The following is a 144,179-nucleotide window of genomic DNA, read 5'->3' as shown; positions in this document are numbered from 1 at the left end:
GTCAACTAAGTAGTTTACACACACAGCCGTAACTAAGGACCCATTCATTGTGATCAATTCACAGCTAAAACATATGGCGATAATAATCTCATTAAATGTGAACTCCCCCCACCGTGCCTCCATCAGCAGCTACTGCGGTGCCATCCATGTAATGGAGACATCTTTGAAAGAAGAGCTACCACAAAAGAGCATCAGACTGTTATCACACGATACCTACAATTTTAGGACCAGCTCTCCCATGTGTATACCACATGATTACTCAGACCTGGATCACTCAAAGCTGAACGTGTGAACAGTGTCCACTGAAAAGCATCGGGGTTGAGGTGATATGAATGTTCTACCTTTGGTGTTGGGTCTGTGATGTTACACACACACAGATTACTACTTGATACTTTACAGTGCAATCTTATGTCTGCCTACTCAGAAGTAAGCCCCACTGAGTTTAATGGGGCTTACTTCCAGGTAAGTGGGTGTGGGATTGCAGCCTTAGCCATCCAGCATTGACCATGTATGAGTGAACCAGCTAATAGGATGGATAATATAATTTGCAGAGCAATACCAAAGCCGTATCTATACTTCTCCTTTCACTTCAAGGTAAAAGGAGGCAGTTGTGGCACTAAGGGCCAAATTTTGCACCAATGGAGCTTCCCATGAAATGGAAACAGAAGCTTCAGAGAGCCCATTTTTGTTGGGACAGTGGCAAGAGAGGCTTAAGCTCCCCCTCCCCAGCTCCAGGAGCTTCTCAGGCTTCCCTGCGACTGCTATTTACCCAACAAAAAATGTGCACATGAATTGCATTCATGTTAAGACTTTCCCCTGAGGAACATGGTAATACCATTGATTGCACTGCACTGCTGTTTATTGGTGCTGAATACTATAACTGTGGGAAGCACCAGTTGTCCCTGCAATCTTGTAACCTGCATAAACAGGTAAATAGCGTATCCATGCCAAAGCTTCAGGAAAAACAAAATCATATGACAATCACTGTCTGAGATGCAGTAGATCCCTTGGATGAGCAGATAACACTTCTGCTTTTGCATTTTCTAGCAATTCCCCCTCCTTTGCAGCACCTGTGCCACATCTCATGCCATTCCACAGGCCTCCTTGGGGTATGTGCGCATTAGGGGGAGAGATGGAAAGGGCTGCCATGGGAGGGATGAGGTGAAAAAGCTCCCTTCTACAAGCAGAGTTTTGCTCATACTTGTTTCGATCCAACCCCCTCTGTAGTAACCAGAGCTCCTATACCAGATGGAGAAAGTGGCTGTGGATGGGAACAAAAGAGGTGATCATGCTTGTAGCGGAAAGTGGCCTGGCTCCCTGAACAGAATTCAGAGAGTGGCTATCAATATTCAACTGTAGCCTGCTGATGTCATCTAGGGAAAGCCACTGATGAAAGAGAAGAGCTGCAAAATGTGATTATGATCACGGGAGGAATGGTTTAGTGGTAGAGCACATGCTGCCAGAATGCCCCAGGTTTAATCCCTGTCTCAAATCCCAGGTTTACTCTCCAGTTTAAAGGATCAGTAGAAGGTAGTGGGAAAGACCTCTGCCTCAGCCCCTGGAGAATCACTGCCAGCCAGAGTAGACAATCCTGGTTTAGATGGGCAAATCATCTGACCTTAATATGGCAGTTTTCAATGAGATTTTGTTCTTTTAGTTTTGATACATACTACTTTTAGTCCTTGGGTGTAAAATGGAGAAGGTATAATGTAATGGCAATGCATGTGCAATAGTTCTGATATTGACCGGGTTCACATGACATGGCAGGCTCACTGGGGGTTGTTTAACCCATGATGAGCTGTGGCATGTGCCAGGCGCATGCGGGAGACATTTTGACTATGCAACCCCCGCTCAGGGGTTGTCGTGTCGTGTCGTGAGAAGCCAGCCACCAAGGATTATTTGAGGGGTTGCTTGAGGGGTTGTTGTAGGGGTATTGCTTAATCCTCAAATAACCTTCAGTGGCTGGCTTCGCAAGACACAACACGCAACAACCCCCACTCAGGGTTGCATATTCAAAAGGCTGCCCCAGCCGTAGCTCATTGTGAGTTAAATAACCCAGGATGAGCCTGGCTGTGTGGTGTGAAGTGGCCCATTGTTTTATGCATGTTTTATCTCCCTTTCCATATTCGAATTGCAGAACAGCTGAAATAACAGCTTTCCATTCCTGTGTCACTGACATGATTCACCTTCTACCTGTAGGCCTTCCTTTTCATATGCAAGATTTTTAGGTCAATTCCTAATGTTAATGTTGGAATAACTGTAGAAACTGTCAAGGTAGAAGCCCATTAGAGTCAATCATTAGTACTTTTCAAAACTTTTGCCTTTCTGACAAGAGAAAATCTAGCTTGCATTTCTTTGCAAGCCTCACAGAAAAACCAAGATCAATCTTTGGAGAGTCATTGAAGCTTTGTTGTTGTTGTTCAGTCGTTCAGTCGTGTCCGACTCTTCGTGACCCCATGGACCATAGCACGCCAGGCCTTCCTGTCCTGCGCTCTCTCCCGGAGCGTGCTCAAGTTCATATTCATTGCATCCGTGATGCTATCTAGCCATCTCATCCTCTGCCGTCCCCTTCTCCTTTTGCCTTCAGTCTTTCCCAGCATCAGGGTCTTTTCCAGGGAGTTTTCTCTTCGCATTAGGTGGCCAAAATATTGGAGCTTCAGCTTCATTATCTGTCCTTCCAATGAGCACTCAGGGTTGATTTCCTTTAGGATGGACTGATTGGACCTCCTTGCAGTCCAGGGGACTCGTAAGAGTCTTCTCCAGCACCACAGTTCGAAAGCATCAATTCTTCGGCGCTCAGCCTTCCTTATAGTCCAGCTCTCACAGCCATACGTTGCTACTGGGAAAACCATAGCTTTGATTAGACGGACCTTTGTCGGCAAGGTGATGTCTCTGCTTCTTACTATGCTGTCTAGGTTGGCCATAGCTTTCCTCCCAAGGAGCAAGCGTCTTTTAATTTCATGGCTACAGTCACCGTCTGCGGTGATCTTGGAGCCCAAGAAAGTAAAATCTGTCACTGCTTCCATTTCTTCCCCTTCTGTATGCCAGGAAGTGATGGGGCCAGATGCCATGATCTTCTTTTTTTAATGTTGAGTTTCAAACCAGCTTTTGCACTCTCCTCTTTCACCCTTAACAAGAGGCTCTTGAGATCCTCTTCACTTCCTGCCATTAGGGTGGTATCGTCTGCATATCGGAGGTTGTTGATAATTCTCCCAGCAATCTTAATTCCGACCTCTGATTCATCCAACCCAGCATTTCTCATGATGTACTCTGCGTATAAGTTAAATAAGCAGGGTGACAATATGCAGCCTTGTCGTACTCCTTTCCCAATTTTGAACCACTCGGTTGTTCCATGTCTGGTTCTTACTGTTGCTTCTTGACCCTCGTACAGGTTTCTCAGGAGACAGGTAAGGTGGTCTGGTACTCCCATCACTTTAAGAATTTGCCACAGTTTGTTGTGATCCACACAATCAAAGGCTTTAGCGTAGTCAATGAAGCAGAAATAGACGTTTTTCTGGAATTCTCTTGCTTTCTCCATTATCCAGCGAATGTTGGCGATTTGATCTCTAGTTCCTCTGCCTCTTCTAAACCCAGCTTGTACTTCCGGTAGTTCTCGGTTCGCATACTGCTGAAGCCTAGCTTGTAGGATTTTGAGCATCACCTTGCTGGCATGTGAAATGAGCGCAATGGTGCGGTAGTTTGAACACTCTTTGGCGTTGCCCTTCTTTGGAATTGGAATGTAAACTGACCTTTTCCAGTCTTGTGGCCACTGTTGAGTGTTCCAGATTTGTTGGCATATTGAATGCAGCACTTTAACAGCATCATCTTTTAGGATTTTAAATAGCTCGGCTGGAATACTGTCATCTCCGCTAGCTTTGTTGTTACTAATGCTTCCTAAGGCCCACTTGACTTCACTCTCGAGGATGTCCGGCTCAAGTTCAGTGAGCGCACTATCATGGCTATCAGGGACATTCAGATCTTTCCTGTATAGTTCTTCTGTGTATTCTTGCCACCTCTTCTTAATCTCATCTGCTTCTGTTAGGTCCCTGCCTTCTTTGTCCTTTATCATGCCCGTCTTTGCACAAAACGTTCCCTTGAGATCTCCAATTTTCTTGAAGAGATCTCTAGTCTTTCCCATTCTGTTGTTTTCCTCGATTTCTTTGCATTGTTCATTTAAGAAGGCCTTCTTGTCTCTCCTTGCTATTCTCTGGAACTCTGCATTCAGTTGGGTATATCTTCCCCTTTCTCCCTTGCTTTTCGCTTCCCTTCTTTCGTGAGCTACTTGTAACGACTCATCAGACAGCCACTTCGCTTTCTTGCATTTCTTTTTCTTTGGGATGGATTTCGTTGCTGCCTCCTGAACAATGTTACGGACCTCCGTCCATAGTTCCTCAGGCACTCTGTCTATCAGGTCTAATCCCTGAAATCTATTCCTCACCTCCACTGTATATTCATCAGGGATATGATTTAGGTCATACCTGAATGGTTTAGTGGTTTTCCCGACGTTCTTCAATTTAAGCCGAAATTTTGCAAGAAGCAGCTCATGATCTGAGCCACAGTCAGCTCCAGGTCTTGTTTTTACTGACTGTATGGAGCTTCTCCATCTTTGGCTGCAAAGGACATAATCAATCTGATTTCGATATTGACCATCTGGTGACGTCCATGTGTAGAGTCGCCTCTTGTGCTGTTGGAAAAGAGTGTTTGCTATGATCAGCGTGTTCTCTTGGCAAAACTCTATTAGCTTTTGTCCTGCTTCATTTTGTACACCAAGGCCATGCCTGCCTGTTATCCCGGTGATTTCTTGACTTCCTACTTTAGCATTCCAATCCCCTATGATGAAGAGGACATCTTTTTTGGGTGTTAGTTCTAGAAGGTGTTGTAGGTCTTCATAGAACCGATCAACCTCAGCTTCTTCGGCCTCAGTGGTTGGGGCATAGACTTGAATTACTGTGATGTTGAATGGTTTGCCTTGGATTCGTACTGAGATCATTCTATCATTTTTAAGATTGTACCCCAGTACTGCTTTTCCCACCCTTTTGTTGACTATGAGTGCTACTCCATTTCTTCTAAGGGATTCTTGCCCACAATAGTAGATATAATGGTCACCTGAATTAAATTCGCCCATGCCTGTCCATTTTAGTTCGCTGATTCCCAAGATGTCGATGTTCAATCTTGCCATCTCATGTTTGACCACCTCCAGCTTACCTTGATTCATTGATCTTACATTCCAGGTTCCTAAACAATATTGTTCTTTACAGTATCGGATTTTCTTTTCACCACCAGACACATCCACAGCTGAGTGTCCTTTCAGCTTTGGCCCAGCCGCTTCACTCTTTCTGGTGCTACTTGGAAATACCCTCTGCTCTTCCCCAGTAGCATATTGGACACCTTCCGACCTGAGGGGCTCATCTTCCGGCGTCATCTCTTTTAGCCTTGTGATACGTTCCATGGGGTTTTCTTGGCAAGAATACTGGAGTGGGTTGCCATTTCCTTCTCCAGTGGACCACATTTTGTCAGAACTCTCTGCCATGACCTGTCCGTCTTGGGTGGCCCTGCACGGCATAGCTTATGGCTTCACTGAGTTACGCAAGCCCCTTCGCCACAACAAGGCAGTGATCCATGAGGGGTCATTGAAGCTACATCCAAACAAAAAAGAAGCAAATAAAACAGGGATGGCTCTGCAACCTTTGAGGTGAGCCAAAAAGGATTAAAGCAAAAACCGCTCTGTCCTCTTTCCGATCCTTTTCTTAACTCAGTATCCTACTATTACTGGAAAATGGGTTTGTTTCTTTGTTTACTCAAACCAAGGTTATCCAAACAGTAATCATGAAGATTGCTGAAAATCAGCATGCACTAACATGCACATATTATTGATCTACTGAGGACACAGTTTCTTTCTCCTGTTCATCTGGGAAGAAAAAGAAGCACAGGAGAAGTGAGAGATACTGAATGTTTACATCCTCACATGAGAGCTGTGTTGATCTCATTCGTCTGGAAAACAGAGCAGCCTGTTAGTTCTTCTTTTCCTGATTGGCTTTGTAGTTGCCTTTAATCCTTTTGGCTTGGGGTTTTGTAACAGAACTGAACATAGCTTTGAAACTGTTCCTACTGAAGTTAATGGCAAAACTCCTACTGGCTACAAATGACATAGGAGCAGAAACTAAAGCAGCAGGCATAGTATTGAAACTTGAAGGAGGAGCTACCCTGATTCACGTCTTTGAGTGCTTTCATACAGACAATATTGGCTCCAGTGCAACTCAACTTTGACATATTTGCTACATGGTTGGAGAAAACAGATTATACGATTCTTCTAGCCCAGAGTAAAATTAGACTTAAGCATTTATTGTGCAGAATTGGTGAATACTGTCTGCAAGAAAAACTGGTAGTATATGCCAACATTTAGGTGACAGTTCTTTGGGCATAAACCATCCACTTTAAGTGGCCCATGGACTGACAGCAACTGGAGAAAGTTCCCTCCTATAAATAGCTATATAGTTTATAGTGAATAAGACTAGAGGACCCAGATTGAACATGCCAAGTTTAAGACAGACTATGCTTCTAAAATAATAATCCAATTTGACAGTAATAATCCAATTTTGCATTGATCTTTGAACTAGGGCAATTCCCCAAATCACTTAGGGATTGGAAATAGAGATGAGCAAACTTCACTGAACTCTCCTCAGATTGACCTGGAAATGAACAATTTTATTTCCCCCCCAAAATCAAAACGTTCCCAAGCAAATTCTGGATGGTTGAGGAAATGTATTTATGTATTTATTCCATGCATTTCTATTCTGCTCTTCAATCAAAAGTCTCCCAGAGCGGCTTACAAGAAACAACAATCAGATAGCCTCTGCCCTCAGGTTCACAATCTAAAGACACAAGACATAAGCAGAGGGATTGGAAGGGAGGAGGAAAATGAAGATCATGATGGCGATGCTTGCTACAGTTGCCCAGATGGACAGAATATATCAACTAAACACAAGTTCATACTACATCTATTGTCCTTCGGAGTTGGGCTGTTTCTCTTTCCTTTCTTCTCTTTTGCAGTTTCTCTTCATTGGAGTTCAAGCCTAATGTATTTCTTCTCCTGTGCCCTCAGGGCAAAGTGTTCCTCAGACACCTTCTGGCTGCAGTTGGGGGAAGGAGGGGCCACCACTGGGAGCTAGACTTCTGCTGCTCACTAAGCCATTCCTGCTTCTGCTTCTTTTTACTTACCTGGAAGTGGAGACTATGGTGGTAGCAGCAGAGAACAGGGAGAGGGAAGGGTTTTTTTCCCCCCTTCCCCTCCATCATCCTGATGTGCTCCTCAGCTCATGAGGACTGGCAGAAGGGTGGCCATTGGGACTTTGAGTCTTCCACAGTCTCACCACAATGACAGTAATCCTAAGGAAGGCTCCAAGAGCCACTGCTTTGTCAGTATTGAAGCAGTGCAAAGTGTATCAGGAAGAAGATGTAGGGAGGAAGGAAAAGACCTTCCTTCTCCCCGCTCTCTGCTGATGCTATTGACTGATTACATTTCTATACTGCCCAATAGCCAAAGCTCTCTGGGCGGTTCACAACAATTAAAACCATAGAAGAGAGGACAATAAAATACAACATTAAAGTTTAAGGTACGTCAGTATTATTATTTACCATATTGCAGGTGGAGAGATTATGGGTGAGAGAGGATGGCTTGTTTAATGCCACCATAGTGAGTTCAGGGCAGAGGCAAGATTCAGACAAGGCTTCCTGACCTATAGCTCAAATTCTCAGCCACTATGCTACAGCAAGCTGGAGAACAGTGCGAGAGTTCAGTGGGTTGTGTTTTTTTTAAAGGTCATCACAGGTCGTCTTTGGGGCATCCTTTTAGGAACCCTTAAATGTGTTTCTGAGCCAGGCTCATGCAAAATCCTGTAGCATCTTTCCTTGGTAATATGAAGTAGTAGGTCAAATTTGCTAGATTTAGAGGCTGTACAAAAGATATTTCTGTGATTCTTTCTTTCAGTAGTCAGGAATGTGGCTACTACAATACATGGGAAACCTACAAGGCAGCCTACAAGGACATCCCCCTCCAAGAACGCCCGTGGGAATAATACTACATCATCACATTGCTTAATTCCCAGGGGAATTATAGCCATATTTACAAAGGGATCCTTAGCTGGACTGCTGAGCACAGCCAACCCATTGCTTGAGCAGTGGCTTAGCTTTTCTAAGTTTAAAAGGAAAGAAAAAAATAATCCTTAGCTACCTCATTGAAATGTAAATACACTAAGCCCTACCTGAAAGTGCTTTGACCTTTGGCTACTCACCTCCACAGATGCTACAATCTGTGGGAACAGTTTTCACCCCCACCTTCCTCAGAAAGTGCCCAAATAAGCAAGGCCAAATAATTTGACCAAGTATTAGTCGTATCTAAATCCGTTGTTCATTCGTATTCTGCTGTTCAAATCTACTGGAAATTCCTGCCCATGCTGGTCCCCTGCCTCTCTCTGAATATGCACAACCGCAGGCAGCAGTAACAGTGAACCCAGGGATCACCAACCTTTTGGCTTAGTAGGCACATTTGAAATTTGATAGAGTGTTGTAGGCACTCTCACAAAATGGCTGCCATGGCGGAGCTTGCTCCTTCATAAAATGGCTGCTATGGTGGGCATGGATGGTCACAAAACACTCATTTCACAGAAGGCAAACTGGTGAGATTAAAAGTCAGGTAACATGTCCAAGAACCTAAGTATTGGACAGAGGTGGGGTCTGAGTTCCAAAACACAAAATCACTCTGTTGAACCCAACCAAAGTTGGTGGTGGGGTGCAGCACTTTGCTCTGCAGCATGGCAACCTCCCTGTTAAAAAATAATATTAAAAAATCTTAAGAAATAACATTAAAATTGAGGGGGGCAGGGAGCCTGGTGGGTGCCAAGAGCAGTGTCTATGGCCTCCACACTGGAGGCATTCAAGGTGAGGCTGGCTGGACAGCCATCTGTCAGGGATGCTTTGACTTAGATTCCTGCACTGAGCAGGGGGTTGGATTCGATGGTCTTACAGGCCCCTTCCAACCCCACTATTCTATGATTCCATGACACATTGGTTCCCATGGGCCCCATGCTGGCGACCCTAGCCACAGCTAGTCCAAGTCCCCACACTGTGCTTGAATTAGAAGCAAAGAACTGGTACTAGAGAAGGTAGCTTCAGTATTAAAGAATTCACAGTCACAGATAGTTTTACTACACGATCTTACATTCTTCCATGCCACTCACTAACATCATAAAGAGAACTGATTGCCCATTAAAATTTCCTGTACCTGCAAAGTAAAATAAATATTTCTGGAACATCACCTTCTCACTTACTCACGGGTGCATACTCAGTAATAGCATTTGCTAACTTTTAACAACTTCTTCAAAATCCAAAGGTTTTCCAAACACGCTGCAATGTGTTACACTACTACCATCTGCTGGACAATCTTCACAAGACACTTTTCTTTTATAAACAAAGGTCTTCTGATTTCTTCACACAGAAACAGGGCTTTGCCAGGCAAGTAGCAATACTACAAAAATCCATAGTTTTCCATTCTCAAGGCAAAAATGCCATGCTCCTAGCTAGAGATAAGTATGCTGAATACAGCAACCAACACAACTCTGAACGGTTACTATACATCACAAACACACACACAAACACACACCCCTTCCCCCAGGAGGTGACTTCTGCAAGGTGTTCCATGACTGTACAGAACAGAGAAAGATGCATAATAGTCCAATTTTTGGATCCGAAGTTCAGATCCTGTGAGATAGCAAGCTGATCAGCCTAAGCAACTGAAAACTAATCAGCTAGTTTGAATAGGGAACAAAGGGTAGTATCCAATGTTAGTCCTATGTAGAGTAGACCCATTGAAATGAATGAAACTTAAGTTGGTCATGACTAGCATAACTTCAATGGGTGTACTCTAGATAAGACTAATATTGGATACTACCTAATGTGTACTTAGGCTAGGTGCAAAGTAACAAGCATATGTGGTAAAACTTGGAAAATTCTACCTTTATGAAAATTGCATATCTGGTTTAACAGTTAAAGATCAAGAACATTTGATAGCACTTTTTGGAAAGGTACAAACAACTGTGGAATAGGGAAGTTTTCACAGATCCCTGATTTCAGTAACAAGACTCAGTCCTGGAACATGTGAAACAACGTAGGGGATCTTTGAAGATGTACACTGCGTTCTCCTCATTAAAGGCAAAACACACCCAACAATCTATTTTGATTTAGGCAGGAAGAGTTTCAGGTCAAGAGTTTGACTTCCAGACAAATCTCTCACTTTAAATAGTGTGCTAAATATAAAATTCCTAAATAATGATTCCTAAATAAAATCCATAACAATTTAAAATCCATAACACTATTAACTAATAAAAACTAATGCAGAAATGGGGGGGGGGGAGACACGGACTCACCACTTCAGTATAAACATTCCCCAAATTTCACATGTTTAAATGGCTGAATTTGACTTTAGGCATACTCAAATTTTCCCAAATAGAGAAATGTTTTATTTAATAAAATGTGGGTTTGCTTCTTCTCACAAAACTCAGGACCTTAAAATGCCCAAATTCAGAAATTGTTGTTATTTATTATGTTATTAGGCTGCCTGCCTTCCATAATGGAATTCAAGGTGGCACATGCAGGATTTCCAGGCAATCTCTTACCCAAATACTGATCAGATCCAGACCTGCTTAGCATCAGCAACATTGCAACATCATTCACATACCTCGACTCCACTTTTAAAAAGCAGAAGCCCATATCCAAAATGCAAACTTTTGTCTTTTATTTTTCCCCAGACATCATGTTGTTTCATTATTCTTTGTGTTTTTAAAAATGGGGCAACACTCTACTAAAAGTGTACTGTATTTAGCTGATGAACTATGAACAATCAGTAGACCAATGGTGGCGAACCACTTTCTGCCCAAGGGCCAAATTCAATTGTGGAGAAGCTCTCTGGAGCAGCATTACAGTGGTGGGCAAAGGCAAAAGGGGTGGAGCTAAAAATGCCAGAATGTTTTGGCTTAAAGTTCTTACTGCAAGTAACTAAGCCATAGGAGAGCCATTTCAACCTTTTAGAATGAGGAAAAAATCTAAGATTTTACCTGTGCAAAAGCCAGGAAACTACCAAACAATCCGCAGACCATCTGTGGGTATAGAGAAGGTGTAGGACCAAGAGAAGGGGTCTTGGCCATCTGGGGAACTCCAGAGTGTTGGATTGGGACCCCAGGAGGGCCAGATTTGGTGCATGGGCCTTGAAGTCCGAATCAGCCCCCCGTCATGTCATGCCCCAACTGGAGGAGTCCTCCTCAGAGGAGGAGCTAGGAGCCTCAAGCCCAGGATATCTCAGGTTGCCTACCCCTGCTCCTAACTAGGGACATCTCTACAGCCTAAAATCCTGCATTTAAAACAGGGCTTTCTGCTTCCATTTTTAATGCAGGATCACGACTCCCTTTTTCATGTGCTTTCTTTTCCCCCACCCCCTTGCCCCTCCTTCTCCCCATATCTGAGTCTTCCATTATCTTTCATTGATCTCGCTCCTCTTCTTGCTACTTTTACTCTTCTCAGGGAGGAAACCGAAGTGGAACACCACAGGGTAATTTGATAGCTCATTATCTGCGATCTATTTAAAAACGGAACAAAGGGCATTTAGTGCAGGAGACGCCTTGAATGATCACGGCGTCATATAAAGAGCCCACAAACTTCCGTGAAGGAGCAATCTCAATCGCAGGATAAAAGCTCAGTGTGAAGGAGCCCTCAATGGTCTGACTTGCCCCAGAAGAAGAGGCCTTAAGCTCAAAACACATTGAAAGTTTATAGTGCATCTCTGAGGTATCCCCTTTCCTTCATTCCCATGATGGTGCCTTCCCTTCCTACCTTTGCCCTTTTACTGACCTGATATAAACCAGCTTCATATGAGGATCTCTCTTGGAGAATAAATGGTTGGAGCTATATCCCCAATAATCCTGAGCATCTATTCCGGGGAAAGGGTTGTGTGTGCGTCATTTCCAATCCCAAACATAGTTGACCATAGGGCTTTTTCCCACACTGCACCTTGTCTCACATTGGACATTCTTATGCACACAGGACCACATCTCAAAGAGTAATCTACATACGGAAGACTGTTTCAGCATCAGACCTCCCTTGTTGGATCAGGAATGTGGATTTTTCTAACTCAAGTACAGAGGTTACTTTAAGAATGATTGTAAATAGCCTTCAAAATATTATAAGAGGACAGGAGTGAAATATGATCACTACTTACACTCAACAAGACAGAACATTAAGGGACAAGGGTATTGCCATAAGACTGCTGGACATAGGAAGTACTAAATTGCCAGACCACTACAGTTTGCTGATTAATGGCTAGCTTTGGGAATAATATAAAGTTTGTTGTATTAGACCCCACAGTGAATGATTGGATAATCCCTGTAAAATGCAATAATTCTTCTAAAAGGTTTGTAAAGTTAATGTACTCCAGTAGAATGGAAACAGCTAGGAATCTGGTTTCAGAAATTGGCTAAAATTTATAATAAGCAGGTTTCAGTTAACAGAAGCTTGCATGCGAAATATATGGAAGACATGAAAAAGAAAGAAAATTAAAAAGTCTGCCCAACTAGCACAGTTTCTGATCTTATGCCAATATTTTGTTACCATTGATTTTGTAGTGCACATTCTCAACATTCTTTTTTATGGGCATGAATTTGGCATTAAAACATCTTCATGGCACCCATTAAATCCAACAAAATTTTAAACCACATCTTTAAAAAATTACATTTATAAAACAGACATGTAATACTGAAACCCCCATTATGTCCAGCCAAGGTTAAGCATTTCTAAATCCCACTGATTTCAATAGAGGACTTAAGCATGCACTTAACTATATTTTATTTCTTTTTAATTTTCAGTCTGATTCAATAAAAACAATTCTAAAAAATCATGTTAATAACCCCTTTGTTTCATATTTTCAAGTGTCAATGCTATTTGCATTTATACTCATGACTTGAACAAAAATTAAGACCCAGCACAATTTTAAACATCAAGTTTGACATATACTGCAATGAAGCACACTTCTTTGCTAGCATTTTTGGTTAAATTAGATGAACTCTTTAAAATATCTGTCTTAAAATTCACAAGGCTGAGGTGCAATCTTATGCATATTTAGACCGGGGTGGGAGTGGGGAATCCTACAACTCCCAGCCTTACCCAGCCAGCCACTTGAACATTAAAACAAAGTCATAATTCATTTATTATCATTTATCATGATTTGTTGTTGTTCAGTCGTTCAGTCGTGTCCGACTCTTCGTGACCCCATGGACCATAGCACGCCAGGCCTTCCTGTCCTGCGCTCTCTCCCGGAGTGTGCTCAAATTCATATTCATTGCATCGGTGATGCTATCTAGCCATCTCATCCTCTGCTGTTCCCTTCTCCTTTTCCCTTCAATCTTTCCCAGCATCAGGGTCTTTTCCAGGGAGTTTTCTCTTCGCATTAGGTGGCCAAAATATTGGAGCTTCAGCTTCAGTATCTGTCCTTCCAATGAGCACTCAGGGTTGATTTCCTTTAGGATGGACTGATTTGACCTCCTTGCAGTCCAGGGGACTCGTAAGAGTCTTCTCCAGCACAAAAGTTCAAAGGCATCAATTCTTCGGTGCTCAGCCTTCCTTATAGCCCAGCTCTCACAGCCGTACATTGCTACTGGGAAAACCATAGCTTTGATTATACGAACCTTTGTCGGCAAGGTGATGTCTCTGCTTCTTACTATGCTGTCTAGGTTTGCCATAGCTTTCCTTCCAAGGAGCAAGCGTCTTTTAATTTCATGGCTACAGTCACCGTCTGCGGTGATCGTGGAGCCCAAGAAAATAAAATCTGTCACAGCTTCCATTTCTTCCCCTTCTATATGCCAGGAAGTGATGGGGCCACATGCCATTATCTTCGTTTTTTTAATGTTGAGTTTCAAACCAGCTTTTGCACTCTCCTCTTTCACCCTCAACAAGAGGCTCTTGAGATCCTCTTCGCTTTCTGCCATTAGGGTGGTATCATCTGCATATCGGAGGTTGTTGATAATTCTCCTGGCAATCTTAATTCCGGCCTGTGATTCATCCAACCCGGCGTTTCTCATGATGTGCTCTGCATATAAATTAAAGAAGCAGGGTGACAATATGCAGCCTTGTCGTACTCCTTTCCCAATTTTGAACGAATCGGTTGTTCCATGTCTGGTTCTTACTGTTGCTTCTTGACCCTCGTACAGGTTTCTCAGGAGACAGGTAAGGTGGTCTGGTACTCCCATCACTTTAAGAATTTGCCACAGTTTGTTGCAATCCACACAATCAAAGGCTTTAGCATAGTCAATGAAGCAGAAATAGACGTTTTTCTGGAATTCTCTTGCTTTCTCCATTATCCAGCGAATATTGGCGATTTGATCTCTAGTTCCTCTGCCTCTTCGAAACCCTGCTTGTACTTCCAGTAGTTCTCGGTTCGCATACTGCTGAAGCCTAGCTTGTAGGATTTTGAGCATAACCTTGCTGGCATGTGAAATGAGCGCAATTGTACGGTAGTTTGAACACTCTTTGGCGTTGCCCTTCTTTGGAATTGGAATGTAAACTGAACTTTTCCAGTCTTGTGGCCACTGTTGAGTGTTCCAAATTGGTTGGCATATTGAGTGCAGCACTTTAACAGCATCATCTTTTAGGATTTTAAATAGCTCAGCTGGAATACTGTCATCTCCGCTAGCTTTGTTGTTACTAATGCTTCCTAAGGCCCACTTGACTTCACTCTCCAGGATGTCAGGCTCAAGTTCAGTGACCGCGCTATCATGGCTATCAGGGACATTCAGATCTTTCCTGTATAGTTCTTCTGTGTATTCTTTCCACCTCTTCTTAATCTCATCTGCTTCTGTTAGGTCCCTCCCTTCTTTGTCCTTTATCATGCCCGTCTTTGCACAAAACGTTCCCTTGAGATCTCTGATTTTCTTGAAGAGATCTCTAGTCTTTCCCATTCTGTTGTTTTCCTCAATTTCTTTGCATTGTTCATTTAAGAAGGCCTTCTTGTCTCTCCTTGCTATTCTCTGGAACTCTGCATTCAGTTGGATATATCTTCCCCTTTCTCCCTTGCTTTTCGCTTCCCTTCTTTCGTGAGCTACTTGTAAAGCCTCATCAGACAGCCACTTGGCTTTCTTGCATTTCTTTTTCTTTGGGATGGATTTCATTGCTGCCTGAACAACGTTATGGACCTCCATCCATAGTTCCTCAGGCACTCTATCTATCAGGTCTAATCCCTGAAATCACCGGGATAACAGGCAGGCATGGCCTTGGTGTACAAAATGAAGCAGGACAAAAGCTAATAGAGTTTTGCCAAGAGAACACGCTGATCATAGCAAACACTCTTTTCCAACAGCACAAGAGACAACTCTACACATGGACATCACCAGATGGTCAATATCGAAATGTATATTCATAAGGGATATGATTTAGGTCATACCTGAATGGTTTAGTGGTTTTCCCTATGTTCTTCAATTTAAGCTGAAATTTTGCAATAAGCAGCTCATGATCTGAGCCACAGTCAGCTCCAGGTCTTGTTTTTACTGACTGTATAGAGCTTCTCCATTTTTGGCTGCAAAGGACATAATCAATCTGATTTCGATATTGACCATCTGGTGATGTCCATGTGTAGAGTTGCCTCTTGTGCTGTTGGAAAAGAGTGTTTGCTATGATCAGCGTGTTCTCTTGGCAAAACTCTATTAGCTTTTGTCCTGCTTCATTTTGTACACCAAGGCTATGCCTGCCTGTTATCCCGGTGATTTCTTGACTTCCTACTTTAGCATTCCAATCCCCTATGATGAAGAGGACATCTTTTTTGGGTGTTAGTTCTAGAAGGTGTTGTAGGTCTTCATAGAACCGATCAACCTCAGCTTCTTCGGCCTCAGTGGTTGGGGCATAGACTTGAATTACTGTGATGTTGAATGGTTTGCCTTGGATTTGTACTGAGATCATTCTATCTTTTTTGAGATTGTACCCCAGTACTGCTTTTCCCACCCTTTTGTTGACTATGAGTGCTACTCCATTTCTTCTAAGGGATTCTTGCCCACAGTAGTAGATATGATGGTCACCTGAATTAAATTCGCCCATGCCTGTCCATTTGAGTTCGCTGATTCCCAAGATGTCGATGTTCAGTCTTGCCATCTCATGTTTGACCACCTCCAGCTTACCTTGATTCATTGATCTTACATTCCAGGTTCCTAAACAATATTGTTCTTTACAGTATCGGATTTTCTTTTCACCACCAGACACATCCACAGCTGAGTGTCCTTTCGGCTTTGGCCCAACCGCTTCATTCTTTCTGGCGCTTCTTGGAAATACCCTCTGCTCTTCCCCAGTAGTATATTGGACACCTTCCGACCTGAGGGGCTCATCTTCTGGCGTCATATCTTTTAGCCTTGTGATACGTTCCATGGGGTTTTCTTGGCAAGAATAGTGGAGTGGGTTGCCATTTCCTTCTCCAGCGGACCACGTTTTGTCAGAACTGTCTGCCATGACCTGTCCGTCTTGGGTGGCCCTGCACGGCATAGCTTATGGCTTCACTGAGTTACGCAAGCCTCTTTACTACAACAAGGCAGTGATCCATGAAGGGGTTTATCATGATAACTCACCTGAAAAATGTTCAAACAAAACTTAAAATGTATACGTTTGAAAATAAAACTTAAATGTAAAAATGTAAAAATGGTAATAAAATCCAAACACACAAAAATAAACAATTAACAGTGCAATCATATGCACGCCCACTCAGATATAACTCCCACCGAGTTCAATGCAACTTTATTGTCAAGTGTGTATAGGATTGCCATCTAAAAAAGCCGTCTTATACTCCCTAGACAGTGTCCCAGGGGCCACAGGATTGTTCAGAAAATGTCTCCAAGGCTGTAGACCAGGGGTGTACAACCCCTGACCTACAGGCCTGATTTGGTTTCCTCAGTCCAGCCCATGAAGCTTCTTGGGCCTCTCAAGACCACCTCTGTGATATCCACTAGACCAGTATATTCTCTCACACACATACACCCCACAGAAATGAGGATGAAGGTAATAACGGAAATAATTGTACACATTGTTAAAATCAAGAGCCGTCTGTAATTTGTTGCTGGGCCAGTTCCACTGTTGCAGTAAAAGAATGGGAGGTTCAGCCACACAAATCATGGAAGAATTTATTAAACAAATAAACAAATAAAAATGTAGTGCATAATGCAATCACGTTTCAAGCTTTACCATCCTGAAATAGCTCTCAAATGCATCCAAAGATAATCCTGAAGAGCTAGCCTATATTTCCTTAGTAATGACTGTATGTTTTGTTAATATTAAATTTAATGGTTTCCATTGGTCTAATTGTAGCCAAGATCCTTGAATGTCCTCATGGACTAATCCCATTACACTCTCTATGTGCAACCGGAAGAGGAAGAAAAACATTTACACCCAATTGGTCTGAATATTTAATCTTTCAACACGTTTGGCAACAGTGATCAAGAACAAACCTTGTCTTTTACAGTAAAAACACAATTCTCAAGAATATGCCCCAACCTCATACTGAATTCTTTGCTATTGTATCCCTTGACAGAACATGTTTCCTGCTTTTCCTACATGTCTTTTTTATTATTACTCTCTTCAAAACAGATACAAATTGCTTTCACATCTTGCACAGTATAAAGCACATATGGGTACTTGAAACATTTTAAAACCCTAATAAAAATAATGAATCCAATTAATGTAGAGTAGTTACCCATTTACCATTAGGGTATCTTTAAAGAAAGGGAGAAGAGTAGTAGAGTATACTTTCCCACCTGTTCAGTGCATGGGTACAAGGTGTAAATTCTAACCTTTATTAGCAATTGACAGTACAGAAACCATTTATTCTAGATTTATTAATGCAGGCTATGAGAATCTGATTTTAGTTGCAGCACCTTACCCTCTTTGCTTCCATCATCACTTTTTAGCTAATTCATATAAATTTGAATTAAATAGGTACTGGTGATATGAACTATATTTTGGGGTAAAAATATATAGGAAATGTCTAAAGTATACAATTAACCTTTATAATGAGCTATAATGTTTATAATGAGCTATAATGTTGCTCATAAACACCATGTTGTTTTTACTATAAAAATGGTTGGAATGTAGCATATGCTTTTGTTGTTGTTCAGTCGTTCAGTCGTGTCCGACTCTTCGTGACCCCATGGACCATAGCACGCCAGGCCTTCCTGTCCTGCACTCTCTCCCGGAGTGTGCTCAAGTTCATATTCATTGCATCGGTGATGCTGTCTAGCCATCTCATCCTCTGCCGTCCCCTTCTCCTTTTGCCTTCAGTCTTTCCCAGCATCAGAGTCTTTTCCAGAGAGTTTTTTCTTCGCATTAGGTGGCCAAAATATTGGAGCTTCAGCTTCTGTATCTGTCCTTCCAATGAGCACTCAGGGTTGATTTCCTTTAGGATGGACTGATTTGACCTCCTTGCAGTCCAGGGGACTCGTAAGAGTCTTCTCCAGCACCACAGTTCGAAAGCATCAATTCTTCTGCGCTCAGCCTTCCTTATAGTCCAGCTCTCACAGCCATACATCACTACTGGGAAAACCATAGCTACCTGTAAGTAAAAATGAATCTCTATATAATGTACTCTGTCATAGTGTGAGTGTGTGTGTGTGTGTATTGCTTAGAAACATTATGAACTTATCAGAGACCTGAAAGCTGGAATCCAGCCAAAGGAGGAAGTGCTTACTAATTTTAAGAAACATCAATGCTCACAACATAAAGCAAACAATGACTCAAGCAGTTGGCTTAGAGACTCAAAATGCTATACATACAAAATGCTTCAGGGCATGTTTCACAAGCAAGGTTAGCTGGCCATGCAAACAGTAATGCTGCAGGCAGGCTAGGTCTTTTTAAATGAGAGAGGCCAGGTCCATGAACAGAAAGACAGACACATCAGAATTATGGGACTGAAGAGAGTCTTCAGACTAAAAGCACAGTGCTTAGGGATCATTCATACCTTCACGTAGATCACTTGAGCTCTCATCACTCGGTAATTCGCAGATATCTGTGCAAACTGCCTCCATTGGAAAGTATTGTGTTTGAGCTGATGCCTGGTGATACGAAAGCTGTCTATGATGTTTGATCTGGGATGGTTATTTCAAACATGCAGGTCATTACTTGATGACGCATTGCAGTCCTCAAATGTTGAATGTGTATGCATGAACATGTCAGTACACAAGATTTAAAGTATTCCTCACAGATCTCCTAAAGACCCTCTTGTGAAGCATTTCAGAACTATCTCATCCTGGCAAATCATTCTGCCAACAAGGCCTGGAATTCAGCGCTCTATATGGAAGTTCATTATGAGTATCTCTCCAACAGTTCTAGTTGAAACACTTTCTGTTTCATGTAAAGGACACAATCTCCTTTTCCAGGAGGAGACTTCCAAGATATAGCCGCCTGTCTGTTACAAATCACTCCTCAAATGCCCGAAGAGTGTATTTGACAACTGAAAGCACTAGCTGTCTATAAAAAGGGTGGGGGGAATGAAAGGCAGTTAACAATTTGGAGAGCCCTGATGACTTGCGAGGCCTGCTAAATATCAAATTAAGATCTGGGAAGATATTCCAGTATTGTTGTGACTGAGAACTTTTGCCTGCATATCATCTGCATCTTTTGGAGATGGGTTAAAGGAAATGAATGAAACCTGGTGTAAATAGATGGAACTTCACACGTTGCGTTCGAAAGAAGAGGCAGACACTGGTCGTGGATTCTAACTTGTTCACAATTTGTATTTGATTACATGAATAATAAACAGGCTGAAGAAAGGGATGGGGAGAATTTGAGCCACTGCCACTACTAAGAGAATTTGTTTCAAAAGAGAATTTTCACTAACTCTTCCTCCGCTAAGGACCGCATGGTTACAAAGCTACCACCTGGGTTCTCAGGATTTTTATAAGGCTTTGTTAAGTGCTGCATTTCTGGACTTAGGGAAAGAAAATCCAAAGGACATTCCTTGTTGTTTTTTCCTAGGGCTGGGCTGAAGGGAGGGCACTCAGAAACTCCCCAAGCAGTGGACAGACTAGGGTGTGTCAGGAAGTTCATCCTTACTGGTGGCAGCCTATCAGAAATTCTTTCTCTTGAAGAACCCTTGTAAAGAAGGGGTCTACTAGGAGAAAAGGTTATGTGTGTGTGTGTGTGTCCCAGTCTCATAACAATAGGCCCGCTCAAATATCGTCTCATGAGACAAGATTTCCTGCTTCTCATGAAATCTCATTGAAATCTCGCAATGGATGGGATTCCCGGGCAGCCCCCTTCTTCACTGCAGTCACCTCTTCTGCAGTGAGTGCCATCAGGGGGCTGCTCCCTTTTAGTGAAATAGTGTTCTTAAAACAATTTGCTGAGGTATACATACAATGATTACAGTTGTGCATTTCATATGCATTTTGTCATCTTTTATATTCTTACGTTGATGTTGCAGACTGGCCCTCAATCATTTTGATCACCTTGGAAAAATGTTTAAAATACCACAGCCTTTTCTAACTTCTAATATGAGAGGTTCCAGAGCTCGCACATTGTGTCCAGGAAGTCCCCCCCCCCACCAGTTCTGGATGTGTGGGAAGTGACTGTGCTTACTCAGTGATGACAAAAAGACACTCTGCAGATGTTCTATAAAGATTCTCTGGTTATCCTCACATTCCAGAACTACGCTTTGGTGATCCCTGGCTCAAATTTAGGTTAGGCTTCTGCCCAGCCTACACCACAGCATTGGATTCTGATACTTCATGCTTTTTAATATCTACTGTGATCATGAGATTTTTAAAAACCCAGAAGAGAGTCATTCTAAGTATAATGTAAATTTTAGTTGTTTATCCCTGAACTCCTTGAAGGAAGGCTGGGATATAAAGTAGAAGAACATACAATGTTATTTCTCTGTTCGTCCTTTGAGTCTTTCTTTAGCTTTCTACTTCTCTTTTTCATCTTTTTCTTCTTCAGTAGCTTTTTATGCTTGGAATGTTGTGCTAGCTGAGCTTTGGTCTAAGCAATCCTTTCTGAGTTTAGTAAGAGTTTTAAAACTCATTTATTTCAGTTAGGTGGTCATATTTTATTTAGACTCCTCCAGTTTTTCTTTCTCTTTCTGTTGTTACCTAGTTATTTAGATTGTAAGCCTATGGCCAGAGCCTTGTTTACCTTAAGTCTATTGTAGCTGTCTTAAGTACTCAAGAAATAATAACAAAAGTAATAAATTTGCTTTTCCCATAGTCATGGGAGAAGCAACAAACAGTTGTTTAAACGGTCTTACACGAGGCCCGGAGTAGACAATCTGGTGGCACCCTTTAGATGTTTTGGACTACAACTTCCGTCAGGCCCAGACAGCATGGCCAATGGTCAGGAATTGTGGGAGTTGGAGTCCAAACACTTGGAGAGCACCAGGCCCCCAACCCTGCACTAGTACATATATCCATTACTGGCCACACAGTTTGGGGTTGAGGACCAAGGAGGCTTTCTTTAGCTTCCAATTCCCATAAACAATAGCCTAGCATCTCCTGTCAGAATACATCATCCTCTCCCACACAGTCAGTGCAGTTTTTCTGGATGTTTGTGAATGTGATATTCAAGTAAATGGACTTATCCGATTTACACCAAACAAGGATGAGAATTCATAGTCTTCACCATCAGAGGCAAATGGATCCAGGGGCTGGAATGTGCCAACACTTTTAATATTATCCTCAACAAATCAGGGAGTTGGAAATGTCTCAGTCCTATTTAATGAAATGTTTGTCAGCCACTGATACACCTCTTAGACATTCTTATTCTCTGAAGCAGGAACACCTCCCCGTCTCCAGCTAAGGATGAGTTAATCCAGAGGTTGAGGAGTGCAGCGCATGCTGGCAGCCATTGTGAATATTCAAGCCACGACAGGCAGTCACTGCAGTTTATCATGACATGCAAACCTGGCGCAGGGTGGGTTATTGCTGTAGTTAACAAACCACCTACAACTCAAGGATACTAACAAAGTTTTAAAACTGGCTAGCAGAGCTGCACAAAGACCTGGTTAACAGCAACTACTTTACAGGTGGAGAACACAGAGGCTGGGGGGCAAGTGGTTGACACAAGACCAGCTATAGTAAGGAATTCTCTTTAGTTTTTAGTTGCATTTCTACTTGTGATTGTTAAATTACTGGGATTCAGAAACCCTAGCTGATCTACTGCAAATTACCCAGAGGTCTACCAGTAAATCCTGATCTACTTTCTGCCAGCCCTTGTCTTAGTGGGCTGGCTGCCTCGCCCTAGCGATCTGATGTGGGAGCAGTAGACTTTGGCTATCTGTTGAAGTGTTTAAGCTGTGCCTCCACATTTGCTCAACCTGTATATGTGTAAGTAAAAACAAATACTACAAAATGCCAATAAGCCTCCTCCAGTGACTTATTTCCAAAGCAAAGTAAACAAACCAAGAAAGAGAGGATGTATCCAGTGCTAGATAATGACAGTAGCCTTTATTGTGTGTTCATTATCTAGCACTGGAGACATCCTCTCTTTCTTAGTCTGTGCATTTGAAGTGCTTTTGTTCTCCACCACCACCACCCCCATTTCACAAAGGAAACTAAATCCAGGTAAGTGTTATACCCCTGGAACTTTTCACTGCTTGGAGAAGTGGAGTGAGAATAACAGTTTTTCGTTGATATGAAGCATTAAAGTCAGATCACACATGCACTGTTTTATACTTCCTTAGAGTCAAACTAGATGGGACAGTAGCAAACTTGTGTAGAACCAAGTTTGCAGCTAAACCCCTATAAAGCTGGATGGTGGGATGGGGGAAATATAATGCAGACCAAGGGCACGCAGGAGGACAGCCCCAATCTGGACCTGGACTGAGGAGGTATTTCAATACTTCCCTCCCCATGTTGTCATGCTAGGCCCCATCTGCATGGAGACAGTTTCTGAGGTGATTCTGTTTAAATCCAGATTTTCATGAATTTGGGTTTGCTCCTCCGGCACACATAGGCGGTAAAGTGGTGTATACATTTAAAAACATACCACTTTTATGGGGCAAACAGCATCTGACACCATATCAGTTCGAGGTTAGGTGGGCAGAGTCCTGTGAGTAGAACTGAACATTGTCAAGTGCGTATGTGCGGGGCAGCAAATGAGTGGAAGCTTGCTCCCTGCCCCTCTCCCAGTCCCATGCTCAATGAAGTGCAATGGAAGACAATGAGTTACTTCTGAGTAGACATGTTTAGCCAACACCTCTCCTCATGTCCACCCTTTCCCTTCTGTCTAGCAACGCTGTTGCCCCCAGCCCGCACTGAAGCCAACTGAGGTCACACAGACTCCCAAACTGCACTAAAGCTGCCGTGACAGGAAAATACGGCACAAAACAACTTTGCAAAAAAGTGGCCTTTCAGGCAGAAAAACCCGCGCTTGATATGGAGTGGGGATAACATCATCTGCCATGATCATCTGTGAGGTGCAGTAGAACCACAGTAAAGTCCCCCCCTCCCCCGTAGATGGGGCTCTATTGAAAAATACCCCCTGTTGCTCTTTGAACTCAAAGATGGTATTTTCAATAAATAGTACTTAAGGAAGAAATAGAAGATTGGGGGATTTTCTTTTTACAGGAAAACAGGAGAGAGAGAGAGAGAGAGGAAAGGATTAACCCTTTCTCCCCACAGTCTTCATCTGGACTGTGGCTCCACATGGCTGCTATCTGACAAAACGCAGTGCCTTGTTCTAAGCACGCTTTGAGAAATGCATGCTTAATGTAACATGTAGTCTGACCCTTAGATGGGCTGCTTCCATCTATAACTTTGATAAAACTGCAGCAAAACCTGAAATATAGAGAGTCCTTTATATTCTGGAAGGGGAAACCAAAGTACTGTAAAAGTGTTTCATCTTTAATCTGCTAAAATCATTCCTTATACTGTATGTCAATTAACTGCTTCACTGGCTGCATTTGGGCTTAACAAAAATAGACATATATAGAAAGACATATAAGAACTGAAAAAGTTGGGACAGTCTGATAGCAGATAATGAACTGCAATAAAATGTATAGTTTATAAATTTATATAACTGCTTTTAAAAGGTTTTTTTGTATTTGTTAAACCATGTAATTTTCTTAACAAAAACAAACAAACCCTGCCTTTCTTCAAATTATACTGGAGGCATTTATTCTTAATACTACATATTTATTTCAAAACTTTGCTTCTTAACCATCTGTAATTTTTTTCAACTGCTTCTCCACTTCTTCCACAAATGCTGGGAAACTCTGATCCAAGAGACACAAGCGAATAAAGCTGCCTAAATCTTCAGAGTTCCACATGGAGTGTCGATATGCAAAAGGAAGCTCAACATTCGCTGTCAGTACATACTGCAGAAACAAACAGATATGGTTAACGTCCTTTAAAAAAGGACCTTAAACAAGAAAGAAGAATGAATCTGGGTACTCTATGGGCACAGTAACATCTTCTGTACAGCACCAAAATTAATCTCTAGCTTAAGCAATCCTCTAAGCAGAAAAATCAAGGCGGAACATAATAGTTTAAATCCATTGCTTATAGTTCAGGATCCAGGCTGTATACCAAGAAATAACTTTGGCCAATGAAGCTGTATAAGAAGGGATGTCACACACAGTATTTTGGAATTGCTACTGAGCTACCATGGCAGAGGGACAGAAAAAGGGAAAGAAGGTATAAAGCAAAGGTATATAGATGGTGCTATGTTTGCCATTTTGAAGTGCTGGTTCAGTTACACCTTCATACCTGTAATAACTTGAATGTAGAAAGGGTTCCGTTTATGAAAAATACTACTTTTCTACAGAAGTATGTTTACCTTTCTGTTTTGCCACAGAAACGAACTGAGCTCAAATATTTACCTGTGCTAGCTCTGACACAGATATTCTTCCTTGTGCTGGAGGTAGATTTTCAACCTATAATATATTAAACAGACACTCATAAAAGAGCAAAGGGGGCAGGGGGGAACAACTATAAAAAAAGAGAGCCAGTGTGGTGTAGTGGTTAGAGTGTTGGACTGGAACTCGGGGATCCGAGTTCTAGTTCCCACTTGCCAAGAATCTCACTGGGTGACTTTGGGCCAGTCACTGCCTTTCAGCCTAACCTACCTCACACGGTTGTTGTGAGGATAAAACAGACAGGGGGACCATGTAAGCCACCTTGGGTTCCTTGCAAAAGAAAAAAAGGCGGGATATAAATGCGATAATAAATCAAATAATAAAAAGGGGGTATTTGGGGGGGGGCACTCCAAAACATTTGGAATACACTACATCAGAAACACCTACAAAAGCAGCACCTTTTGCTCCACAGCGTAGAGATGTGTGTGACAGCACCACTGAGGTTCCCACCCCTTTTGCCTTCGTCCCCTACCCACCACTGGAATGAGGCCTCTGAGAGTGTCTCTAAACTTGAACTCATCCCTTGGGCTGAAAGGGGTTCCCCACCCTTGCTCTACAGACACTCCACCAGCTTACAGTGCGTTGCATTGGTACATTCGGCTCGGCATCTTTCAGCTGACTTCCTCCACCAAGCAGCAGGCTGTGACCTTGTTGCACTTCCTGTCTTGTTGCATCCATTACTTGAACTGGAACATAGTCAGCGAGCTTCTGCACACAGTTATAGCAGTGCTCCTCTGCCTGTGTTTTGGAGTCTCCCATAAATTGAACACGAAACATACGATGTTTGTTCTGTTTCAAAGCCATAAGGAGAAAATTACACATAACTTTCAAACTCCTTAATTTAATTCATACTAGATATTCAACTGTATATCATAGTTGTGTGCAGGTGAATTTTTAAAATCAGTGTCCCAGTTATATCTCAACAGCTGTGCTATTATGCAACCATCTTTTTCTAATGGATTTTAAAGGGAAGCTAGCAATAGCTCCCCTTCATGGATCACTGCCTTGTTGTGGCGAAGGGGCTTGCGTAACTCAGTGAAGCCATAAGCTATGCCGTGCAGGGCCACCCAAGACGGACAGGTCATGGCAGACAGTTCTGACAAAATGTGGTCCACTGGAGAAGGAAATGGCAACCCACTCCACTATTCTTGCCAAGAAAACCCCATGGAACGTATCACAAGGCTAAAAGATATGACGCCGGAAGATGAGCCCCTCAGGTCGGAAGGTGTCCAATATGCTACTGGGGAAGAGCAGAGGGTATTTCCAAGTAGCGCCAGAAAGAGTGAAGCGGCTGGGCCAAACCCGAAAGGACACTCAGCTGTGGATGTGTCTGGTGGTGAAAAGAAAATCCGATGCTGTAAAGAACAATATTGTTTAGGAACCTGGAATGTCAGATCAATGAATCAAGGTAAGCTGCAGGTGGTCAAACATGAGATGGCAAAATTGAACATCGACATCTTGGGAATCAGCGAACTAAAATGGACAGGCATGGGCGAATTTAATTCAGGTGACCATCATATCTACTATTGTGGGCAAGAATCCCTTAGAAGAAATGGAGTAGCACTCATAGTCAACAAAAGGGTGGGAAAAGCAGTACTGGGGTACAATCTTAAAAATGATAGAATGATCTCAGTACGAATCCAAGGCAAACCATTCAATATCACAGTAATTCAAGTCTATGCCCCAACCACTGAGGCCGAAGAAGCTGAGGTGGATCGGTTCTATGAAGACCTACAACACCTTCTAGAACTAACACCAAAAAAAGACGTCCTCTTCATCATAGGGGATTGGAATGCTAAAGTAGGAAGTCAAGAAATCACCGGGATAACAGGCAGGCATAGCCTTGGTGTACAAAATGAAGCAGGACAAAAGCTAATAGAGTTTTGCCAAGAGAACATGCTGATCATAGCAAACACTCTTTTCCAACAGCACAAGAGGCGACTCTACACATGGACGTCACCAGATGGTCAATATCGAAATCAGATTGATTATGTCCTTTGCAGCCAAAGATGGAGAAGCTCCATACAGTCAGTAAAAACAAGACCTGGAGCTGACTGTGGCTCAGATCATGAGCTGCTTCTTGCAAAATTTCGGCTTAAATTGAAGAACGTCGGGAAAACCACTAAACCGTTCAGGTATGACCTAAATCATATCCCTGATGAATATACAGTGGAGGTGAGGAATAGATTTCAGGGATTAGACCTGATAGACAGAGTGCCTGAGGAACTATGGACGGAGGTCCGTAACATTGTTCAGGAGGCAGCAACGAAATCCATCCCAAAGAAAAAGAAATGCAAGAAAGCCAAGTGGCTGTCTGATGAGGCTTTACAAGTAGCTCACGAAAGAAGGGAAGCGAAAAGCAAGGGAGAAAGGGGAAGATATACCCAACTGAATGCAGAGTTCCAGAGAATAGCAAGGAGAGACAAGAAGGCCTTCTTAAGTGAACAATGCAAAGAAATCGAGGAAAACAACAGAATGGGAAAGACTAGAGATCTCTTCAAGAAAATTGGAGATCTCAAGGGAACGTTTTGTGCAAAGATGGGCATGATAAAGGACAAAGAAGGCAGGGACCTAACAGAAGCAGATGAGATTAAGAAGAGGTGGCAAGAATACACAGAAGAACTATACAGGAAAGATCTGAATGTCCCTGATAGCCATGATAGTGCGCTCACTGAACTTGAGCCGGACAACCTAGAGAGTGAAGTCAAGTGGGCCTTAGGAAGCATTAGTAACAATAAAGCTAGCGGAGATGACAGTATTCCAGCCGAGCTATTTAAAATCCTAAAAGATGATGCTGTTAAAGTGCTGCATTCAATATGCCAACAAATCTGGAACACTCAACAGTGGCCACAAGACTGGAAAAGGTCAGTTTACATTCCAATTCCAAAGAAGGGCAACGCCAAAGAGTGTTCAAACTATCGCACCATTGCGCTCATTTCACATGCCAGCAAGGTGATGCTCAAAATCCTACAAGCTAGGCTTCAGCAGTATGCGAACCGAGAACTACCGGAAGTACAAGCTGGGTTTAGAAGAGGCAGAGGAACTAGAGATCAAATCGCCAACATTCGCTGCATCATGGAGAAAGCAAGAGAATTCCAGAAAAACGTCTATTTCTGCTTCATTGACTACGCTAAAGCCTTTGATTGTGTGGATCACAACAAACTGTGGCAAATTCTTAAAGTGATGGGAGTACCAGACCACCTTACCTGTCTCCTGAGAAACCTGTACGAGGGTCAAGAAGCAATAGTAAGAACCGGACATGGAACAACCGAGTGGTTCAAAATTGGGAAAGGAGTACGACAAGGCTGCATATTGTCACCCTGCTTATTTAACTTATATGCAGAGTACATCATGAGAAATGCCGGGTTGGATGAATCAGAGGTCGGAATTAAGATTGCTGGGAGAATTATCAACAACCTCCGATATGCAGACGATACCACCCTAATGGCAGAAAGCGAAGAGGATCTCAAGAGCCTCTTGTTGAGGGTGAAAGAGGAGAGTGCAAAAGCTGGTTTGAAACTCAACATTAAAAAAACTAAGATCATGGCATCTGGCCCCATCACTTCCTGGCATATAGAAAGGGAAGAAATGGAAGCAGTGACAGATTTTACTTTCTTGGGCTCCAAGATCACCGCAGACGGTGACTGTAGCCATGAAATTAAAAGACGCTTGCTCCTTGGGAGGAAAGCTATGGCCAACCTAGACAGCATAGTAAGAAGCAGAGACATCACCTTGCCGACAAAGGTCCGTCTAATCAAAGCTATGGTTTTCCCAGTAGTAATGTATGGCTGTGAGAGCTGGACTATAAGGAAGGCTGAGCGCCGAAGAATTGATGCTTTCGAACTGTGGTGCTGGAGAAGACTCTTACGAGTCCCCTGGACTGCAAGGAGGTCAAATCAGTCCATCCTAAAGGAAATCAACCCTGAGTGCTCATTGGAAGGACAGATACTGAAGCTGAAGCTCAAATATTTTGGCCACCTAATGCGAAGAGAAAACTCCCTGGAAAAGACCCTGATGCTGGGAAAGACTGAAGGCAAAAGGAGAAGGGGACGGCAGAGGATGAGATGGCTAGATAGCATCACAGATGCAATGAATATGAACTTGAGCACGCTCCGGGAGAGAGCGCAGGACAGGAAGGCCTGGCGTGCTATGGTCCATGGGGTCACGAAGAGTCGGACACGACTGAACGACTGAACAACAACAAGCAATAGCTAGTGTATCTAACTCTTCATTTTTCTAATCAATGGTTCTCTTTTTTGTGGAGTTATCCTTTTATTTTTTTCTTATTTGGTGCCCCGATGAACTTTCTCACAATGCAAGACAATGGGGGGATCAATCCTATGGCCACTAGTCAGTGGCTAGACAGCCACAGGATACGTGGTTTTCCAGGAACCAACCTTGGAGCCCGCGCTTCAAGGTCAGTTCCCAGAGAACCAACCTTCCCCCATTCCGTGCTGCCTTGCAGGCAGTGCCGAACAGCCCCGTGCTCCGTGCTTGGAAGAGGAGCACGGAATGGCCAAAACAGGGCATTCCGGGGGGCGTTCTGGGACAGGGAAGGCGGAAATGCCAGTACGACACATCCTATATGTCATCCGGCAGCCTCCCGCCCTCCACTCCGCCTTCCTGCAGCTAGACATCTAGCCGCAAATACATGGCAGAAGAAGCACGGAGGGAACGATCCCCTCCGTGCTTCTCCTGCACTGCATTGGATAGGTGGTCGCCTCCAAGTTCAGAGGTGGCCGCCTATCCCCATAGGATTCCACCCTAAATTTTATCTAAATTTTAATTGTTCTAGAATCTTTCACAAAAACCTCAGTCAGTCTTTCATTGTGAATCAAACAGTTCCAGTTTTGTGAGATGTTGTCAACTTAACCACAGGTAACGCCGCTTTATGCTGTCCATTCTGAGTCACTGGTGATGAGGCACAGTTGAGAAATCATAATAAACAATAAGGGGTTGGATTCAGAGCAATGTAATTGCACTTAGGTTCCACTGCAATCAGTGAGTCTTAAGTGAGAGCCTTTCTACACAAAGCATTTATTGTGCGCTCGTGATTCCTCATATACGGTAGTTTGTGGGTGCTTTACATGACAACTTTATCCTCCAGGGCCTCTCCCGTGCTTTGCAACCATTATAGCCTTTTTTTTTTTTTCTAATGAAGAGTCTAGTATTTCTCTGAATGGTGGCATGAAACCCTGTGTATTTGCGCAATTCTACTATACCAACAGTACCACCTAGTGGTTGTGTAATAGAATATCTAGAAAAGCAGAGAAAGAAATGCCCCAGGAAAAAAAAAAGTGTAAAGGAGCGGATCTTAATCCCACAAAGAATCTGGAAGCCGAAGCCTCAATAAAGTGACAGGTTGAAAGCCTCATGTAGAAAAGCTATTAATCACAAGTGGAACCTGCAATAAAATGTTGCAGTGTGAAGTACTCCTGCTTACTGTTCCAGTCAGCCAGCCATGCCCTCCTCCAGTTTACTCCATTCCTTCCCTCCACAGATCTGTAGAGGGATCTCCCTGTAATTGAACAGTTAGTAAGGATTCCGTGGCAACCAAACATGCCCAGTTCTCACTGGGCTGGTTTTTGGCGTCCCCCTGCTTTAGGTTTACTTCTGCAAACATTGGAGTTCCCCTGAGCCTGCTGATACCTCCCTTTTATTTGTGGATGGTACCATTTTAGCAACTTAAGGACTAGCCTCCTTAAGTTTTCAGAGAACTGGGATCACTATTAGCATAGAGGGAATGATGATTAACTTTTCTCGTGGATTTCAATGGGACTTAAGTGTGACAACTTGCTCCAGATCCAACCTAGAGTCTGATGCCTCAAGGCTGCTTTTCACATTATTATTATTATTTTTTAAATCAAAGTGGACTTTAAGACCTTTGTAAAGGTATTTTGGGCTGATTCATATAGTGATTTTTGCCATACATGCCATTACTAGGTATTCAACTATACAAAGAAAAATATTGTGTGAACTAGTGATTCTTGCCCCCTTCGTGGATCACTGCCTTGTTGTGGAGAAGGGGCTTGCATAACTCAGTGAAGCCATAAGCTATGCCGTGCAGGGCCACCCAAGACGGACAGGTCATGGCAGAGAGTTCTGACAAAACGTGGTCCACTGGAGAAGGAAATGGCAACCCACTCCAGTATTCTTGCCAAGAAAACCCCATGGAACGTATCACAAGGCTAAAAGATATGACGCCGGAAGATGAGCCCCTCAGGTCGGAAGGTGTCCAATATACTACTGGGGAAGAGCAGAGGGAATTTCCAAGTAGCGCCAGAAAGAGTGAAGCGGCTGGGCCAAACCCGAAAGGACACTCAGCTGTGGATGTGTCTGGTGGTGAAAAGGAAATCCGATGCTGTAAAGAACAATATTGTTTAGGAACCTGGAATGTAAGATCAATGAATCAAGGTAAGCTGGAGGTGGTCAAACATGAGATGGCAAGACTGAACATCGACATCTTGGGAATCAGCGAATTAAAATGGACAAGCATGGGAGAATTTAATTCAGGTGACCATTGTTATCTACTACTGTGGGCAAGAATCCCTTAGAAGAAATGAAGTAGCATTCATAGTCAATAAAAGCAGTCCTGGGGTACAATCTCAAAAACGATAGAATGATCTCAGTACGAATCCAAGGCAAACCATTCAACATCACAGTAATTCATGTCTATGCCCCAACCACTGAGGCCGAAGAAGCTGAGGTTGATCGGTTCTATGAAGACCTACAACACCTTCTAGAACTAACACCCAAAAAAGATGTCCTCTTCATCATAGGGGATTGGAATGCTAAAGTAGGAAGTCAAGAAATCACCAGGATAACAGACAAGCATGGCCTTGGTGTACAAAATGAAGCAGGACAAAGGCTAATAGAGTTTTGCCAAGAGAACACGCTGATCATAGCAAACACTCTTTTCCAACAGCACAAGAGGCGACTCTACACATGGACATCACCAGATGGTCAATATCGAAATCAGATTGATTATGTCCTTTGCAGCCAAAGACGAAGAAGTCAGTAAAAACAAGACCTGGAGCTGACTGTGGCTCAGATCATGAGCTGCTTCTTGCAAAATTTTGGCTTAAATTGAAGAACGTAGGGGAAAGTACTAAACCATTCAGGTATGACCTAAATCATATCCCTTATGAATATACAGTGGAGGTGAGGAATAGATTTAAGGGATTAGACCTGATAGACAGAGTGCCTGAGGAACTATGGACGGAGGTCCGTAACGTTGTTCAGGAGGCAGCAACGAAATCCATCCCAAAGAAAAAGAAATGTAAGAAAGCAAAGTGGCTGTCTCCGATGAGGCTTTGCAAGTAGCTGAGGAAAGAAGGGAAGCGAAAAGCAAGGGAGAAAGGGGAAGATATATCCAACTGAATGCAGAGTTCCAGAGAATAGCAAGGAGAGACAAGAAGGCCTTCTTAAATGAACAATGCAAAGAAATCAAGGAAAACAATAGAATGGGAAAGACTAGAGATCTGTTCAAGAAAATCAGAGATATCAAGGGAACATTTTGTGCAAAGACGGGCATGATAAAGGACAAAGAAGGCAGGGACCTAACAGAAGGTATGCTTAATGATGAGATTAAGATGAGGTGGAAAGAATACACAGAAGAACTATACAGGAAAGATCTGAATGTCTCTGATAGCCATGATAGCGTGCTCACTGAACTTGAGTCGGACATCCTAGAGAGTGATGTCAAGTGGGTCTTAGGAAGCATTACTAACAACAAAGCTAGCGGAGATGACAGTATTCCAGCTGAGCTATTTAAAATCCTAAAAGATGAACCTAGCAGTTAAAGTGCTGCACTCAATATGCCAACCAGTTTGGAACACTCAACAGTGGCCACAAGACTGGAAAAGGTCAGTTTACATTCAAGTTCCAAAGAAGGGCAATGCCAAAGAGTGTTCAAACTACCGCACAATTGCGCTCATTTCCCATGCCAGCAAGGTGATGCTCAAAATCCTACAAGCTAGGCTTCAGCAGCATGTGAACCGAGAACTACCAGAAGTACAAGCTGGGTTCCGAAGAGGCAGAGGAACTAGAGATCAAATCGCCAACATTCACTGGATTATGAAGAAAGCAAGAGAATTCCAGAAAAATGTCTATTTCTGCTTCATTGACTATGCTAAAGCCTTTGATTGTGTGGATCACAACAAACTCTGGCAAATTCTTAAAGTGATGGGAGTACCAGACCACCTTACCTGTCTCCTGAGAAACCTGTACGAGGGTCAAGAAGCAACAGTAAGAACCAGACACGGAACAACCGAGTGGTTCAAAATGGGGAAAGGAGTATGACAAGGCTGCATATTGTCACCCTGCTTATTTAACTTATATGCAGAGCACATCATGAGAAACACCGGGTTGGATGAATCAGAGGCCGGAATTAAGATTGCCGGGAGAATTATCAACAACCTCAGATCCGCAGATGATACCACCCTAATGGCAGAAAGCGAAGCGGATCTAAAGAGCCTCTTGTTAAGGGTGAAAGAGGAGAGAGCAAAAGCTGGTTTGAAACTCAACATTAAAAAAACTAAGATCATGGCATCTGGCCCCATCACTTCCTGGCATATAGAAGGTGAAGAAATGGAAGCAGTGACAGATTTTATTTTCCTGGGCTCCACGATCACCGCAGACGGTGACTGTAGCCATGAAATTAAAAGACGCTTGCTCCTTGGGAGGAAAGCTATGGCAAACCTAGACAGCATAGTAAGAAGCAGAGACATCACCTTGCCGACAAAGGTCCGCATAATCAAAGCTATGGTTTTCCCAGTAGTATCGTATGGCTGTGAGAGCTGGACTATAAGGGAGGCTGAGTGCCGAAGAATTGATGCTTTCGAACTGTGGTGCTGGAGAAGACTCTTACGAGTCCCCTGGACTGCAAGGAGGTCAAATCAGTCCATCCTAAAAGAAATCAACCCTGACTGCTCCTTGGAAGGACAGATACTGAAGCTGAAGCTCCAATATTTTGGCCACCAAATGCGAAGAGAAAACTCCCTGGAAAAGACCCTGATGCTGGGAAAGATTGAAGGCAAAAAGAGAAGGGGACGGCAGAGGATGAGATGGCTAGATAGCATCACCGATGCAATGAATATGAACTTAAGCACACTCCGGGAGAGAGCGGAGGACAGGAAGGCCTGGCATGCTATGGTCCATGGGGTCACAAAGAGGCAGACACGACTTAACGACTGAACAACTACAAAGTGATTCCTGCAGCAGTCTTTAGAGCTGACACAATTGCTTACTGAGGCTTTCAAGTCTATAGAAATGAGGGTCTGAGTAAATATCATTAAAAAAAGCAAATCTACTCTAAAATGAAAAAATAAATGTCTGATTTAGAGTTCTTTCTTAAGATAGTCATTTGAGTAAATACCTAAAGTACTAATTAAAGTTCACAAATTCAACAGATCTCATATATACGTATATATATATATACATATATATACGTGAACCGTTTGGCAGACTATAAAACAGTATTTCATGTGTGTGTGCATATGTGCATCTATCTATCTATCTATCTATCTATCTTATCTATCTTATCTATCTATCTTGTCACTGGTATCTTTCTTTCACTTGAAATGCAATATAAACTGACTGAATGTTAACCAACAGCTTTTTACAAACCTTTTGTCAAACACTTAATCATGATTATTCCCATGTTTCTTTGAGAACATTCTTTCAGCAAGGTAGATTTGTAGAATAGGTAGCAGGAAACAAAAGAAAAGAGCAGAAAAGCGTGAAATAATGACATTAGGAAGGATTTTTGAAAATGAGAACGGAAAACAAAGTTCAGTATACTAATTGCATTTGCTTAAGAGTTGCTCAGTGAGACATTTAGAATATTTTGAGCAAGTTTTCTTTGCTTTTCCCTATAAACATCAGTAGTTCCCTGATCTGTACAAGCTGTCACAATCAACCTAGTACTATGGATGGTGAGAAAGAAGTGCTCTGTGCCTTCACAAGGGCATCCCACAGCACAATGCAAATAGATGAGAATCCTCCCTTTACACTGGATCTGTACTACACCTTAAGGCTCTGACAGCAAAATAAGTATGGGAGACGCAAGGATGTGCATAGAACTACCCAAGAGTTAATACGTGAAAAGAATTTAAGGACAAAATGTGGAGGAAAAAGTTGTCTGGACAACTGTATTAAAGAGGCCTCCAGTGAGAAATATAAATGAAAACATGCTTGGAGAAAAATGTTAGCATCTGAAACAGCATACCTTTGACTTTGAACCAAACAACATGCAATCTGGACTTCTTACTATCTTCAGCCATTGAGAAGCATCAATTAATGAAAAACCTTCCTGAAATAAAGCCAAAACACTGTTCAACTTATCCACAGAAAATGCTCTAAAGCAGGGATACAATTTATTGGAACCACTGAAATAATGGATGCAAAACATAAAATATTTGAAACTTTAGTTTAAATTATAAAAACACATTTAGAAAACTCAGTAAGGAGCATCTGAAACGCTAATGAGAAATGCATGATAAAATACATTTAGGGCACAATCCTATGCATATTTAGATAGAAAAAAGGTCCAACTCTCAGCATGCCTCAGCCAGCATGGCTGGTTGGGGCATACTGTGACCTGTAGGCCTTTTTTCTGTCTAAACATGCATAAGGTTGTGCCTTCCAATGAATGTTTCCTATGATAGACAGTAAATTATGAAATTATAATTTGGGTATCTTTTAAAATTTTATTTACAATTTTCCAAAGAAGGGGAAGATGATGGAGGGATGGAATAGCACAGGGCTATTTCCTATTCGCTATCGCTTATGATGAGAACTAGACACATTAAAATATTTGTTTAATGAAAGCTCAGATTCGCAGGATGCATATTGTACGTTGATTCTGTGCTTGCATGACCAACCCCATGAACATGTGGCCACTGGCCTTGCTTATCACTATCCTTTGATAACCAAAATGCCAGAACTTTCATGCTCTGTTAGCATCAGCTAATGAGTCCCAGCTGATAATGCAGCTGGGGGCCAGTTTTGATTGTATTTTGGTACTTCTAGAAAGAAGGCTCCTAGCGATCCCAACAAAAGGCATTATGCAGCTATTCCGTCTTTCCCTCCTTAATGGATTGTTTGTGGTAAGAAAAAAAGAGAAAGGGCTGAAAAATTCATGAGGGTTTCAAATAGAAGGCCATGTTGAATGGATCCCCTGTAAAATGCCATGAACGAGGCAAGGTGATTGCAAAATAAAAGCCTCATCCGGAAACACCCTTTATCTAAGACTCTGGGCTACTAGCTTTCATCCCTTTTCTAATACTCTAGCCTGACACTAACTCATACTGAGTAATGCTTATTTGTATTGATGTTACTACCTAACTAGACAAAACTAAAATTTCACCAACACACTCTTCCCTTACAATCACTGCATAATTTTTTTCCAGAGTATATTTAATTTGCAGTGACTGATGTATCCCTCATTTTTTGCTTTATCTTACATACATCTGTAATGTTTTAGAGGTGCAGAAATTTTTAAAGGATTTAGTGATGTTCTATGATGTTGCAATGTACTAGAAGCAGAATGTGATGTAAGGTAAACATTGTATAAGCAGCTTTAATTCTGTGGGGTTCATAATATCCAGGCCCATTTTGCTTTGTGACGCAGAACAGCAGTTGGTGTGTGTATGTGTGCCCTCCACCCTGGCAATAAGTCAAGGTGTATAGTACCTAAGGCCAGTCAAGTTATTTTTGGAATCTGAGGCAGTGGTATTGTGCCCTGCCTGGCACTGAAAATACAATAAAAATAAATTAAATAACTAACCATTTCCTGCCCATTAATTACATCCAAAATAAGCGGCCTGTGGCAGCCATCTCATCCTGCCTAATGGCAGGGCTGGTCCTGACAATATTCACACTGTAGCATAATATATACTGGATTACATACTTGTCAATGTACCCAGTAGGGGAATTCTAACATCCACTCTCTGGAACTCCCTACCACTACAAATTAGCCCTTTTGAATTTTCAGCACCTACTGGAAACATACGGTTTTCAACAGGCATTCCAGGAAGGTAATACTTGTCCCATATGAAGTCTTGTTTTGTACATTGCTTAGAATTCTTTAAAATATAAGTGGTTCATAAATCTTGTTCAATAATAATTCTATACATAATAAATGGGACTTGGCCCTGCAAAAAACCTATATAAGCATGAATGCAAAACAAGTCCATGATTGTCCCAGAATTAACTTGGTGTTTCTTTCGGAAAGCTTGCCCTCCTTCATATGTATTCATTTCTAGAGTTCATTTTATATAATTATTTGGTATAAAAGCCTTGCTTCTTGACATGTTTCTTGCAAAGGAGATTTTCAGGAACCCAAAGACTAGATCAGAGTTGCCAGAAATAGAGAATCTAACATCACCAAGACAGTATAGGAAATCTGATTGTAGACATGAGAGCTATGGACAAATCATCACATATTTGATGAAGTATATGTAGGAACAGTGACAGCAACAATGTGGAAAGAGTACATAGGAGACAATAATAAAGGCCATATGGTCACAGTGCACTGATGATATATGACAGAAACGCTATATACATGATAGTAATTAATCATGGTATTCCAAACTTTAGGCTGGCTGCTGACAGAATGTTGCAGAAGTGCCTTGCTGGTGGGATGGCACTTATGCCCCCAGGGGAGCCCCCAGTATGCTGGCAGGAAGCTATAGATATGCCAGTGAAGACTTGCTGGCAGTACAGGGGAAGGAGCATGTAGTCCATTTCAAGGACGACATTGGAAGCACAACATACAAAGCCCCCTCATTCCCCCATCAAGAGGGAAAACTATACTGGCCCTGGTGCTGGCATAGTAATTTCTCCTTCCATAGGTGTCAACTGAAGGTGCAGAAAAAGGCAACTAAAATGATGAAGGGGATGGAGCAACTCCCCTATGAGGGAAGGTTACAACATCTGGGACTGTGTAGCTTAGGAAAAATGACGAGTTAAGGGGAGATATAATAGAGGTGTACAACATTATGCATGGTGTGGAGAAAGTGGATAGGGAGACATTTTTCTCCCTCTCTCATAATACTAGAACCCAGGGTCATGAAGCTGATTGGTAGGAGATTCAGGACAGATAAAAACAAGTACTTCTTCACACAGCACATAGCTAAACTGTGGAATTCGCTACCACAAGATGTAGTGATGGCCACCAATTTGGAGGGCCTTAAAAGGGGATAAGACAAATTCATGGAGGATAAGGCTATCAATGGCTACTAGTCATGATGGCTACATTCTGCCTCCAGTATCAGAGGCAATATGCCACTGTATACTAGATGCTGTGGATCCAAGGCATCCCCTGAGCTGTCCCCAGAACAGCCCTTTCCACCCCTACTGCAGGCAAAATACCAGTGGGGTGGTACATCTATGTTAGCAGAGGTTTCGACTGGTTTACCGGTGTCTCCATTGGGGGCATGTCACCCTGCCAGTTGCGTGGCACTTCCACAACACCTTACAGCCTGTCCACTGTCAGCTAACGGGCTGTAGGATTACAGCCTAACTGTGTAAACTGGGAAGTGTCTAGCATAGTGCTTATGAACACTGTTAATTTAAACAGTGCTTAGAAAACTGCTTTAACATGCCTTTAATAAAGAACATCAAACTGATGAAGAGAGAGGAAATTTTCTAGAGAGACAAATACCTATGAAAGTGAATACTTACCAGTACTTCCTTTCCTCTGGAAATGAAGAAATGGCCCGAAATAACTATGGTGAGAACAAGAAAGCCAGATTCTTCATTGGACTCCAAAACCTTTTTTTTGTAATTAAAAAGTGAGAAAATCTGTTTAAGGAACAATAACACTGATACTATAAATAAGATCAATAACAAGAGCAGTAAGAGACATTTTCTAGCACATAAACCCATCATTATCCAGGGGATCAGTCTGCCAAAAACTCATGATGGAAGCCTGTACTTGAAGCATCCCTCCAATGCGGTGTCCACAGGCGCCACTGCGCCCACAAGACCACGCTGAGGTGCCTGACAAGCTATTTTCCCTCTGTGCATGTGAATGGAGTGAATCCTCCATTCACTTGTACCGGGGGGGGGGGGGGGAGTTCTTCTTGCTGAGAAAAGGCTGGAAGCAGGACAAAGTATACCCCTTAGCAAGCACCCTTGGGGCAACAGGGTCCTTGGCAGGGGATTCGCTTTGCTCCACCTCCAGCATATTTTTTACAGAGGGCTTTCTTACTAACTATACAAGCCTAAGGAGGTATTCCTCATAGGTTTGTATAGGAAGTGAAAAGGCCCCCCTGATGAAAAACAGCGGGGTGGAGAGGCAAAGTTCACTGGCCAACAAGACCCTTGGGGGGGGGGGAGAAAGAAAGAGGAATCAGAGAGAGAGAAAGAGGAGCCACATAACGTCTAGGTGACATGGTGGTACAGCGGGATAACACAAATACGTAAGTGGAAAAAGCCCTTTCACCATCAAAAATAATACCCCATTTTCCCTGCTCTAAAAACACTTGCTGAAAGTGCAATTTACACTTGCTGAAAGGGCCTGCAGGAGAAGCCACCACCACCACCAGGGAAGAGGCATGCCTGCTGCTGCTGCTGCTGCCGCCGCCACCGCCACCACCACCAGGCCTTCCCTGCAGACTTCTGCCTGGTGGACCGCCAGTCCCTGCAGGACCGGGTCCCTGTGTACTGAGCCAGCTGTGCTGCTCCACCTGCCCCTCCCTGGAGGGGCTACATAAGCTGGCTGGCTGAGGTGGCCTGGGAGAGCCAGGGCCTGCAGGAGAAGCCACCACCACTGGGGAAGAGGCATGCCTGCTGCTGCTGGGCCTGCTGCTGCTGCTGCTGCTGCTGCTGCTGCTGCCGCCGCCGCCGCCGCCGCCGCCACCGCCACCACCACCACCACCACCACCACCACCACCACCACCAGGCCTTCCCTGTGGACTCCTGCCTGGAGTTATTTTTAAGGGGATTTTTTTAATTGTTTGTTGTTGTTGTTGTTTTTTCTGGGGGATTTTGTTGTGTTTTTAGGGGTGGGTAGCCTGCCTGATGGGTGGGAGCGAGGGGGCATGTGTCCACCTGATGGAGGCAGTGGGGGGAGTGTTGGGGGCCAGAACAGGCCGAGGCTGGGCAGCAGGTGCTGGCGGAGCACTAGGGGCAGGCCATGCCAGATAAGTGGAACAAGGGAGAGATGTGTAGTATCTGTCCCCTGCTCCGGGCCTGTCCAGAGCCAAAGGATGGCTGGGGGAGGCGTGACCCCATCTTCTGGCCTTCGTTTGCTGCTCTGCAATGCCAGGTCTGTTACCCAGAAAACCTCCCTCATCCATGACATGATCCTGGATGCAGACCTGGCATGTATTACGGAGACCTGGCTGGCTGAGGCTGCTGCTCCAGCCCTTGCAGCCATGTGTCCAGCCGGATTTTCGCATGCACAGCAGCCGAGGGCTGGGGATCGGGGAGGGAGAGTGGCTGTTATCTACCGAGAGTCCTTGGTCTTCACCAGACCCCCTCTCCGGGAGACCAAGGTTGCTGAGTGCATGTACTGGAGGTTGGGCCCGAAGGGCAGTCTGGGGATTCTGCTCGTGTACCGTCCACCCCGCTGCACGACTGACTCCCTGGCCGAGGTGCTTGAGGTGGTCTCTGATGTGCGTGTACAGTCCCTAACTTATTGGTGTTGGGGGACTTCAACATACATTCGGAGGCCATCCTCACAGGAGCACCTCGGGACTTCATGGAGATCCTGGCCTCCTGGGAGCTGCACCATATTCTAACTGGGCCCACCCATGTAGCCGGTCATGCACTAGACCTTGTGTTTGTTTCTGGAGAAGCGGGGAGTGATCTGGAAGTCGGGGGTATATCCACCACCCCCTTGTCATGGTCAGATCACTATCTGGTGACGTTGGACTTCTCTGTTCCGCAACCCCTCCGCAGGGGTGGAGGACCCATTAAATGGTCCGCCCCAGGCGTTTTATGGATCCAAATGGATTCCTGAACGCGCTTGGGGATTCTCTGGGGCACGCCAACGGCCACTCGGTCGAGACCCTGGTGGGTGGCTGGAATGCCGCAATCACTGGGGCATTAGATCGGGTGGCTCCAAAACGCCCTCTCCCCCTGAACAGGGCTCGGACTGCACCATGGTTCAATCCGCAGTTACGAGCTCTGAAACAGGAGGTGAGACGGCTAGAGCGCCGGTGGCGGAAGTCTCACTCCAAAGACAATCAGACACGAGCTAGAGCTGTATCTTCAACCTATCACGTGGCGGTGAAGGCAGCAAAAAAGGAATATTATGCTGCCTCTATCGCGTCTGCAGAGTGCTGTCCCAGGAGGCTGTTCCAAGTGGTCCGGAGCCTGGTCGGTCCTGTGGCTCCTGAACCACTGGAGCATTCTAAGGCCTCCTGTGAGGCCTTGGCAAAGCACTTTGCAGATAAAATTGATCAGATTAGGTGTGTTACTCTGCACGCTGTGGATACAGTTAGTGAGCAAGAGGAGGCCTGTGGCAAACCGGTTTTGTGGGATCGGTTCCAGCTTCTTCCTCCTGATGAAGTGGACAAGGTGCTTTCATCTGTAAGGCCGACCACCTGCTTACTTGATCCTTGCCCATCATGGCTCACTATGGGCTGCAGAGAGAGACTGGGTGAGGGGATCAGGGTGGTGGTGAACGCCTCCCTTGAGGAGGGAGTGATGCCATCAGCCCTCAAGGAGGCGGTGATAAGACTGCTCTTAAAGAAGCCCTCCTTGGATCCTCAAGTTTTGAACAACTTTCGCCCAGTCTCAAATCTGCCATTTTTGGGCAAGGTGATTGAGCGGGTGGTGGCGATGCAGTTGAAGGCACACTTGGAAGAAACTGATTATCTAGACCCATTTCAGTCGGGCTTCAGGCTTGGGCATGGGACAGAAATGGCCTTGGTCACCTTGGTAGATGATATGAGGAGGGCTCTGGATAGGGGTGAATGTTCCTTCCTTGTTCTCCTCGACCTCTCAGCGGCTTTTGATACCGTTGACCACGGTATCCTCCTGGACCACCTGGAGGGGTTGGGCATTGGAGATACCATATTGCAGTGGTTCCGGTCCTTCCTCTCCGGCAGGTACCAGAGGGTAGCACTGGGAGAGGAGGTTTCGGACCTGAGGCCACTCACTTGTGGGGTGCCACAGGGTTCCATCCTCTCCCCGATGCTATTTAATATCTATGTGAAGCCGCTGGGGGCTATCATCAGGAGGTTTGGGGTGCGGTATCATCAATATGCGGATGACACACAGCTCTACCTCTCATTCAAATCTTCACCAAGGTTGGCCATAGAATCCCTGTCCAAATGTCTGGAGACGGTGAGTGGCTGGATGGGGAGGAATAAGCTGAACCCTGACAAGATCGACGTACTTTTGGTGGGAGACAAGAGGAGGCTGGGGGATGTTGACCTGGTGTTGAATGGGCTACGGCTACCCTTGAAAGACCAGGTCCGCAACCTGGGGGTCATTTTAGACTCCCAGCTATCCGTGGAGGCTCAGGTGTTGGCCGTGAGCCGGGCCGCGCTATACCAACTCCATGATATGGCGACTGTGCTAACCTTCCTAACCATCTGCTCCCATCAGTAGTACATGCCCTGGTCTCCTCTCGTTTAGACTACTGTAATGCGCTCTACGTGGGGTTACCCTTGAAGACGGTTCGGAAGCTGCAGCTGGTACAGAACGCGGTGGCTCGCCTGATTAAAGACAGCCGCCGGCGAGATCATCACTCCAGTGCTGAAGGAGTTGTACTGGTTACCAGTTGTTTTCCAGGCCAAATTCAAGGTGTTGGTTTTGACCTTTAAAACCCTATATGGTTCCGGCCCAGCCTATCTTAAGGAGCGCCTCCAGCAACACCAGACAGGCCGCTTAACAAGATCAGCCTCGGATGGCCTTCTCTCTGTCCCATCAGCCAGGACAGCTGGACTGGTGGGGACAAGGGAGAGGGCCTTTTCTGTGGTGGCCCCCACTCTGTGGAACTCCCTCCCTAGGGAACTCCGCCATGCCCCCTCTTTAATGAGCTTCTGTCATGAATTAAAAACGTGGTTGTTCAGGCAGGCATTTGGGGTGGGTTAGGGTATTTTAGAAGAAGTTTTTACTGTAGAATTTTATTGTTTTAAACTGTTTTATTGTATGTTGTACATCACCCAGAGTGGCTGGGTGACCAGCCAGATAGGCGATTAATAAATTTAATAATAATAATAGTAATAATAATAACAACAACAATTTAGACACAGAAGCAAAACTGGAGGGTCACGACATTGTCTAAAGAATCTATAAAAGACTGTAAGGAATAATGAACGCACAATAAATGCCTCATGCAGAAAAACTGAGAGAGAGAGAGAGAGAGAGAAGAGCCATGGAGGCAGAAGGCAGGAAAAAAAAGAGCAGCCAGAGAGAGAGCACAAGGAAGGAAGGAAGGAAGGAAGGAAGGAAGGAAGGAAGGAAGGATCAGAGAAAGAGAAAGGGAAGAAAGAGCCAGACAGCAAGAGTGAGAAGCCAGAGTGGGTAGCACAGGGTGTGCATGCATGCGCACACACAAACACAGATAAGGGCACTCATAACAATTTTGTAATTACCCCTCAACCTGCCTATATAGCCAATTTGTGGTGGTGCCCAGGGCACTTTTTCAAAATGGCAGATGTGTCCATGGGCCCAAAATGGCTGGAGACCCCTGCTCCAGGCCCAACGAACTAAGCTTACCTCCCAGGAGCCTGAGGCAGTGCCCAAGGCCCCAGGCATGAATCGGCCGTAACGTCTCAGAGGCCACTCTGCAGCACTGAGGCAGGAGGAAGAGTCCCGTGACTGTTCTGTCACTGGAACGTGGCTTGGCAGTGGCTGTTCCTCTCCAGAGCACGAAGCTGGATTACAAGTGATCCACAAATGGCTGTTACTGCTGCCTGTTGCCATTTCCTAGATTACAGTTGCTTGAAAGAAAAGCACACTGAATGCGGGAAGGCTGATGGGTGGGTAGTTCCTACAAAATCAACAAGACATTGAGATTTAGACAATGGCCCAGTTTGCACATAAGGAGAAGCCACCACAAGTGAATTTCCCCATAGGGCTTATCATCATGGTGGTGGCTGCCATTTTGCATATTTGAGGTACAGTGGGGGGGTGTCGTCACTTCCCATTACATGCGAACCCAGCAAGGGTGGGTTGTTGGGGTGGTTGACAAGCCACCTGCAATCCTAAAAGCAGGCCATGAGTTCTGAGTGGTTTGTCAACCACCCCAACAACCCACTCTCGCCAGGTTTCCACATAACAAGTAGTCACAGGGGCTTGGATTGCCAACCTGGCACCCACGGGAGCCACAATCGAATGTGGCTAATAAGCCACAGTGGACTGCGGACATGCACTTGTTCAGTGAAGTCTATTCCTACCAACTCAAATCACTGGAAGCTCATTCCCAAGTGACAAAGTTAGTGGGGGAGAGGTCCATTCACACTTCTTGCAATGAAATTCAGCTGAGGACTTGGACTAACTAGTGGTTTACATCTCCCACTAAATTCACTTAAGGGCTTTGCAAATCTTTTTGGCTAACTTCCTTGTTTCTTATGAAAAGTATTCTAAAGTTCATACTTGGCCTCATTCATTCCACCCCCTGCCCCCAAACACACAATAACCCTTCTTGCATATCTCTGTATATCAGTTTACCTAGCAGTTAAACGTCACAACAAAATTATTTCTACCTCAGAACTAGAGAACCAGGAGTAGCTTATTTCTCTGCGGGGAAAACGCGACAAGGGGCTTCAAAGTGCAATAACTTTCTGGTGAAATGCTGGAGTTGCGCTATATTGCAGCACCATCTAGTGGCTATATAATGAAACATAACTTGCTCAGAAAGAAAACGAACAGATGAAACCACACAAAAAGGAGCTGATCTTAATCCCACAAGGAATCCGGAAGCAGAAGCCCTGGTAAGGATGCAGGATTTTAGCCTGGTGTAGAAATGCTCTCTGCGAGTTGTGGGTGAGTCAGGGTAGGAAGAAGTTAGCAATTAATGAGAACGTCTGTTTGTTTTCAATAACAATTCTAGGGCTGAGTAAAAATGGCCTCCCATAATTCTCCATGTTTTTACGTAGCAGTGTTATTTTTAGAGGATATTGATCTGAATATTCGGGAGGAGTGAGTTTTTCTAAAAAACAGTTTTCTCATAAAGTTTTTTAAAGTGGAATGAAATTCTATTGCTAGTTCATATTGGTGGATGAAGGAAGCAATGGGATAAGAAAGAAAGACTGGAAGGCGTAGGGGTCAAGCCTATTGCTTCCTTCAACAGCATTAAAATATTCAACAATATTGACTAATGAACTAAAAATGTTCCATCCTATTCATAGATGGCAAAAATGGGGAAGTTATTTTGCTCCATATTTTCCAGGGGAGGATTGATATTCTTCAACAGCTCAGGAGGAGATGAAAAAACATTTTCAGGGAATTATTTTCTGAGAAATTTTAACCCACCCCTACATAATTCATAAGGTCTTTGACAGCCACTGCCTCTTCCATAAGTTTGATGTAAAATGTCTACCATTACTATTGCCTGAGTCAGGGTGTAACTATGGTAAATATTTAATTATTTCTATACTGCCTAATAGCCGAAGCTCTCTGGGCGGTTCACAAAAATTAAAACCACAAAATGCAGCATAAAATACAATATAAAATATAATAGTTGGAGGGAGCAATCCTATGGACACTAGACAGAGGCTAGATAGCCACAGGATGTGCTGTTTTCCGGGAACCGACCTCCCCTCACTTCCACACTGCCTTGGGGGCAGCGCAGAACAGCCCTGTCCTCCGCACTCGCAAGAGGAGTGTGGAGCAGCCCGAAAGGGGCATGGCTGGGGGCGTTCCAGGGCAGGGAGAACATAACTGCCTGTACGACACATCCAATGTGTTGTACAGCAGCCTCCTTCCCTGCTCTGTCCTCCCGCAGCTAGACAGCTGCAATCGGCTGTCTAGCTGAAAAAGCAGGGTAGGAGATGTGAGGAGGGAACGATCCCCTCCATGCTTCTCCTTCCCTGCTTTGGATAGGCAGTCACCTCCGAGTTAAGAAGCAACTGCCCATCTAGATAGGATTGCTCCCTAAAACTACCATATAAATTTAAATTTTAATTTTTGTGAACTGCCCAGAGAGCTTCGGCTATTGGGCGGTATAGAAATGAAATAAATAAAATAAATAAAATATAATATAAAATACAACCAGAGTAAAACCTAGCAGCAATGCAGAGATTTAAAATGCAATAGTAGATTTGAAACAGCAGAGCTAGAAGACTAAAATGCTAAAAATGCCTGAGGAAATAAAAATGTCCTCACTTGGCACCAGAAAGAACACAATGTAGGCTGCAGGTGAACCTCTTTAGGAAGCTCATTCCACAACTGGGGTGCCACAGCAGAAAAGGCCCTCCTTCTGGTAGCCACCCACCTCACTTCTTTTGGCAAGGGCTCTCGGAGAAGGCCCACTGAAAATGATCTTAGGGTTCCAGGTAGGTACATATGGGAGGCGATGATCATGCCATTTAGGGCTTTGAATGTTAATGCTAGCAATTTGAACTCGGCCCGAACATGGACTGGCAGCCAGTGCAGCTGGAAAGTACTGGCATGACATTGGTCAGTCCCCGTTAAAAATCTCGCTGCCCTGTTTTGGACCAGCTGAAGTTTCAGGACCATTTTCAAAGACAGCCTCATGTATAATACATTGCAGTAATCCAGATGAGAGGTTGTCAGAGCATGGATAACTGTAGCTAGGCTATCTCTGTCCAGATAACAGCGCAGTTGGTATATCAGCCTAAGCTGATAAAAGGTGCTCTATGCCACCGAATTCACCTGTGCTTCAAGTGACAGTTCTGGGTCCGAGAGCACCCCCAAACTATGAACCTGATCTTTAAGGGGAGTGCAACCCCCTCCAGAACAAGTTGAACATCACCTAGCCGATGAACCACCCACTAATAGTAACTCCCTCTTGTCTGGATTGAGTCTCAGTTTCCATTGAGAAGGCCTCTTGTCTGGCCTTCGTCCAGTCCATTACCACACCCAGGCACTGGTTCAGAACAGCCACTGCCTCACCTGGATTTGATGAAAAAGAGAGGTAGAGCTGGGTGTCATTGATGACACCTCAGCCCACATCTCCAGATAACCTCCCCCAGTGGTTTCATGTAGTTGCCAAGGCAGAGCAATAACCCCCCAGCACCACCTTCTGAAATTTGCCATCCAAGTCAGAGCAGAACCACGGCACCGCAGTGTCTCCAACTCCCAGCCCAGACAACCTATCCAGAAGGATACTATGGGTGATGGTATCGAAAGCTGCTGAGAGGTCCAAGAGAATCAACAGGGCCATGCTCCCCGTCCCTCTCCCAACAAAAGTCATCCCACAGAGAACCCAAGGCAGTTTCCATTCCAAAACCAGGCCTGAAGCCATCTGTAACCTTGCCAATCACTTCTCCCAGGGGTATGTTTACCATGTGTTCTCAGCCTCATGAATGCCTTCAAAATGTAACTTTAAAGACAATCCACAATGGAAGATCCATGTTTGTTGTAATACACCTCACTCTTAGGTTCTTTATTTATCTCTCAAATCCATCTATCTCCCTGTACGGATAAGTAAATGATGGCTGTAACAGTGCAATCCTACCCATGTCTACTAAAAGGTTAGTCCCACTGAATTCAGTGGAACTTATTCCCAGGCAAGTGTACATAACACCTTTGCCCATGAGAAACTGTCTTAGTCGAAATGTTAGTACTACAAAAATGTATTCTGGTTTTCTCCATAAAAATATAAATATAAACATATGCTAGTTCAACAGCCACCTCATGAATAAGCCTAAACACATTCTCAAATGTCTTTCTTATTAAATTATACAACTCCTTGATGTTGAATAAGCTTGTTTGTACCTGATGTGTCTCAAAATTAAACAAAGTTATTTTGATTAGTGTAAATCAACACCATCCAGAAAGTCACTCTTCTCCCCTCCAAATATTAGTTCAAATACTTGTTGTAGTAAAAATCCTATAGATAGAGGTTTATGCTAAACTTTGTCATGTTAATATCCAGCTTGCCTCAAGGTTACCTTGCCTCAAAACTTAAGAGATATTTAATTGTAAATCAAGGACCAATTCCAGTTTGGACTTAGGAATCCAACGGTTGCGTTGCGCTGGTAACGACCCAGGTTTCTGTCAGTTAGCCTTGAGTGCTGTATCCTGGAATGATCGCTACACCTGTACCACATATCTCCCATGTCACTTTGGAAAATGACTAGTGTTTGGAGATCATTTATGCACAATAGTTTAAAACAACAACAACACCATAATACTATTATTACTGTATTATGTAATGGTATTGTTGTTGTTGTTGTTGTTCAGTCGTTCAGTCGTGTCCGACTCTTCGTGACCCCATGGACCATAGCACGCCAGGCCTTCCTGTCCTGCACTCTCTCGCGGAGCGTGCTCAAGTTATAATGGTATTACAGTAATACTATTATTACTGTATATTACTGCCATTTTTAGTAGGCTTCCCAAAGCAGTTTAGAAAGCAGTATTACAGTAAAATAGCAACCCTTTAAAATACAAAACAGAATCAGAATAAGAGAAATTGCAATGTATTTAACAGAAGCTGCTGCAATAACCATTTCCTCCAAAGGTAAAAGGAGCAGGATGGACAAAAGCTCAACAGGCCTTCTGATAAACTTTCTGAGGGGGGGGGAAAAAAGGAGGGGGGCATCCAAAGCAAACCTATCCCCAACAATTTGGATTTCTTTCTCAGGGAGGTTTCCCATGTATCAAAAGCCTGGACACACAGATATTTCCAGATCCATGTAATTTCCTCAGTTGAGGAGGCCCATGAGAAGACAGCCTGCAGTCAGTCAAAAAGGGTGCTATGCATATGACCCTGAGGCCTGCTAGACTTGGCTCCTGCAGGAGTGAAGTCCAGCAAAAAATTGCCTTCAAAAAAGAAACCCCTCCATCCTGTCCGAGGGTATACTGCGAGAACAACTAGAAAATCAGTGTTGAATATTTTGTTTTTGAGATCTTCCTTAAGGCTGAGGCCATCACAACTACAATAGCCTGAGAAAGCACCCTAATGAGGCCTAGGCTGACCTTAGAGGCCCAGATGTATAGGTGGGGCTCAGGGGTGAAGCCCCAATTGTCTGACTGGCCCCCCACTCCATTCCCCCTTGCTTTTAAACTATAAATATTCTTTTAAAATTTACCCCCAAATTGAGCACAATGGGGCTGGAACTGTTGCTGCTGCTCCGCTATGCGATCAGATCCAGTATGTGCTTTCTATTTTCCTTTCTCCTCCTTAAAGGGACCAGGACCCTTTACAATATGGCTGTAAGAAACCTGGCTGCTATTTTCTGAATTACGTAAGTATTTATGTAAGTATTTAGTACGTAACATTTAGTGTATTGTCCCCCATTCCATTCAACGTTTCCTCAGCAGAAACTTACATATTTTCCTACGAATTTATATGCGTACATTTCAGGAAAGTAAAAAAATTCATCCAGAACTCCACAGAGTCTGAGCTACCTGAGGGGGTCGCTCCGCAGCGGATTCCGCATGTCGGAATTCTAGAAATCCGAGCTCATCTTAGTCCATCTAGAATTTATCCAGCATCCCTAACTGCCACCGCCACCACCACAGCAACAACCTGCTAGGATTCTTCTAGGTAGGTAATGGTTCCCCCTTTCTTGGGGCCATTATACATTTTCTTTTTGTGCATCTTACAGTGTAAGCCTATACATGTCTACTCAGAAGTAAGCCCCATCGAGTTCCATGGGACTTACTCCCAGGCAAGTGTGCATGCAGTTGCAGCCTTGATCTCCTTTCTGGCACTCCCTTACCCCATTTCTTAGTTGTAGTTTCTCATCCCCCCCCCCCTTTTTGGGATTCTCTGTAGAGGTGGAAAGGGGTGGATTTTGGATGCTCAGACCTTGCTTATTCCATGTATAGCTTGATGTCTTAGAGACACAGAGAGGCAATTGTGGGGGGAAAGGATGCTCACGTAAATATACATTTTTCTGGATGCTCAGAACTTGGTGCCATGATTACCAGCATTTTGGATGCTTTTCTTTGTGGCTCTTGGGATATTATCATTACCACCACCACCACCACCAGCATCTTGGTGTCCCCTTTGGCAATAAGTTGCTCCTAGGTTCCAAAGTCTGCTTTTCAGTGTGGCCCTGTCTGTGCATGCTTAAAGGTGTGCGTGTGTGTGTATGCTTGGGATGGGGTGTGTGTGTCTGTGTGTGGTCTGGGCTGTGTGTGTGGTGTGGGGTTTGTGTGTGTGTGTGTGTGTATGCTTTGGGGGGTGAATGAGGGGGGTGCCTTTGTGTGCATCTGTGAGTGTAACAGGGGTGTCTGTGTGTTTTGTAGTCGGTTCCTGCTGGCCTCCCTAGCGGTATTTTTTATTTTTTTATTATTATTATTATTATTATTATTATTATTATTATTATTATTATATGCAAAGGGATAGACTGTGCACAGAACTTGCCATGCTTTCTCCTGAGCAATAGTCCTCCTTCTTGTGGCTTCACAAGCCAATGTGGCTTCACAAAAAGCTTAGGGATGACCTGAAAACAAAAAAGGACACATATAGGAAGTGGAAAGAAGGCCAAGTAACAAAGGAAGAGTACAGGCAGGTAGCACAGAATTGCAGGGATGGCGTCAGGAAGGCTAAAGCGGAGAACGAGGTGAGGTTAGCGAGGGATGCTAAAAACAACAAAAAGGCTTTCTTCAGCTACGTGCATAGTAAAAAGCAGAGGAAAGAAATGGTTGTTCAGCTATTAAATAAGGATGGCAAAATGATAACAGATGACAAAGAAAAGGCAGAGGTGCTCAATTCCTACTTTGGCTCAGTCTTCTCCCAAAAGAGGGTCTATGACCCCCCTGGCAAAGGCGAAGTACAGGCTGAAGGGGCAGGATTGCAGCTTGAGATCGACAGGCATATGGTCAAGGAACACCTCATTACTTTGAATGAGTTCAAATCTCCAGGGCCAGATGAACTGCATCCTAGAGTAATAAAGGAACTGGCAGAAGAACTCTCAGAACCGCTGTCTATTCTCTTTGAGAAATCATGGAGGACCGGGGAAGTGCCAGATGACTGGAGGAGGGCTAACGTTGTCCCTATCTTCAAAAAGGGTAAAAAGGAGGAACCTGGGAACTACAGACCAGTCAGTCTGACATCAATCCCTGGGAAAATTCTGGAGCAGATCATAAAGCAATCCATCTGGAAGCACCTTGACAACAATGCCGTGATTACTCGAAGCCAACATGGATTTGTCAAAAACAAGTCCTGCCAGACAAATCTGATATCATTTTTTGATCAAGTCACCTCCCTTGTAGACCGTGGGAATGCTGTAGACATCATATACCTCGACTTCAGCAAAGCTTTCGACAAAGTGCCCCATGATATCCTGATGAGCAAACTTGCTCGATGTGGGCTAGATGAAACAACGATCCGGTGGATCCACAGTTGGCTACAGAATTGGACTCAAAGAGTGCTTATCAATGGGACCTTCTCAAGCTGGCAAGAGGTAACGAGTGGGGTACCGCAGGGCTCAGTCCTGGGCCCAGTGCTCTTCAACATTTTTATTAATGACTTGGAGGAGGAGGTGCAGGGAATGCTGATCAAATTTGCAGATGACACAAAATTGGGAGGGATAGCTAATACTTTGGAAGACAGAAACAAAATTCAAAGTGATCTGGATAGACTGGAGTGCTGGGCAGAAAACAACAGAATGGCATTTAATAGGGACAAATGCCAAGTTCTGCACCTAGGAAAAAGAAACCAAATGCACAGTTACAAGATGGGGGATACGTGGCTCAACCACACTACGAGCGAGAAGGATCTTGGAATTGTCGTCGATCACAAGCTGAATATGAGCCAACAATGTGATGTGGCTGCAAAAAAGGCAAATGCTATTTTGGGCTGCATTAATAGAAGCATCGCTTCCAAATCCCGGGAAGTACTAGTTCCCCTCTACTCAGCACTGGTTAGGCCTCATCTGGAGTACTGTGTCCAGTTCTGGGCACCACACTTTAAGAAGGATGCAGACAAGCTGGAGAGGGTTCAAAGGAGGGCAACAAAGATGATCAGGGGACTGGAAACAAAGCCCTATGAAGAGAGACTGAAAGAACTGGGCATGTTTAGCCTTGAGAAGAGAAGACTGAGGGGAGATATGATAGCACTCTTCAAGTACTTGAAAGGTTGTCACAGAGAAGAAGGCCAGGATCTCTTCTTGATCATCCCAGAGTGCAGGACACGGAATAATGGGCTCAAGTTACAGGAAGCCAGATTCCGGCTGAACATCAGGAAAAACTTCCTGAGTGTCAGAGCAATACAGCAATGGAACCAATTACCTGGGGAGGTGGTGGGCTCTCCCACACTGGAGGCCTTTAAGACGAGGCTGGACAGCCATTTGTCAGGGATGCTCTGACTTGGATTCCTGCATTGAGCAGGGGGTTGGACTCGATGGCCTTGTAGGCCCCTTCCAACCCTACTATTCTATGATTCTATGATTCTTCTAAGATATGCATAATGTGGAATTTTGTACTGTGCCCCTTCTGAGTAGGCCTGCTCTGGTGGATGCTTTGTGTATATACAAAGGCATAGAATTTTGGATGTTTTGAGAACTTGTTCCTTTGTTCCAAAGGCTGCTTTTCTGTGTTGCTCTGAGAATATCATGTATTATTTTAATGCTTATCATTATTATTGTTATTATGGCTGTGTAGGTTTTCCCTTCCCATTCATCATCTTAGAGTCACTTGATTCTCTGTGGAATGGCAGTTATTGTTGGAAAAGGAGAATGTCGGTCCAGAGAGTGATTTACCCACCACCACCCCCTTTTCACATGGCTGTGAGAGCTGGACTATAATTTATTTTTTATTATTAAATTTATTAATCGCCCATCTCGCTGGTCACCCAGCCACTCTGGGCGATGTACAGCATACAATAAAACAGTTTAAAACAATAAAATTCTACAATAAAAACATTTTCTAAAATACCCTAACCCACCCCAAATGCCTGCTGAACAACCACGTTTTTAATGCACAACGGAAGCTCATTAAAGAGGGGGCATGACGGAGTTCCCTAGGGAGGGAGTTCCACAGAGTGGGGGCCACCACAGAAAAGGCTGTGGTGGAAGGCTGAGCGCCAAAGAATTGATGCTTTCGAACTTTGGACCTGGAGAAGACTCTTACGAGTCCCCTGGACTGCAAGGAGGTCAAATCAGTCCATCCTAAAAGAAATCAGCCCTGACTGCTCCTTGGAAGGACAGAGACTGAAGCTGAAGCTCAAATATTTTGGCCACCAAATGCGAAGAGAAAACTCCCTGGAAAAGACCCTGATGCTGGGAAAGATTGAAGGCAAAAGGAGAAGGGGACGGCAGAGGATGAGATGGCTAGATAGCATCACCAATGCAATGAATATGAACTTAAGCACACTCCGGGAGAGAGCGGAGGACAGGAAGGCCTGGCGTGCTATGGTCCATGGGGTCATGAAGAGTCGGACACGACTTAATGACTGAACAACAACAACAACCCCCTTTTCATGTCTTGTGCCTCAGTTATCTCTTTCTGGGGTATAGGTTGCTGACTGTTGGGGATTCAAAGACTGCTCTGCCTCTTGTGACTCCCTTGGCTCCGCCTCCACCCCACTAGTCAGACTGGCCACCAGCCTCCACTGCAATCATCCTAAAGTACCTTCTCATCTAAAGTGATTTGGATTGGAAGTTAGTTGGATTGCCTTCTGTGAAATTAAAATTCTAGTACTTATTTCTAAATTCCTATCTATACGTATAAATTGACATATACAAATTTGTGTCCATGGGCCCAAGTCCCAAACCTCTAACAATGCCTCTAGATAGAATATTCATGAAAAAAGAGAGAGAGAAACACAGAACATGCCTTCTGCTGATTGTTACTGGACAAGCCTTCAGTGGGAAAAGAGAAATTGGAGGGGGGGGGGTATGAATGTTGTTATAAGTACTGAAATAAATAGCCATAGACGGTACAACTTTCCCTTATTCTTTCTGGGGTAATTGAGTCTGTGAAGCTTTGCAGATATGGGTTCAAAGGACTGTTTTTGTGTTGTATGGGTCAGACACTCCCTCCCAAACCTTTGATTTGCACTCTTGGTGAAGTTAACTTGCAAGCCAGTTTGCAGTAGGTTGCTTCTGTAACAAATGGGGCTCAAAGGACTGGTTTTATGCTGTTTCATGGGTCAGAGGCACACCCGCCCCCCATGCACAACACTCTGATTTGAACTATGCTCTAGTTGGCTCCATAATGTCGAGGGGGGGGGGATCTACATATTTTACAAAATGATTTACAAATAAAAAACTGAAAAGTCTGGAATGCATAAGTATTCACCCCCTTTGCAGTGACATCTCTAAATAAGTTCTGGTGCAACCAACTGCCTTCAGATGTCACATAAGTCGTTGAATGGAGTCCACCTGTGTGAAATTCAAGTGTCACATGATCTCAGATTAAATATACCTGTTTCTGGAAGGTCCCAGAGTTTGTTGGAGAACATATCTAAACAAACAGCATCATGAAGACCAAGAAGCTATCAAAACAAGTCCAGGTTAAAGTTTTGGAGAAGCACCAATCAGGGTTGGGTTATAAAAAAAATATCCCAAACTATGAGCACTGTTAAATCCATTATTACAAAATGGAAAGTATATGGCACAACTACAACTCTCCCTAGAGAAAGCTGTCCACCAGTGACTGGGTAAGGAGGGCATTAGTCAGAGAAGCAATCAGGATGCCAATGGTAACTCTGAAGGAGCTGGAGAGATCCACAGCTGAGATGGGAGAAACCACCCATGGGACAGCTATCACCTGGACACTCCACAAAGGTGGGCTTGATGGAAGAGTGGCAAGAAGAAAGCCGTTACTGGGGGAAAAAAAAACCCATATCAAATCCCATTTGGATTTTGCCAAAAGGCATGTGGGAGATAGAGCAAACATGTGGGGAAAAGTTCACTGGTCTGCTGAGACCAAAATTGAACTTTTTGGCCTTACTGCAAAACACTATGGCGCAAAACCAACAGTATTCACTCCCCACCCCCAAGTCAATACTTGGTAGAGGTAACTTTTGAACCTGACTTTGGTTGGTAGATCTCAAGATTCTAGTAAAACTTAAAATAGATGCTGCAAACCTTACGCCTGCCCACCCCAGTATAGAGATCCACCTGCCCCTTCTCTTCAAAAATCTCTATTACTCAGAAACTAAATTATTCTGAGCACCCAGTGTTGTAAATGATGGCAGTAACAAAAGAGCATGATCATGCCTGAAATATTTTGGGCATCTTTTACCATTATTATAACTACAGGATATAATATATGCTTTCTACAGGAAAGGGGCTACCCCATACGCCATTTGTAATAGCGAAGTGTATTCGAGGAGCCAATAACTAAAGCTCTTGGGGTGGAGGTGGGGGATAGAGCACCTGTTTTGCATGCAAGAAGTTCCAGGCTCAGTGGCATCTCCAGGTAGGGCAGCGAAAGAGTTCATTTCAAATTGGAGACCCGCTGCTGATCAAGTTAGTCCATATTGAGGTAGATGGACCGAATAGTCTGGACTTGATAAAGCAATTTCCTATCCTAAAGGCTAACACTTGAAATTTCACTTCCTTTCAACATTCATTATTACTAAAACAAAGCCGATGAGAAAAATGCAGAGATATCATTGGGAATAATTATAAGTAGATGGAGACGAGCCAGAAGCTTCAGGAAACCAGTTCTGTGCCAATCACCCGACAGATGTTTTTTTGCTAATCATTCTAAATACCCTTGTGATGAGAAACTCCTCAATCTGGACAAGGTAAATAAGTGAAAAAGAAGCATAACACTCTAGACTCGTTCCCCTCCAAGAGGGAAAACAGGTTCTTCAGCCAAAATCTAGTAAGAACATTTAAGTAAGATTAAAGGACACAGAAAACAGGAAAATTTTACCCTTGGGAATGGGAAGGTTGAAGTTCCATAAATCAAAGGGGAAGGCCTGGCAAAGGTCAACATTCCACTAATTTATTAGTAAGGTACAAGATTGGAAGCAAACACATGAAAGGAGTCCAAGAGTAAGTATTTTATGAGAAAACAGACCTGGAGGCCTAAGCCATACATTATTATTCCAAATAAAAATCAACTGGAAGCTAGACGTGATGGAAACACATAAATTATAATGTGTAACTGCAAAAAACGAAATGGCACTTCTGCTAAATACCAGGAAGCAAGTACACAATCAGAACAGTACACCTGATAGAAAAGGCAATGTGGAATTGAGAGAATGCACTGAAATCTCTCACTGGATGAGGTAATCTTCAAATTAGTGGCCTCTGCAATAAAAGGCAGTATGGGACACAATCTAGGCATGATGATACTTTATTACCTCGGTCAAGATTCCCATCTCTGCACAAGGAACAGGGGAATAAAGAATGCTTCCACTCTACAGCTCCTTTGCCAGTTCTCAAGCTTGAGTGAGCCTCTTCAGGATGATCTCAACCAACATGGCCACTTCCTCTTGACTGTTTAACATCATCCCATTAAGTAGGGCAATTAGTTCAGTGATTACCTGTAAGTCCCACAGTGACATGACATCACCAACTCATGATGATCAATGGAATATTATAGCCTGAAATTAGTAGTCTAATAAGGTGTGCAAGTGCCTTTTCCTGCCAATTTCCAAGAAAAGATCACTGACTATGAGTAAAATTTCAACCTGCACAGGTTGAAAATTCAACTGGCCCTGGCCGAAGAATCCAATATTACCCAGGTGTATTGTGAAAGACTCAAAATACATAACTGTACACCATAAGAGCAGATTGGGCAGCCATTTGGAAAACCCTTATCACATTTTCTTTATCAAGACCTAGATCAGTACAATCCAGCTAGTCTACCACACTTGAAGGTACTATCTGAGTGGTCTGAACCCTCAATATACAAACACCTAAAGATGAAAAAGTTGCTTTCCTGACACCCCTCCCTAAATACAGTGTCAGCTTTTAGGTCTGTACAAAACGATAATCCCCAATATGTGTGCCCTACTCATGTGTTTGTTATCGTTTGTAATAATTTGCTGGGGTAGTTAACTTGGATCCCTCCAGATGTTTTGGATTACAAGTCCTATAAACCCCATCCAGCATGGTCAGTGCTCAGGGATTATGGAAGTTGTAGTAGTCAGAACTAGGAGATAATGAGTGATTGTTGTGGAGACCATATAAACTCCCAAGACAAACATCTGTCTGTCTACTAGAGGTGTGCACCAACCACAGGATTTGACTTGGATCTTGAATTGGCACTTTGGAAAACAGGCTGATCCTGCTCAGACTGATTCAAAGGCTGCCTGCTTTGAGTTAGATCTGAATCCAAATCTTGATTCAAAAAATCAAATCTTCATGCTTCCCATCGACTATAATTGGAAAGAAACAAATGGTTATAACCTCTTTTTTCTGTTTGTCAGAATTGGACGAAATTTGCAGGCATAGTAGTCCCTTAAGGGGAACTACATGTGTCAAATTTCAGACAAATTGGTGCAGGGCTTTTTGTGCTATGTGCTTTTATATATTGGGGTTTTTTTAAGGGAATTGCCGATAACGTTTAATTTCTTGGCAGAACTGGACAGAAGTGGCAGAGATAGTTGCCACTTCTGAGGGGATCAAGCTTGCCAAATTTCAGAGTGATTGCTGCAGGGTGGGGTGGGGATGAATGAGCAGCCTTGACATTTGGAGGGTATCTGAAAGAGCCCCCTATGTTCCTTGTGGACCATTGTTCTGAAAATTACAGACAGCTTAGAGGTGTCCCTTAGTAAGAAGCCTGCACACAGGTGCAGCAGTTTATGTGGAAGTGCAGTGCTCAATCTTTTGGGCAGGGAAGGTGATTCTCTTCCCCTTATCCCCCATTCATGTTTTTTGGGGGGCAATTTGTATGAAAAATGGCATAGAGGTATCCTTAGGGAAAGAAACCTGCACATTTTTAGAAGGATAGGATCAGGGGCTAATAATGAATGTGAAACAGTTTAAGATTTTTTAAATTTTCTGCTCAGTTGGCACCAAAGTCACAGAAGGTGCAGTAGGACAGGGACAGATGATAGATGTGGTGCAGAGGCAGGACTTGAACATTTAGCATTTTCCAAGAAGGCACCCAATGCTACACTCCAACATGTCTCACAGACTCCACCAAACATCTTTAACATTCCTGCTACTGGGAAAACTAGCAAAAGAGCACTGAATACTGGATCAGTCCTGCAATATATTACTTCAACATCCCTCCCCAAAGGTACTGGGTTTGGAGAGCCCTGGTAAAACCATTTACTGGTAGAGGCTAGAGGTGCTTGTCACAAACCTACAACTCCTCCTCTCCCTCCCCGCTCCCTAGCATTTTCCATAGATGGGCAGCTTCTGGAGAAATGTATCAATATTTGGAGACATACTGTGTGTTTCTCTGTGTCTCTCCAAATCTTCACAAGTGTTCAAATTCTGGTTTGTTCCATTCCGGAGGAGGCCCACTTCAATTTGAACATCTCAGAGAGCATGATTCAGTTCAGTATTCGGGATTCATCCAAATCTGAACTACACTCCTACTATTTGCCTATCTGTATATACAATTAGACATGGTTAATCCACTGTATCTACTTTTGGTTTTGGTCACAGAATTGAGATCCAAGCACTACACAAAGTGCATTTCCTTTCCTGCTTTTCCACTACATAACCTCTAGGTGGCACTGTGGTATAGGAAAACAGCACAAATACAGACGTTTTAAAAAGTTTTCTTTCGCCTTAACCATTAAATACAGCACTTTCCCTGCTCTAAAAAAAACTTGCCAGAAGTGTTCTTTAGAAACAGAAGTGAAACTGGAGGGTCACAACATTGTCTAGGATTCCATGTAATAAGGACCCCTGCATGATTGGGAGTCCTGACTGCATAGAAGGCTACACACAAGCAACTGCTCAACATAGGTTTCCTTCACCAATGTGTAGATACGCAGGGGACAGCATAGCTCCCCTCGCATCATCATGGGCCCCCTTCACACAATTAACACTGGAAAGAGAGTATTTTAACATGTGGTTTTAATACACCTTTTTTCCGTGTGTGTGTGTGTGTGTGTGTGTATATATATATATATATATATGAGCCCAGAAGCCTTAGAGGTTTGGGCGGCTTTTTAGAAATAATATTGTTAATCATAAAAACAATTTGTTGCATTCACTAGAGTCTGCAAAGCATGACCATGGTGTCTAAGGGGAGTTTAGCATGTTAGTGCAGCTGCAAGTAAAAGAAAATTGCACTCAAGTAGTTTTAATAGTATTCCTTCCAACATTCTCATTCCTTCTTATTTTTAGTTCTTAAAAACAGCATCTTTCTTCCAGTACCCTATTTCCACTAAAATAAATCATTTTCAGCCTACAAATTCTCTGTGTACTTAATATATTGGTTAATATTTGCATACGTGCCCCTGCCCCAAATCTCTGAAATGCAACAATTCTGGCATGACCTTTCTTGAACATTTTCTGAAAACAATAAGAGGCTTTTGCCAAGATTTCACTCTCACTGTTACCAACTGTCAAGAAGTGCATAAACAGTTCATAAACTGCAAGAGTTCTCTTGTTAGGCTGCTGTAAGAGCAGAATTGTCTATTTCTCTTCCTTAAAAGGCTCTCATTCCTTAATGCAATATGCACCTTTGATCACAAACCTTTGTCAAGAAACAGCACATACCAAAAAAAAAATGATTTCTGATTCAATTTCATTTTTTGAAAGCCCACTTTAAGTGATTAAGGGTGCAATCCTATGCATGTTTAGACAGAGAAAAGGCCTACAACTCCCAGCATGCCCCAGCCAGCATGGCTGCTAAGGCATGCAGGGAGTTGTAGGCCTTTTCTCTGTCTAAACATGCATAGGATTGCGCCCAAAACAGACTGTATCTGAAGAAGATGTGGGTGCTATGCTACCCATGAGGTCCCTTCCATCTATATGACTCTAAGGTAGTCTAGATTTATTGTCCTTCCAATACTAATTCAATTTAAAATATTTATATGTTGCCTTTCAGGGCAGAAGCCCTCCCAAAGCAGACTACAATACAATGCATATAATAAAATTCATAATTAAAAAATGATGTGGTATTAAAAGGAGCATAAGTTCTACAAAACAACAAACATCAGAACTAGACAGAACCTGCAATGCAATTGCAGCTATAATCCAGTCTGATAAAACATAATAGGGGAAGGCTAGAGGAAAGAGGAAAGTCTACAAGGCCTTCTTAAAAGCCTGCAAGAATGGGCCCTGGCGGACCTCTGATGGCAACTTATTCTATGGGTGTGGGCCACTGTGGATAAGGCCCTCACTCATGTATTCGCCCACCTAACTGCCCTCACAGGTGGGTAAGTGAGAAGGACCTCTCTTGCTGATGTTAAATTGCAGGCAGGCTGATAAGGGTGAAGGGGTTTGTTCAAGTAATTTGGTCCCCAACCATTTAAGCCTTTAAAGGTCAAAACCAGAACTTTAAATTGGGCTTGGAAACACACTGGTAACCAGTAGTTGGCACAGTATAGGCATTATATGATCTGATTGCCTCACCCCACCAACAGTGTATTTTAAACCTTTTGCTGCTACCTTCTGTTGATTTTATTTTTATATTGTAGTTTTAAGCTTTTATATTGTGTTTCATCAGCTGTATTTTATTGTTTCATATGTTATGGTTTTAATTGTTGTGAACTGCCCAGAGAGCTTTAACTATTGGGTGGTATAACAATGTAAATAAGTAAATAAATACAATCTTCAGCTATTGAAGACAGTTGTATCCAGGATGAGGAGCAAAGAGAGGCATACACTATCAGAGCTGGGATTAATAACGGTCATATCTGTTGCAATTGTACAAGCATCAAAACAACTTGGTAATCCTAAGGGGAAGGACTCAAATATGATGTTTGCATAGGTGTAAGAAACGGAGCTCAAGTGCTAATTATCTTGCCGGGGAGAGAGTGTTGACATCAGGAAGAGTCCAACACATGTCAAATGCTGCTCTTGTTATCTTTTGGAAGCATCACTTCAGCTCTCCCCTCCCTAGTGATTTGTGGTGCTTTTAGCCCTAGAGCCTTTAAAGTCCCTTTTTGTGGATGATGGGTGTCTTTTTTCCTTTTAAAATACAGATCCCTGCCTAATCCAAAGTATCACTCCAGAATTTCTTCTGACAGTAAACAGAAGCACCTCATAAAGCTTCCCCAATCCCAGAACTTTTTGGATCATGTTAGGGAATGCAAATATATTTACACCTACATACGTGGTATGTATGGGGTCACGAAGAGTCGGACACGACTGAACGACTGAACAACGTGGTATGAATCGTCAATTTCTTGACAGTGTTATCTTTTCATTCATTTTGGTTGTTATCCGATACACACCTGTATGAGAATCCCACTAAACTCAGTGGAGTTTACTTCTGAGTAGAAATATATAGGATTGCACTGTTAAATAAATTGATTTTGGCAAATAAGACAATAGCCATGTTTCTTCCTAATGAGTATTGGAAATTTCTCATGAATTCTCATTTGTTAAATGAAAGGAGGGAAATTAGAATAATTCTATCAAATCATAATTACATTCCAAAATGTCACACCTAAAACAGCCTTATTGTTAATTAGTGTTAACAGCAACTGACAAATATTTCAGATAGACCCCTATATATTTTTGTCATTGGTTCCCTTATGGCCATCTGAGTACAATCTCTGTGGTTCAGCTTCCATTAAAAACAATAGTACCCAAAATATTGTTTTTTCACTACATTTTTGCTCACATCATGATTTTGCATATTGAACTTTACACCCCAATCTGCTTTCAATTTGAAAAGAACGTGGCGACAATTAATTACAGACCAAGGCTTCTGTGGCTCAACCATTTTGCATCTAAAGATTCTTGATGCTGTCCAGAGCAGGAGTCTAAACCTTCTTTAATTTAACCAACACATATTTGGTTAAAATACCATCAAAAGAGTGACTGGAATCCCTCTGAGTCAGCTGGAAAAGTCACTTTGAAGAAGGTGTTTATTAGCAACATTCTCCATGGTCACAACAGGTGGTCCAAAAAGGTCTGGGGGAAAATCAGCTGCTGCTTATTATAGTCGAGAATAAGCATGCCCAACAGGGCAAAATGGCAATAAATAGTGGTGATACCAAGATTAGGGATTGGTTTTACTGGGAGCTTGAAATTAAACAAAATAAGCCAATTTCTACATGTAAAGAAGTTCTGCCATTAGAAAGGTGACCCTTACATGTCAATCATTATAGAGATATTTCTAACAGGTGTTATTGGTAGACTTTCATAAACATACAGAGTACAAGAGATGACACAATTCAATATCTGTCACTGAAGTGTAGAAGGAAAAGTTCCAAATAGCCAGGTATTACTATATTCTAATAGTTTAAAGAGGAGGATCTTGACTTTGAATAACCAACTTCCCCTCATTATCAATTTGTAGTTTGTTCAGGACTATGCTGAGAGAGATTGCAGTAAAAGTGATTCATGTGACTGACACTTTTTTTTTTTTTACTTCTCCCACAAATGAGAAAACATTTTCTTTCAATTTAATGCAAGAGATATAAGAGGAGGATCATACGCACACTGGATTGTTAGTCATAATCTAATCATTCTTACCTAGGGATGGTGGAAAAATGTGTTCGGTTCGCATTTTAATGGAAACTTACCTAATTTTGCACTTTTCAACCAGTATGTGGATGGACTTCTCCAATAAAAATGCATTAAAAATGTGTGTATCAAAGGAAAGTCTGTGCAAAGCAGCATGTATTAGAAGAAGTACCGTATTTTCCGGCGTATAAGATGACTTTTTAACCCAGGAAAATCTTCTCAAAAGTCGGGGGTCGTCTTATACGCCAGGTGTCGTCTTATAGGGCGGGTGCTGAAACTTCCGAGCCGAACTGGAGAATCTGCGGTCACCGCATATGGTGGGGGGAGCTCAAAAACGGCCATGGCCGCATCCCCGCCATATGCGGCGACCGTATGAAAGCAGCAAGGGCGGCGCTGTACAAGTACGGTAGAAGAAAATCCACTCACCAGGATTCGTGGAAAGAAGTGTCTTAACGCGGTTCCAATGACGAGGTGAGGGGGCGCCTCACCGGGAAGGTGTAAGTGAAGGGTGGAGCAAGCTGCAGGCGTCCGGGACGCCCGGGGTATGGAAAAAAGAGGCATGTTTGCGCTACCGCTCTGATAGTCTTGGAGACAGGGAGGGCTAGGCAGGCAGGGAGAGCTGACCAATCCAAGCAGGCTTTGTATACAACAACCAGCCAATCGCCAGTAAGGTACATCGCTTGCTGTGATTGGCTGGTTGTTGTATACTGGGTACCACATACAGTACAGTACAGCACCAGTATCTGTACCTGTTCATACAGTATAGCACCAGTACATACAGTACAGTATACAAATGTCCAACAGTCAAAACCCCATCATGGCTCCACCAGCAAGAAGAAAGAAATATGAAGCCAGTTTCAAACTTAAAGTTGTAAACTTTGCCATGGAACATAATAACTGCACTGCTGCAAGACAATATGGAGTAACAGAAAAGATGGTTCGGGACTGGAAAGCAAATGAAAAAGCATTAAAGAGTATGCCAAGGGGTAAGTGTGCATTAAGAAGAGGCACCCCACGTTGGCCAGAACTTGAAAAACATGTAGCAGACATGGTGAATGAGCATCGCCAAAACGGTTATGTAGTGACACGAAATAAAATACATTTGTTTGCACTTCAGTGGGCCAAATCTAACCCAGATCACAGCAACAGATTTAAGGCCACTGTATCCTGGTGTACTAGATTCATGGGAAGGCATAATATGGTACTGAGGCAAAAGACGAAAATTGCCCAAAAATTACCTGCAGATCTTGATAGCAAAGTAAATAGTTTCCATCGATACGTAATACAAAAGCGCACTAAACATGGCTATGCGTTAAGTAGTATTGGAAATATGGATGAAACTCCAATGAATTTTGATATGGTTGGAAATAAAAGTGTCCATCAAAAAGGTGAAAAAACAATTTTAATTAAAACAACAGGACATGAGAAGTCCAGTTTTACAGTGGTACTAGGATGCACAGCTGATAGCGCCAAATTGAGACCAATGATTATTTTTAAAAGAAAAACAATGCCGAAACTCAAGTTCCCTGTTGGTTGTTTTGTACATGTGAATGAAAAAGGCTGGATGGATGAAGAAGGGGTAAAGCTATGGCTTGATAATGTATGGAGCAGGCGACCAGGTGGACTTATTCAAAAACATAGTCTACTGGTGTGGGATATGTTCAGGGCTCATTTAACTCCCAGCACCAAGCAAAGGCTTGCAAGACTAAACACAGATGCGGCAGTTATTCCTTCAGGATTGACATCGTTGGTACAGCCACTGGATGTGTGCCTAAACAAGCCATTTAAAGATCGCATTCGAGAACAATGGAATGAATGGATGGTTAGCGGCGAAAAGTCATTCACAAAAGGAGGAAACATGCGTGCTCCACAGTTGGATGTTTTGTGCAAGTTTGTCATAAAAGCCTGGAATGATATTGATGCAGAAACAGTAATCAAGTCTTTCAAGAAGTGTGGCATATCAAATTCATTAGATGGTATGGAGGACGACTACTTGTGGCAAGATGAAGAGGAAGCCGAAGCTGAGACCATACCATCTGATACGGAATTCAATCCATACGATGACTGCCTTACAAATGTATCACAAGATGTCATTGATGTACTCATGATATCAGATGACGAACAGGAGGATTTTGAAGGCTTTTAAAGGGAAACTGTCACGCCAGCAAAACCTGTAAAAATACCGTAGCTTGCAGTTATGATGGGCGTTGCTAACTCGCCAGGGACTTGCCCGGCACTTGCTCTCTCTCTATTGTTTGTTATCTTCCTCCTATCATCATCAGTTCCAGTTTGGTTGACAGCTTAGAAAACAAACAGCATGGCAGCTCCCATGGGTTTATTGTCTTATCCTTCCTTTCAGCTTTAGAGTGAATTAGGAAAAGTTTAATCCACTTGCACTGTTTTATGTTTGCATGTTTGATGACAAACAGCCTTATTTTTATAAGTGACAGTTTTCCTGCTAAGTACCTGCATGTCATAAGCATTTGAATTAAAATTACCATATTGAAATCAAATCTGATGTTTTTTTAATTTTTATTTGGTGTGCGTTGGAAGAGGGGTAGTCTTATACAGCGAGTATATCCCAAACTCTATATTTTAACTGGAAAAGTTAGGGGTCATCTTATACGCCCAGTCGTCTTATACGCCAGAAAATATGGTATGTGCAAAATACATGCTAATTTTCATGTGAACTTAAAAAAAAAAAATCTCAGAAGTTCAAAACAAAACAAACTTAAGATTGAGAAAATGAGAAACTGAAAAAAACTGAGACTGATAGATTTGTCCCTCTTTTTATACCTAACAGGAGGAGCATTCCTATTTGGTTGAATACTAAATTGAGTGCAGAGGTTTCCTGTTGGCTTCCTCTTTTTTTACATGTTGTCTTTCCCCCAACAGATTATAAAACATTTGCCCTCCAAAGAACTGATACCATTTCTCCACATCACTTTGGAAGTTCCAGGTAGAAAAATGTTCTGAAGCTATGGTGGAGATCTTGAAAATGGGGATTGAGCGGATAGCAGACGAACAGTATGACTAGGTCAGGAGTGGCTTAAGTTAACTGGTGGCTCACATAGTTGCATATTTTTAATGTTCAGTTTCTTTTATTCTGGATAGCACTCTTAGTTTTCAAGGTGATGGTGCCATGGAGACAAGAAGAAAGACTACATTGGAAGCGCTAGTAAATTTGACTGGGACAAGGATGGATTTTATGTCTTGCCTTCTAGAGTATCTGATTATCAATGGCTTTCTTTTCTGTCTCATTGGATTAGCTCCTTAGGTGGAGATACTTCTCTGCTCCATGTACAACATCCTGTGTAGCAGCCAAAACATGGAGAACATGCTCCAGATTGGAAGCTACTGCTCTGAGGCCTTGGCCTTGAAAATGTGGATAGAGTGGAGACGTAAGGAAGTGTATGGCTGGATAAGGCATAGCTTGAGTTACGCTCACTTAACTCACTCAGAGAGGCATTTTTGAACGTTCAGTCTCTTTTACTCTAGATAACACCCATAGACTTGGTTCGCACGATCACCACAGCTCACTGTAGCTTATTTAACTGTGTGCTAGTGTGCAGCACAACCTACCCTTCTAAGCAATCAATCAGGGTTGGCCTCTTACTTGTGGCTTCAATTAGGTAACTATGAAAGAATGAGAATTGAGTGAATGGTTACAACTGTATTCAATAAAGGTGCTCTTCAAAAGAATCTAAGGTTTGGGTCTTACTCTGTATCTCCTCCTCCCTGATCTCAAGCTGTATTTGGAATTTATGGTGTGACATCACTAAGATATGCCTTCCTATGAGAAGAAGAAAACGTTTATGCTAATGATTTATAGAGCCAATGGGCATCAATTCAACCAATTAGAACTCAATTTGTACCTTTTCGCTTGATTGCCTCCTGGTTTTTGAACTACTGTCCCGATACATGTTCTGTGTGTTGACTGGGATGATCAGCTCCCTTGCCAAAGCTGACAATGAAAATCTGCAAGTAAGCAAAATGTCCCCTTCGGAGTGCTCCACTATGTAATAAAACTTTATGCAACTAGAAAAAATAGCAGGATTGGGTTAGAGCCTCTTTTTGTGGAGATTGCTATTTTTGTTCTTGCAGGGAGTTTGATGCATGCAGCAGTTTTCAAAAGCGGCCTTTCCTACCTGCAGGTTGACATGCTACAGCTCACACTGCCCCCACAGGATTCTAGCACTTCATTCTCCTGCATGTGCAGAACAAATGTGATTTGGGGGACCAGGCACAAAAATGGCAAGGGTCTTTTCATTAGACAACCTGAAACTGAAATATTTGAATGGTACCATGAGATGTCACTGATGAATCGTGTTGCCACTTTTCATCTGAATCTACCACGCTAACTTGGGAGTAAGCTTCACTGAACTTAGTGAGTCTTACTTTTGAATAAACATGGCCCTCAGTTCACAGAAATCTAAAGCCTATCAAGCTTTTCTGCTTTCTGTTCCAGAGAAATCAGAGCCCCATCGATGTCCCTAGTGGTTGATTACACTGTGTCCCCCAAAGTGCTGAGTGCCCTTGTCAACGAGATTCTCAAGAAGTACTAGGAGAGAAATGGAGCCCCTGAGACACCATCTTGCCTGCCTACTGCTGTAGGTTGAATAAACCACCTCAAGATACGATGCAGCTGCCTCTTTGCTGTCAAGTGAGTGACAAGTTCACATACTCCTAGTTTCTCTCTTAGATACATGTTGTGATCTGGGACTCCGTAGCAGCTGCAGAGAGAAGGGAGCTACTGGAGGGAAAGGAGGACACCCTTTTCTTCTCCATTCCTAGAATCAGCACACAAGAAGACAACAGTAAGCAGCACAGCTGATAATGCTGTTGGTCTGCCATATGTTGATCACCTGGGAGTACGGAGCACTGTATATCCAGCAAACAGATGGAATAAAAAGCCTTTTATGTGCCCCCAAAACAGAACATTTGCAAACTCTCTGAGGCAAAGCCAATGTATTGCTTCTCTTGAGAACACAGACCATAGGAACGAAAGAGTTAGTTTCAAAGTAGGAGCCACTTTGCTCAGAGAAATCAACTGCTCTCTTCAGAATAGGAGCCAGGATGGACAGGTAAAAGATAAATGGCTTCTCATTGCTACCCATTATGTGCTTCCTTTTCTCAGAAAAACCCTTTCATCAGATAAGGGCCCTTGGAAATGTTTGGCCAGCTGAGCCACTCCCTTCTTTGGAGGAATGCCATCTTCTCTAAGGAACTTGAAAAGGTTGAAAAGGTTCCCCCACCCACCCAATTCACTTCTGGGATAGCAGTCCCAAGGTGGCACAAGAGAGGAGTTCAGCACTAATTCAAATGAGGCATTATACACATGAATGCATTTCATGTGCCTGTTTTTTTTTCTTTTTTTCTTTTAACAATGATGCATTAGCTGAGCTGGGAATTAATACATCAACTGAGTTGGTCAGCAAGGATTGCTTTGCTAGCACATTCTTAGACATTTGGTCAGCAAGAATCGCTTTTGTTTATCCTAGCATATTCTTAGACCCTTGGTCAACAAAGAACTGCTTTTACTTATTCTAGTACATTCTTAGACTCGGTTGCTAAGGAGAAGGGGCAAAGTTTTGAGTGAGTCACCTATTGCCTTATTTGTACATAAGAGAAGCAATATACCATGAAGTGCATTAGCCAATCCGAGGAAGGGGCTTTGTCTGTATGGCCTATAAATGCATTGCCTTGGGCGTTGCCCAGGGCCAGCTTTGTTTTCGGCATTAGCCGCTTGCTGGACTGTTTGCAAACAATGAAACTGTGTTGGACCAAGCCTGAGCGTGACTCGTTTTCTTGGGGAAACTGACTGCCTCCAAGGGAAGCAGAACTGCCCCTTGTGCAACAAATTACTGGCGAGCCAGTCAGGAGACCCTTGGACCACCCTGGGGTCGGACGACAGACCGGCGAGGCGTTCGTGAAGTGCGCACCAGACCACATTGGCGTCCGCCACGACGTCGAGACCGTGAGTCGGGACACCCGGGAGGTTAAAGGCTCTCTCCTGTGATTTGAGTCATGCCGGTGACGGTCTTCTGAAAGGCGCCCAAGGAGCCATGGAAGGAGTGAGTATACTGTATTGAAACTAGAATCACTGTTGGGTGGGAATAGGCATGCCTCTGGTCAAGATGCCCCGGGACCGACGCAAGGGGAAACCCTGTGACCATTGACTTCCTGAACGCAAGTGGGCTGGAGATCACAAGTCTCTCCATTAGTATCCCAGCACATAGGTCTGAGTGGTGATTCATCATGGGTTTGGGTAGCTCCTGAGTAGAAAACTCACCGTCTCCGTTAGGATGCATGCTAAGGAATTTTAGTAAATTTAAGGGTGATTATGGGGTGAGAATGATGAAGGAAAAACTGATAACTTTTTGTCAACTTGAATGGCCTTCTTTTGGTGTAGAATGGCCAGACGTAGGATCGTTTGATCCTGCCCTGGTTGCCTCTGTTCACAATTTTGTAACAAGGGATGGTCATTGGGATCAGTTTCCATATATAGGCTGTTGGTTAGGGGCAGTGCAGAGTCCGCCAAAACCTTGGGTCCTGCAGTGCAACAATGGAACCTGTGTAAAGAAACTTATGTTACAAAGGAAACCCGAAGGCAGTAAGTCCAAAAAGGCCCCTGTGTTAGAAGGTCTAGAAGAGGCACCAAATCCTATTTGGTCCCGGCCACGCCCGCTCAATGAGCCAGATAGTCCAGACAGCCCAGATGAAGCGGAACACAAAAAATCTAATGCCACTGCCTCGATCCCGTTGTAGGCTCCCCATCTCAGTCCCCAAGTGATTCCACCACCATATGCCCCACTTCAACTTGGCCCTGGTCCAGAGCCTCCAGTTTTTACATGGAAGGAACCTGAGAGAACAGAACCCCGAACGACCAGGAATCCAGATCCAAACTATCAGTGTCCTATGAGAGGGGCTCCCAATTCTGAAGGAGGAACTATGTTTGTATATGCCCCCTTCACCACTTCAGATCTGTTTAATTGGAAGAATCAGAATCCCTCCTTCAGAGATGACCCCAAAAACCTTTTTAGAACCATTAGCCAGACCCACCACCCCACTTGGGCAGACGTCCAGATGATGCTACACACCTTTTTGACAGCTGAAGAGAGACACCTGGTAGTTGGAACAGCCAATACGACTGCAGAGGAGCAGGCCGGACAGGGACAAGGGGTGGAAGATCTGATCCCAAGGGAAGATCCAGCGAGGCCAGCAGGATTGTGGGACCCCTGGTCGGATGAAGGAAGAAAACGACACAGAGATCATTTAAATATCATCATAGAAGCCATGGGTAAGGCAGTACCTCGTACCCATAATCTGTCCAAATTGTATGATGTGAAGCAAGAGAAGGATGAAAGCCCCTCTGCGTTCCTGGAAAGGTTGTTTGAAGCCTTTAAGAAGTTTAGTAGTATGAATCCTGAGGCGGTGGAGAATCAACGAATGGTGAATGTGATGTTTATTGGCCAGTCAAGTGAGGACATCCGTCACAAACTCCAGAAGATGGATGGCGTCCAGGGAAACCCCTGTCTGAGCTGGTTGAAATTGCTTATATGGTCTACAACAATTGGGCAAGAAAAATCACTAGAGAAGAGGGAAGAGAAGAGGAGGGCGAAACAGATGGCTCTCTTGGCGGCTGCCCTAGAGGGAAGAGAACCTGATCAGAAGAAATATGAAAGAAGGAAGAAGGGGCGGCCCCAAATAGATGAATGTGCCTATTGCAGAGAAAAAGGACATTGGAAGAAGGATTGCCCCAAGCTGAAGGAAGGCTCAGGAGGACGCCAGATGAGGGCGGAGACCTCCGGAGAAGATTCTAGCTGAAGGAGACTGGGATCTAAGGCCACCGCCCTATGGGCAAACAGTCGGAAGGATCCTGTGGTTAAAAATGAGGGTTGGTGGCAGGGACTACGAAGTTCTAGTGAATACTGGAGCTACATTTTCTATGATCCCCGAAACATCTCTTTCAGCTACAAGTAGCGGAAAGCATGTGACTATTGGAGGAATAGAGGGAAGAAAGGTCAAACTGCCAGTGTGTAAGCCTCTCCTCACAAAGGTTGAAGGAAATTATTTGGAATACGCTTTTGTTGTCTCCCCATCTTGCCCCATTGCTCTGATTGGACACGACTTGTTAACCAAGCTCCAAGCTGAAGTTTATTTTCAAGGAGATCAGATTGTTGTGAAATTGCCAGCAAAGCAAGGGTCAAACTATCAAATGGCATTAAAGGGGGAAAAGAGTCAACCCAACAAGACCCAGCTGCGCCTGGAAGGCATGGATCCAGTAGTTTGGGCAAACGGGATGCCTGCCAGAGCGAGGGAAGTGGAACCTGTGCAGATCAAGATGAAGGAAGGCGAGATACCCGTCCATATTCGGCAATATCCCCTCAAACTCTCCACCCGCCGAGGTCTGAAGCCTTTGATTGAGAAATTTAAGGAGTATGGCTGGCTTATAGAAGGATCATCCCCCTTTAACACCCCCATTCTGGGAATTCCGAAAGAAAATGGGACCTCTTAAGGCGGGGCTGCCAGTAGGGAAGTCAGAGAAATCCGCTCAAAAGTCAAATGGGCCCGAACTCAAAGACATTCGGCCCCCCGAACCCTCCCCCGAGACGGGGCGCCCCTGTCTACCCGAACCGGAGCTCACGCGGTACTTTTTTTTTTTCTTCGCCAAAAATTTTACGAAGTTATTTACGAAGGAAACTTCGCAAATTTAGACGAAAGATGGCGAAAGGGATTTTACAAAACTATTTAATAAACATGCAGTTTCCTGCTACAACGTGGCTTTCTTTCGCTGGGAGGGACGGGGTCATGAAGTGCACGTAGCCTGCCTGAGGCTGAGTCACGACCTGCACGTAGCCTCATCTTTTGTTTTATTGTCTGTGTGAGATCAGGTTCAGGTCAGGTGAGCGAGATCCCTCCAGGCCACCCCCCCAGGAAGATAACGTCATTGAGGGGAGGGAACTCATCATCAACCATTTATCCCACGGATTCCCGCCTTCAGTTCACATAGGACCGCGGTCGTGTATGTCCAGCAGCCTCAGTTGCTCCAGGCCAGACTCCAGAGTCCAGACTAGAACAGAGGTGCCGCTGCTGCAGAGTGTCCGTCCCAGCTGCTGCAAGGAGTGTGTTTCTCTGCATCCCCCCGTTCTACGGCACTGCAGTTCAACCTTTATTACAGTGAAGGTATGTTTACTTTACCTGAATGTGCCCCTATGCTTAGTGATTTTGGGGTGAGATGGGGGAGCAGGGGGAACTGGGTGGGAAGGCATCCTGCAAGGACTCCATCCCCCATCCTCCTGGGCTTTCCAGGATTAACCCAAGTGCCTGCCTATGTATTTATTTCTGGGGCGGGGGGAGGGGGGGAACTGGCCTGGCCTGGGTGGGGGGGAAGCCATGCTCCAGGCAGCAGCCATTGCTAGTCTGCAAGGCAAGGATTCCATCCCCCATCCTCCTGGGCTTTCCAGGATTAACCCATGTGCCTGCCTATGTATTTCTTTCTGGGGAGGGGGGAACTGGGTGGGGGGGAATGCATGAGCGGCCACTGTTAGTCTCCCGGGCCCGGGAAGGACTTCATCCTCCAGCATCCTGTGTGTACTGTAGGCTTGTGTTTTTCAGGCCACATGGATGGACCACATCCTCCATCCTGTGCATTTCAGCCTAATCTGCTGTACAATATGCCCCTACTAGTTAGCATTGAATGGCTGGATTGGTGGGTAACTACTTCTACACTGCACTATATCTGCGATTGTAGGCTGTTCACATGATTTCAGCTTTGCCACATGCATTTATGTCTCCTTCTGCCCAGAGACATGAACATGGTGGTCAATCCAGCACTCAAAAGAGGCGTGCACGCCCGGCGAGAACATACACTGCTGAGGTTGAATTTCAGCGGTATTTTAATAATGAGATGGAAGCGGAGGAAGCCCAAGGTGTGACCAGCAGCGACAGCAGCCCCAGCACCAGTCCACCCCGCACCCGTAAACAGCGCACACCACCAATTTCCGCTACAGAAAGTGGCACAGGCACAGCCGGCCACAACTCCAGAGGAAGATGAAAGTTCATGGATGGTGAGCGGAAGGGCAGTGTCCCCAAAGTGGATGAAAATGTTCCCAAGGAGACTACAGTGGCAGAATGAAAGTCAAGACATCTACGTCATTCCAAAGGATGAATCTGGTAAGACTCTGTCATCACAGGTGCTTGTAAATATCTGGATACAAATAAATATCTTCGAATATTTGAATAGTCCCTACATTAGCCTTCTGCAACCTGCAGCCTTCCAGATGTTTTGGGCTACAACTCCCAGCATTATTGACCATTGGTCATGCCGGCTGGGCCTGATGGGAGTTGAAGTCCAAAACCTTTGGAGGGGACCATTTGGGGAAGGGATCTTCTTCAACACAACAAAACATACACAACTGTTTTACATTCATTCATATTCATTGCTGTGAACATATTTCATATTATTTAAATGTTACATGGTACTCCAGTACTAAAGAAAACCCCAACTCTTTAAAAGAACTGCAATACTTTCTCAAACGATACACCGTTTCGGTGGGAAAACATTTCAGTGTTTTGTGCTTGCTTTGTTTCCAAAGCCATTCATCATAGTTTGCTGTCTTGTTTGGCCTTGATCTCTTTTAACTAGAGCTGCAATGTGAATTGATTAAGCAATTACATTTCTGAGGATGGTTTTTAAAAGAGGGCCTGACTAATCAGGCACTGCTCCCAGTGGACCACAAATGCACCCCGGAAAAAGGCAGTGGGATTTGCCAAGTATGTGCTCAGGTCAGGACCAGCCCTATCGTTAGGTAGCAGCGAGGTGTTGTGGCACAGAACTGTGGGTGCTCCTCAGACTGCCTTGTAGCTCCTCAGCCAGCTTGTTGTCCTCTGGTGTGGTGGAAGAGGCTCTCCCATTGTCACTGTTCAAGTAAGATTCAGCTATCGCTCTATGTAGGATGGAGGGGTGCCATTTTACCCTTTGCCTCAGGAAGCAAAACGCTTTGGGCCAGCCCTGTAGGTGATGAGTCCCATACAATGGTATAATAGAGCTGATGCAAAGGAGTGGACCTTGCAAGGGAGCCAGATATCTCCTCCCCCATGCTTTTCAGACTCTCACCAGTGAGGACACGTTTAGATAACTCTCGTTGAGTTTCCAAGTCTGTACAGTACATTTTTTTTTGCACCTAATGTGTTTTCGCAGTGCTAGCTAGTGCAGGAGTAGCTTATATCACCTTGTGTCATGTTGACTGATCGCAATTCCAAGCTATGTTTCATAGATTTCTACAACTACACAGTTTTATTCTCTTGGCTATTACTCATGTGTAAAAGTCGCATTTCTCATGAAACTCTGCTTCTATCTATTTTGAATCTTTACAGAGACGCCCACAACCGTCCTCCCTGCATCAGACAGCGGAAGTGGGACAGGTGAACCACAGGTCCACAGCTGCCTGCTGATAATCACCTCGTGGGCGGCGGCTCATGTGATTTTGAAAATAAGGCTGGAGGAATTAGTGTCATCAGTGATCCGGACAGCAAAGATGATGAGGAGCTCTTCTATATCAATGATGCCCCTGCTGAGACTGGGTCTGACTCTGTTCTCCACTTCCAGCCTTCTGGGTTCTGTGGGAGCAATCCCAAACCTCAGGAACAAACGTCCCCTGCTAAGCACTGGTCAGCGCCATCAACAACACCAACAACAACACCATCCACAGATGAGCGGAAACGTGCAGCTCCCGATGCCACCTCATCTGGAACCGATACCCCCATTCCCCAAAGAAGAAATGGTGGTGGCAGGGTGAGCTCCTATGTGTGGCGCTTCTTCAAATATGCAGAGAACGACCGCTATGTCGTGATTTGCGATATTTGTAGAAGCCGTGTGCGGCTAGGAAAAGAAGGGGGCTGTCCACGAGTGGGCACATCTGCCATGAGGCGACACATGGAGGTGCATCATCCGCTTCTTGTGCCCAAAGATAGCAACGGGAAGCCACAACCATCCAAAAAGAACAGTACTGCCTTCTTTGCCTCATCTTCCAAAGACCTCACGCAAAGTGGTCTGGGTGAGAAGGGCACAGAAGGCAGCTTCGCTAAGAGGCAGGCGTCACTGGAGAAATGCCTCATGCTGACACAGAAATTCCCCTCTGACAGCGTCCAGGCACGAAGGTTGATCCAGGACCTGACAGTGGTCATTGCAACATGTATGCTTCCCTTCTCCCTGGTGGAAGATGAAGACTTTTTGCGCTTCATTAAGAGAATGTGCGGATGGGATGTCCCCTCTCGTCACTACATTAGTGGCGTGGCCATTCCAGCCCTGGCTTCTGCAATCAGACGGGTGTTCCAACAGGATTTGAAATGTGCAGTTGGAGGAAGTGTACATTTAATGAGTGACACACGGACAAGTAACCAAACAAAGTCTTATCTGTGTGTCACCGCACACTGGGTATCCATCAGTGCGAGCAGCCGACTGACTCGTAGAACAGCGACATTGTCCCTCACAATGCTCTCAGGGACACACACAGCGGAAAACATCAGCAGTAGCATCAGTGCTATTGTTCAGTCCTGGTTGGCCCCCTTAAATCTAACAGTGGGCTGTGTAGCAACAGACAATGCCTCCAATTACCTAAAAGCAGCCTGCATCGCACAGCTAAACCACGTTCAGTGCGTTGCGCACTGTTTGAACCTTGTGGTGCGTTCCGGATTGAGCAACGCATCCCCTAAAATAGGCAAGCTACTTAAGGTGGCCCGATCCATTTGCACCCACTTCAGTCAGTCCTGCTCAGCAATGGAGGCAATCGGCGCCATCCAACATAGCCATGGCCTTCCAGAACACAAATTCATTTTGGATGTGTGCACACGCTGGAACAGCACATTGCATATGCTTCAGAGACTCTGTGAGCAGATATCAGCTATAAACGACTACATCACTGAGAAACAACACCACTCCAAATTTTTTCTCACACCACATCAGTGGCTCTGGATGCAAGACCTGGTGGACATTTTAAGCATTTTCGATGAATGCACAACGGTACTGAGTGCAGACTATGCCACACTGGGCCAAGTACTACCTGTGCTGAAGATCATAGAGGGGGTGCTGAGAAAACGCCATGCTGAGCTTTGTGAGCGCACCAGTGCTGTAGTTAGTCAAGTCCCCAATCCTGCAGTTAGGCTTGCTGAATTCCTTCTGCAGGAGCTGGGCACCAACAAACACATCACTTCAATGAGGGGGGGACATGAAATACGTTGCTGCTGCATTCCTTGAACCACGGTTCCGGGATAGCACAACAAGGGCAGTGCTGCCAAACCAGAACCCTGACTTCCAAAGTGTAAAAACATATTTGACTGAGAAAGTCATGGAGTGCTGCCGCAGCCAGAGAAATGTGCTGGATGAGAAGGAGCTGGGGAAGAGTGAGGCTAGTAGGACTACTACCTCCCCTGAAGATAATATCTGCAGCAGTAGCACCATCACCAGCAGGAGGGGCGACGATGATGACGCCACAGCAGCTGCACCACCAACACAACAAACAGAGTCAGACACAGGGGCATCTTGTCGAACATTCAAGTTGTACTCCTCAATGGCAGTGGAGCTCGGTGTAAGTGGGAGCAGGCAGGGGGAATGTGCCAAAGCAGCCAGGAAAGGATCAGCCTATGATGTGGCTATCCATTAATTGGAAGCTTATTCCAGAGAGAGTTTCTCGGGAACACAGAGCAGCCCAGAGAGTGATCCTTTCCTATACTGGGATGCAAAACGTGGCGTTTGGCCAAATCTGACCAAAGTCGCCATTTGGCATATATCTTGCCCTCCCTCGAGTGTGGCCTCTGAAAGGCTTTTCTCCACCACTGGCAACATCGTCACCACCCGCCGAAGCAGACTCACACCACAATATGTCTCCACCCTCGCCTTCATATGCTCCAACAGGGGATGGATTCCCGAGGATCACCTCCCCCCGCCCCACCAGCTGTCAGCAGAGTGGAGCAGTCAACAAGTGACGAGGAAGACCCCTGGGATGATGATAGTGCTGCTAATGTGAGCCAGAGTTCTGAGGGACAATGAGGCAGAATGATGGAATTTGTGAGTGTGGTCACACTGAGGTGTCCCTCAGAACTTTGTCCAAACAAGCAGTCCCTGTCTGGCCTGGGCAGAGCCCAAAGCACTGGCGATATATGGCGGAGCTTTATAATACCTCACATGCGGAGTCCAGTTGCGCTGCCCAACTGTGTGTGGCGGACTATGCAACAGCGTACATCCCTACTACCCCCACACACACACACACACACACACACACAGAGTTCTCTATGCATCCCAGTGTACTTCGCTATCGACTGTATATGTGTATCTTTACCCCTCTGAATGTTAGTATGATTCTTATTCCCCAAACGTATGTATAGTTCTAATTCTCTTGATGTGTGCTTTTAATTCATTTAAAATTATTTCATAAATCAAGGAATTGCTTTCAAAAACCTTGTTGTGGTCTCTCCCTGGACTCCCTCAGCTTTTGGGTTTTCCTAAGCACCGAGAGTTCTATGTGAAAAGATCCCTCTGGTATGCGTCCAGTTTACATGTATGTGATATGCACCTCCACGTAAAACAAAGCATACTTCATAGAATCATAGAGTCACAGAATCATAGGGTTGGAAGGGGCCTACAAAGCCATCAAGTCCAACCCCCTGCTCAATGCAGGTATCCAAGTCAGAGCATCCCTGGCAGATGGCTGTCCAGCCTCGTCTTGAATGCATTCATTTCATTCATAACATCAGGGATGCTGACTGACCATCTCCCTAATGAGGGAAGCTTACAGCAGCTGTGCTTGTTTGGCTGGGATTCTGGGAAGGCATTCTTGTTGCGGTTAACAGTAAGCAAACACAGAGATCATTGTGTACAATGATCTAGATTTAAAAAATTATATCTGTGGACTTGAACCAAGGAATTGTTACCTTTTTTTTTAGAAAGAACTTTATATACAAACAGAACAGAACAGATCAAAACAAAACACAGAAACAATTGCAATGTTGGGCTGGGCACTGGCTGGCTGCAGGCCTCAGCTCGTAGTAGGAGGATGCCGTTCCCGCTCGTTGGCCTCCACCCTTCTTTGAAGGTCGTCACCTGTGTGTAGAAAGAGAAGAATAAAGCACAGTGGTAATAATATGCATCTTTCAGGCAGAGTTGTTAGCTCAGGTCAGGTGCCATTCTGTAGTACTACTTACAGGTCCTCCTGAGCATCTGGACGTCTCTTATCAGACGCATCAGGAGCACAAGAGGAGGGGCTTCATCTGTGGAAGAAGGGTGGCCTTCCTCCACAGATGCTGCTCCTCTTGCTGCTGGCTCTTCCTCCTCCTCCTCCGCCTCCTCCTCTGTCCTCTCCCTCTCCGCGGCCCTCAGTGCCTCCTCCGCCAGCAAGGCACAATGCGCAGCTGTGGGATGTCACAGTAACAGAATGAATGCATTTATATGTGTGGTGAGTGAACAAAACTACAGTCACTGATTGATCTGTCTATCACCATCCCCACTACCATAAGAACCACTGATTCTGTCCTCCCACCACAAGGTCTAATGATGAGGGGATAATTAGGGAGGCAGATTATACAGTACTGACAGTTTTGGTGTGATGGGGACTGTTGGACTTCTATAAACATGCACAGGATTGCACTTCTAGTCACCCCATTTCTACATTTGCAATGCCATGGTATCTGTTTATTCTATTGATGCATTGCATAAATGCCACCTTTTTTCCTAGCGCAAGGAACCCAAGGCGGCTCACGTTAGCCCCTTCCTCTCCATTTAACACTCACAACAACAACACTGAAGTAGGCTGGGGCTTTCTGACTGGGCCAAAGTCACCCAGCGAGCTTCCATGGCTGAGTGGACTATACCCAGATCTCCAAGCTCTCAGATGAACACTTGCTCATGAGTTGACTTGAGTGCCAATGTCTTGGTAGAAAGGTGGGGTGGGTGGGGTGCAAAAATTCAGCAATCACTACATGAAGAAGGAAGACGACACTGAGAGGCTGGCCCTGTTGCTGGCTGTTGGGCTGGTGCCAGTCCCCCTGTGTGCACTGCAGAGACCGGCAGCAGCAGCATTTCCCTGGAAATGGACAGCGTGTCAGTGTGTAATGTGAGTTGTAGCCAGGCCCGCATAATCCTATGCATGTGGTTGTACAGGAAAAAGCAATGCAGTTCCCAGCATCCCTTCTTCAACCAGCCAAAGTGGCCAGAAGATGATGGGACCTTTTTCTGTCCACGTTCAGCAAGCATAGGATTGCAGGCTAAATGTCAGGATTTGTTTGTTTCCGCATGAGACCACAAAGAGATAGCTTCATTTTCGGTACACATCCTTGTCTTCATATTTAGTTGGGCTTGATGATGGGATGGGATAACTAATAACTTACCAGGCATATACCTCTGCAAAAATGGGTGCCGGCCTGCTTTGACCCACACTCTGTGGATGTGCCAGTAGTAGGCGGGGGGGTTGGACAGTGGTGCCCTCCTCTCTGCAGCAGCAATCCCCTCTCTGACGAAGGACTGCTTGAGTGCCTTCCATTTTGACCTCAATTGCCCAACTGTGCGATGGTGGCCCGCTCGCTCCATCCTCTATCTGGGCCTTAATCTGGGCCCAATAAAGTTCATTGCGGCAGGAGGAGCTGCCAAACAGCACTGCCACCACCTCGCTGCTCTTAATGTTGATGAGGAGGGCCTTGGTCCCATCATGGTCCCACCTCCTGCCATGCACTGGTACAGCCATTTTAGAGCAGCCGCACCACTACTGCACACAAACACACACACACTAAGAAAGCCACGCACAACCACCACTTAACTACACACACACAGACCAAACCGGACAAAAACACCACAATGCACAACTACACACACACACACACACACGACAAAACCACAACAATGAACAAACAACAGGAAATCCACTAAGCACCACCACTAACACACCACCACCACCACACAACAGAACTCCACCCACAAATCCCCACGCAGACGCAAGCGCAAATGCAGATGACATTCAGGAAGTTAGCAGGAAGTTGATGACAGATTTTGCAGAAGCGGAGCTGCAGCCCCGTTTTTTTTTATTGTGAGGCGGTTAGGTTAACAAGGCCAGTAAACGCGAGGATCATCAAGCACAAATACACAGAAATTAATAAAATCACAGTCCCTGTCCCTGTCTGAGAAAACAAGACAGTGGGGGAGCGCACAGAAGGCGGGAAACATTTCGGGCAGCAATGAAAAAAAATACGTAAATAATTACAAAAATAGTGGGAAAGTTCTGGCCAAGGCAATCCACAATGGTGAGAGTATGGCAGAAGCTACGGGGGGATTCCTCCCTACGGAGGAAACACGTAAGCAATCACAACATAATATTTACAATTACATTGTGATTGTAAATATTTACGTAGACTACCCATGCCTAAATAAGGAACGCAAATGGCGGCACCCATGGGCGCCGCCATTTGCGTACGCGCTTTTTTTTTCCCCAAGTCAGCAGTGATAGGCTACGCAACGATTTATGTAGCCTATCATGGCTGACTGAAAATCTAGCCGTGATTGGCTACGTAAATCGTTACGTAGCCTATCACATGTGTGTGTTTGTTTGTTTTTACTTTATTTTTGTATTTCGCGGCCGAGGAGACGGGGCACTTCTCCCCGGCCTGAATTTCGGCCGGGCAAGGCAGGGCACCTCCCCCCCGGCCTAAATTTCGGCTGGGCGAGGCGGGGCGCCTCTCCCCCGGCCTGAACTTCGGGGGGAGAACCGAAGCGCCTCCCCCCCACCGCGAAGCAAGCTGCGGGACCTGGTAAGGGATTTTCGTCCATCCCTAGCTGCCAGAGGCTGCTCGGGAAGGAGCCTGGGGGAAGGAGGACCAGCCAGCAGCTGCACCAGGTGGATCCTGAGCCTGCTTCTGACCCCGTCAACAGGTACTTAAGGCGGGGCTGCCAGAGGCAGCGCCTTGGCATGCGCCTCAGCATCACGCCAGGTGCGACGCTAAGTGCGCACTTAGCATCGCACTTGGAGTCACGTAGGATCTGAAGACCTACCCACCTGCCTCTCCAGAGACACCAGAAGCCACAGATACCTGCAGCAAATAGCAGCAGCAGAGGGCAGCAGCCTCTTTTATACTGTTGAATCATTTTATACTCTAACATTTTAATATGTGCCTGGGAGGACTATTGGGCAACTCAGGGGGTCGGGGAGGTGCCACTATAACTGTGGTCACGGACAGGGGGAGGTATGGCGTTGGGGGATTAACAGGCCAGCTGAGGAGAAGAGGGGCTAGACACCTTACAGCTGTCCCCTCTTCTGGTTCTTCCCCCAACCGGATGGTTCCTGGCAGCCTTACCAGTCTGCCCTCGGGCTTGGTGGTGCTGCTGCTGAATGCCAGGTCGGCCCAAAATAAAATCTCCCTAATCCATGATTTGATTGTGGATGAGGGGGCCGACCTGGTATGTATTACTGAGACCTGTGTGGGGGAACTGGGAGGGGTCACTCTATCCCAGCTGTGCCCTCCTGGGTACTCGGTGCAGCACCAACACCGACTTGAGGGTCGGGGAGGGGGGGTTGCCATGGTCTATAGGAATTCAGTCTCCCTCTCCAGGCTTCCTGCTCATTTGAGTGCAGATCTTGAGTGTTTGTACCTTGTGTTGGGTACCCGGGACAGATTAGGGATTCTGTTGGTGTACCACCCACCCCACTGCCCATCAGACTCCCTGCCTGAGCTGATGGAAGTGGTCTCGGACTTGGTGGTGAGGACCCCTAGGATGATTGTCCGGGGGATCTCAACTTCCATGCTGAGACCACTGTATCCAGGGTGGCTCAGGACTTCATGGCCGCCATGACAACCATGGGGCTGTCCCAACATGTCATCGGCCCAATGCATATAAAAGGACACACGCTTGATCTGGTTTTCTCGACTGGGCAGGAGGATGGTGATCTGAAAGTGGAGGAATTAACATCTGTCCCTTTGTCATGGACAGATCACTTCCTGCTGAGGTTTAGACTCCTGGCAGCCTTCCCCCTCTGCAAGGGTGGGGGACCTATTAAAATGGTCCGCCCCCGGAGATTAATGGATTCCGATGGATTCCAGAGGGCTCTGGGGGATTGTCCTGCTGGTATGGCTGGTGCTCCTGTCGAAGCCCAGGTCGCTCTGTGGAATGCAGAGATGACTCGGGCGGTTGACACAATCGCGCCCAAGCACCCTCTCCCTCTGAGGAGAGCCCGGCCAGCTCCTTGGTATACACCTGAGCTGAGGGCAATGAAGCAAGAGGGGAGATGGCTAGAACGCAGGTGGAGCAAACTCGTGCTGAGTCTGACCGAACACAGGTAAGAGCCCACTATCAAGCCTACTCTGTGGCGGTGAGGGTGGCAAAGAGACAGTTCTTTTCCACCAGCATTGCATCTTCTCAGTGTCGTCCAGCGGAGCTTTTCCGAGTGTTTCGCGGCCTGTTACATTCTGGGCCAGGGAGAGAGACGGTGGAACCCTCGGTAGCACGCTGTGACAAGTTTGCACGACACTTTGAGGATAAAGTCGCTCAGATTCGTCATGAATTGGACACCACCATTAATGCAGTTCCATTGGTAGAAGCATTCAGAGCACCGTGTGGTCCAGTTTTATTGGATGAGTTTCAGTTACTGAGGCCTGAGGATGCGGACAAGGTGCTTGGCCAAGTCCGATCGACCACTTGTGTGCTTGACCCATGCCCTTCATGGCTTATTAAATGAAACAAGGAGGGGAAGTCTGGCTGGGTCCAGGAGGTTGTAAATTCCTCCTTGAGAGAGGGAGTGGTGCCTGCCGCTTTAAAAGAGGCGGTAATTAGACCACTCCTGAAAAAGCCTAACCTGGACCCAGAGGATGTTAACAATTATAGGCCAATGGCCAACATCCCCTTCTTGGGCAAGGTGCTTGAGCGGGTGGTTGTAGGACAACTCCAGGCACCGTTGAATGAAACGGATTATCTAGATCCATTTCAATCGGGCTTCAGGCCTGGTTTTGGAACGGAAACTGCCTTGGTCGCCCTGTGTGATGACCTCTGCTGGGAGAGGGAGAGGGGGAGTGCAACCCTGTTGATTCTCTTGGACCTCTCAGCGGCTTTCGATACCATCGACCATGGTATCCTTCTGGATAGGTTGTCTGGGTTAGGAGTTGGAGGCACTGCACTACAGTGGTTCCGCTCCTACTTGGATGGCTGATTCCAGAAGGTGGTGCTGGGGGATTATTGCTCTGTGCCATGGCAATTGTGCCATGGGGTTCCACAGGGCTCTATTTTATCCCCCATGCTGTTTAACATCTACATGAAACCGCTGGGGGAGGTTATCCAGAGGTGTGGGCTGAGGTGCCATCAATATGCAGATGACACCCAGCTCTACCTCTCTTTCTCATCAAAACCAGGTGAGGCAGTGGCTGTTCTGAATCAGTGCCTGGGCACGGTAATGGACTGGATGAGGGCCAATAAACTGAAACTCAATCCAGACAAGACGGAGGTACTGTTAGTGGGTGGTTCGTCTGCCCGGCTAGGTGATATTCAACCTGTTCTAGAGAGGGTTGCACTCCCCCTAAAGGATCACGTTCGTAGTTTGGGGGTGCTCTTGGATCCAGAACTGTCACTTGAGGCACAGGTGAACTCAGTGGCACGGAGCACTTTTTTTCAGCTTAGGCTGGTATACCAACTACGCCCTTATCTGGACAGAGATAGCCTAGCTACAGTTATGCATGCTCTGATAACTTCTCGTCTGGATTACTGCAATGCGTTATACGTGGGGCTGCCTTTGAAAACGGTCCGGAAACTTCAGCTGGTCCAAAATAGGGCAGCAAGATTGTTAACAGGGACTGGCCTGCGAGCTTATATCACGCCAGTACTTTTCCAGCTGCACTGGCTGCCAGTCCATTTCCGGGCCCGATTCAAAGTGCTGGTGTTAACATTTAAAGCCCTTAATGGCTTGGGGCCAGGTTACCTGAAGGATTGCCTCCTCCCATATGTGCCTGCCCAGACCTTAAGATCATCGTCAGCGGCCCTTCTCCGTGAGCCCCTGCCAAAGGAAGTGAGGCGAGTGGCTACTAGGAGGAGGGCTTTTTCTGCTGTGGCACCCTGGCTCTGGAATGAGCTCCCTAGTGAGGTTCGCCTGGCGCCTACATTGTATTCCTTTCGGCACCAGGTGAAGACCTTTTTATTTTCCCAGGCATTTTAGCATTTTAGCTTTCTAAATTTTTAGCTTTGCTGTTTTAAGTCTGTATTTTAAACTCCTGAACTGCTACTAGGTTTTATTGTGGTAGTTTGAAAGCAAGAAATCGCAAGTAGATAAATAGGTACCGCCTCGGCGGGAAAGGTAACAGCGTTCCGTGCACCTCGGTGTTCAGTCATGCCGGCCACATGACCACGGAAGCGTCTTCAGACAGCGCTGGCTCTTCGGCTTAGAAACGGGGATGAGCACCGCACCCTAGAGTCGGACACGACTGGTTGGGGACACCTTTACCTTTACCTTTTTATTGTTATATTGTGGTTTTAATGTTCTATATATTTTAAATTGTTTTATTGTGTGTTGTTTGGTTTTAATTTTTGTGAACCGCCCAGAGAGCTTCGGCTATTGGGCGGTATAGAAATGAAATGAAATAAATAAATAATAATAATAAAAATCTTTTCATCTGGTCCAAGACTTACGGGTCATCAACCGGAAGGTCCAACCTGAACATCCTACAGTGCCAAATCTGCACACGATCCTCACACAAGTACCTGGGGAAGCTGCTATATTTATGGTGCTCGGTTTAAAAGATGCTTTCTTCTCAATTCCCCTGCATGAGGATAGCCGGAAGTTGTTTGCCTTCAAGTGGGAAGACCCTGATACCCACCACAAGACCCAGCTCCTTTGGACTGTCTTGCCCCAGGGGTTTGTCTCCGCTCCCCATATTTTTGGGTCTGCCCTTCAAAAGGACTTAGACGAGTGGAAGCGAGCCAACCCTGAAGTTGCCTTATAGCAATATGTGGATGATTTACTTGTGGCCAGCCCTAACCTTGAGGCTGGGAAACACACCACAATATCCCTCTTGAATGTATTGGACGTGAAGGGATACAAGGTGTTGCGCGAAAAGGCTCAGATTTGTCAGGCCAAGGTAACTTTCCTGGGGTATGAGATATCACAGGGAGAAAGGGCCCTGAGTAAAGACCGAATAAGAGTCATACAAGAGATGCCCAAGCCAACAGGGCCGAAGGAGCATAGGGCTTTTCTGGGGCTGACAGAGTTCTGCCGGATGTAGATCCCAGGTTATGGGGGAAAGGCTAAGCCATTGTAGTCCTTAACGAAAGATGGCCTGTCCAAATGGAAGTGGACACAGGAAAAACAACATGCCTTTGACCTCTTAAAATTGGCTCTCTTACAACCTCCCGCCCTGGCCATTCCCAATGACCAAAAGCCCTACCGACTGTATGTTCATGAAAACAAGGGAATTGCCTCGGGAGTACTAACTCAACCTATGGGTCCGACCTGGAGGCCGGTGGGTTATTACTCGAAGGTTTTGGACCCAGTGGCCAAAGGGTGGCCAGCCTGTTTGAGGGTGGTGGCAGCAACAGCCTCCCTGATGGAAGAGGCTCAGAAAATAGTAATGGGAGCTCGAATGGAGGTCTGTACCTCTCATGGAGTGCCACAAGTCCTCAATCACGGTGGAGAAAATTTTTTGAACCCAGCTCGACAGTATAAGTATGAAATATTTCTGCTCTCAAACCCCGATTTGACCTTTAAACACAGTACAGCATTGAACCCAGCTACTTTACTGCCTGCAGGGGAAGGAGTAGCAGAACACGATTGCTTAGAAACTTTGGACCGGACTGTCTTGATTCGATCTGATTTGAGCAATGAACCTCTACCTGAGCCTGAAGAGGAGTATTTTGTAGATGGATCCAGCTGTGTAATACAAGGAAAAAGGTATACGGGTTGTGGTGTAGTCACATTAACCGACGTCATGTGGAAAGAAAAGCTGCCTACCTCATGGTCTGCACAGGCAGCAGAATTAACAGCCCTAACTCGAGCCTTGGAATTAGGCAAGGACAAAGAAATTAATGTTTATACTGACTCTCGTTATGCTTTTAGTGTTATGCATGCCCATGGCCTATTATGGAAAGAAGGGGGATTCCTTACAGCCTCAGGGCAGAGAGTGGCTCATGGCCCCCAAATAGTGGCCCTCTTGGATGCACTTAAGCTGCCTAAAAAGGTAGCTGTAGTACATGTGAAAGCACACGGGAAGGCGGCTAGTGAGAACCAGAGAAGGGGAAATGCGTTAGCAGATGTTGCTGCCAAGGAGGCGGCACAGATGAAGGAAGAAGATTCAGTTATCCAAGCACCTAGCTTGGAAATCCCTCTCTATTTGGAGGACCGTGGTGCAAGGTACACCTCCGAGGAGGATAAGGGGGCAGAAGAGATGGGAGCCAAAAGGAACCCACAGGGATGGTGGGTAGCGCCCGGAGGCAAAGTGTTGTTGCCAAGATGGATCGTGGGAGAAGTCCTACAGACATTGCATGAACAAATGCATATGGGAGGCACAGCAATGGGAGGCACAGCAATGGGAGACCTGCTGGTGTGACAGGCAGTGGCTCCTGGACTATATGTAGAAGCACAAAGCGTGGTATCACAATACCCTACATGCCAGAAAGTAAACCCAAAACTAGGAAAAAACCCTCAACCCATGGGAGGAAGACCATGGGCCCAGTACCCTGGCCAGGCATGGCAGATTGACTTTGCTGAGTTACCAAGGAGTGCAAAAAGCAAGATACAAATATCTTCTGGTGCTGGTAGACCAACTGATGGGCTGGGTAGAGGCCTTCCCTGCTAAGCTTCTACCGTGGCTCGGGTTTTGCTCCAGGAAATAATCCCACGGTTTTGTTTACCTGAGACTATAGAATCAGATCAGGGGAGTCACTTTGTGGGGAGGGTTACCCAAGAGTTGTCAAAAGCTCTAAATATAAGGTGGCGCCTGCATATTCCATGGCGCCCTCAAAGTTCGGGCCAGGTGGAGCGGATGAATAGAACTCTAAAGGAATCCCTGACTCGAATTTGCATACAGACTCATTTGAAATAGCCTCAGGTGCTTCCCCGGGCTCTAACTCGAGTTAGGAATACACTACGCAAGGGACTAAAATTGACACCCTTTGAGTTGATGTTTGGCATGCTTCTGAGAGTCCTTCTAGCTGGGTGGAGGGAACAAGTCACTGTAGAGTTGGGAAAAATGCAAATTAAAGAACATGTTATTGCCCTGCAGTCCGTTCTGTCGTCCCTCCACAGATTTGCTGCCTCCTTCCAGAGCCTACCATTGGATGCTCCGATCCACAACTTCCAACCAGGAGACCAAGTGTTGATCCAAAAGTGGAAAAAGGACCCACTAACGGAAAGTGGAGTGGGCCATTTGATATACTGTTAACCACCCACACCGCTGTCAAGGTTGCTGGAATCGAGAAGTGGATACATTGCTCCTGAGTAAAGAAGTTCAACAGCTCCCAGGAGAACGTCACTCCGAAAGCTGACCTTCCCTCGGAGGAAGAGGCCAATAAACGAGGAGATAAGGACTACTGGCATAGCCACCCCCTTTCGGAGCTACAGTTGAAATTGAGTAGGATAAATACACAAAACTAGGATGTGGTGGGTAATAGTGCTCCCGGTTCTTTGTTGTAGGTCACCGGTTCCCCCCACAGTAAGACCCCCAGTTGATGAACAAAACATAATGGTATCCCTGGCAGAAACAATTGCCCAGAAACTAAACATTTCAACCTGCTGGGTTTGTATTAAAGCCGATATTGCAGGGGGGACTCAGCGGTGGCTGCCTGGCCTCTAAACCTAATCGAGCTAGTGGACACTCATTATCGCATCCATAACGTAGTTCCTCCAAGGGGAAAATGGTGTTTTATGCAAAATAAATCCAAGACACACACGCACTTTTTTGGAAATAGCAGTTGTAAAAATTATGTTGTAAAGGGAGGTACATTGCATAATAACCACACCTCAAGGAGAACCTTTTGTGTAAACTATGCAGATTTTATCACCCTCAAACCAGAGGTAGCACAAATGTTAGGTGGCCTCAAGTGCGCGTTGTGGTCAGCCCCCCGACCCAGGAGTTCACAATCTTTGTTCTATTGTCTCCAAAATCAGACAAAAGACCAGAATACTAGCACTTGCTATACGAATGGAACTTTCAGCCCATGTGGGGATTCGACCTTATATCTAGGATACTATACCCAGTATTAAGATTCTTTAGAATTTAAAATAGTAAATAAGGCTTGGCACACTTTCGCTGGCCACTGCTGGGTGTGTGGCTCTCGAGCCTACACGCAGCTCCCTGCAAAGTGGACAGGGGTTCGTTATCCTGCATCCCTGAGACCACCCTTTGTTCTTTATCCCAAGCAGGAGACTCCCGCCCATCTAATGTATAGTAAGAGAAAAACACAGCTTGTTTGCAAAAGACCTGCTATCTACTCACAGATGGGGAGAGGAGGAATGGCCAGCTGAACGCATAATCCAGTATTATGGCCCAGCCACCTGGGAGCCGTGAGCCCACTTATCTTACCAATCGTATAGTACGATTACAGGCAGTAGTAGAAATAATGGCAAACGACACCTCCAGCATCTTGAAAATGGGAGCAGGTCAGTTAAAGCAACTTTGCCAAAAGGTTTTACAAAATAGAGCAGCTTTGGATTACCTCTTGGCAGCAGAAGAAGGGGTTTGACAAAAATTCAATTGGACAAATTGCTGCATGGAAATCGACGATAACAGCCAGGCAATCGTCGACCTGGCAGATCACATGGTAAAGATAGCCCATGTTCCGGTGCAAAAATGGTCAGGGTAGGATGTGGGTAACTGATTTACTTCCTGGCTCCCTAACTTTGGCTGGCTGAAAGGTGGTTTTATGATTTTATGCCTTGTAATCTTGATTCTTTGTCTGCTTCCATGCTTACTTCCTTGCCTTATGACCTTGATAAGAAATATAACAGAAGGGGTGGTGCAGTGCGAGATGCGTGCCCAGTATCAGTTGTTGGAGCAGGTTAAAAGATACTGAGGAGGTTTTATTTTATTTTATTTATTTATTAAATTTATTAATCGCCCATCTGGCCGGTCACCCAGCCACTCTGGGCAATGTACAACAATAAAAATAGTTTACACAATAAAATTCAACATTAAAAACATAACATTTCTAAAATTCCCCTAGCCCACCCCAAATGCCTGCCTGAACAACGATGTTTTTAATGTATGGCGGAAGCTCATTAAAGACAGGCATGGTGGAGTTCCCTAGGGAGGGAGTTCCACAGAGTGGGGGCCACCACAGAGAAGGCCCTCTCCCTCATCCTCACCAGCCTAGCTGTCCTGGCTGATGTGACAGAGAGAAGGCCATCCAAGGCTGATCTTGTTGAGCAGCCTATCTGGTGTTGCTGGAGGCGCTCCTTGAGATAGGCTGGGCCGGAGCCGTATAGAGTTTTAAAGGTCAAAACCAACCCCTTGAATTTGGCCCGGAAAACAACTGGTAGCCAGTACAGCTCCATCAGCACTGGAGTGATGTGATCTCGCCGGTGGCTGTCTTTAATCAGGCAAGCCGCTGCGTTCTGTACCAGCTGCAGCTTCCGAACCATCTTCAAGGGTAGCCCCACATAGAGCGCATTACAGTAGTCTAAACAAGAGGAGACCAGGGCATGTACTACCAATGGGAGCAGATGGGAAGGTAGGGGCACAGCCGCCATAGGTTGAGTAAGAAAGCATCTTGAGGGGGGAATTGATGCATTAGCTGAGCTGGGAATTAATACATCAACTGAGTCAGTCAGCAAGGATTGCTTTGCTAGCACATTCTTAGATATTTGGTCAGCAAGAATCGCTTTTGTTTATCCTAGCATATTCTTAGACCCTTGGTCAACAAAGAACTGCTTTTACTTATTCTAGTACATTCTTAGACTTGGTTGCTAAGGGGAGGGGCAAAGTTTTGAGTGAGCCATCTATTGCCTTATTTGTACATAAGAGAAGCAATATACCATGAAGTGCATTAGCCAATCCGAGGAAGGGGCTTTGTCTGTATGGCCTATAAATGCATTGCCTTGGGCGTTGCCCAGGGCCAGCTTTGTTTTCGGTATTAGCCGCTTGCTGGACTGTTTGCAAACAATAAAACTGTGTTGGACCAAGCCTGAGCGTGACTCGTTTTCTTGGGGAAATTGACTGCCTCCAAGGGAAGCCGAACTGCCCCTTGTGCAACAACAATAAGAAATAGGGATGGTGGGGTGAGTAGGATCAGAGGGACCAAGTATGCAGGAAGTGAGGGATTAACCACAGCAGCCCCTTCCTTAAATCCCGCCCCGATTTGTCATGGAGGAAAATTTGATTTGCACCCACAAAAACATCCCTCCCAGGCCAAAAAATACCTTGTGGGATGATTTTCCGAGTGACTATGGCAGAAATTGTTAAACTTCCCTTCCTCACAAGATGCTTTACTCCTTTTACTGCTGCATTGTTAAAGGCAGCATTTAATGTCTTGTCTGTTTTGGTCCATAGAATTGCTGCTTTTTGTTGCTTCTAGTACCCTCCTTTGGAAAGACAGAGCTTCTGCACGTGGTCACGGTAATCCAACAAATCCAAAGGAAGTATAAGCGTCTGCTTCCATGGGTTTTTGTGGCCTTATTTTGTAGGACTCCAATGAATGTTTAGGAGTGAACTCCTACTGGACTGCCAGGTACTAGGGAGTGGAGTTGTGAGGACACACACCATGTAGGGCTCTGGAGTGGGAGGGAGCATGAGAGTTCAGCCCCAAAGCAATTCATCCAACCCCTGACCTTCTCCAGTCCTCAGAGATGCTGAATAAATGTGTCTCTCCCATATTGTCTTTAGGCCATCTGATGAAGAAGTGAGAGTTTCTGTGTGAACATGACCTACGTCTCATCTATTACTTATTTATAACAGTATTCCCATATAACAAGGTATGGGAAGTAGAGCTAATAGAAAAATTGACTCAGAAGTTACGCATAGCAAAAGGACAAAAGAAAATAAATACTTTTGCTGCCAAGTGGTGGACTTTTCTTGCATATCTGAATAAAGATAGTACTACACATCCAGTCCCAAAAGGCTTTAGTAATATTTGGTTTACGTAAGGCATAAACCTCCTTTAAAGTTAATGTTCATATTTATTTTAATATTTGTAATACCCCCCTAAGACTCCTACTTATTTTTTGTGAGTATGTATTGTAATAAGATTACATACGTTTGAATTATTGTGGATTTTTTTTCTTTTTTTCCCTCTTTTCTTTTCCCTCTTTTTTCTGTTTATTAGTCTTAATTTATATGATAGATTTTGTTGATTATTGTTCATGGTGTTTTATGTATACTGTCAAAACTAAATAAAGAATAAAAAACAGTATTCCCCTATATTATTTATTTACCACAATATTTATAGGCTGCCTTTTCAGACGTAGTCCTTACAGGGTGACTCACAACAATAAATAAAAACATGAATATAATAAAACTTAATTTATTTTAGACATGCAGACTTCTTAGGGCACAATCCTATGCATGCGTAAGACAGAAAAAAAGTCTAAACATTTCTCATGCTGGCTGGAGAATGAGGCAAGATGTTGGACTTTTTTTCAGTCTAATCATGCATAGGATTGCACCCTTAATCTCTTTTAAAAGAGATATGTTCAGGGTGGGGGCCTATATTGACTGGGAATCCAAACCAGCCTCAGGAGCATCTCTGACTTGGCAAGCACCATGACAGACAGCAACGCAACAGGTGATCCTAACTTTAGTATTAACATCAAGCCAACAATCTTATTTTTAGGACTTGAAAACATTAATCAACTTTTTACTACTTCTTGAAATATTTTTTCTGCAAATTCTGCGCACTTTAATAACTCAATTGTTTCTCTAAAACCAGAGCAAGTGCCCTAAAAGATTATCCAAAGCTGCCTCTCATATTGTCACTAGATCTAGATGATAATATCTGAAAGCATAATTACTTTTTAAGGAAATGGATGATTACCAGACAATCTTGTGTGTATTTTTCCAATGATTTCAGAAATAAAAAACACAATGCAATGGAGTAATTCTAAATATGAAGTAACTGAAAATAAAAGATTGGGTTAAAATATCAAACGTTTGGAACTTCATGTCTTTTGCTTCCAAGCTGAGGGTGGGATGCACCAGTTTTTGACTAAATAAGACTGCATTTCAATTTAGGAATAATGTAGCAGGAAGTGGCTTTTCTGATTTAAAAAGACTGAAATTTTTCGAGAACAAAATTGCATTGCTCAGTTAGCATGACAAAATGTATTTTGAATCTCTACTGCATTTAGGCTGATCCATAGGCAGTCCCATCTAAAACTAAACAGCCGTGTTTCCTTTTTTCTGTTTTCAGTATTTTCATGGCTTGTTAGATTTTATTTGGCAAAATGTGTTTTGCACCAAAATATAACCCAACTATCTCAGATATGCAGATGATACCACTTTGATGGCTGAAAGTGAGGAGGAGCTGAGGAACCTTATGACGAAGGTGAAAGAAGGAAGTGCAAAAGCTGGGTTGCAGTTAAACCTCAAAAAAACCAAGATTATGGCAACCATAATGGCAGATTGATAACTGGCAAATAGAGGGAGAAAACATAGAGGCAGTGACAGACTTTGTCTTTCTAGGTGCAAAGATTACTGCAGACGCTGACTGCAGCCAGGAAATCAGAAGACGTTTACTTCTTGGGAGGACAGCAATGACAAATCTGGATAAAATAGTTAAGAGCAGAGACATCACACTGACAATAAAGGTCTGCATAGTTAAAGCAATGGTATTCCCCATAGTAACCTATAGCTGCGAGAGCTGGACCATAAGGAAGGCTGAGCGAAGGAAGATAGATGCTTTTGAGCTGTGGTGTTGGAGGAAAATTCTGAGAGTGCCTTGGACTGCAAGAAGATCAAACCAGTCCATACTCCAGGAAATAAAGCCAGACTGCTCACTTGAGGGAATGATATTAAAGGCAAAAGTGAAGTACTTTGGCCACATAACGAGAAGAGAGGATACCCTGGGGAAGATGCTGATGCTAGGAAAAGTGGAAGGCAAAAGGAAGAGGGGCCGACCAAGGGCAAGGTGGATGGATGATATTCTGGAGGTGACGGACTTGACCTTGGGGAGCTGGGGGTGGCGATGGCTGACAGGAAGCTCTGGCGTGGGCTGGTCCATGAGGTCACGAAGAGTCGGAAGCGACTGACCAAACAAACAACAACAATAACCGAACTCCTCCCCACACCACTCAACCACGTGCAAAAGGTTGTGTGAACAGGATATTACTTATTAGTAAGATGGACAGTGTTCTCTTCTAATAGGTACCATGATCAAGAATTATTTATCATTAACTAAATGCCATTATAGTGAAAATACCTACCGGGGGGGGGGGGGGGTGCCAGTAGTACCCATTCCCTTAAAATGTTATTGGCATAAAGTATTGTCTTATTTTTCTGGTCAAAAGTCTGAACCAGAATCTTCTCACTGCTTGCCTGGCCTCTTATTTTAATTAAACTCCTTACAGATCCACAGAGCAGTCCCTTCTGAGCACAGCCTGCAGGATTGAAAGCCTTCTCTAGTGGCCTCAAGGAATTACCTTTTTTCCTAAAGAATGTGCATACTAATTGTCTTCATTACTTGCAAACACAAAATGCTGTTTATAATGGTGTAAATGTGGTCTTTAATTAGCAGTAACAAGATCAGCAGGCATGTTAATGAAAATGGCATCTAACAACTATCATCACGTTGGGACGTGAAAATAAATGCCCAACAGAAGAAATGTGTTTCAATTCCTTGGGAACAAAGAATAAAATGTCTCCCTAAATTGTCACTGCAAACGAGGTGTTAATTTGATGCAAGCAAATATAGGCCAAGTTCCCAGAGTGAAAAATGTCAATTTTTAAAACTTCAACATTGTTTTTACTGAGCAAACTATGACAGATTGTAAGAGCTTTGGTTTCAGTTCAGAGCCAATCCTATGGGTTGTGCTCTCAATAGAGGGCTCAGAGTTTGGAGCTCTCTAACTATCCTATACCCTGCTGGCAAAAACAGGCAGGAGGAGGACAGAAGCAACTTCGTCAAGAGAAGCAAACAGTTGCTTCCTGGCCCTGCCCAATCTTCCTCTTCCCAGTTCCCACACAGAACTTTCCCCTTCGATCTCTCTCTCCTCCCAGGCTCTAGCCTATTTTTCTTCCCCAACCCCGCTCCTTGTTTCCCTCCCTCTACCCTTTTCCCTTATTATTCTGCCACTCCCAGCCTCTAGCCTCGCTCTTTCTCTCCCCCACCTCCTTACCTCGCTATTTCCCCCTCCTTCCCAGCCCCTAGCCTTCCTCTTTTTTTTTCCCGGTCCCAGCTGCTTCTCTCATTCTTCACACAGAGTACCTTCTCTGGTGGCCGCCCTGATGGCAGAGGAGGAGGTAGGCATGCCAGGTGGGAAACAGAGTGGCTAAGCCTGAGGTCAAAGTAGGGAAACCTTTCCTTTCCTTTGGAGCTGGGGAAAGGAAAGGGTTTGGGTATATAGGATGAGCAGAGCAATGCTAGGTAGGTCTACTCAGAAGTAATTCCCACTGAGTTCCATGTAAGCATGCATAGGATTGCAACCTTAAATTGATAATTTGTTGTGCTTCTGTGAAGTCGAATATGTGGATTGGCTTCAGACCTCTCTGTTTGTAGTCAGTTTCTTGGGAGAATTACTTGTCTTTTGACTAGCCAGGGCTCCACAGCATCCTCTGTGGGTGGTGCCCACAGCAGAGTTTCGAATTCCCAAATGTGCCCTTGGATCCAAAATTCCTGGGGATCCCTGCTCTGCTCTACCTCTTCTCCCCCAGCCCTCATTCCTTCTCCCATCAACCACCCATCCTAGCATTTTGACAGAAGCATGCACTACTTTATTTTATTTTGAATTTAATTTATGGGGCTAATGATGATTGATGAATGGGGGTACTTAACTGAAGGACAAATGATTATATTTTAGAGCAGGATCTGGTTGGGAACTGGTAAATTAATTGGGGAAGGTGCCTAATTCGTCCTTGGCTTGATTTTGATTTAGTGCTCTGTCCAATTTCTAAAACTCCGTTTTGGTTCAAGAGTTGCCATGGGTGTGTGTGTGTGTGTGTGTGTGAGTGTGAGTGTGAGTGTGAGAGAGAGAGAGAGAGAGAGAGAGAGAGAAAGGGCTCATGAAAACACCTACCAGTCAATGTTTTTTATGCATTCTTCACACCTGTTCACAGCCACTCTTGAATTAACTGTAACTGAGGTAATCTGGAGGTGGGGTGCAAATTAATTAAAGAATGCATTTCATTTGGGATTACTTGGGTGGGAAATTAATGGCTGGCTTTGCCTTCTGTGAAATTTAAATCAGTCCTACTAATTGTTTCTATATTTGCATATGTAGATATCAATTGGCATATGGGAATTTTTTGCCTATGTCCCCGTGCCCCAAATCTTTGAAATGCCCCTGCTTCAGCCTCTGCCCATGGAGGCAGGAACATGGAATCAGGACTAGCGCTGTGCTGAACATTTCACAAGTGTTTTTTCAACCATTTACACATGCAATTTGTGAAAAGAAATTGCTTTTAAATATTCAAAGCAGCAAAGAACTTTGGAGAAATTCCTTAGGTAGTGAGTGCAGCGGGAAAATCTAGCCACTAGATGTGTCACCGTCAGAAACACTTTCACAATGTATTATTTATTGTGCTCTTTGTGCTCTAAAGACATTTACCAAAAGGATTCATTTCCAAAACAGAGGTGTCCACACATTTCAGAGAATAGGGAGATAGAGTTCTTGTGTTATTAATCTAATTTACCCTGCTCTCAAGGAGCTCAGGGCATGGTTTTGCTCTACCCATTTTATCCCCACAGCAAGAATGTGATTGGTTCAAGGTCACTGGATTAACTTTATGGCTGAGTGGAATTTGAACCCAAGCCTCCCTGGAGTTAACTACTATATCACACTGCTCTCAGTCCTGGGCTGTACCACTTCAGACAGCAATGGGATACCTTTTTTTTTTTAATACTGCAAAATTAAAAAGCTATGCTAAATCTTTCTCCTCGATCAGCTAGTTTTCTGCCTGCAGGGAATGTTTTTTGTTTAATATGGGGTAGCACTAAAAAACTGAACTCCTGACATACAATCTCAAAGGGGTACAGATTACAACACATCAATTCTAATTTACTGCCACCTCAGTGGCTCACAGTTAGGGCATCAGAGACTTCAGACCAATCCCAGGCACCTCACTTCATAGTAAGGCTCACTCATTTCAATGAAACTTCAAGTATATCAATTCCAAATTAGGGCAGTATCCAATGGTGTCTTTCTGCTAGCATAGGTGATGTTGCATGAGTGGAAACTAGGTTCGCAATTATGCACAAAGGGAGAATCGAACTAAATTTCTGCTTGCACAATTGCTCACAACGGTTCTGCTGGCACATCTCAGTACTGCTAGCACAATGCGCTCCAGCTGTGCAAGCTCAGCCAGCACATCTCGATACCATCAGGCATGCTCCATTAGCACATCTTGGTACCACATGATGCAAGTGAGGAGCACCAATCTGAGGAGGACACGAACCCCTGTGCAAGTGAAAAAAGCCCCCAGAGGGAGAAGGGACCTTGGATTTCTTGTCCCAAGGGTGGTTCTGCAGCAGCACCAATGTTCTACTTCCACAGTGTAGAAGCATAACATGGAGCAGATGAGAATGAAGTGAAAGTGGATTATGAAAAATCGTACTGATTTGCATTTCACCATCACTGACAAGCACATGATGTGAAACTTTTCAACATTACACTTTGATCATACAGTGCTGGATTTGTGTTCGGTTTCTGATGTGTTGATAGGAGGGAATGTTAATCTGGGACAATAATCTTTACTCTGTCTTTCCTCTTCGACCGTGGACAAGCTGAATGCTGTACAAATGGGCATGTGACACAAACTAACCCACCTTGGCCGCCAGATGACACAACTGTCTTCACATGTGGCAACTTTGGAGGCTTCTGTTAGGGTGGAGGGCAGCGAAGGCGTAATGAAACGACAAACAACTTTTTCTGTGTATATATTTTTGTATACATACACAAAAACCTACGCAGTTGTGGTAAAAACGTATGTTTTATTTCTCTAAAACGTTTAGAAGACTTCAGGTAGTGTATCTGTCTTTCTAAAACACAACTATACACACATACACTTCTGGCTCCGGGATGCATTGTGCTATAGCACGTTCCGCTAGTGCAATGTGTTCCGCTTGCACTAGGTCTACAAGTGCAACACGCTCCATTTGCTTAAGTTTTGCCACCCCACTGAGCAACTACTTTCACAAGCTCCGCCAGCACATTGCAAAACCACCTGCGCAACCAAGCTTCGGCGGAGTTACACAGCCGCTCTTCGATTTGGCAGAACAACACCACTGGATGCTGCCCTCTGAATTTTACCCAAACCCATTAAAATCCAAAGGGCTTTTTTCCCAGTGGGATGTTCCTTGCACCCTAAAGAAGTCAACTGATGGCTTTATATTGGACCAAAAATCATCTAGAGTTCAAAAACTTTTCAACCATCACCAGCCTATGAAAGGACTAAAGTTGTATTTGGATACAGCAGATTTATTTAATTATAAATGGCCCATCAATATCCAACAGGATTTCAGGGCGATGTATACAACATCAAAACAAAGAAATCAAATATAAAAGTCACACACTGACACGTTAAAAAGCAAATCGAACAATAACTCTTTTAGCAAGCAAACCCAAAGACAATCAATTCAGTTTAAAAATAACCCTCAAGAGCTGCTTCAAAATGGAATCCAACCTGTGGGCTGAAAGAGGTTTGACACCTCTGTATTAAGTTAACTACAGTAAAGTTACATTATTATAGGGGGAAAGTAACAAACAATGCTTTGGGTGCTCAATAGAATAGATCACTCACAGCACTATGTCTGTGTGTTATTAAAGTAATCCACACACAAGGAATGACCCATAGCACCACACACAAGACTGAACACTGATTTACAAGTCTAGAAGAAGAAACACACACAAACACACACGAAGAAAGAACTGAAGTAGAATGAGCAAGAAATGGAATCAGAATAAAAAGGTTTACTAAGGGGCTAGAGATAGCGGATTACACGACCTAATAAGGGGCTTCTTCACACAGAGCTTTTATCCTACTATTGAGAGGCCAAATAGTCTCCAGCAACACGTATGACAATTATAAGGAACAGGAAGAATTGCAGGGGGACAAACAACATGGCACAATGTACTATGTGTCAGTGCATGGCAGAAAATGACAAAGTACTGTCTGTCATGCAGAAGGATGCAGAAGTTTTTTCAAGGTATGTTAAACGATCAGAAGGGGAGGAGGCGGCAGTTGGTCAGGATAGACATGCATCGATAAAAATCCATCGATAATCACGCTGCCATTCTAGAAGCACTAGTGGATAAAATTCCAGATGGAAAAACCACCCAGCTCGAGAACAATGAGAGGAAGGAGTAAATGAGGGATTACAGTCATCTCCCGTGCATTCTGATCCTGTTCACACTGTGAGTGCCATGCGGCAAACCCCTGAAAGGTCCACTGCCATTACTTCCACTCCTAAGTGACAGGGAGCTTTTAGAGTAAGACCAGTCAGGATGCCTAAGAGTCCAAGACGTTTCTCCCCCAGAAAGAACATTTTGGACTCTCCTTTTTTTGGGTGGCCATAATAGCGTCCTGTAAAATCCTTTCCCGAGGAATGGCTAAAGCTGTGCTTTTTGCAACTTACAGTGTTTCCTATGCAGAGTAGTTACACAAGGCAAAATCTGCATTCCACTTCATGTCAATCAAAACCCTTTTGTATTTTATATAGAACTCTACATCCATATTTTGTCTTAAAGCTTGGTTGCTTATGTAGTTTAAATAAGTACTGCAATAATGGCATAGAAAATGTTTGTTCAGGTCTTGTTTCATTAAAAAAATCCATTTATGTACAATGTTTGTGTTTTTTCCTTGTTACTAAAAAAATAAATCAAAAGCAATTTCTTTCAGAAAATGTAACCAAAAAAGTATGGCCGGAGGCACTCAACAAAATCAAAGGTAAAATTGAAATTAAATCACTATACCACTAATATTTACAAATATTAATTGCTATCCCCACCCCCAGACCGCTTGCGTCTTCTCTGCACATCTTTTTTGTTTTTAACAGACATGCTTCTCCAGCCTGGAGATGAGTTTGGTACTCTCTAAACACAGGTCATGAGCAAAATGTGAACGAATGGCCACAAGAAGTTAACGCTGAAGTTTGTCCAGAGCAGGTTTCTGCCACCAGAAGCGCCAGCACTCAGACGGTCAGAGATGAGGTTCTTTTTGCCATCATGGGGATAGAAACCTCTGTGACCAAAACAAGTATGTAACCCTGCAACTTCTGAATGTGCATGAGTGATGGGGTCAATAAACATAACACTTAATATTTATTTTACTATATGTGAGGATCTTGGAGTACTACTTGGGCCGCTTAAAACTTATGTTTTTATGAGGTAGTTTTAATGCTGCTATAATGGGCTTTATGAGATGTATTTTGGAGAGTGGGGAAATGGGAGTGGTTTTGGAGCAACTATTCAAGTGATAATCATCAGGAGAAGATATGGTGGGAGATTCCAATCTGGCCATTGTGATGGGAAAGGAGAGTAGGCTGCTGTTTGGCCTTTCCTCCTTTCAGGTTGTTACCTACTGAAAGAAGGCATGGTGATAGCAAAGGCAGTCCTCCTAGCCTAAGGGTCCTGCTCTTTAACACCAGGTCAGTTGTTCAGAAAACATCACTCATCCAGGATTTAATTCTGTATGAAGATGCTGAACTGGCATGTATCACGGAAACCTGGTTGAGGGTAGGGCTGGGGGTCTCACTCAGCTCTGCCCGCCAGGTTATTCCATGGTACAGCAAGCTAGGACTGGGGGTGGGCATGTGGAGTAGCAGCAGTCTATAGGATTTCTGTCATGCTAACCAGATGTTCCAGCCAACAATCTGCTAATTTATTTTAAGTGCATGCTGCTGTGGTTAGGTGGCCGGGACACTGTAGGGATTCTGTTGGTGTACTGTCCACCATACTGCTCCACAGTCTCCCTTCCTGAGGTAGCTGGGGTGATCTTGTGGCTGGTGCTTGATCATCCCAGGCTCTCCTGTTGTATCAAAAGCTCCCTGCAAGAATGAAACTAACAAAGCCCACAAAAAAGAGGCTCCAACCCATCTCTGTTAATTTTTCTAGTTGCATAAAGTTTTGTAATAGAGGAGCATTCAGAAAGGAAACATTTCGCTTACTTGCAATTTCCCATTCTCCGAACGGGAGGAGGAGAGGTCGCAGGAGGATCATCTCAGTCAACAAACAGAACATATATCAGCACAGTGGAAAGAAATTTCCTTAAAAAAAGGAAGAAACCAAGAGATAATGAGATGAAGCTCCAGAAAATGTACAACACAGTGGGGGCACTCAATTTTTCTACCCCAACAATGCCCTTGGAAGATTGTTACGTTGTGAAAGAGTGCCCTTTCTCAGAGGCATTGTGGGGGGCAAATGGCCAGAGTGCATTTCTAGGAATACTGCTGCAGCAAAATAATGTTTTAAAAAAGAAAGAGACGGGAAGGAACCTTCTGCTACTCAACATTAAATATGTCCCCTACCTCTGAAAGGTTTATGCATTTCTTCAGCCAAAATGGGGCTGTGAATGGCACTTTTAACCCAGCACACGTTAAGACCTTCCTATTTGGTCCTCGGAGGCTTGATTTTATTGCTTACCTGACATAATTGTTTGTTTTTTACTTTGGCTTTTTATTATGTCTTATAATGTGCCTTGCTGTGGTTATTTTTAAATTGTTTTATTGCTGGCTTTTATTCTTGTTTGTTCATTTGTATATTGCTGTTTTATGGTATCTTATTTTTGTAAGCAGTCTTGAACTATATGAGAAAATTCAGGGCATAAATATTGTAAAAATAAACAAATGAATGGAGGCAATTTTGCTTTAGGATTTGGGTTAGCCACTCTGTACATTGGTTTGTGGCTAGAAGGTAGTGGACAATTGAGACTGGACAGACCTTCCTGAAAAAAGGAATGATTTGAGATCCAAATATAGCTGGAACACAGTTGGTGAACAACTGGGCTGGTCTGGATTAGGAAGAAGTCAATATATCTAGCACAGAAGTGGGCAGCTTGTGGTTCTCCAGATGTTTTGGCCTACAACTTCCATCAGCCCTAGCCAGCATAGCTAATGGAGAAGGATGGTAAGAGTAACATCTGGAGGGCACCAGATTGGGGGAGGCTGCTCTAAGTGATATTCTTGTCTTCCCTTTTACGCAGGGACTAGACAATGCACTGATGTCTTATATGAGGCAGAACCAGGGCCTGCTGAGGCCCTAATTCTGTGCCACTTTAGAAGAGCTGCACTCCAAGATGAGAGAGGCTCTGAATAATCAGTTGAAGTGATTCAGAAGAAATTTATGTGTCACTAAGTGACCAGAGTAATACATATGTCAGGGATCTGGATAACATTATTATCTGCAGAGAATATTCTGTTGAGATGTTGATTGACAAGGAGTGCTGTTTTCAAAAAAAGCTAAGTGGCGCAGGAGGTTCCCCTCTGAAGTTAGACTTAAAAGCTGATGCTGCTTGGGAGTCTGAATGGCAAAGAAAAATTGACCACAGCCACAATGCTTGCATTTCAAAATTCATTAAGTAGAAAGCCTAAGGACTGCTGTCAGCCCAATCCAACAACGCTTTCTACTGATAGCATGCTGCTGGAAAAATACTATTTGGAGAGTGAAGGAAGAGATAGCCACATCTTTTTGGATAAAGCTATCTTGTGAAATAAACCAACGAAAGGAGAACACTCTTGATGAAAGCACAGTGATTGAGAACGATGCTGGATCATATCCAGATATGCTCAGGATTATCAAAATGTCTGTGAACATATTATGTCTTGTTGTGGTTTTTCAACTATCTGGTGTGAATAGTGTAAAGGGTGTGAAGGAGAGGGCAGGAGAGAGTTGCTGCTGACAAGGTATGCAGCAAAACTAAATAATTTTTTAAAAAGGAGAGACTATCCTCATCTGTCATGAAGCCCATGCACTGGACACAGCATACAGTTGCAAGTTGCTTTATTTACCATTAGGCTGACAGGAAGCAAGTAGCCTGACGCTTCGTTCCCTTCAGCTTAGGGTCTTAAGGGATAGAGGGCTACTACCTGTCACCTTAAAGGACTGTGAGAGTGCACAGGAGGGGATTGACCTCAGGAGGCTGGACTCGAGACCTTTTCCTACCCCAGTAAAGATCTACTGAATGTCCTGCAGAAGCAGGAAAGTCAGCTACATCTTCCAACTGACTTCAGTTCAGGTTCAGTTCAGGCAAATGGAGAAATGAAGATGATGTATGTGAAGTGTAGTGTAGTCTCTTTATAGATGCTTCTGCAGTATTAGAGTTCCCAGGAGTCTCTGTAGGAGATACAGAAAGGAAACCAGGAAGGAGAAAAGGAGTTAAGACAGCAAGGGATTTGAAGAAGATTTCAGGAATAAAGAAGTTAACAATTTGGCAACAAAGCTGAGATCCTGAAACATCAGAACAACATCGCCCACACCGTAGCCTCTTAACGTGAATGCAGATGGCCTGTGTACTGAGTATACGTTTCAGGAAGACTTTTACTAAAGCTCAACTGAACATATTACCATTAGCAGTATTAGAGGAAAGATATAAGGGGATTCCATATAATGAAAGGATCTGTTCTTGCGACTGTAGGTCCATTGAAGATTTGGCCCGTGTGGTATTTTGGTACCTGAGATTTGAAGTAAAGCGTGAGAGATTTCTCAGGTCTATTCTCCTGAGAACAGCTGGAAAATCTGACCAAGATAAAATAATATTGTTGGAGGATAGAGACAAATTTGTTACTTTTAGAATGGCAAGATTTATTGCAGCCGTTTTAAAGATAAAATCAACTGTTCCAACTGCGGCTGCCTAATTTTTTACTCTGGACTGTATGGATTTTACTATGTAATATCAGACTGTTGGAATTGTGCCTATAATCAATATTTTTATGTGGTTTTATTAATTGAGTTACGATTGTTGGCTTTGGGTGATTAATTTTAAAGGATTAATATGCTATTTTATGCATTTTAACTGATGTCATGTATTGTTATTAGCTGTTGTGTGTTTGCTATGGCTATTCTGCCAATACAATAAATATTTGTTGTTGCTGTTGTTGAGTATAAGTTATGGATTCTTTAACATTCTCTGTTCTAGCAAGGAGGTGACTACTACAGGTTATTCTTCCTACTGCCCTGGGCAAGGCAGGGATCACATGACCAGACTTTTAACCTAGTCCCTCCAATTGGCTCCTCTTCTCCAGGATTCCCCAAGGATCATGGTAATACCAGTGATGCAAACTATCAATCCAAAATAGTTCAGGGGTCTTGTAGCCCAAAGGACAAAAGACACAGTATGAATTGGCTGGAATTTAGAGTGATTCACTTAGCTGTAAACACTTCGCACCACTCCTCGAGTTCAGACACATGCTCGTGCGCATGAACAACACTACAGCCAAGGCCCATCTGAATCAACAAGGTGGATCTCAATCCCGCTCCCTTCGTTGGGAGACAGAAGCCTTCCTACATTAGGCAGAGCGCAACCTTCTCTCTATTCAGGCACCATACAGGATTGCTAAATGTTGAGGCAGACTTCCTCAGCTGGACACAACTCAACCCAGGCAAATGGAATCTAGCCCAGCAGGTGTTTCTCTCTATCCAACCACACATGAGGCCAATGCAAGTGGACTTGTTTGCCTCTCACAGCAATCACAAGCTTCCAAGGTATTTCTCTCAGCTTTTCAAGCGAGGCACAGAAAGCCAGGTTACCCTAACATCCCCCTGGCCATAAGGGTGACTATATTCCTTCCTTCCAATCCATTTCATAGCAAAGGTGCTTCAGAAGGCCAGACCAGAGAGAGTGGAGATAAGTGTTGGTGGCTCCATACTGGCCACGCTGTCCACAGTTTTCCACAATCCTCCAGCTGGCATCCAAAGGCTCCTGGTTCCTCCCAGTAAGTTCACACCTCCTGCACCAAGGATCTGTCCTGCATCAGAACCCAGGCTGGCTACGCCTAGCTGCCTAGACTCTAAAATGCAATTTGCCTCCGAACTAGGCTATTCAACAGAGGGGGGTAGTATTAGGGATGCTGGAGAAATTTGAGACGGACTAAAATGAGCTTGGATTTCTAAGAAACTGACCTGCAGAATCCACTGTGGAGCGACCCCCTCAGGCTGCACACAGTCCATGGTTTTTCAGATTTTTAAAACTTTCCCGAAATGCACACATAATTGTAGGAAAATATGCAAGTTTCTGCTGAGGAAAAGTTGAATGGAATGGAAACCTCTTACATAATTATTTATGTAGTTTTCTGCATGACGAAAAACTCGTATCTGTCTGTGAGCAGTTGATGGAACAAAAGGCACCTGACAAACTGCGAAACACAGACGGAGCAGATTTTACAGTCTGTACACCCCTAGTTAGTACTTTACTTTCTTCTTTGTGGTCTCTGTGCATCACACACATGGGAAACTTCTATAGCTGAAACTTCTATAGCTAGGAATGGCAGAGAATTCCGCCACGGACTCCAATGAGTCCAACTCCTTTCACAGCTGCATTTAGGCTAATCTACCAGCTTTACGGCTGCAAATGGTGCTCACTACGCATTTGTATCCGGAGACTTACTTATACAGCGATACGGCACGGCAATGGCTGCCGCCCGCCCTTATCAACGAAATTCACCAGCGATGCGGAGCTGGTGGCCGGCTCTGCAGGATCGACATGGAACGGAGCTGGCCTGGATGTATTCCGGGGGGGGGGGGGATTGCCTCCCCCCGCAGGCGGATTACCCTGCGGAACGACAGGTAGGGAATCCGCCCATCCCTATCTATAGCTGAGAATTGTTTTGGCAGGAACCCTCCCCCACTGTCCTACTGTGCATGTTCCTAGCAGGTTCCCACCCTCTCCCTCAGTTCTCTTTTAACCACCTTGCTGGTTGCCTCATAGAGAACTTCATAAAACAGTGCTGATTAGTAGAGTTTGCTGAGGTAGTTTGTTTTCTTTCTTTTTCTATCCAATCTTCTGTCCTTTTTTCTTTCTAAAAAAAAAATAAAAATGGAATAGTTACTTTGTTCGTCACTTCACGGTCTTGGATCGTGGTGGGGTGCAGTCGTATGGCATTAAAAGCACCATTCCACAAATGTGTGCATTGCAGCTGCAAATTACCCCACACGGATGGACGTTTGCTCTTGTCTTTTTTGTTTGGGGGAGGCACATGTAGTGGGCTTGCCCCACTGCCAGAGTTTACCAAGCAGGCGAGGTGTAACCATTCGGATCGTCTGAAAGCAGTCCTCTGGAAAAGAGCTCTGGAGGCAGTAGACACCCCAAAACCATCTACATCTAAGGTGCAAGAGTCAGCAACTAAATTTGCAAGAGTGTCTTCCTTCTCTCATGCCTCTCCAGGTGCATCAGCTCTAGCCATGGGCCAAACAACTCTGGGGTGTTCACTCACTATGTCAGCTGCAAAAAAATTGTCTAAAAAAACCAGGCTCCTAAGCCAACTGCTGAGATTCAGAAAAGAAGAAAAAAAGTCTAAAAACATGACTCAGGTTCTAGGAAACTGAGCCTAGGGTCCATCCTGAAGTCTCCTATTCAGCTGCCACCCCCATTTTTTAATTCATCGATACCAATGTTTATGTTGTCAGGACCAGCACATACAACCTTAACGACAAAATCAAGGACCTAGAGAGAATACATCACCTAGAGAGGGGCAAATCCCTAAGTCTCAGACACCCATACATTCTCCTCATCAGGACAGAGAGCATGAGGGTCATGAAAGCTCCACTGAATCAATTCAATCAGAATGCTGGGAGAGGAAGAGGGAAGGGCAATTTGATCGAGACATTCATGATAGATCCAGGTCTCCATTCCAAGAGTTTGATACTCTTGATTGGTCTCTGCCACCACGAAGGACCTATCATTGCAACAAATGGCAACATTATAGGGATCGAGAGGCATACTTTGACCAGGCTTGCTACTTGGGTGCTATTTCCCTTGATACCAACCCACCTTCTGACAGCAACTGTAACTTGCCCTCCCTTGGAAAATTCTTTTTTGCCATCTTCATCAGTACTACCTAGACCTACGTTGTTAAGACACAATCATCCATCGTCTACGATACCAAGGGATGAACACCATGGAAGTATTGAGGTCAGTCTTCTGGATCAATCACTGCCTCCATCACCTTTGCCGGCTCGCCAGATATGAGGGTTGTTGTTTTTTTTTCCTGATTCCAAGGTATCACTACACTCATTGGAAGATTATCGGAGTTGTCGACATATTCTTTGGTCCCCCCACCCCCCTATATCATCTCTGGATGATGCTGTCTGCATCCAAGAGGTGTCTTCCCTGTCAGAGGATTTAGGTCACTTCATGGACCAAATCCTGAGGATGGCTCAGTCCCTTGGTATCAAGACACAGCATTCAATGCTGTATATACCAGAGCTTCGGCACCAGTGGCAATTTCATTTTTACCTACATTACTGCAGACAGTCAAGCAACCTTGGAAAGCACCATCTTCAATGACACCAACATCAAAGCATCTAGAATCGTTATACCATATCCAGGAGAAGGACATGGGGTTTCTCTTTACCCACCCTTGTCCCAACTCTATCATAGTGGAATCTTCCCAAAGTAGATCACAGAACTCCACACCTCACTATCAGACAAACAAGGTCATAGACTGGACCTGCTAGGGTGATGAATTTATTCTTCAGCAGCACTGGGGCTACAGGTAGAAAACTACCAGGCTACAATGCCACGCTACCAGTTATTCTTATAGGAGAAAATAAGTTCATTATGCAATTACCTTCCCAATGACCAGAGGGAGTTGGCTAGTTTTTCAGACTGAAGTTTTAAGGTTATTGAACCAGGAAATGACTGTGGCCAGGCATCAAGCAGACTATCAGGCCAAGGCTATGGCTGGTGCGTTTGGTGGGATTAACACCTTAAGCCCAATCTCATATTGAGATCTTCCCTTCGATGGGGAAGGTCGTTTTAATGCAAAGACAGATGAGGCTTTGGACACGATCCAAAAAGCCAAAACAACCACCAGGAAAATGGGTCTTATGCAACAGCAACCAGCTTACAAGCTTCAACATTGGTATGGTGGCTCCTGACTGAACCAAACAAGACAACGGTTAGACTGCTGTTTTAAGTTTCAGCAGTAGCAACATCAAAGGAGACAGTCTTCTTCTAGCTGGTTCCAACAGCCGTATGGGAAGACAGACACACAGTGGCCTCAAAACAGCAGCTTTGACTCAACCCATCTGACTCTTTGTCACACTGCCAAGCCCCCCCCCCCCCATTTTTGGACCTATTCTATCTCATTTCTTTCAGAACTGGACTGCTATAGCTTCAGATTCCTGGGTTGGGATCATCATCCAGAGGGGAAACAGTGTAGAATTCAAAGTTCTCCCTCCTCCAATACCATAAGGGTGACTCCTCCTTCAGATATCCTCAGAGCCAAGATGGAGTCTCTCTTGAAGAAGGGAGCCATGAAGCACATCTTCCCATACCAGACCAAGGGCGGTTCCCCCCCCCCCCAGTACTTTATGGTGCCAAAGCAGGAGGGTGGACTTCACCCAATATTGGATCACAGGGATCTGAATGAGTTCATCAGATCCAGCAAATTCCGAATGGCTTTGGCTAATATTCTACAATTTTGTCAGGTTTGTGGATATAGACATCAAGGATGCCTATTTTCATATTGCGATCGAGAGTTCACACCAGAGATATCTCAGATTTGTCATTGGTTCTGACATGTTTCTTTGGGTTCCACCAATGACTTCAAATGCAACCTCCACAAAGCTGATTCTTCAGTGCCTTCAACCGATTTGACTGTACCAAGTGAGGTCGCTCGCATGCTGCTTTGGTGGTCAAACCTAAATAACCTACTCCAGGGCATGCTTTCATCCAACCAACCCCATTCCAGCAGCTCATTATCAACGCTTCGCTGTTGGGGTGGGAAGCACACTACAGTGCGCTCCAGATACAGGGTTTATGGACCGATGCCGAGAAACACCTCCACTTCAATGGACTCAAGCTGTTAGCCGTGAAGAAGGCCCTCTGTTCTTTCTAACTGGGTCTTCAGAATAGACACATCAAGGTGCTTACAGACAACATGGTGGTAGTTTGGCAACTCAACAAATCCTGTCTCATCGTGTTGACTCTTGATATCTTCAACTGGGCCAACCTTCAAGGGATCGTCCATACAGCCCTCCATATCACTGGCACAGACAACACAGTCATTAGCAGATGCACTGAGCTGGACTTACTTGTCATCTCACGAATGGCAACTGGCTCATTCAGTCCTTTACCTCCTGTTGGGGAAATTTTGCATATTTGCAAAAGCTCAGAAAAGGGTGTGCAGTAGATTCTGCTCAAGACAGGGAATGGGCAGATCATCCCTAGGAGACGCATTCCTGGTACTGTAGATGGGGAGCTTGTTTAACCTCTTCCCACCATTCCCGTTGTTGGCAAGAGTACTAATAAAATTTGGTGCAGAAGAGACCTGACTGCATGCTGGCTTGCTCCACTCCTCAGAGGGGGACTTCATTCATCCGCCATTGATACCAAACATACTGTCCAGGGATCAGGATTGGGTATGACATCCAGACATAGCCATGCTGAGACTGATGGCATGGAAGATTCATCAATGAAGAATCATCTCCCTATACAAGTCCATCTAGTCCTGGATGTGGCTCAAAAACCAGCAACAAGTTCTTCTTCATGGTCTCTGTGCATCACACATATGGGCACCGAACCTGCGTTGAGCCTCTTTTGGGAACTTACAAAGCTGAGGAACGTTTGGTGAGAACCCTCCCCCACCGTCCGCTGTACACGTCCGAATGGGTTCTCGCCCATTCCCTCACTTCTCTTTCAACCGCCTAGCTGGCTGCCTCTACAAGAACATTCTCTGTATTATTAGAGAACAATTAGTGCTTTGCATTATTGCAGAGGTCGTCTTTTTCATTTAAGATTCAACATTTGTCTTCAGCTGCGGCTACAGGCTTCGCAGCTTATGGCCACAAAGGCTCCTTTCCCCAAGGGTGAGGCTCATTTGCCCAACACTTGTTAGCCCTGCCAATCCTTCACCAAGCAGGTGAGAAAAAATCAGTCAGACAGACTGAAAGCAGAGTTGTGGAGGAGAGCCTTGTTGGCAGTAGATTCTAAAAAAAGTTGGGTTCTGATATAAAGGAGACTGCCATGGCTATGTCTTCTTCAAAGCCTTCTTCTCTGCGCCCTTCGGCCTCTGCCACTGAATGGGCAGACCCACCTCCTCCTGGGCATTCATTAACACTGTCGATAGCAATGAAGCTATCCAGAAAGGCTAAGATTCCTAAATAGGGATTGACTAGTCTAAAAAAAAAAACCCAAAGAAAAAGGAGGTTGTTGATAGGCCTTTGAAACGCAGAGCTCTAAACCTCCTCCATTGCTGGACCTGCCAATCTGGGCTCCTCCACCAGTACCGAGTGCTCCTGTGGTTGAGCCGATGTCTACGGCCTCAAAGGGCGAGATCTTGGAGTTGTCTCCACCACTGCTGGTCCCTCAGGATTGAGTGACCTCTCCATATCAGAATCATCGGGAGCCTTCTCTTGCATGTGATGGTGCAGCTCCCTGTAGGGAAACTTCTGCAGCTTGGGACCAACAGCATCAGTTCTCTTCACCCGAGTCTCTCAGGTCCATGTATGCTGAATGACACTACGATTGCGACTGCAGAGAAAGATCCAGATCCCCACATAGGAATTATGATAGATGTTCTGAATGGTTGTATCCGCCTCTAAGAGGTTACACATACGAACATCGGCATTACCCTTGGGAACGAGATCCCTACTGTAGCCACACTAGATGCCTCGAAGCAACTTCCCCGCAGTATTTTTTTCGGCCATCGGCTACTGTCTCATCCACCATCAGAGGATGACTTCCTTCCACCTCTGCCTGTTCCACCTCAATCGTCCTCCTTAATCTGGACTCAGCTGGTACCAACCAAATCACCATAGTTGCCTCTTGCTCCTGCGGTGTCGGCAAATCCTCAACGGTTCCTATACAGAGATTGGTTTCACTTCCTGATTCAGGTGATTATTATCAATCCGTTTTGTCTTCCTACTCGTCAGTTCTGCCTTCACCAGATGATATGCTGGGTACATGAGGGAGAATCACCATGTGAGGACATGTTCCATCTTTCTGAGCAGGTCACCAGAATGGCTCGATCTCTGGGCATTGCTATTCAGCAACCAGAACAGCACATCGAGGACCTGGTTTTTGATGCCGTCCATACTGAATCATCGAAACCGGTGGCAGTCCCCTTCCTTCCAGTGCTCCTCCAAATGGTGCAGCAGTTGTGGAAGGCGCCATCCTTGATGGCCCCTACATGCAAGAAGCTTGAGTCTCTGTACTGAATTCAGGAGAAAGACACAACTTTCTTCTATTCCCATCCCCATCCAAACGCCCTTATAGTTGAGTTGGCACAAGGGTGGTCCCAAGAGATCCATGCATCAGTTGTGGACAAAGAGGGAAAAAGACTATATCTGCTGGGTCAACATTTGTACTGATTGGCTGCCCTCAGTCTCCGTGTAGCAAATTATCAGGCCATGATGGCCAGATACCAGCTGTTTCTCTGAGAGAAAGTGGACTCTCTCTGCACAGATCTTCCAGATGACCAACAGGATCTGGCCAGGCTGTTCCATGCAGAAGCTGTCAAGCTCTCCAGACAGCAAGTAAGACCTGTTACAGTGCAAAATCTATGGTGGGCACGATCATGTTCAGGCGGCATGCCTGGTTAAGATCCGTGGACTAGGCCCGAGCCAGGATCGAGGACCTGCTGTTTGACAGGGAGGGACTGTTCAATGCCAAAACCAGATGGACTTTGTCCAGAAGGCAAAGACAACTGCGAAAAAGATGGATCTGGTTCCCCAAACATAACATCAACCCTTCAATCAGCAATGGTTCCACCAACAGCCATATTCTACCAAACAGTCCTTTGATTGCTACTCTCAGTACCGACCATCTCAACAAAAGACGAAGCAGACCCTTCCTTCCAAATACCATCAGGGATGCGGACAGAATGACCCTTCATCCAAGCATCAACTTTGACTTTCCATTCCATTCCATACCATGCCAAGCCTCTCCGAGCACCCTTTCTTCAGTTCCATCCTGGCTCAATTCCTTCCAACATGGAAAGCCATAACAGACAAGTGGGTGTTGAATATCATCAGTAGGGGGTACCAAATAGAGTTCCATGCCCCTCCCCCATTGGGTACTGTCAGGGTGATGCCTCCACCAGAAGTCTTACTCCTGGAGACAACCACCCTGTTCCAGAAAGGCACAATTCAAAAAGTTAACCCACATCAACCAGGGAATGCTTTTTTCTCCTAGTGTTTTATTGTACCGAAACAGGACAGAGGACTCCATCCAATCTTGGATTTACGGAACCGAAAAAAGTTCATTACACTCAAGAAGTTCAGAATAATCACGCTGGCATCACTTCTCCCTCTTCTCCAGAAGGGTGTTTGGTTTGCAGCCATATACCTGAAGGACTCATACTTCCATATTTCAACCACAGATTTTCACCAGAAGTACTTCAGGTTCATCAACGGTACCAACATGTTCCAATTTCGAGTCCTGCCTTTCAGTCTAGCGACCTCCCCAAGAATCTTTACAAAGTGCATGGCAGTTGTGTGCGCATACAGGGCATCAAAGTCTGTGATTACCGGGACGACTGGCTCCTTGTCTCAGATGCCAAAGATTCACTGTATCATGCCATCAAGATCGTTCTAGGAGTGTTAATCCTGTATATGAATGGAGAACAGTCAACATTAAGACCTATTCAAAAATTCCAATTTACACAGGTGCCGCTGGACTCAAGAGTAGCACATGCCTCTTTGCCTTAAAACAGGCAAGAATAGTTGATCAACCTGGTGAAGACTGTGTATTCTTGTCGACTGGTCACCGCTCATGTGACTCAAATGCTTCTAGGACATATGGTGGTGATAGTCACAGTTGTTCACTTGGCAAGACTTCGAATGCGGCCACTACAGAATTGGCTGCTCTGAAACGTCGATTCCGCCTCCAACGCTCAGCGTTGTCATCTAAGGGTTCTGAGAGAGGTAGCCGATTCCCTCCGGTCATGGATACAGCCACACAACCTGTGTCAAGGCGTCCCTTTCATCCAGATATCCCCTACTCGGACATTAACAATGGATGCCTTCCCCCGGGATGGGGAGCTCACTGTGGTCTGCTTCAAACCCAGGGAATGTGGTCTGCAGGAGAGAAACAGCACCACATTAATTACCTGGAATTCCTTGCAGTTTGGAAAGCCATGTTCACCTTTGAGACTTATCTACGAGGAAGGCACATACAGATCCTTACCAACAACACGACTGCTGTGGCGCATCAAGAAGCAAGGGGGCATGCATTCCTCCAGGCTTGTGGAACTCACAATGGAGCTATTTGTCTGGGCAATCCAACCTTGGATGCTCTTCACATTGCTGGGAAAGAAAATGCTTTGGCAGATGCTCTGAGCTGGACGTTCCTATCTTCCCACGAATGGGAGATGTCTCCTGCTATCCTGTGTCATCTCTTCAGCCAGTGGGGTCATCCGATGACAGATTTGTTTGCAACTCCATCAAATGCGACTTGTGAATGATTTTGCACACGTGCGGGGACTGGCCAGTGCATTCCACCTCTGATGGCAAGGGGGGATTGTTCTACCTCTTTCCTCCATCCCCACTCTGTTGAGGACTCTCCAGAAAATAGCGGAAGACAGAAATGATTGTATTCTGATTGCCCCTTGGTGACCAAGGCAGTCATGGTTCGTGGTTCTGCTTCATCTATCCCACAGGGATTTTCTACATCTCCTGCAAATCCCGGACCTAATTTCTCGGGATTGAGGCAAGATCTGGCATCCAAATCTCAACACTTTGAGGCTAACAGCCTGGAGGGTCCAATAACACATAGCCCTGTCAGCGTTCTGTCGGAAATACAGAAGGTGTTGGATGCAGCCAAGAAACCTGCCACACATTGATAGTACGCTTTCAAATGGTCTTCTGCATCACCGATGCAATGAATATGAACTTGAGCACACTCCAGGAGAGAGCAAAGGACAGGAAGGCCTGGCGTGCTATGGTCCATGGGGTCACGAAGAGTCGGACACGACTTAACAACTGAACAACAACAAATGGTTTCAATGCACTTATGGGATTGATTGAAAATGTTCTTTTAGTCCTTCAGTTTGTTCCAGAAGGGGCTGAAGTTTTCATCCATCAGAGTTTATTTGGTGGCCCTTTCATCTTACAAGGGGCAAGTACAAGGCTTTTCCCTGTTTAGACATCCCACTATTCATCAGTTCTTGCATAGTTTAAAGAATTTAGCACCTCCAGTGAGAACTGTAATGCCTCAATGGGGCCTTTTTGTTCTCTTGCATGCGTTGCTGCCAAAGCCCTTTGAGCCTATGGCCACATCTGACCTCTCTCTGCTGTCCTGGAAAGTAGCCTTTCTGGTTGCTATTACTTCCTCCAGGAGAGTTAGTGAAATTTGTGCTTTGAGGGTTGATCACCCCATCTGATCTTCCACAAAGACACGGTTGACCTGAGGCCGGATATTGACTTTCTACCAAAAGTGGTCTCTGATTTCCATGTCAACCAAACTATTTCTTTACCAAACTATTTCCCCCAAAACAGACTTCAGACCTGGAAAGGATGCTACATACTTTGGACGTGAAAAGAGCATTTGCTTTTTATAAATAAAGGACAACATTTTTCCATCAGTCTCAACAGATATTTTTATGCTATGGTGGTCCTAGGAAGGGCCCCCCTATTTCATTTCAAAGACTAGCCTCTTGGATGTTCAAACAATTGGTTTAGCCTATGAGGTGGCTGGATTGGAGCACTCATCCAACGTAAGGGCTCATTCTATGCTGGGGGTAGCTATGTCTACAGCCTTTGGCAAAGGTGTCCTGTTGTCAGACTTGTGTGGAGTGGCAACATGGTCAAAACTTTGACTTTTGTGAGACATTACAAGTTGGATGTCAAAGCATGTTCAGACTGGGCATTTGGGAGAGCTGTGCTGTCATCACTCTTCTCATGAGACACCTACCCTCCTCCGGTAAATGAGTTTGTTCATCACCCATATGTGTGATGCACAGAGACTATGAAGAAGAAATGCAGGTTGCCTACCTGTAACTGCAGTTCTTCGAGTGGTCATTTATGCATTCACACAACCCACCCACTGTCCCTACTTTGGTGTCAATGTCAAATTCGATTTTGGTACTGAGGTGTATTTTTTCCCTCAGATCCAAGGCCACACTAGGTGGTCTCAAGCAACTGACGGAACAGGTGGGAACACATTGGGACATGCGTAGGGATGGCAGAGAATTCCGCTGTGGACCCAAATGAAGCCGCTGGCGGAACAGATCACTTACCTCCACCTCCCAAGGATTCCCTCCAGAACGGCACGCTGGCTCCAGACCGCTTCCGATATGGTAATGGTGGCCGCCATTACTGTATCGCTCTGAGGAATACAGCCGCAAATGGCATAGTGGACGCCACTTGCAGACATAAAGCACTTAGTTTAACCTAAGTGCAGCTGTAAACGGCCGCCATTACCATATTGGAAGGGGTCCGGAGCCGGCATGCGGCTCCGCAGAATCATCGCGGAGCGGAGCCACTCCAGAGGAACGGATCGCCTCCCCCACCCCCACAGACAATGCCGCGGATTGGACGGTAAGTAATCCATCCATCCCTAGACATGCGCAGTGGACGGTGGGGGAGGGATCCCACTAAAATATTCTTCAGCTTTGTAAGTTCCTGAAAGAGGCTCGGCACAGAGCCCATATATGTGAATGCACAGATGACCACTCAAAGAACTACAGTTACAGGTAAGCAACCTGCATATCTTATGCCACTAAAAGATCAATAGCTCTGATCCCATTTGTGGTTCTATGGATGGCATTCTGACCTTTCTTCATTCACTTTTCCAGAAAGGGCTTAAAGGCTCTTCAATTAGTGTCTATCCAGCTGCTATCTTGGCTAGTCACTTTCCTATCCAAAGTTTTTTAGTTTTTACACTACCACTGCCTCGACAATTGTTTTGAATATATTTTTTATTTATTTTATCTTTATAAACACTACCAAAATTACCAACAACCTACTCAATACTTCAATTCTCATCCATACAATATTTTAGTTAGGACACCATAATAACAGAAAGAAAAGAAAGGGAAAAAAAGACAGGAAGCAAGGAAGTAAATAAAAAAGAAGCAATTTTTTCCCCCTTCCCTCCTTCTCCCCCCCTTAAGAATTAATTTGCCTCGACAATTCTTGAGGGGGTTGAGAAATCTGGCGCTTTCAGTACACATACTGATTCCCCAAAGGAGTTTATCAATTGTTCTTAAAGCTCTAACTACGAAACCTTTTGAGCCCCTTGCTGCCATAGATCTCTGCCTCCTTTCGTGCAAAGTCACCTTCCTCGAAGCTATTACAATGGCTTCAAGATCAAGTGAATTGTCTGCTCTACGTGTCAATCCTCCATATTTGATATTCCATAAAGACAAGGTGGCACTATGGCCAGATTTGGCATCCATCCCTAAAGTGCTTTTTGCTTCCACTTGAACCAGGACATTATTTTGCCAACTTTTTTTCCACCCCCTTCTTCTTCAACTGAGACAGCTTTACATGCTTTGGATATTCGTCGAGCCCTAGCCTTTTATAAGACTAGAGCTGAGGCATTTTGCAAATCACAACTCTTTATATGCTATGGGGGAGCAAAAAAGGGGTCACAACTCTTATCCCAGAGGTTCACATCCTGGATTGTGCATACCATTAAACTAGCTTATCAAATTGCCAGGCTTGAGTTGTCGGATTGATTAAAGTACATTTGTCAAGCTCTAACTTGTCATTTACGTTGACAGCCTTCGCACATAGACTTCTGCAGGGCTGCAACATGGGCAAAGCCCTCAACCTTTATTTCGCGCTACAGACTTGATGTTCGAGCCCGAGAGGACCGTGAGTTGTAATTGCTCCTACAAGGCATCATTATGCATCTACCCACCTCTGGTAAGTCAGCTTGTTAATTGCCCATATGTGTGATGCACAGAGATCATGAAGAAGAAAGGCAGGTTGCTTACCTGTAACTGTAGTTCTTCAAATGGTCAACTGTGCATTCACACAACCCTCCCACCATCCTCACTTCGGTGTTAATGTCAGTGTTGGTACCATAGTGTATCCTACCCTTGGAACCGACGCTGTCATAGGCGGTCTCAAGGAACTGAAGGACTGGGTGGGAACCCACTTGTGACATGCACAGTAGGACAGTGGAGGAGGGTTCCTGCCAAAATGATCCTCAGCTATGGGAGTTTCCCGAATTGAGGCTCCACGGGGGCACAGAGCCTGTATATGCACAGATGACCACGCAAAGAACTAAAGTAACAAGTAAGCAACCTGTCTTTCAGGCATCCATCTAACAACCACATTTATGAGTCTACCTGGCATGCCTTCCTCAGGTGGTGCAAACAGAAAAGAACAGACTACAATAAAGCAGGCCTTCGGAATCTCCTCGGTTTTCTACAAGCTGATTTGATGCTTGGACTCTGGACTAACACCTTACATCAACAGGCTTCAGCCTGAAGTTCTGTACTATCACATCACAGGAAGACACCTCTAAGGTCACATGCACACTTTAAACACTTTCTAAGAGGGGCTTCTCTCTCGAATCCATCAGTTGTTCGCTGGTTTCCAACCTAGAACTGGCACATTGTTCTCAATGCTATTACTACGCCACGCTTTGAGCCTCTCAGGTCGATCTCTCTATACCTTCTGTCTCAGAAAGTCATCATCCTTACGGCAATAACGTCAGCACATCAGGTCTCAAAGCCAGCAGTACTTTCTGAAGGGACCACCCTTGCATGTTCCATAAGGGCTATGCTCTCCTGACCTGTCTTCTATTCCGAAGGACAGTTCTACTTTCCATCGCTCTCAAGACCTGATGCTCCCATCTTTCTATACCACGCCTTCACACCCTTCCAAGCGGACTTGATTGTACATTTGTTGTCTTCGTTCTCCTCTGTTTTTTCGTCTTTTCTAAACATACCACTCTTGTTGGGCTCCTTGGAGCTACTTTACCTGTTGCTTGATCATGAAACAACTGGAAAGGAGGAATCAATCGGAGGGACTAGGTTAAAAGCCTGGTCATGTGATCCCTGCCTTGCCCTGGGCAGTGGGGGACATAACCCATATTAGATGCCTCCTTTGCTACAAACAAAAAGGAACCTTCACGGTGTGTATCCAGTGTTCCATTTTATGAAATTGCTACCAAATTGTACAACCAAGACAATACTATTAGAAAGGTAAGCCTGCTATACTGTTTGGGAGCTCTAATACAATTGATTTTTTTTCCAATTTGCAAAGAAAAAAGGGTAACTTCGTACAAGCTAAGCTGTCTTAAGCATGTATTTCACTCCAAGTTGGAACGTTGTGATGGAAGTTTAAATTTGCACATAGAATGCAAGCTCCCAGTGAATCTATGTTAATAATGCACTTAGGGAATTAGCTAAATCATTTTGAGTATTAGAAGCAGATATGATTCGGGATCAACTGGTGGGAAAATGCATTCACAAAACATGTAATAAATATCTACAGCAAGATGACCTGACACTAGATAAGACTACTACTATGGCCAGGCTGGATGGAAGGACACAAGAAGAAAGTTCCCTAATGGCTGCCATGAGTGGTGACTGCAAATATTTCCATTAATCATGTCAGTCAGCAAGCTAAGGATAAAAAATATTAAGTTACCAAGGATGCAACACCCAGGATACAAATCAGACAAGCTAAGACCATATGCTACTACTGTAGGTTATTCAACCACTCCTGAGAATAGCATGGTGCAAAATTTGTTTAACATTATTTTTTCTTCTCAAGTTCCTTGACAATGCTGTCTCCCAGAACAGTGACGAAATTTAGGTTAATAAGTTTGAACAGAGCCAGATATCATACTCCTCTCTATGTGAGAAGGAGTATTCCCAGTGCCCACTTTTGTGAATGTTCCAGATATCATACTCCTCTCTATGTGAGGAGTGTTCCCAGTGCCCACTTTTAGCAGAACTTCAGATTAAAAATTGTTCAGAGTAATCCTATGGGTTTCAAATGGCGCCTGAATTGTGATAGGAAAGTGCAGAACCAAGCCCCCAACCTCATAGAGGGAATTCTGTGGCCCTAAGTAGCTGTCCGCATTTGGAAACAACCCCCTCCAGCCTCAGAGCCACTATGACTGTGGATCAGCTCCACTATCCATAACCCAAACATGGAGGGACTGAGAAGAAGTGATCACCCACACTATGAAGTATCCATAGCTCCGTCAGCTCAAGGACATGCCTTGTGCATGGCCCCAAAGTTAGACACGCACAGAGGAGCATCTACAAAATTCCAAGCCCATGTCCCCACTGGAAAAAACCACCATGTCCCCACTGGAAACCAACCCCCAGCACACCCCAATACCTGAACGAAACTGCATTGCATACCTCAGAACTCAACAACCAACCACAAAGCGGCCCCTCTGATACAGCACAACCCAATCACAAAGCACAAGCACACCATAAAATCGAAGCCCAAAGAACTCCCCAATCAGACAACAGGGTGTGGGGCACGGTGCCATGCCCCTCCACTCCCAGCAGTGGGGCTTTGCACCCATAAGGCTCAGCAATTCTGTTCGCTGCCTTGGGGAAAGGCCACCTTACACTTTGCTGTCACACATCCAGCTTCAAGCCACTTGAGCAGATGAAGGCTCCAATCCTATACCCACTTACCTGGGAGTAAGTCCCAGAGAAATTAATAGGGCTTATCTCCAAGTAAACTAGTATAGAATTGCAACACACAATGCCAAGCAGCAAGCAGAAGATGCTCAAGAGCATCTGGAGAAAAGTTATCCAGACACACCAGTGAGTCCAAAGCTGGGAGGGGGGAAGAGAAGCATCACACCAGGCATGTGTGGCTCTAGGCACACCCACCATAGCAGGAAGTGTCCACCAGAGTACAGTGCATTCACAGCACAAAAAGCCTGTTTGTGAGTTAGAATGTGAATGCTAATGCAGAGTAGGAGATTCCCTTTACGCTGGCAGGGCAAAACGAGTCCTAACCTCCACCATCCGAGACATAGAAGGGAAAGTGATCCATGGTGGTAAGACAGGTAGTCCACCCACGGCCCCACCAATGCCCATAGAAAACATCCCCTTCAAGCCAAACATGCAACCTATGCCCGAGTAATTAAAACCTACCCCAATGGGTAGCTCACCAGGCATTCAGGGGCTGCAGCCCCAACTAACTGCTGAAATATTTTTGTTCAGACAGGTCCTGGGGAAACATAAAGATGGTTATGGTGGTGCAGGAAGCCATCGTGGCCAGAAAAGGGAGAGGGACCCGTCACCCCAGGGACAGCCAGCTCCTGAACCAAGCTGTGCAAATGGGTCTTGGGACTGTTGCTCTTGTAGTTGTGTGAGCATGGTGGGTGGCACAAGGGCTGCATTAAAATTCTTAAGGTGTAATACTGTGGATAAGGGTCCGTGTATCTTGGGGAAGGCATATGTGGGCTTATGGGAAAGGGCATCTGCTTGCCCGTTACACGAACAGGGAATGTAGGTGAGCATAAAATTGAAGTGAGATCTGTCATTGATTGAGCTTCCGGGCAATCTTCAGGAATTCCAGGTTCTGATGATCTGTACACACCTCTATGGGATGGACTGCACCTTCCAATAAGCACCACCACGTCTCAAAAGCTATTTTGATAGCCTGCAATTCTTTCTCACATATGGTGTAGTTATGTTTGGTGGGGTTGAGTGTATGGAAGTGGAACGTGCAAGGAAGGAGAGTCCCTCTGGAGTCTGTTGGTTGCAGCAGAACTGCTCAAGTGCTGACATCTGAGGCGCCTGTCTCAATCAAGAATGGGGTCTGAGGGTTCGGGTGTTGGAAGATGGGCTCTGAAACAAAAAGTTCTTTGAGTCGATGAAAGGCTTGCTGACCTTCAGGCCCCCACTGGAAATGTTTGCTGGAGCACAATCAACAGTCTTTTCCAGGGAATTCTGACACAGATTTCAAGAGAATAGTTGATTTTAGGTTCATTAGAATGGCTAGGAAGGCTGAGAAATTGCTACCCCACCTCTCTCAAAGCAGTATAAGATTCCTTTTAATAAAATGTGAGGTGAAGAACAACTGAAAATGCTTCATGATACATAATTCAGAATTTGGAGATTTAATAAGTAAAAACAGTACTTGTATTAAAGAAAAGACACACAAAGACCCAATCAGTCCCACAATGGATTCTAGGGAACTGATATCAAAAACTAATTTGCAAAGTGGTCCTGACAATATCTGAGAGAATGCTGAATTAAAGCCCATTGTTCATGGTCAAGAGTATACTTAAGAGTTTTGCTTTATCAGTTAATGGTTGATCATTAATGAGCAATAAATATTGTTTAAGGTATAAACACTATAAAACCTGATAAATAGATGACTAGAAAAATATACTTCTTAAGTAGTAAATTCTGAGAGGAGTTTTCTCAAAGGTATGATTAACTAGCCTGAAAAATGTGTTTAAACTTCCTTGTATTTTTAAATATTACAAGAATTTTTGAGGAATTAAGGCTACGAGCCCAAATTTATGTGATAGTATATAATTATTAGCAATGGTGTTGTAAGGTACCATCAAGAACCTTACCAAGCCTTTCACTTACTAACAGAGCAATCCTATGGTCACCAGAGAATGTGCCAAGGACCACAGGATTTCTTGGATTCCCCCTCCTGAAGCCATAGACACTCTACAACTTTGGGAGGGGGCCTACATGATCCAATCCCTCCCCCTATAGTACCTGCTTTCTGAGGTTGCAAAAGGAGCTTTGAAGGACCTTAGAGGTTAAAAAAAGGGGGCAGTCCAGTAGGCGAGGAGGGAAAGAAAGAAGCCCAGATATGGAAATTACTATGCCTCCACTGGATGGACTCAAAGGCTTATCTAGAAAAAAAAGTTTACAAGGAGGCAAAAAAAAACACCGCCGTCACTCCTCCCGCCCCTCCAGCAGCAGCCTCACAGGGTATAAGATACTGCGAAACCCCAAAGACTGGATCTGTCTAGTGGGTGTCAACCCCTTAGGTTCCCTAATTTTTAATTAAAAAATCAAAACTGAATCCCGCCAGAAATTTCTAGAGTACCCTTTGTTTTTAGTGTATTCATCAGCTATAGGTAGTTAAGCGGAAGCTAAAGGCTTCCTAGGACAGGAAGGCCTGGCGTGCTATGGTCCACGGGGTCACAAAGAGTCGGACACGACTGAACAACAACAACAAAGGCTTCCTAAATACTGGAACAACAGATGGACTACACTCAAAAGTAAAATTCCTAACGATTTTCATTCTTAAAATATAATTTTACGAGTCTAAGTAGCTAGCCTTATCGTAAGCCTGCTTCTGATAATCCTTGGGTGTCAAGCTACAGAGAAAAAAGGGAATCTCCATAAGGCCTAGCATGCTATGGTCCATGGGGTCACGAAGTCGGACACGACTTAACAACTGAACGACAAAGATGATTAGGATAACATGCTAACTCTGCACAGTCTTTGCAGACACCTCCTGTTGAATGCGAATATTTAGATGTAACTTAACATCAGTGTTTGGCAAATAATGTTTGAACACACAGGTCCCTTTCTCCCAACAAAACAAACGTTCAGTCGTTCCAATAGCGGACTATAATCCACGGAAGTTTATGCCATAATAAATGCTCTAGCCTCTAAAGTATACAAGACTCGTCATCATTCTTAAGGACAGCAAAGAAAAATGCTGCCGCCTCATAACCAACGTACAACGTTCCCTCCCCCATCGTTACTAACGGAAAACCACCGAACACCCTAACCCACTGCACACCCCCACCCGCCGCCCACGGGAACAAAAGCCTGGGGCCTTCGCGCGTGCGCATTGATAAGGCTCAGGTAGCGGGAGAGAAGGCGCAGCGAGCTATACGGCGCTGGGGAAAGCAGCCGGCACGGCTCTACGGCGCCTGCGCAGTAGGGACCGCGGCCTAGCGTCCACAGTTGCGTCTTTCCCTCCCGCCCAACGTCAGGGAGGCGGAGCTAGATTTTGAACCAGGTGGCGCGAAAGCCTCCGGCCATTTACATTTATAATATTGCTGAGGAGAGGCTGGGGGGTTCTGCCGCGTGGCCGTTGCCTGTTTAAACTGGAGCCCGATGGCGAAGCAGCAGAGCCGGGAGCAGGGCATCACTTTGCGGGGCAGCGCCGAGATCGTGGCCGAGTTCTTTTGTGAGTAGGCGGGGAGGGTGGAAGGATAGGGATCCCCACCGTGGGAGGACTTGGCGTGTCTACTCGGAAGTAAGCCCCCCGCGCTCAGTGGGGCTTGCTCCGAGGGAGGCTACTGACCTCTGTGGAACTTGTTTTCGAGCAGAGATGGCGACGGATCAGGCGGCCCTCCTCCTGTTGAGAGAGCCGGGGGGAAATGGCGCCCGAGCTGAGGGCCGTTGCGCGGAATGGACTGGAGCGAGCAGGGAGCCGCCTGCTGCCGTCCCCGCTTTCCCCTGCAATAAATACTTGCATATAGCGCCGTCAGTGTAAAAGCCGCGCGCTGTATACTGTGTGCATTTGCAAAGAACAGGGTGGCAGGACTCTGCCCTGAGGAAGTTGCCCTGTAATATAAAAGAAATGCCCCCCCCGGCAAGCAGAGAGTAGCTCTGTACATTAAGGGCGCAATCCTATGCAGGTTTAGGATTGTGCCCTACAGTGTTTAGGGATGCCATTCTGTACCCACTACCTAGGAGTAAGCCTCACTGAAATCAGTGGGGCTTCCTTCTGAGTAGGCATGTTTACGGTGCAGCTTCCTTATTAGTTATGCCCTGAATCTGCATCGTGGATCTAGTAATCCTTCACAAAAAAAGGATGTTCCATTTTTAGTGTCAGCCCTTGTGTTGTATTGGGAATGTTTTTTGTTTTTTTTTTGCTTTCGGCCTATGTAGATATAATAGATAAGAATGGATCTCCGTGTTGAGAGGCAGTATATCTTTGATTATTCGATGCTAGTAAAATCACACACGTGCCCTGGCTTGAGTTTTTCCAGGGGCATCTGTCTGGGCACTGTTGGGGACAAAGTGGTGGAATACATAGAGTTTTGTTCTCGTTCAAAATTGTGCATTATTGGTGCTGATATCTCTGTTGTATCTATAACTCAAGTTTCCCTGGAAATTACTATGCCTTATTGGACACTGATTTAAAAGGACTAATTTGAAAGTGATATATTACCTCACCTGATATTATGTGAGAGAATAACATTACGTGTTTTGCATTTAGGTTAGTCATCCTGATAATCATTTACTCTGTATGGGTTTCATAGGCTGTGAATTTTCAGTTCTAGATCTTGGGTGAAATTATGATGTGGGGAGTAAATACTGAGTTTGAAGAGTGCAGTAACCTGTTCCATACCCTAAACAGCACTTTATTTTTTGAGAAGCAATCATACCTAACTGGACCAAAGTATCAAAATGTGAGAGAAAATGTCAAGCTTTGACATTTTGAAAAGAATAGTTAAGTCGAAAATAAGTTTTTGATAGGAGTAGCTTTAAGCTTACCTGCCAGTGTAGCATGAGTATAGAAGCTGTACTAACACTTAAAAAAAAACCGTGCAGTTATTAAAAGCATTAGAGCCCTGGTCTGCATTCACTTAATCATTTAGATGTAGATATTCTGGCCCTTTTAAAATAATCATCATAATGCAGTGCTACACACACCATGTCTGTTAACTGGTTAGTGGCCACAAGAAAATACAAATAAACTGTTTTCTCCAGCCTTCCTATGGCATCATTCTTGGAGCTAGCCTGAACCCTGCTCCTTGAGCCACTACCTCTGTATCCTGCAGAGTAGTTTGCAACAGATTTGAATTGCCACTAATGAAAACATGCATCCTGTGCGTGTTTTGCGGCCAAAAAGAACTGGTGGAATAGAAAAGGTAGGTTTAAAGGGGTGTTGGTCCTTACATTGTATTTTTGTCTTTCAGCATATGGCATCAACAGTATCTTATACCAACGTGGGATTTATCCTGCTGAAACCTTTACGCATGTTCAGAAATATGGACTTACTATGCTTGTAACTGCGGACACTGAACTTAAAAACTATTTGAACAACGTGGTGGGACAGCTAAAAGGTATCATTATTAATGAAGCACCTATAGTTTTCTGGCTGCTGTACAAAGATTAAGAAAATGACAAGCTTACAACCTAATTGACACAAGACAAAAAGAAAAGAGGAAACAAGAAAACAAGCAATTGCAGGCACTAATTCTTCTTTCCTGGGATTAGGCTACAGTTAATTGTGAGAAGTGACTACCACATTTCATGTATAATGTGCTATAATCCAGTTTGCCATTTAAATGTTAAATGTATAGTGCTTCCATGTATTGAATGATGGATCTTTTTTCCATATGAAATTATGTTAATATCTATAATGGGAATGACCAACTATGGTTAGTGAACTGGATCCAGCCCCGGCCAGAAATAATTTTTATTGCCCTGGAGACCTGACAAATTTGCAAATGAGTAGGTAACTATCCATGACTATTAGTGGCTACTTGTGCAGAAGGTTATGTGCTATCTCCAGTGTCAGAAGCAGTATGCCTGTGAATACCAGTTGATGGGAAACACAACCAGGAGGGTGCTCTCGCACTCATGTCCTACTTGGGGGTTTCCCCACAAGCAACTAGTTGGCCACTGTAAGAACAGAATGCTGGACACATGGACCTTGGTCTGAGTTGGTGGCAATCGCAATAATGGGTTTGGCTAATAAGCCAAGACAAAATATGTGGATACTTCATGTATGTGCCAGAGCTGTGAAATCTTTACTGGTAGATGGGAGCAACTGATTTATAGCCTAGACAAATATGAAAGGATCAGTTTCTATGGCAAAATACATTTTGGGCTCTCTGACTGTAGTTTGATAGATTCCCCCACTCATCCCCAGAATATAGAAACTGACTATTACTGATGTATATAAGTAAGCCTCCTCATTTACCTATAGGCATGCTATTTGAATTTCCTCTTCATTTACCATTCTGTTGTGAGCTTTCTTAGGCATAGGAGGAATTATATTGACTGCAGCATGTACATTATGTAAACTGTGGGTGACAATTTGTGGAAAGTGTAATGTGGCTGAATGAATTTTATAGATGGTTAAAATGTTTTTAAAGTTTCTAGTCTTCTTTAAAAAAACCTATTTTCCCTCTTGCTTTTCTCAGAATGGCTCTATGAGTGCTTAGTTCAGCGGCTAGTGGTAGTGATCTCTAACAAGGAAACCAGTGAAGTTCTTGAAAGGTGGCAATTTGACATTGAATGTGATAAAACTGCAAAGGATGAGAGGTAAGTGTAATAGAAACTTGTTTCAAATAACTGAAAATGTAGAAGTTCTCAAATTCAGAATTGTACTCCTCTCCCCCACCCACATGAAACAGGTTCAAAGCAGAGTAACCTAGAAAAAACAGTAGTAATTTAATATCTTACAACCTAAATGCCTTTTGGAACAAGAAGGTTTTTTTTCTTTAAAACAGCTAGTAAGCCAACATATCAAATGCCTCTAGGGAAGAAATTGCATAAGGAAGGTGCTGTTACTGAGAGGGTAACCTCAGAAAATTAGAATTTGGAGCAGGGTCTTCTCTTAAGACCTTGGTGTACAGTGGCTCATATGGGAGGATGCATTCCCTGAGATCCTGGGTCAAAACCTAGAAATAAATCTTGAATACTGGTGTATTATGTTCCTATCAGCACATTCCCACTAACAGGTGGGTTGACTCATTTTGAATTAACTGAAGTTCAACTATTTTCAAAGAGAACCCCATGCAGAATGTCAGCAGTTCACTATTTTCAGTTGGCATACATTTATACAAGGTGCTACTAGTCATGACTGCCACCTGTGATTCCAGGAGCAATGCTGGATTAAGAGGCACCTCTGAGCTGTGGACCTGCTCCTTCAAAGTAGTTTGACCCCTATCCAGTATTGGAGAAACACAAACACCCAGATCCATCAGACATCCTATCATTAACATCTCCATCTTGTCTGGATTGAGCTTCACTTTGTTCAACCTCATCCAGTCAATCACTGACCCAGACATCAGTTTGCCACCATACCTGATTGCAAAAAGGGGTGGGGGGAGAACTGAGTCATTTAGCAAGACAACCAAGGCAAGACCTTGGTAAAAATATTAGCCACAATTGCCATCTGTAATGAGTAGTTTTCACTGAAAAAACACCTTAAGGGAGTAATCCTATGGCCCTTAGACAGCATCTCAGAGGCCATAGGATATTTCGGATTCCCAGCTCCAAGGTCAGAGACTGCGCTTCAATGTCAGAGCTAGGAACTGGAGCTCACCCCTCACAACTGGTGCAGAAAGACCTGCAGAATTCAGCCTTGGAGGATAAGGAAAGGGGGATTTTGTTGGGAGGGGAAGAGACTGGAGAGGCCAGGATATGAGCTATCCTGAGGCCACTCCAGACTTCCCCCCTTCCCCTCTTAAGCTCCCCAGCAAGAAAGACGGTCTAGCAAAAATTGGAGAGCGGGAGGGGTGTGGAGGTGAAGATCACCTCTGCCGCTCCCCTTTCTCTGTGTTGGATGACTAAGCATCCAAGATCAGAGGCTTACAATCATCGTGATGGGATTGCACCCTAAGGGTTTTTTTAAGCTGAAAATATAGGATAATTGTTGGGCTATAAGTTTGACACCTTTTGCCTAATTAGGGACCAAAAGGACTCAAACTGGCCTGAAAAATATGCAACCAGAAGCAAATTTGACTAAAACAATCAATGAAGAGGTTCCTACCCGGGGGGGGACTAAACAGCAACTTAGAAATGTTTGTCTCTGCGTGGGAACAACAGGGTTTACGGGGGGGGGGGGTGTATTGACATCTGGCACAACTTTTTAAAATGTTTTAAGTTTTTGTATTTTTATGTATTTTAATATTGCTATTGTATAATTTATGTTGTCAAACCCCTTGTGTACCTTTTATTGCTATTTTAGTACACCAAGGCAGAAATCTCAGAAAGCAATACAGGATGAAATTAAATCCGTCATCAGACAAATAACAGCCACAGTAACATTTCTCCCTTTGTTAGAAACTACATGTAAGTATCACTTGATGCTATTGTCAGAACACAACAAATATCTTTGCAGGCTTGTTCGTAGTGTAAACTATAAAGTAAGAAACAACAAAGTATTGTGACTTTGTATCTTTTGTTATGCAGTTATTTAAAATTTCTGTAAAGAAGCCCTTCAACGAAGACCTTCAAGGGATCAATCCTATGGCTGCTAGTCAGCATCTAGACAGCCATAGGATATGTCGGTTCCCAGATAACTGACCTTTCCCCCCTCCCATGCTGCCCCGCAGGCAGCTCAGAACGGCCCAGCGCTTGGAAGAATAATGCAGAGCAGCGAAAACGGGGTGTTCTGGGGTGGGGAAGGCGGAAATGTGTCCTATGTGTTGTCTGGCAGCCACCTCTCCCGCTCCACCTCCCCACAGCTAGACAGCCAAAAATGTCAAAAAATGACAGCCAAAATGGCTGTCTAGCCACAAATGCAGGGTGGCTGAAGCGCAGAGGGGACGATCCCCTCCACACTTCTCCTGCCCTGCATTGGATAGGCGGTTGCCTCAGAGTTTGGAGGCGGCTGCCTATCACCATAGGATTGCACCCTAAGGGAAGTAAACAATTTATCTGCATCAGGGCAAGTGCTGTTTATCTTAAGAGTCAGGGGTGAACAAGAGAGCCAGGGTTTCAGGCGACACCATATCATTCTGGCTTTATAAAATCCAAGCATACCGAACAACTACAAAAGGGTTTCTTCCGACTGGATGATTGCTGTCAAAGTAGACAAGACAGTGGCCAACTATGGGTCAGTGCTTAACATCTATAAAGGAAGTGGTTGGAGCATGAGAAAGCATAAGATAGGTGGGAATGGGCGCTGTATTCTTTCCCTTCTGGTGCTTCCCCCTCCCCCCCCATATTACTTACTAGCAATGAGTGGTGTTTCCCACTGTAGTCTTAAAGAGGGTTTATTTTAAAGTCATGCAATAATATCAATGTGTGTTTTTCTTGCAGGTGCATTTGACTTGCTCATTTTCACAGACAAAGACTTGGAAGTTCCAGAGAAATGGGAAGAGTCAGGCCCACAATTCATTGCTAACTCTGAAGAAGTCCGTCTTCGTTCCTTCACAACTACAATACACAAAGTCAACAGTATGGTGGCCTACAAAAAGGACAGCTTGCCTTGACTGGGCAAATAGCATTGTACAGAAATGCCCCCTTGTAAACTTCCTTAGCCAATAGTATTTACGATCTCAACAGATCCTTCCACAATTCTATTCCAGTTTGAATGAAAATAGCTGCAAAAATGCACTTTGTACATATTTCACACTTTGTAATCAGGATGTTACCCCTTAAATGAGGGAGAAACCTTTTGCCCTAAGCTATTTTCCAAGCACATGGAATATCTTCCCCTAACATCTCAACCTGAATTAGATAAGCAAAGAAACTTCACCAGGCAGAACATAGTTCATCTTTTAAAATACCAGGTCAAGTTACCTAACTTGAAAATATACTGTGGATGTATTGCTAAGAATCCTGTAATCCTGTTCTTTCAATATGCAACTGAATTCTCTTTCTGGTCTCCATATAACAGAAGCTGTAATGTGAATGTGTGTTAAATGTCTTTTTAATGTTTGTATTCTTTTGTAGAATAAAGTCTAAAATGCGTAATGTGTAAGCACATGAAAAGTGTGGTTTCAGTTGGTTTCTTTATCTTAACTAGTGACATGCCCATCTGTATAACTGTTTACTTTGAGGTGGAGGTGTACTGCAAATAAATATGTCTGTTTGATTTTGCCTACCTGAATCATAATTGTACACATGAACACACTGCAAATTAGGTAGGGGAAGAAATACTCAGGGTTGTATCCACTGGTGGTTTTGTGCTAGTAGAAAACACTTGAGAAAGGAAGGATAATTGATTTTCAGTTATCCCCCCCCATACCCACTCCAGCTCCCTATTCCACCCAAAAGCATTCCTGAGCATTGGGATACCCTCTAGTTCCATATGGACAACTAGGGTAGGTAGAGGACTTGCAAGACATGGGTACCCCATCTTTCTACTCTAGTGTTAGCAACAGCTGACAACCAGAGACCAATCTACACATTTAATATGCTTATTGGAAAGGGCCATCTTCTGACACTTAAAACCAGCTCTTCATGATGCTGCTGCATCCTTGCAGTGTTCTCGCCTAGTTACACAGTTTCACTTCTGCCAATGTGAAGACCTGAGGAAATTTGGGAAAACCTGAGGAAATTAAACACAGGAACACCTCGGGGGAAAAATTAAGTATTTTTAAGTGAATTCAAATAAGTTACAGCTACTTGCATTGGTGTAAGACTCTTGGCTCTAGTTTTCAAAAATAGTATCACAAACAGTTTGGATTATTAAATATCACAATGGGCTTGATGGGAAACGTACTTTGAAAGTTGCAGGTATTGCTAGTGTGATATAATAGGCCATGAAACTTAAACATGGATTTTTTTAGACCATAATTGGAGAAATAAACTTGAGTTATCTTCAAGGATATATTTACTGAGAAGGAATGAGTTTGGGATAGCTTTCTTTGTTAATATGCTTGCAGCTTGCTTTAATATATACTTACTCGCAAGGACAATGTTAATGTCAATATTCAACTTTATTTTTAGAACTGGCCAAGATTAAGGATTGTGTCAGAGCTTCAAATATTGCACTGTGCAACTCCATCTCGAACACTGGAAGGATTTAGAAGTTATTTAATTAAAATCAAGAGGTGAAACTAGATTTAGGCACAACTGGTCTGGCAGAAGTGGACTCCTCCCCACAGCAGACCCTCCAGTCCCCTAGAAGTGTTGCACAGCAACAGAGACCCTACTGAAGAGGGAGAGCTATGGGTCAGGGACACCTGAAAATTGGGCAAAGGCACCTTCTGTAAGCTGAGCCCTTACATTCACAGAGCCAACTAAAGGTATTTATACTTTAAAATTCATAAATGCCCTCAATAGTACAATTTCATGCACTGAGAGTATATACGAATACATCCTACATTCTTAAAATGTTAGGTTACATGTTCCACATATCTTTCTCAGGTTTAGGGAAGGAAGTAACATGGCTTCAACATTTCTGGCAATTTTACATCTGACATTTTTCCTTTTTCTGTTAAAGGGGTGTTCGGCTTTTGAGTAGGAGTGGGGGACTAGCAGCCCTGCAGATATTGCTGATTCTAAATTCCCACCAACCAGCATAGCCAGGGCTGATGGGAAATGGATCAGGCTTCCCACCCCTGCCCCAACCATTTTGTTCATTTAACAGTCTCAAAATTACTGATCAGTAACATGCAAATATCTTTTTTTTAGCTGCTGTAGCTAACAATTCTTGATTTTTCCACTAGATGCCGCCCACTCTGTAAAATACATGCAACTTATTTTCAGTTTTTTAGTTTTCAAAATGTATAATCATGGCAATTAGTGTTGAGCCTGCACAGACATTTCTGAATGCATATGAGAAGGCAATGGAGCAAGGCTTATGGTTCCACCCACACCCCAACCTGTCTGGGTAGAAACTGATGTCTGAGTCAGCAGATCTGTACCCCAGGATGTGCATAAACCCATTCTGTCCTGGCAGACTCTTGCATGGCCTCCATACAGGTAGAATACAACCATAGAGGAAATGTATCACAACCCATCATCTCTATATACTGGGTAATAAAGGTTTTTTTTTTACTACTAGTGAGCTACAGTTCACTAAGTGAGGAGCTCTCCTTCCTAAAATAAATATACACATAATCAGAAGCAAAATTGAAAAAAATTAAGCAGAAAAGGATATTTAACAATGGGCTGATCAATCAGAACAAAGAACTCACGGAAGCAAATTGGTAGTTGTTACAAATTCAATACCCATTAATGGGTATTATCAATGGTATAATTTTAACGTTGGATAGTAAAGTATCCTTTTGTGTCTGTGCACTTGCAGGACCCAGAGCTTTGGCACTTCCAAAAATAACCTGAAACAAGCAGAAACTAATTTCTGGAAGAGGACAGGTCAGCAGAGCTCACAGGAGGGAGTGCCACTGATCTGTCTGGATCCAGAAACAAGTGTTTCTAGGGTTATTTTTAGAAGTAACAAAGCACTGTTGCACAAGCAGTGGGTCCCACAAATGCAACGGAACCAGCTGAGACACAGCAGCCCGGTTGGATACTGCCTGTTATATTACACATTCAGGGTAACCTTGGAATGACTTTGATTTTTAGGATTGCAGAGGGTTTAGTTCTACATCAGGTTGCAATGTAGAGCTAAAACTTACATTTGCAACCTGATGTAATGGTGGTAGTGCTTGATAACATGATGTAGGTTATCAAGCACCAGCACCAATTCAAGGCTAATGGCATACTACTAAGGATATCCTCCCAGGAGCAACTGTAGTAACAGGAGCAAGCACTCCCTTTTTCTTCAACCAAGTCTACAAATGTTTAAAGCAACACATTTATTACAAGCAAAACTTTAGATTACATTATTCTCAAATCAGTTTCTTGCCATTTGTAAAACAAAACAAGCCAAACAATAAGAAAAACAAGTAGATCGTTTTATTTCAGAGTGCCTACATACAAATGTCATTCAAGGGCGAAATTCAAAATTTATTTTATTATTACATTTATATCCCACTTTTTTTCCTCTTGGAAAGAACCCAAATAGGCTTACACGGTCCTCCAAAACAGCTTTTAGGAAGTGGGCTGGCCATCAAGGAGTTTGATAGAAGTTAAAGCATCAGCTGATCAAACATTAACCTGGGACACAGCGATCCTACTGCATTCAGGCCACACCTGCCCAAGCATTTCACCAGGTTTAGGTTATATTAGGTTCCTTTCTCCTGCTTACATGTTAAGAGTATGTACCGTTACTCCAAGTGCATATACTAAGGACCCAACACACCAGGTTTTTCCACTTTAGTAAACAAGATATATATAATGCAACTCAACACAAAGAACAGCTTTAGGGGTTCAAAGCTAAGTGTCTTTGCAAGTGTATATTAATTTCAGAGGGGAAAGAAGCGCCAAGTCCTTGTAACTGAAACTGTAGAAGTTCTTAGGTTTTTCCATTCCATCCAATGTATAGAATAATTTGATTGTTGCATTTAAATTACATATTGGGTGTCTTCCAAAGCATGCGAGGTCCAGTTGTTCCATCAACTGTGTTGTCATCTCAAAGCATGTGAGACAGAGGACAGACATGTCGTGCTGCACAGTCTTGGGAGTTTCCAAGGAACAGATGCAGAGTATAAATAAATACCTACCAGAACATCACCAGACTGTTCATAAAGACCCTTCTGGAAAAAAAAGGGAACACATAGAATATCAGGAATTGCTATAATTATGTCTGGGGCCTAATGAAGGACTCTTAGAAGACTGGTGACCAAAAAAAAAAAGATCAAAGACAAGTGATATTGTTTTTATGACTGAAGCCAGTATAGAAGGAAGTTGCTGGTGAGATTTTAAGTTCATGACTGTGCAGTAGACAATTGGTTGTCCAGGAGGTGAAATCCTAGACATTTCTTTTAAACAGCCAATCCTAAATTCGCTTTAAATCAAGGATATGCAACCTTTATGGCCCAGAGGGCCACATGTGCCAGATAGTGGATTGAGGGCTGGACACACGAACAAACACACACCTAAGAGGATTTAAGCTCCACCCCCCACAGCGATACCAATGCAGATGAGTTTCCCTGCTGCTATTAGCTATAATGATTACATTATGATGGTTGATCAGCTGGGCAGCTTGGGAAACTCCCCAGGAGCACAGAGAGTGGCCAAGGGCCACATGCAGTCCATGTATTGCCCATATGAGTTAAATTAATAGGGATTACACATTGGAGACCGTGAAGGCAAAACTCACTGGCAAACACCTAAATTGCTGAGCATGTTTGAGATCAGAAAAGTAACTAGCTTTCAAAGTAAAACTCAGTTTCCCTCTGAAAAATGGGATCTTTCACACAAGCCACTTGGATTTATACAAAGTATGTTCCACTGCAGAATAAATCTTGATCCCTCCACTGTGTTCTGCATATGGCTTATTGGAATCTACCTGAAGCTGTCAGACTTGAATATAGCTATATTAATCTGCCTTATATTGGCTCTGGGCACTGGTCCATCTAGCCCTGTATGGCCCACTCTGATTGGTTGGCAGCAACACAATCCAGGATTTCAGTCAGAGATATTTCCTACTCCACTTCCTGATCCTTTCATTTGGAGACTTTTGGGACTGGACCTTGGTCCTTTTGCACACCAAAGACTTATCGCTCTTATCCTCATGCTTTATACACTGGCATTTAACTAAATGAATTTGCTTCCTCATAATCCTACAATTCCACAATCCTGTAACAGAATATTCCTTGAGAGGTGCTCCACATTTCTGAACAATGTTAATTGTTCAGAAGGAATCCATCACCAAGACTGAAACAGGACCTATTTTAACATATAAGGCAAATCATGTTCGAAATCCACAAAAGCTGGGTCCACAGTACCCACCATGGTCTAGTTCAAATGACGTATCAGCTGGTTGATCCCATTGCCTCGAAATCCAGTATCACCAATCTCTTTGTGGAACCCCGCTTTATTACGGGCAGCGTGCCGAGCCACTGACAGGTAGAACGGCCACAAAAAGTTATTGATTTCATGGAAGTACTTCCCAGCTGAGTAAATTTCATGAATAAGGTCTTCCAGACAAATAATACCATAGTTTCCTAAGGAGAAAGAAAAAGGGGTTTTAGAAACATAGTCGTGTCCAATTCTTTGGTCAATCACATTTCATTTCCATTTTGCTAGGTCACAATGAAGCACAGGCTGCCCCAAAGTTACCATATCCTCTTACCACTCAATTCTCATTCCATTTAATCACTTACCCAGATGCTCCTCTATCAGAACATTGTCTGTCAAAGCAAGCTTTTTATTGTTGATCTTCGCGTGGCCTCGTTTCAGGATCAACTCTCGGACAGATTTCAGATTGGGATATCTGTGTAAATACAAAATTAGTGGTGATACTGCTGGAGAAATTTAAAATAGAAATAACCTACAGAAATCGCAGCTCATTTATGAAATTAATGGCAAAATGCCAACTGCACAATATGTAGCTCCAAGAGACAGGCCACAACAATGGAGTCATTTTACAGCACAGTATGTAACAGTCTCCTACCTGAAAAAGGTTTCTGAGTTCTAATTCTCCTATCCCAAGCACAGCCCTCTCTCCATTTGGATGCAAGGTACAACTAATCATCATTTGTACAAACTGCTGGTCCAAGACAGAAGGTACTGCTGTATGTTTTCTTACAACCGAAGTTTTGTTAATTAACTTATCATCCTATTTTATATTTCACTTAGAAGATGAACAATTGTGGCAGATTCATGGCTAGATTGTTTAAAAGGCTGTTAAGATCCATCAGGATCTTCTAAGAAACTCACTGCAAATCCTAGATGTATACTGAGCTGTCCGTCCAACTTCATGCAAATTATATAGATATCAACAGACAAACCCCCCCTCTAAATGTATTATCATAACTGTAATTTGGAGGGATGCAATATTCCAAGTAATCCATATACACAATGGTTAGTGACAGCAGTCCATTAACGGGCATTTTACTACTGAGATTACAGAAATCCCTCAACCTGAAGAAAGAAAATAAAAATCAACTAAAGGCACAATCCTATGCAAGTTTAGACAGAAAAAAGTCCTACAACTCCCAGCATGTTGTAGGCCTTCTTTCTGTCTAATCGTGCATAGGATTGCTCCTTATTACAATAGGTTTCCCTTTATAACAGCCAATGTCCGAAGCTGCATATCAGGCACGTTTTATACTTTCATGTCTAATTAGTACAATTTTTATAAACGTTTAGAACTGTGCTCTTATATTTCAACAGGTGATTAACCATGTAGTCCCACTGGTTTGGAAATTCCACAATCCTTACACATACGTAAATTGATTTTCAAAACTAATTTGGGCTCATAAAGATAAGAGATGGCCTCCACCTAAACCTATAAGCCTTTCTCACCCCATCTTTGATAAGATTCCCCAGCACAGACGTAAACGTCAAAAGAGGTTACAACAGGAGACACAAACAACTTGAGAGGAAGACTAGAATTGGCAAATGAACCAGACTCATCCAGGCTGCTCAGATGAATCTGATGAAAGTGATTTACAGTGTAATTACTGGAGCATTAATTCAACAGATAGCAGCACAGCTCAGGCTACACACAGTATTTCAGTGTCAAGTTTATAATAGCCATTCTCATACCCTTCTCACTAAGCTGTTGAATTTGTACCTAGCTAAACCAGGCCCCAAATTTTGGCTAGACCAAGTCAGGCTAACAGCCTCCAGATGGCTATAATACTTACAAAGGCAGCAGCAATGTAGATATTATTTATTTAATAATTAATATAGTGCCCTTCATTACCAAATCACAGGGCAGTGATATGAACTGATTTTTAAAAAAAAAACACATAGAAGGAGAAATAGAATCAGGAGCAATTTTGTATTTTATGTCTGTTAATTTTTCTTGGCATCCCAATGCTAAGATACAAAAATAAAAAGAAAGCTAGTTAACGCTTTCAAAGTTATGATGCTTGTTAGGCATATTACTTTTACTACTTTCACCAAGTAACCTCCCAATATACAATGAAAACCAAAGGCATACTAACCCCCATGCCACATAAGGCTCCACAGTTCGCAGCATTTTTAGTGATGCTAGTGATAGTTTAACAAACGTGCCACTGTAAATCTTTCTCAACCGTAGCCTCTGTATAACATGCCGCACCTGCAGACTCACCCCTTTAATTCTAAATCAAAAAGGGGAAAAAATCTTATTAGTAACCAAATTCTCACCTTACAAAGAACACTCTCAGACAACATTCCAGTCTTTGCATTTTCTTGGAAGTTGTATCACAAAGCTGTAACAAGTTCAGTCAAGTGGCTAGTTCGGGCTTTATCTTCCTGGAAGGCCATATGCATTTGTTATTTTTCACCTTCAGATGAATAATGGCCTAACTTACAGGACTGTAGTAAAAGAAGGAACTCAAAACCACACACAGCATATTTAACACTGGTATATCATACCCATATCTTAAAAGGGCAGAATTCAATTTTTATTCAGTGGCCGGTTCAATAATATGTAGTGCTACCACACAAGTCCCCTACTGCTGAACATGCTGGGGGTTGGACTTGATGGAGGGGTTGGACTCGATGGTCTTATACGCCCCTTCCAACCCTACTATTCTATGACTGATGCCCATGGTCATTTCAAATTTTATTTTTCATGCATTCAGCACACACCAAAACAGATTATGAACAAAACAAAGATAACCAGTAAATTGCTGGGAGATGAACCAATGAGCAGTTTCTTACTCTGCAATCCGCACAGCGAATGCCAGCTTGTGTCCCTCAGGCATTAGCAGCAGTCCAGGTTTCTGCTCCATACGCCGCAAACGTACATCATCTCTGTGCTTCCGATGAGAGTTGCGCAAAAATGTCTCAAGGCGTTTGAATTTAATCTGCTTTCCTTTCTGATGCTAAGATAAGGAATTTTTAAAAAGCCATCATAACTCTATTTTAGCCATTGCATCAACATTTGTACCCAGTTGTGTATGTATTACTTGAAGTGATTTAACATGCTGCTTAAGCACTAAAAATCTGCACACTACCAATGATGTACCAGTTGCTGTACAGAACTCAGAAATGGTACAGTTCCTCCCTAAGGAGCTTACAATCTACAACTGAATGGTGAGTGGGAAGACATGTCCAGGGATTGACTATGAATAAGGCAGAAGAGCTACAATGAAAAATAATTGGGATGAGATGGGATGGATCTTTGTTTTCTGATGAAGACATAAGCAATTTAGTTCAAAATTTAAAATGCTTTTCATCATATCTTGCTTCAGTCAGATGTGGTCAGTGACACATCCTCAACATTCAAAGGAATAGGCATGTTACTCTGTTGCAGCAAAACCAACAAGGAGTCTTGTTGTTGCACCTTACCGACTAACTAATTAATTACGATATACGCTTTTGTGGACTCACTTCATCAGATGCACGAAGTGTTATCTCAAGTTCAAAATATATACACAGGGTGTTGGTGGGGTGATATCTTATTTATGGTAGTTAACGATCACTGCCTGTACTTTCTGCATTTCAGTTCCTTCTGACCACATTTTTTACAATTCCTCCCATCCCCCCAGTGTGTGTGTGTGTGTGTGTGTGTGTGCGCGCGCGCACACGTGTGTGTATACTTCCAGCTCAGAAAAGCACTTTATGCATTTACTGAAGTGACTGCAGTCCACAAAAGCTTAGGACGTAATAAAATTGTTATTGTTGAAGGTACCACAAGACTCTTTGGAAACTGAATATTCGGGAAAACCAATGAAGTATCAAGAGTTCGTTGTGCTGCCCTAAACAAGCATTACCTGGAGGATCCAGCATCTCAAACACAGTATCCATGGGTTTATCCACAAGATAGGCATATGCCACATGAAAATGGTTCAGACAAGGCTTTGTTAAGAAGGGACACGAAGAGGGACTCCAAGGAAAGTTTTTGATGGAACAAAAAGGGGAAGAGTTATTCCAAGTGAAAGATAAGAGCAGGAGGAGCATTTATCCTCAGAGTGCCAGCATGAAAAGTGGAACGCCAGACAACCTACCAGCCATGACAACATTTCATGGCCCAAGTAAGAAAATGAGCATGAGAATATGTTAAGCATTAAGACTTGTGACTTTATTTCTAGAACTTTCTTTTAAATAGTCTTAACCTAAACCTTGTTTTCATTCTCTAATATCCAGTTTAGTCTATTTTTATTTCTCACATATATCTGCTTTTTTTTAATCAAGTAGTTTAATGCAGCAATGTCCTAAGAGGCATACTGGAGGAGACTCCTACCTGAGTAGATTAGAGTACCTTCAGGTTTCTTAATTTTGTAGAATGCTCGACCGTACATTATGTTACCCCTACCTTTCTCTTGTCCAGTAGCGCCTGCTTTGCCTGGGTAGCTTTGATTGCTTGATACGCCTTTCTTTTCTTCAGTAGGTTTTCCGGCACCAAGAGTATCTTCTTTTGTGGTCTAAACACACAGTGAGCATGGGTTAGGCAACAGGTTACAGCATTCAAGAACATACTGAATAGAAGGCAGATTTTTCATTTGCCTACATGATTTGCACAAATGGATGCTACTGAAGTTTTAAAACACAGCACAACAGTTTATTTTTGCGATGGTGGAATGTGGATTCTCTCCCCCCCCCCCCGCCCCCTTTCCAGACTCGGAAATAAATCCCAAATACCGGACACCGTCTCTCTCCGAATCCCTCTTCCTCCAATTTTGCAACACCTCCCCGGTTTTCGACTACCCAAGGCCCAAACGTTCCGGGAAACATACACACAGCCTCTAGAAGCGATAGCTCCGCATATGCTACAGCAATCTTCCTCAAGCGACCGGGCACAGCGTACATTCAGACACATCCACTGCTGTTACAAGTCTCTGACCACGAGTCTATCCCACAAATATATCAAAAACCCGCCCTCCCCGGGGATGGACGCAGATTCTCCCTCGATATATTTATCTCCCACAAAACTCACTCAGGCTCCGCCATGTTCCCTCTCCAGCTGAATCCGGTATGGCATTACTGCACATGCGTACCAGGTCACACCCCCCAACGGAAGAAAGCGCTTCATGCCTCATGCGCATGCGCCTCATTGTCCTTATTTCATAGCATACGTTTGATTCGTTCCGGTCTGAATCTCTAGGCTTTTTTTTGTTCTCACCAAAGAGATATGGCTTAGAGCAGGATAGAGATGTAGAAAAACTAATCCCATTGTCTGACAGGACACTTCCTGGTTCACTTTGAACTTTGTTTTCTTTTCTTTCTTTTTTTGCAGGGCGAAGAGAATTGAGAGCTACCCATAAAAACCTACCGAGCATAGGGGATTTTTAGCCTACCTGTGTAGGCTGAGTAGCAGCAGCGAGTTCACTCAAAAGCAAAATGTAATAGGAAAGAAATGAGTTCTTCCTCTTTCCAAATCAGTGATTGGGTATGGGGAGATTAAAGTTTTTAAACATTTTTAAGATGTCTCTACCACGCCAAATCAGGCATTTTCCCCTATATTCGGGGCGGGAACGGGTTTTGATTGAGTGAGAGAGAGAGTGTGCCCTAAGGTGCAATCCTATGCAAGTTTAGACAGAAGTCCTACAATTCCCAGCATGCCCCACCAATGCTGACTGCTGGGAGTTGTAGGACTTTTTCTGTCTCAACATGCACAGGATTGCGCCTTTAGGGTATAATCCTATGCATGTTTAGAAAGAAAAAGTCCTACGACTGCGGGGCGTTCTCCAGCCAGCCTTGCTGAAAGTTGTAGGACTTTTTATTATTTACTTATTTTGCTGTCTAAACATGTATCGGATTGCGCCCTCAGCCGCTCCTCAGAAATGAGACTTAGAATAGTCTTATTTCCAGACAAAATCCCTCACACAAAATAGGTTACAGTAAAGGTCAATCCACTTAAATTGCCCTCTCAGACCACCGTCACTCCAGCCGAAGGCAGCGCTTCGTTGCGTACTTCAGGGACTCGCATGCAGCTGCGTGGCGGTTTTAAACTAAATATGAACAAAGACCTGAGTGAGAAAGAGTAAGAACGACTGTCTTTGCTGCTACCTTTTTCTTTGGGGAAGGACAAGGTGTTGCCCACTCATACCTACGGCATAAAATCGTGGCTTTCCCCATTGATATAAATAAGCAGTTCTCACTTGCGCTCAGGAAAGAAGAAGAAAAGTTTTCTAAAAGCTACACTTTTGAAGCTGCGTGTAAATCTAAAGATGAAGTCTATGGTTTGAAGTATAGACTGGACACCCCCCCCCCACACACACACAATTAGATTTTTGTTTTTAACTTAAATAGTAATTAACAAACGATTGGAACATGTTCATTTGCAGCTTGATATTCTGCACGTTAACTCGGATATGAGTCCCACAGAATCCTTTGGGCTTACCCACAGGTAAGCTGGTAGGGACGCGGAGACTACCAGCTCTCCTGTGCGTACTTATTCAGAGGTAAGCTTCACTACGTTCAATGAGACTTACTCCCAGGTAAGTGTGTATATGAGTTCAGCCTAAAGCTGAACATACTTACCAGGAAACAAGCGCTACTGAACACAGTGGGACTTCCTTCCTTTTGAGCAAGCGTGCAAAAAGGATCGCCCGTTTAGGGCGTAATCCTTTGTTGTTGTTGTTCAGTCGTTCAGTCGTGTCCGACTCTTCGTGACCCCATGGACCACAGCAAGCCAGGCCTTCCTGTCCTTCGCTCTCTCCCGGAGCATGCTCAAGTTCATATTCGTAGCATCGGTGATGCTATCTAGCCATCTCATCCTCTGCCGTCCCCTTCTCCTTTTGCCTTCAGTCTTTCCCAGCATCACAGTCTTTTCCAGGGAGTTTTCTCTTCGCATTAAGTGGCCAAAATATTTGAGCTTCAGCTTCAGTATCTGTCCTTCCAATGAGCACTCAGGGTTGATTTCCTTTAGGATTGACTGATTTGACCTCCTTGCAGTCCAGGGGACTCGTAAGAGTCTTCTCCAGCACCACAGTTCGAAAGCATCAATTCTTCGGCCCTCAGCCTTCCTTATAGTCCAGCACTCACAGCCATACATTACTACTGGGAAAACCATAGCTTTGATTATACGAACCTTTGTCGGCAAGGTGATGTCTCTGCTTCTTACTATGCTGTCTAGGTTTGCCATAGCTTTCCTCCCAAGGAGCTTTTAATTTCATGGCTACAGTCACCGTCTGCGTGATCTTGGAGCCCAAGAAAGTAAAATCTGTCACTGCTTCCATTTCTTCCCCTTCTATATGCCAGGAAGTGATGGGGCCAGATGCCATGATCTTCATTTTTTTAATGTTGAGTTTCAAACCAGCTTTTGCACTCTCCTCTTTCACCCTCAACAAGAGGCTCTTTAGATCCTCTTTGCTTTCTGCCATTAGGGTGGTATCGTCTGCATATCGGAGGTAGTTGATAATTCTCCCAGCAATCTTAATTCCGGCCTGTGATTCATCCAACCTGGCGTTTCTCATGATGTGCTCTGCATATAAGTTAAATAAGCAGGGTGACAATATGCAGCCTTGTCATACTCCTTGCCCAATTTTGAACCAATCGGTTGTTCCATGTCTGGTTCTTACTGTTGCTTCTTGACCCTCGTACAGGTTTCTCAGGAGACAGGTAAGGTGGTCTGGTACTCCCATCGCTTTAAGAATTTGCCAGAGTTTGTTGTGATCCACACAATCAAAGGCTTTAGCGTGGTCAATGAAGCAGAAATAGACGTTTTTCTGGAATTCTCTTGCTTTCTCCATCATCCAGCGAATGTTGGCGATTTGATCTCTAGTTCCTCTGCCTCTTTGAAACCCAGCTTGTACTTCCGGTAGTTCTCGGTTCACATACTGCTGAAGCCTAGCTTGTAGGATTTTGAGCATAACCTTGAAATGAGCCTGTGAAATCCTGTGAAATGAGCGCAATTGTGTGGTAGTTTGAACACTCTTTGGCATTGCCCTTCTTTGGAATTGGAATGTAAACTGACCTTTTCCAGTCTTGTGGCCACTGTTGAGTGTTCCAGATTTGTTGGCATATTGAGTGCAGCACTTTAACAGCATCATATTTTAGCATTTTAAATAGCTCAGCTGGAATACTGTCATCTCCGCTAGCTTTGTTGTTACTAATGCTTCCTAAGGCCCACTTGACTTCACTCTCTAGGATGTCCGGCTCAAGTTCAGTGAGCGCACTATCATGGCTATCAGGGACATTCAGATCTTTCCTGTATAGTTCTTCTGTGTATTCTTTCCACCTCTTCTTAATCTTGTCTGCTTCTGTTAGGTCCCTGCCTTCTTTGTCCTTTATCATGCCCGTCTTTGCACAAAACATTCCCTTGAGATCTCCAATTTTCTTGAAAAGATCTCTAGTCTTTCCCATTCTGTTGTTTTCCTCGATTTCTTTGCATTGTTCATTTAAGAAGGCCTTCTGGTCTCTCCTTGCTATTCTCTGGAACTCTGCATTCAGTTGGATAGATCTTCCCCTTTCTCCCTTGCTTTTCGCTTCCCTTCTTTCCTCAGCTACTTGTAAAGCCTAATCAGACAGCCACTTGGCTTTCTTGCATTTCTTTTTCTTTGGGATGGATTTCGTTGCTGCCTCCTGAACAATGTTACAGACCTCCGTCCATAGTTCCTCAGGCACTCTGTCTATCAGGTCTAATCCCTGAAATCTATTCCTCACCTCCACTGTATATTCATGTTTAGAGAGAAAAAAGTCCTACAACTCTCACCATGCAAATCCTCGAGTGCTGGGAATTGTAGGATGTTTTTCTGTCTTAACACGCATAGCATTGCGTCATTAGGGTGCAATCCTATGCATGTAGGACTTAACTTCCAGCATGCCCCAGCCAGCCAGGACTACAGATAGCAGCGACTCTACAAATTTTTCTGTAGTTGTGGCTGTAGCATGTAGAACATACCACAGTGCAAGCTGCACAAATGCTACAGTTTCCTTCTCTTTTTTCCAAATGTTATAAAGCAGAAAATTAAGGATAGGTGTTCCTTATAGTTTTCATCGGAAGTTCCCAGATATTTTGAATTTCAGAGTAAAACCACAATGGCTTTCCTTCTAGCAGTAGGAATCACTGCAAACTAACTGTAGTGTTCAGCTGAAATGAGTGTTGGTACTATCTTTTACCCCCTTCATGGATCACTCCCTCGTTGTGGCGAAGGGGCTTGCGTAACTCAGTGAAGCCATAAGCTACGCCGTGCAGGGCCACACAAGATGAACAGGTCATGGCAGAGAGTTCTGACAAAATGTGGTCCACTGGAGAAGGAAATGGCAACCCACTCCAGTATTCTTGCCAAGAAAACCCCATGGAACGTATCACAAGGCTAAAAGATATGATGCCGGAAGATGAGCCCCTCAGGTCGGAAGGTGTCCAATATACTACTGGGGAAGAGCAGAGGGTATTTCCAAGTAGCGCAAGAAAGAGTGAGGCTGGGCCAAAGCCGAAAGGACACTCAGCTGTGGATGTGTCTGGTGGTGAAAAGAAAATCCGATGCTGTAAAGAACAATATTGTTTAGGAACCTGGAATGTAAGATCAATGAATCAAGGTAGTCATGAGATGGCAAGACTGAACATCGACATCCTGAGAATCAGCAAAATAAAATGGACAAGCATGAGAGAATTTAATTCAGGTGACCATCATATCTACTACTGTAGGCAAGAATCCCTTAGAAAAAATGGAGTAGCACTCATAGTCAACAAAAGGGTGGGAAAAGCAGTACTGGGGTACAATCTCAAAAACGATAGAATGATCTCAGTACAAATCCAAGGCAAACCATTCAACATCACAGTAATTCAAGTCTATGCCCCAACCACTGAGGCCGAAGAAGCTGAGGTGGATCGGTTCTATGAAGACGTACAACACCTTCTAGAACTAACACCAAAAAAAGATGTCCTCTTCATCATAGGGGATTGGAATGTTAAAGTAGGAAGTCAAGAAATCACCGGGATAACAGGCAAGCATGGCCTTGGTGTACAAAATGAAGCAGGTCAAAGGCTAATAGAGTTTTGCCAAGAGAACACGCTGATCATAGCAAACACTCTTTTCCAACAGCACAAGAGGCGACTACACATGGACATCACCAGATGGTCAGTATTGAAATCAGATTGATTATGTACTTTGCAGCCAGAGATGGAGAAGCTCCATACAGTCAGTAAAAACAAGACCTGGAGCTGACTGTGGCTCAGATCATGAGCTGCTTATTGCAAAATTTCAGCTTAAATTGAAGAACATAGGGAAAACCACTAAACCATTCAGGTATGACCTATATTATATCCCTTATGAATATACAGTGGAGGTGAGGAATAGATTTCAGGGATTAGACCTGATAGACAGAGTGCCTGAGGAACTATGGACGGAGGTCCGTAACATTGTTCAGGAGGCAGCAACTCAATCCATCCCAAAGAAAAAGAAATGCAAGAAAGCCAAGTGGCTGTCTGATGAGGCTTTACAAGTAGCTGAGGAAAGAAGGGAAGCGAAAAGCAAGGGAGAAAGGGGAAGATATATCCAACTGAATGCAGAGTTCCAGAGAATAGCAAGGAGAGACAAGAAGGCCTTCTTAAATGAACAATGCAAAGAAATGGAGGAAAACAATAGAATGGGAAAGATTAGAGATCTTTTCAAGAAAATCAGAGATCTCAAGGGAACGTTTTGTGCAAAGGCGGGCATGATTAAGGACCAAGAAGGCAGGGACCTAACAGAAGCAGATATGATTAAGAAGAGGTGGAAAGAATACACAGAAGAACTATACAGGAAAGATCTGAATGTCCCTGATAGCCATGATAGTGCGCTCACTGAACTTGAGCTGGACATCCTAGAGAGTGAAATCAAGTGGGACTTGGGAAGCATTACTAACAACAAAGCTAGCGGAGACAACAGTATTCCAGCTGAGCTATTTA

General features: G+C 44.1%; 3 protein-coding genes across 7 annotated transcripts; 1 reads left to right on the top strand and 2 right to left on the bottom strand.

Moving 5' to 3' along the window:
- Window positions 1-23,839: 23,839 nt before the first annotated feature.
- REC114 (REC114 meiotic recombination protein) lies at window positions 23,840-122,165 on the bottom strand. Of its 5 annotated transcripts, none has more exons than XM_084855937.1 (8): window positions 122,004-122,165; window positions 99,791-99,889; window positions 43,598-43,871; window positions 38,603-38,692; window positions 35,145-35,228; window positions 25,493-25,705; window positions 24,881-24,934; window positions 23,840-24,376 (listed from the first exon to the last, which is right to left on the bottom strand). In XM_084855937.1, exons 3-8 carry the CDS (start codon window positions 43,802-43,804, stop codon window positions 24,215-24,217), a joined length of 810 nt encoding a protein of 269 aa, XP_084712063.1. In that variant the 5' UTR covers window positions 43,805-43,871; window positions 99,791-99,889; window positions 122,004-122,165; the 3' UTR covers window positions 23,840-24,214. The 5 variants fall into 5 exon arrangements, with proteins under 5 accessions (XP_084712063.1, XP_084712064.1, XP_084712062.1 ...); XM_084855938.1 differs by lacking the exon at window positions 122,004-122,165 and adding an exon at window positions 121,433-121,447; XM_084855936.1 differs by lacking the exon at window positions 99,791-99,889.
- Window positions 121,737-128,493, top strand: MAD2L1 (mitotic arrest deficient 2 like 1). Its single transcript, XM_084855940.1, has 5 exons — window positions 121,737-121,886; window positions 123,628-123,774; window positions 124,861-124,981; window positions 126,633-126,736; window positions 127,709-128,493. Exons 1-5 carry the CDS (start codon window positions 121,814-121,816, stop codon window positions 127,879-127,881), a joined length of 618 nt encoding a protein of 205 aa, XP_084712066.1. The 5' UTR covers window positions 121,737-121,813; the 3' UTR covers window positions 127,882-128,493.
- Window positions 128,494-131,235: 2,742 nt separating this feature from the next.
- Window positions 131,236-138,321, bottom strand: RPL7L1 (ribosomal protein L7 like 1). The gene is made up of 7 exons (XM_084855939.1): window positions 138,282-138,321; window positions 137,661-137,769; window positions 136,064-136,227; window positions 135,361-135,498; window positions 133,570-133,679; window positions 133,196-133,410; window positions 131,236-131,997 (listed from the first exon to the last, which is right to left on the bottom strand). The coding sequence occupies exons 1-6, from the start codon at window positions 138,293-138,295 to the stop codon at window positions 133,202-133,204; spliced, it is 744 nt and encodes a 247-aa protein (XP_084712065.1). The 5' UTR covers window positions 138,296-138,321; the 3' UTR covers window positions 131,236-131,997; window positions 133,196-133,201.
- Window positions 138,322-144,179: the final 5,858 nt, after the last annotated feature.

Source organism: Heloderma suspectum, chromosome 5 (genome assembly GCF_057233095.1).
Source record: "Heloderma suspectum isolate Gila_16-S chromosome 5, 16-S_ref, whole genome shotgun sequence".
Lineage (NCBI taxonomy): Eukaryota > Metazoa > Chordata > Lepidosauria > Squamata > Helodermatidae > Heloderma > Heloderma suspectum.
Note: the sequence above shows the minus strand (reverse complement) of the source record. Positions and strands in the feature narration are given on the sequence as shown.

Bases quoted from the DNA above. Each gene is read 5' to 3' on its own strand.
- REC114 (XM_084855937.1), bottom strand. From the start codon at position 43,804: ATGGCAACAGGCAGCAGTAACAGCCATTTGTGGATCACTTGTAATCCA. The intron at 38,693-43,597 runs GTAAGCTTAGTT...TACAAAAAAAAG, and splicing joins CTGCCTCAGGCTCCTGGGAG to GTTTTGGAGTCCAATGAAGA. The intron at 24,935-25,492 runs GTAAGCTGGTGG...AATATATTATAG, and splicing joins ATGTACCAATGCAACGCACT to GTTGAAAATCTACCTCCAGC.
- MAD2L1 (XM_084855940.1), top strand. From the start codon at position 121,814: ATGGCGAAGCAGCAGAGCCGGGAGCAGGGCATCACTTTGCGGGGCAGC. The intron at 121,887-123,627 runs GTGAGTAGGCGG...TTTGTCTTTCAG, and splicing joins GATCGTGGCCGAGTTCTTTT to CATATGGCATCAACAGTATC. The intron at 124,982-126,632 runs GTAAGTGTAATA...TTGCTATTTTAG, and splicing joins AAAACTGCAAAGGATGAGAG to TACACCAAGGCAGAAATCTC.
- RPL7L1 (XM_084855939.1), bottom strand. The intron at 135,499-136,063 runs GTAAGAAACTGC...TTTTTGATTTAG, and splicing joins TTCGCTGTGCGGATTGCAGA to AATTAAAGGGGTGAGTCTGC. The intron at 133,411-133,569 runs GTAAGTGATTAA...CTTTCTCCTTAG, and splicing joins TCTGATAGAGGAGCATCTGG to GAAACTATGGTATTATTTGT.